Source organism: Triturus cristatus, chromosome 3_2 (genome assembly GCF_964204655.1).
Source record: "Triturus cristatus chromosome 3_2, aTriCri1.1, whole genome shotgun sequence".
Lineage (NCBI taxonomy): Eukaryota > Metazoa > Chordata > Amphibia > Caudata > Salamandridae > Triturus > Triturus cristatus.
The window spans coordinates 81,516,502-81,660,680 of record NC_140584.1 but is presented as its reverse complement, the minus strand read 5'-3'; the positions used below and the strand labels follow the sequence as shown (position 1 = coordinate 81,660,680).

General features: G+C 44.4%; 1 protein-coding gene across 2 annotated transcripts; it reads left to right on the top strand.

The window, feature by feature from the left end:
• The first annotated feature begins 46,967 nt into the window (after positions 1-46,967).
• TFCP2L1 (transcription factor CP2 like 1) lies at positions 46,968-138,146 on the top strand. Of its 2 annotated transcripts, XM_085647272.1 has the most exons (15): positions 46,968-47,189; positions 62,663-62,811; positions 87,481-87,557; positions 88,376-88,481; positions 96,304-96,410; positions 96,525-96,677; positions 97,294-97,404; positions 99,263-99,354; positions 102,810-102,858; positions 102,955-103,048; positions 114,225-114,315; positions 114,399-114,499; positions 127,977-128,119; positions 130,072-130,123; positions 137,574-138,146. In XM_085647272.1, the coding sequence occupies exons 1-15, from the start codon at positions 47,128-47,130 to the stop codon at positions 137,609-137,611; spliced, it is 1,425 nt and encodes a 474-aa protein (XP_085503398.1). In that variant the 5' UTR covers positions 46,968-47,127; the 3' UTR covers positions 137,612-138,146. The 2 variants fall into 2 exon arrangements, with proteins under 2 accessions (XP_085503398.1, XP_085503399.1); XM_085647273.1 differs by lacking the exon at positions 88,376-88,481 and having other exon boundaries at positions 96,288-96,410.
• Positions 138,147-144,179: the final 6,033 nt, after the last annotated feature.

Here is a 144,179-nt window from a genome sequence, read left to right as displayed (position 1 = left end):
GCTATGGAAAGGGTACTGATTAGTCAAGGCCTCAAAGATGTGTGGAGGGAACTACATCCACTAGAAGGAGGTTATACACACTACTCATTATTGTCTGCACACCCGAATAGACTACTGGCTGGCATCACTACCACTCATCCCACAAATACGTGCATGTCAGGTTTTACCACGACACTGCCGGACCACTCCCCGCTCCTAGTGGTCTTGGCCACTCCCAAGAAGACAATCCCTCCATTTACATGGCGATTCCCCCTTTTTTCCTTGCTGGACCCTCTTTTCAGAGAAACGATGGCTGAAGCCATCGAAACATTTTTCGCCAACAATATTGGGACAGTCAACAGTTTTCAGACAGTATGGGAAGCCTTCAAAGTGTATATTAGAGGGGTGGCCATGGCCAAACACTCAGGGTACTCTGCGACATCCACCAAAAATTGGCGGCTTTGGAGCAACAACTGGGTGAGTTGGAAACAAAGCAGTCGTTAAGGGCAGAGGGGGAGCATGCAGAAGTAATGAAACAGTTATTGGAGGAATACCAGGAGGTGGCGGACAGTGAAGTGAAACACCTGGGGAAATACGCCACAGCAAGGGTATACGGTGAGGGGTACAGACCGGGATCAGTTCTGGCTAACCTATTGAAGGCCAAACGCGATAAAACCTTAATTATGACAATAAAAAATGAACAGGGCGACCTCCTCACCGAGGACATAGATAGCTAATAGATTTAAACAATACTACTCAGAACTATATGCCTCACGCATAGCGGACATGGACGGGGAAATATTAGACTATCTGGAACATATCAAGCTGCCCTTTTTGTCCAACTCGCGTAGAGAGTTCCTTGCCCTCCCCATCGAAAAAGATGAGATTTTGGAGGTGTTGTCGGGAATGAGGGTGAACAGTGCCCCAGGGTCAGATCGCCTCACTGTGAACTTTTATAAGATCTTCATAGATTTATTGCTCCCCCACCTCTCGGAATTATTCGACGACATGTGTGTTATGGGGCAGATGCCACAAATGATGAGGGAAGCTATGATAGTTGCAATTCCCAAACCAGGTAAACCACGGGAGGAGTGTGGGTCATATAGGCCGCTTTCCTTGCTGAATGTTGACGCCAAACTTTGGCGACTCGACTGGCACTGCTGACTCCGGATCTGGTCGCTCCGGAACAGGCAGGGTTTGTGCCTGAGAGAAACCTCACATACAATCTTCGTACGGTCTTTGGAACAATACAACATGTCCGCCATTATACGAAGGCAAGTGCAGTCTTCTTGGATATGGAGAAAGCTTTCGATTCAGTGGAGTGGCCCTTCATGAGGCAAGTCTTGACCAGAATGGGACTCGGCCCAGTATCTTTACAATTGATAGGGGTGTTATATAATTCACCCACGGCACGTATCAGGCTGGGATCCTTGGTCACTGACCCTATTCGCATTACTAGAGGTACTAGGCAGGGCTGTCCTCTGTCACCGTTGCTATATGCACTGGTGGCAGTGCCCTTGGCATGTGTACTTAGGGAATACCACGGCCACAGAGGGGTTAGTTTCCCTAACTATAAAATAGTGCTGTCAACTTATGCGGATGATACACTTCTCTATGTGAGGGATCCCGAAAACAATCTAGGCTCGGTCTTGCGCGAGGTGGTGCACTATGGTGTATTGTCTGGACTGAAGGTCAACTGGATCAAATCCATTGCCTTTTTGCTCACTCCGTCTACAGTATGGTTCGAGATGGAATATCCGTTACGATGGTCGGACGACTCGGTTAGGTATCTTGGCATTAGACTACACACGGACTCGGACATAGTCTTTTGCGAAAATTATGGAACAGTGGTGGCCAAGTTAGAAGATGATGTAGAAACATGGATTGGATTGCAGCTATCGCTGCTCGGCAGGGTCTCTATTATGAAGATGGTAGTGCTACCTAGATTCCTCTTCCTCTTCACAAACATGCCGATAGCTCTACCGCGTTCTTTTTTTGCCCGGGTAAATAAATCATTAGTGCGGTTAGCTTGGGCAGGCAAACAAGCGCGTGTACAATGGCGAGTATTCACATTACCATATCACCTGGGGGGACAGGGTGCGCCCGACCTGGAGCTGTACTACAGAGCAGCACAGGGCACGCATGCACATAGCTGGATCCACGGCGCGGATGACATCCCGTAGCTCCGGCTTGAGAAGTTGTTCGCTGACCCACTCCCTCTCCCTGCTGTCATATTTGAGCCGGTGGACTGCAGAACAGGCTTTCTGGATTCATTAAACTCGACCCGGCACGCCTGGTACAGCTTGCTACAACTAAGAGCGGGAGCGTTGCTATATTCCCCAGAGATATCAGTGGACTGGGCGGTCTGGCTGCCCCCCTGCAGGGACAGAGGGGTCATCAGAGCGCTGCAAGCGCTGGGTATTCACAAGATGGGAGATATGTTTACAGAAGGGGTCGTTAGGACTAGTGATGAAGTCATGAATTCCGCTGAGGCACCCACTTCGCTTCAACGCTTCCAGTTTCACAGAATGCACAGAGCGCTTAGACAACAACTGGGTGATGACTTGAATGAACCTCCGGAAGTGCAAGAACTAACATACCTAAACAAAACTAAATCCCTCCGCAAGCTGGTCTCCAATATCTATAGACTAGCAATGTCGCAGAGAGCTAACCAGTATACCAAAGCTAGAATGGCCTGGCAGGGTGACCTGGAAATAACTATTGATGACGCCATGTGGACCTCCTGCTGCACAAACACAGAACGCATATTTCTACATCTGAAACATAGATTGATACATTTTAAATATCTTAACAGAGTGTATTATACACCTGGAAGATTATACAGGTACGGGTTGTAGGAGGACGAGACATGCGATAGATGCCGGGCCACTTCAGCAGATTTCATACATGTAGCGTGGAGTTGCCCAGGTGTATACCGATTCTGGGAAAATATATTCCGTGAGATTAGTGCAATAGCTGAGTTGGAGATCCCCCTGACCCAGCACTGGCGTTGCTAGGCTACTCTAAAAAACTACTGAGGGCGACTCGTCGACTGGAGGACTTGGGCCTGCTGATGGCTAAGCGCAGAGCAGCAATGTGCTGGTTGAGGGGCCCCTTACCCACAGTAACACAGTGGTCGCACAATGTACTTTATTGCTGCACACAATCTGAGAGCTTTAGCCAATTTGCTCCATTCAAGGAGCAGACCAAAGAATTTCTGGGGGCTATACACCACATATTTCAAAGACAAGGGAGAGAGAACAGCGGCTGCGGGACAGGAAATGGGACACGACTCCATAGCTCCTTAGAGGATAGGACTGACTTTCGGTCTCAGTAATCTGCATCCGTAAGGGAAAGCGTCAAGCGCTGAGAGAGTGACTAGGTCAGAGCAATAGGTGGGCACTAGAGGGCAGTCATGGTAGCGGGGGGTGGAAATTAGAATAGAGGAGCGTCAGGCATAGAATGTTACCACAGAGCAGTGGAGCAACTAATGTGAACACGGGAGATGGTTGGCTGGCTTAATACCTCTTTGTTCGGTTGTTAATTTAAAGGAAAAGTTGTATTTTAATATTTAGCACAGACGCTGACACATAGCTATTTCACCTAGTATCGTGCTCAATTACGCAACTCACAAGAAATACGCTGCCCGGTCTCCGGGATGTGGGCAAAAGAGCTGTGTAATACGCCTTAAATATGAATGCCGCCGGCCCCCGGGTTGTAGGCGTACGGCTGTGTTTGTCAGTGGCAACTCTTGTAATAAAAAAACAAAAAGAGTATATTTTTTTCTTTTATTATCGATTTCCCCTGCTGACCCCTCTAGGCCTAATTGCTGGATTTGCATTATGATGACAGCAATTAGGTAGGTAAGTAAAGTGCCCTTACATGTGAAGTGCACCCTGCCCCTGTATGCAGAAAAGCAGGATATGCTGAAGGGCGCACAACAAAAGATAGGGCAATCAGACATTGCCCGATGGGCTAGTCTGTGAGGTCAGTATGAGGGCTATTTTTTGGCCTGCTTTATGGCCAGATGAGCAGGTTCTAGCTGTTGATTTTCATGATAGTAAAACAAACATTGCCTGCAGAAAACTCAAATCGATGCAGTCTTCCAGACCTTGCAAATAAAGTATACAGCATCTCTGTACAACTTAAAAACTACCCTAATAAGCAAACATGGGGCACTTTTTTAGCAACCCAATTTACCAATGGAGGCTACTTTTATTGTGGTGCTGGGCCTATTTTCTGCCCCAATCCGACGCTGCATGTTAGAGTAATCCATGGCTCCTGTTTATATTTCACATGTTTTAATTAATCTTGCATTCATTAAGAATTTTAGCTATATCCAGAATGTGTGTTTCTGTACTCCATTTCACAGTATATTACTCTTGCATGGTTCATGCTTTGTACTGAGTCACCTCCAGGTGTTTATAACAGACTGCAGGCTTTAGAGTTGAGGCTGAAGAATGTATCACTGTGCCTGTCTGTGGGTGAAAAGGTGCTCTGAATACATGACCATTTAATACATGGACTCTCTGCAGAGCACACAGAGTGTCGTGTAGTTCCTATATTACCTATACAGGATCTGCGCATTTTGGATAACATAAACTGTGGGTTTGGTGGCCGACTGATTCTGTGCACCCCCACCGGATACGTTAGCCTGTTTTGAGTCAGCTAGCTCATAGTGCCACTAGAATCTCCTCTTATTGGGGAGGGAATAGTTCTTGGCAACCTCAGAACATGACATAACTGAACCCCCAGGATCGTGGAAACAATGTACTACTTTTCGCTCAGTCTCTCGTGTTCACTTAATTTGTATCAGAGATACACAGAATAAATAGTCTGGGCGTTTCAATAAGGATTTATTGAACAGTTGTTATTCTAGTGTAGAATATATGAGCTGCAACAACCATTAGGCAGTAGCAGAGATATATGATTAGAAGCACTAAGAAAATAAATGGATGGTATAGCTCTACCGTCTTGAAACAATCATGAACACAGACAAGTGTAGAAAACACATGATAAAAGTGCAACCTAAAAGTGAGTACTCCTACGATGTCTCACTAACTAGTTGTACCTAAATGTACCTAGCATTTATGTAGGTGTTATGCCAAGAGTCCCTCGAGGAGCTAGTCCACCCCATTACCTGAGAATGAGAGAATATGGGACCCCTGTCCTGGTCTCGAGTTGGACACCAAGGGATGTTAGACCACTGCTAGCAGAAGCGTCTGCATGCAGGAACCTCAGCCTCTCTGGTCAATGTGTCAGCCGGGAAGTCTCCTCTATCTTTCTAAGCAAGATGTGATGTATTTATACCCATAGGTCTCCCCAGGGGTTCCACCTTGCTGTGTTACTGTGTCAGCCTAAAGGATGACATCAGTCCTGAACTTTATGCATAGATATTATACAGGAGATGGTAATCCTGCTGTTAGTCCTGCTGTGCTTCCAAGAAGCCTCATGCATAATGTATGAGAATCGAACTAGGGAAAACCCACGTTCTGAATGCAGTGTCATATCTGGGTAAAAGGTCAGTCCTCAAGAACCGTTATCTATGTAATGTAGGGAAGGATATAGGTGAAAGTTTAAAATGTTACCTGAGCCTATATAGCATGGGTACTCACAAACTTTCTCTCGGGGGCCAAATTTACTGTGTGGTTTGTGGCTGAGGGCCGCACCGGTGGGGGCGGGGGCAGTGGGGAAGGAGGCGGGGCTAGAGCAAAAAAAAAACTATGACCATGAGGTTGAACACAGGCCCCTGCAGCGGACGCCTTCGTCCACTGAGCCACCAGACCCGGCATTCACACATCTTTATTTATCTATCTATCTATCTATCTATCTATCTATCTATCTATCTATCTATCTATCTATCTATCTATCTATCTATCTATCTATCTATCTATCTATCTATCTATCTATCTATCTATCTATCTATCTATCTATCTATCTATCTATCTATCTATCTATCTATCTATCTATCTATCTATCTCTCGCTCCGTCTCCCTCCCTCTCTCTCTCTCCCTCTGTCTCCCTCACTGTGTCTCCCTCTCTCTGTCTCCCTCTCTCTCTCTCCGTCTCCCTCCCTGTCACCCTCCCTCTCTCTGTCTCCCTCCCTCTCCCTCCCTCTGTCTGTCTCCCTCCCTCTGTCTCCCTCTTGTCTGTCTCAGTCTGTCTCCCTACCTCTCCCTCCCTCCCTCCCTCCCTCCCTCTATCTCTCTCTCTCTCTCCCTCTTTCTCCCTCTCTGTGTTTGTCTCCCTTTATCTGTCTCCCTCCCTCCCTCTCTCTCTCTGTCTGTCTCCCTCCCTCCCTCTCTCTCTCTGTCTGTCTCCCTCCCTCCCTCTCTCTCTCTCTCCCTCCCTCTCTCTCTCTCCCTCTCTCTCTCTCTCCCTCCCTATCCCTCCCTGTCTCCCTCTGTCTCCGTCTCCCTATGTCTCCCTCCCTATGTGTCCCTGTCTCCTTCTCTATCTCGCTCACTGTCTGTCTCCCTCCCTCTCTCCATCTCCCTCCCTCTGTCTCCCTCTGTCTCACTCCCTCCCTCTGTCTCCCTCTCTCCGTCTCCCTCCATCTGTCTCACTCTGTCTCACTCACTCTGTCTCCCTTTCTCTCTGTCTCCCTCTCTCTCTCCGTCTCCCTCCCTCTCTATCTCTGTCTCCCTCCCACTCTCTCTCCGTCTCCCTCCCTCTCTCTATCACTCTCTCTCTCCCCCTCTGTCTCACTCACTCTGTTTGTCTCCCTTTCTCTGTCTCCCTCTCTGTCTCCCTGTCTCCTTCTCTCTCTCTCTCTCTCTCTCCGTCTGTCTCCCTCCCTCTCTCCATCTTTCTCCCTCCGTCTCCCTCCCTCTCTCTGTCTCCCTCCCTCTGTCTCCCTCTCCGTCTCCCTCCCTCTCTCTCTCTCTCTGAATCACTGTTTGTCTCCCTTTCGCTCTCCCTCCCTCCCCTCTGTCTCCCTCCCTCTCCCTCTGTCTCCCTGTCTGTCTCCCTATCTGTCTCCCTCTGTCTTCCCCCTCTCCCTCTCCCTCTCCCTCTGTCTTCCTCCCTCTGCGCACTCTGTCTTCCTCCCCATGTCACCTCACCTGCTGCTCTCACTCCCTGCTGCCCTCCGTCACCTCACCCTGCTGTCCTCCTCACCCTTTGACACCTCACCCGTGCTGAGACAGCTTCCGAGAACACACACAGCCGCCGCCGCACCCAAGTACTTAACAGGTGTTTTAAAAACCTTTCACTTGTTAATGAGGCTTTATTGTATTTCACCTCTTCTTAGCGCCCCTGCATCAGGGGCGCTAAGAAGAGGTCAAATTCAACAAAGCCTCATTTACAAGTTAATGGTCTTTAAAAGAAATCGCCCGGGCCCCAGAAGCTCCACGCTGCTGCAACCGGCGATGTAAAAAACACACAGGTACGATGTCTGTAAGGTCCGCGGGCCGCCACGGAAGGCTTGCCGGGCCGCCGCTGCCCCGCGGGCCGTACTATGAGTACCCGTGCTATATAGGGTACCTATATGGAATATAACACACACTCCTCTTCTGACTGGACGACATATTTAACTAAGTAACGTATAACTAATCTAACTAGATAGTGGTACGCATACTGAAAGAAAGTTAAAAAAAACATTGAATGTGCTAAAAAATGTTTAAAAACTTCTAAAAAAAATTCTAACAACTTAAAATGTTCAAAAATAATGCAAGCCCTAACCTTGAAATGTTCAGATTTATAGTCCGAAGCACTATAAGTGTTAGAAAGCCATTGTATGCCCAATAAATGAAAGGAATGTCAATTTTGTTTTTGAGTTTCAAATTTGAGCTTGTTTAAAAAAGGGTGAATTTCTTCCCAGCACACGACGAGCCAAATGAGTCAAATGTTTATGTGTCCTGGCTGGTACACAAAACATTTCCGTTGCTTGCTTCTAAAGTAGACGGCCCCTGAAGCACCTCGCAGAGAACGTCAATTGAGCGCAGATGATGTTCCACACTGTCCACAGCCGGTGCTGGAGCAGCCTGTGCGTCGTCCAAAGCCTTGGAGTCGGTGAAGGAGCCCGTGTCCATACCAACAGGTCCAGTTACTATCTGTGGTGGCTAAAGGAATGCCACCATCAACATTGGAATACCCTGAGGACATTGCAGAACATGGGCCATTATCAGGTACAGTAGAGCATTCACGTCCGGTTGCGCACATGAGTGTTAAACAAAGGTCTAACACGCATTCTTCTCCGCAAAACAGGCATCAATGCAGTCCAGCCAGACTGGTCAAAATGACAAGAACCAAGATGCACTTAGTTCTCTTAAGCGAGGCATGCCTAGATGTTGTACCATGCGATCACGGTATTTCCACTCCAGGAGTGCTTTTTCAATCTCCTTGGTCACCGGGACGTCCATTGCGTAGCAGATAGAAGACAATCAGGATACCTGCTATTAGAAACAGGATCAGCTGAAGTCCTCCAAAGGTGCTTCCGAATATAGAGTGTATGAAGTTTGGTATAACTCCAAGTACCGTCTAAAAGGTGCTTATAAGTCCAAAACCTATGGTCTTAAATCGCTGAACGATGCCACTTGTATCAGACATATTAAAGATACGATTTACCATTTCTGTGAAATGGAAAGGGCAGTTTGTATGAATAAGCGCCTGTATCTCTGTCGAAGACCTTGCGATCTGGAGATCAAAAGTCTCGCAAGCGGAGGTTAAGGGCAGAGACTTCTGTGAAAGCATGGCTTTCATTCTACTTAGACTATCAAACCATATTAAAGAACATTCAGTGAAGGCCATAATGGCGCCTCCCTGACTGTATGGGTCGGTGGAAACAATACTTGCATAAAAGTAACCCTGGAGCTCACGGTTACCAGATATGCGATGCCCGGAAGCATTCCGCTGCAACCTTAATCGTTCAGCATCAAGTAACTCCCATTTGAAAGTAGCCCAAATGCTGGAGTAATCATTGCAGCTGAAGAACCCTTCAGATGACAGGACTAGTTCGCTACAGAACCATTACAAGCCCCGTGCAGCATTATATCCTGACCAATGTTCCCTCTAATTATTTTCCTCTGTGTGCGGCAACACTGTGCTTGTGGGCTCACTGTACCTGACTGTGTGCGGAATCAATAGTAGTGATGGATCAGTATGGGAGTTGTAGTGCTGAGTGACGTTGACAGTGAGTGTTGAATGGAAGAGGTAAAAGGCTAAAAAAGGGCATGCCAAAAAGACTGTAAAACAACTGTCAGCAAGATAAGACCGCTCTATGGTGGTTGTAAGTGATCTTGTTGTAAAATATATATCCTTATTTCTGGCAACTCTACTTGTCTGCACTGTGTCCAGGTCTATTATTTCCACACATGCCGATGTCCTGAACATAAACTGGATTACAGTTTTCAGTATTAGGTTCAGTTCATCCCACTACTGGTTAGCTAATTAAGCAGTAATTGAGGTCCTCGTTTATGAGTTTTTGCCGTAGGGCAGCGCCACAGGCCTTGCTGATATGCTGCCCTAGGACAAAGATAAGGGCAAGAATTTTCCATACCTATGAGATATGGCGCATTCCTGTCCTTTTCTCTTGCACTGGTGTACAATGGGCTGCCCTGTGCCAATGCAGGCACCTTTGCACCATGGTGCAATGGTGCCTGCATTGCAGGGATTTTTATTTATATCCAGGAAGGAAAACCTTCCTGAAAAAAACAATCACAAGAGACTTTTTCCTCTTTCTATGTGTGCTGCATTCTGCAGCACACATAGAAAGAGGAAAAACGAGGAGAAATAAAGATATTTCTCCTCGTTGTGCCTCCCGTATGTTTTTGGCGCTGCCTCAGACTTGTGATTTCTTGTAAATCTGGGGCAGTGTCAAAAAGCCATGGAGGTTGCAGGGAACACCCCAGCAACACCAATGGAACACATCTTTCACGCAGTTTTCTGCATGAAAGGGGCAAATATTTATAAGGTCATGAAAAGCCACGTAACATGGCTTTACGTGGCTTTATAAATATGGCAGTGGCACACTGTGCCACTGGAACGTTCCAGCGGCGCAATAGTGATGGTAAGGTCTTATAAATTAGGCCCTCTATGTTTAACAAACTTATTAACAGCCATAAATGTGTACATTTAATTCTTTGGGGGAGTGCTTTGGTTGCATTAATTCCTAAAACATTAGAGTGCTCAAACAAACAGTGAGAGCTTGCATATTCACCATTGGGAAGATACCCAGAGAGTTTGCAACTGCATCTTTTTTCATCGACTGTCTTGAATCCTAAAGTATCTACCAGAGAGAAACATAGCTAATAATATGTTGTTCTACCATCACTTTCTTAATGAAAATAAGCATTTTCAAAGGTGTTAGACTGTGATCTTGAAACTGAAGGCAAGTTTTAGAATATAAACAGTACATCATACACATTTCTTATTACAGTAAGTGTGAACAAGCTGGTTCATTTTCTGCAGACTGTACTAGTGTATTGCGTTTTTTACAACCCATTTCACTCTGGGAGCAAAAAAGGACATTGTGTTATGATCATGGCTGCGGACTTTGGAATTGAGGAACCAGGTTGGAGTTTCTGCATCAGTTCAACATCCTATGATTCTGAGTAAATCATTTTATTTCCCCATGCACAGCAAATGAATGTGATCTTGTGCAATGTAATTGGTGCTCATGGTGCTTTGAGGTCAGTTTGTACTATATAAAACTGCAACAAAAAAAGAACAAGCATTTGCAATGCAATAGGTCTCGCATTTATAAGAGTTTGAGCTATTGGCATTGTAAAATTACAATGCCTTTTATTTATGTTTTGGTTTTAAAACAAATAAAAGGCATTGTCATTTACAATGTCAGTAGCATAAACTCGCATAAAAGCAGTGTGTGGAGTGCAGCAGTGTGCGGCGTGCAGCAGTGTGCAGCGTGCAGCAGTGTGTGGCGTGCAGCAGTGTGCGGCGTGCAGCAGTGTGTGGCGTGCAGCAGTGTGTGGCGTGCAGCAGTGTGCTGCGTGCAGCAGTGTCGTGCAGCACGCAGCAGTGAGTAATGCAGCAGTGTGCAGCAGTGTGTGGCGTGCAGCAGTGTGTGGCGTGCAGCAGTGTTTTGTGTAGCATTGTGAGGCATGCAGCAGTGTGTGGCGTGCAGCGGCGTGCAGCAGTGTGCAGCATGCAGCAGTGTGCGGCGTGCAGCAGTGTGCGGCTTGCAGCAGAGTGCTGCGTGCAGCAGTGTCGTGCAGCATGCAGCAGTGAGTAATGCAGCAGTGTGCAGCAGTGTGTGGTGTGGAGCAGTGTGCGGCGTGCAGCAGTGTGTGGCGTGCAGCAGTGTGTGGCATGCAGCAGTGTTTCCTGCAGCATTGTGCGGCGTGCAGCAGTGTGCGGCGTGCAGCAGTGTGGCATGCAGCAGTGTGAGGTGTGCAGCAGTGTGCGGCATGCAGCAGTGTGCGGCATGCAGCAGTGTGCGGCGTGCAGCAGTGTGTGGCGTGCAGCAGTGTGTGCTAGCCAGGCAAGACCTGAAAAAGGTTGGAGACCCCTGTTCTAGACAGAGAAGAGCTGGCATTTCAAAACAACCCAATTACGTTTTTAAATATACTTTCCTAAGCCTTTGTCAAGGGTAACGCTTGCAAGATGCAGCTCAAAAGACTCAATTGTGTTTAAATGACACGCACAAATATCGAGGGTGGAAGTGTCTGGAGGGATTGGGCGGACGGCAGGTTTGCTTTCATTGAGTCAAACGTTTTATTTGAAATGTGGTTTCAGCTTGCCCATTATGCATGCTATATCTTTGACTCTGCAGGGTGAATTGCATTTTAGTTGTAAGTAAGCTCTCAACCTTTTCTTGCATGTGAACCGTTTTGTGAACATTAATGAGCACGTGGTGCCGAGTTATTTTGGACGAACCCAGTAATTATCACACAACTGTGATAATGACAATATCTGTGCTGGGCGGAAACCTCCGACCACATCGTTGTGTTAACAGACAGCAACAATAAAGCACGCATGTGTGTCACATCAAACGGACCTTTCTGCGCGTGAGGCGAGCCCCGCTTATGCAGCTAATCTTTCTTACAGTGGGGCTGCGATCTCCAGACAGAGCATGAAAGACACCTCGTGAATCACTGCGGTGGTGTGCCCGTCTTTGTTGTCGACTACCCCTTTGATCTCAAACCCTTTTATATGCCCCAGAAATCCCCCAATGACTTCCAATCAGCATTTCACCTTCGACTGAGAACAGAGACTGCTCTGATTAATGTCATAGAAAAACTGCTCTGCTCACTGGGTCACGATCACCTCCGCACTTCATCTTACTTTATCTCTTGATAGATCACAATATAGTTGACCATACGATGCTCCTCCAATGTCACTCAAGGGCCTGTTGTGTAAGAGGACCTGCCCTGCAATGGTTTGCCTCATTCCTGGCTAACAGGTCTCATCAAGCAAGACTATATTTCTACTGATGCTCCTGGCCACCATCTCTTGCAGAGGTCCACAGAGTGATGCACGGTCATTAACTCTCTTCAATTCCTCCAGCTGGGATTACTCAGGAGCCAGAACCCAGGATCTCGCAATCCCATGTCAATTTGCATCATTCTTTCAAATGGGGGGGGAAAGTCTTAAACTGCCTCATGGATGTTTAAAGGTGGTCCAGCCGAACATGATTTGTCTGAATGATGCCCTCACTGGTCCTGAAAACACCGCTCCTACCGGTTTTCACGAAGCTCTAACTAGAAATGCTTAGTATGCAAAATTCAAACAGCTCCCCTTGCCTGGGAATAGGTGGTTGCAGTTCCAGAACGATGGAACACTGACTTGCATAAAACAGAATCACTGCACCATGCTTTTTTCTTGCGTGCAATGCAGTGCGGTGCACTAGAACAGGCACACTATTGGCAACTGGGGATAAGCTCTAGCCCTCTCCTTTCTAGAATTTAATAAATCTTGCCCTTGTGAGGCTTTTAGCCAAAATCTACAAAGAACAACTGAAATATCATTGATGCTAATATGAGTGAGGGAGAACATGGCAACACGAGATAGAGAAAATCACAACAAAACAGAAAATGAAAATAGAACACAGGGAGAAAACAAGAACAGGAGACTGGGAGAGAATGAGAATAGAAGTCAGAGACAAAAGGGCGAAGAATCGGAAACAGAAAAGAAGGTTAAAGGGTAGATAGAATGTCAGATAATTAAAGGGAAATGGGATACAACAGAAATAAAGAAGGAAATGGGAAGTATGTGAGAAAATCTATTTATTTATCGAGTTAGCGGAGGAGGAACCCAGGACGGGAAGAAAGAAGAGGATGGAAGAAGGAAACCAAATGGGAAAGCGGTAGGTGGAACGAAAATGAAAGCAAACATGTGGGGTTGAAAGTGTAGGGAAAGGTAGAAATGAGGAGCAGAAAGTGGAAAAGACGGGAGGAAAGAAGGCAGATAAAAACATGAGAAAAGGACTCCTGGATGGAGGAAAAGTGCTTGGCACAAGTGTAGGTGGTGAGCAGGTAAGGAGATGCGAGGGGGCAATGTGCTAAGCTACGAACACGCGAGAGAGAACGCCATGGCGGTGCCAGGGTGCAGAGAGAACATTGATCGTTGCCATGCGCGCTCTATATTTAGTCTGAGATGTAGGATGAAACTGTTGGGTCAGCGAAGTGTTGACGGTGAGGAAGGAAATAACTGACCGTTTTAAGTATAGAAATATACTGGAAACAATGCGTGATTCATGCGTCCATGGCCGTGTGAGGCCCTTGCTCGGGAGGCTGCACGCAGGCTGTGCGCCGAGTGGGAGAAGGGGGCTGTGGGTGGGAGAAGGGGGCACGAGGGAAAGAGAGAGCAGGCAGCGGAAGTCTGGGAGGAAAGAAAAGGAAAGAAAGTGGCAGACCGCGTCAATGGGACAGATGGAACATGGAAGGCACAGACACGAGGAGACGGTGAAAAACAGAAACACAGAGATAGTGAGAGAACATAAACAAGCGCAACCCAGGCGGCCCGCACTCACAATGCGCGATGTTTATAATAGATTCATAGATGCTTTACTGGCGGTGAAGAACAACAAGCCTGGTGGAGCGTGGCGCGCACGCTTGGCGGGGGCGGGGGAGCGCATTCCAGGCGGGGGAGCGGACCCTTTGAAGTGCGCTGCCAAACGGATTGCATGGCGGCACGATGCGCGTGATTGTGCGCGTGCTAGCCATGCAATCCGCTTTTTGGGAGCACTTTTAAAACCCCCTTACAATAGTCTCGCCTTAAGCGATCGCAAGGCGAGACCTACAAAAGCATGGTGGAAAAGTAGCATTCTAGTGCAATCATGAAGGACACAATCCCAACAAGTTGGTTGATAACATTTAAAACAGTATCTATTGAATGTCAATATTATTTTCTTTAATAACCAGTGTATTTGCATCGGCACTGATATTCACTTTGAATCAATAGGTTTTAAAATGTCAAAATACCTAGAAAATACATCCACATAATGTGCAGCCTAAATTTAGAAAACATTTTCCCTTTCTTTGACACCAAATTTGGATTCTTCTTGAGGCAAAATTTTGGCAACTTTGTCACTTCATTTGGTCCTCCACTTTTAATGTGGTAAAGACACTACGTAGACATTTTTATTGCAATGGTTTTAATTAACTGTGCTAATGTAATAAATCTGAATCTGAAATCTGAATCTGGTCCTCCACTGCTGCATGATCTGATTGGCTGTACTTGTAAAGCAGCAGGATCGGGATCCGTCCCTTCCCAAGAGCACACCAGGCCGGTGATCCACTAATCACAAGACATGCAACTCTGCCTGTGCACCTCAGTCACTCACTGCAGCAGCACAATAATGTATCCTGTGCTTCTGGTGTGTGCACAGCTCTACCAGTACACCTCATCTTTTCACTATACCAACAGGGACTGTTCAGCTCCATCTCGGAACACAACACGCTCATCAAGAGGACCTAAATCCACTTCAATCCTTCTATGCAGCAGCAACAACCATTTTATTCTACCTCTGGTAAACTCACAACTCTGTTAGTGCACCTCATTTCCCCACAGCTACCACAGCACCTCTGCTGTTTCCCCATTGGGCAATACAAAGCTCTGCCAATGCACCTCAGTCCTTCCATGCCAAGGGCTTTGCACATGTCTGGGCATCCCGTGCATGGAAAGGGGTGGGTCACAGGTCTGGGCTCCTGGTTTTTGGGGAAGAGGGTACTCAGCCAACTTTCATCTTCACTTAGAGTCTCTCTGGGTGTCGGGGACATCCGCGTACTTGCAGGGTGCATGTCCCCAGGTTGTTTTTCTGCCATTTAATCATGTGGAGCTTTGCAGGTGCATGCCAACCGATCGCATGAGGTGTATTTTGGTGTGCTCTTCTGTATATCTTCAAAAGCATGCATTATTTCTTCCTGCAATAGTCTTCACTTTTTTTTTTTTTAGAGTCTATTAAAAAGCACTTAAGTATTATTTCGACAAGGTTTGGTGTATTTTTTTTATTGGCAATTGAAATATTTTGCAAGTTGACATTCATAAAAAATGCACTGATGTATAAGTTACAATAATGGCAGGTTACATGGGAATGTCGGTCGAAAGTATTGAGACCTACAGATTAGATTAATCAAGCAAATACGAAAAATCAAAGAACATTATTAGCGCTTGTATCCACCTGTCCTTATCACAGATCCTGTTAAGGTTTGGTGTATTTAATTTAAAATGGGACTGAAGTCTTCTGACAGATTTGTGGTACTGGGCAGAATCAGTAATGTGTGCGGCAAGCCCCAGCTCTACAGGCCCTCCAAGACCCTGGTTTCTTTTGAGATCGACAGATAATTTCACAAACGGTCAGTGCACCTTGGAGGTTGAAATTGTTTAAAAATATTTAGATTTTATTTTCCTCCAACTACTTCCTGTAGTAGGATGCAATGAGGGTTTAAATAGGTTGTTCACCTTCCTCCTGGTAATTTCAGGAACGATGTTTACAAGTTTGCAGCAGCTTGTAAATGTTACCTTTCTTTCCCACTGGGTCAGTGCTTAAGGGAGAAAGAGAAGTTTAAAGAACATAATCTACTACCTCTTGACTCGGACATCATTGAGCTTCGTGTGCTCACTCATATCACTTCATCTGTAAAACTGTTTTCAAGTAATTTGTTTGTTCTAGTGTTTGCATTTCAGACATTTTCGACACAAACACATACCATCCTTCCAAATGATTATCCTGTCTTTCAAAAACACTATCAGGAAATTCTTCCAGCTCCGACTGCCCTAAACCAGCAGGGGACACGCTTTAGAGTCTTTGCATCAATGGCGCTGCCATGAGGACCTTGATAAAGTTAATGGGCAGTTCACACTTGGTATGCATGATAATTGTTTGTCTTTGTTTCCCTTTAGTGCGCACTCTCAGTCTCTTCATGCGCGGCATGAAGACAGAGGCTGCGCGGGGGCCCTAGCGCGCACCTTAGAGGGAACATAGATCCTGACATATGAGTGATCCACTTAAAGCGTTCTCACAGTTTGTACCGCTTAGAAACACTTCTCAATCCCCACTCCGGCATCGAAATATGTATGGTAATTCCCATGTTTCCTTAATGTATTACTTACCTATTTTTCATAGCTGCCTGCCAGCTTTTGTCCAAGGCAATACTGAAACTGAAAAGTAGTGACTGTTAAAGTTATGTGGCCATGGATTAGCCATTCCGTGGACTGTGATTCTGCCGCTGTAAATGGTAACCTATCCAGTTTTACAATACGCAGCATTGTATATTTTACTCCCCTTTGCGCCATTTCTATCTGTTTATCTGTTACATTGTATTCAGAAAACAGAGACGTGCTGTTGATAAAACACCAAGGGCCTCATGTAGGTAGCCAAATACCGGTCGGTAACGGCCGATTTTCGGTAAATATGCCGTTACCGACCGGTATTCAGACAAGTGAGATGTAGGAGTCCAAAAACGACTATTCGGTAAATATGAGGCGGTAAATACCGAATCATATTTACCGAATTCTAAAATACCGAATCATATTTACCGAATTCTAAAATACCGAATCAGATTTACCGAATACATACTTAACGAATCGGTAAATATGAAGTGGTAAATATGAAGTGGTAAAAATTAAAATGACATGTAGGAGCACTCGGTAATTAAGAAATCAAAGAAAATCGTTAAATAAGAGTCGGTAATTAACACGGATTGAAAGCAGGTGGTAACCATCAACAGTGCATATAAGCAATCCCAAAATGCAACAGCGTGGACAACATGGCCGCTATGTATGTCATTGCAAGGCGCCTACGTCTACAGGCAGCAGGACTGAGGGTTTGGCGACGGGAGGAACGCATCTACAGACAGAAAGTTGTCTGCTGCAATAATGTTCTGTTTCCACCCCCGCATGGGCGGCTGGATGTTTCCATCTGGCCGTCGATTCCAACCTTGAAAGCAGAGTTCAACAAGTTGTGCAGAATAAGAGCTCCATTGTCCCAAAAAGAGGTGCCTTTGACTTCCTCTCGTGAAACATTTGTCCTTCACGTTGCTAATTCGCGCACTGAGGTACAGGCGCTTCTGAATACTGACCTCCCCCTGCATTTCGGCTCTTTGATCCATACTATGTTCAATGCCTCGTCCACGACCGGCCTGGCTCATTTTTTTAAACTTGTGGGCTCGGGTCTCGTGACCTCTTTCCAAACTATTTTTTGTGTGATTCCGGCATTTCTTCATTCACTTTTCTCGAGCATCTTTGGAGGTGTCCCGCTGCTTCTGGCGCTAGTGGCAGGTGTGCTGCTTTTCCTTTTTGTACTCCGGAATGGCTGCTCCTTCTGTGCCACACGAGCACCTGTCCCGTCTGCATCTTCTTCGTGATAGGATGCTTGACTTTTATGGTACTTTGCCATTGGCGACTTTGAGCCTGGCTTATGGATTATCCTTCAGGTATTCCTACTTCACCTGCATACAACCTGTATTTCACTGCCTGGATTGTCCCTTTGAATGGCCTCTGGATTTGTGCTTGACCAACATGGTGTCTCCGGTGCCGGATTTCGATCGACTGATGAGGCCCTTAGTGTCTCACGAGTTGGCCTGTTCTGGTGTCCGGATTATGGCCTGTGGTGCGGCGCATGGTATCCTGGGTAATTGGGACATCTCAGCGGCCGCCAACGACTTCTTGGCTATGAGCTATTTGGAGGAACATTCCGGGTGCCCTCTGATTGTGCTAGAGGCACCGATGGTTGGAGAACACGTATGTTCCTTTTCTTTACTTAATTGGATGGCTGAGACTTTCAGTGGCCCTGCAAACGATTTTTTGTTGGAAGCAGTGGCCACATATGCAGCCTATACATTCATGGATTAACTGGACTGTCGTCCATTGCGCCTGTGCTACTGGACAGCACCCTGGCGCAACATTTATTTCTTTTATTTCTCATTTTTCTCTTCCTGATGGTCGGTTTGAGGTTTATTATATACTTGCATTTGTTAAGAATTCTATGCTGCTATTTTTTGTAGTTTCGGACTTTGGCGCAGCATTGGTTACGCCTTGTTCTGCTCTGACGAAACTGAACTCTGCGTTCTCTCTTTTCTTGCCTATTGAATGGTGCTTCGATCAAGGGGGCGTGTAGTGAGTTCTCCCTGAATACGTACATACATTGTTAAGTTAGCATAACCACGTTAAATGTTAGAAAGCCATCTTTTGGTCGTTGCACACGACACTGCGTTTACATGTTATTTCTTAAATAAACTGCTGACTCGAGACTTGCTTCACACGAGAGCAATCTGTTGTTACCATCCCAAGCTCTGCGCAGCGACCTTGGTCTGTACATGGTGTGACGAACAGTCTGGAATATTACACAATGCATGTTTTCCACTCTAGGTTGATCGACCCACTATTTAGTCATAACACACGAGCAGCTGCACATACCTGACAGTTGGTGCTTTTAATATCACGGACATCATGTTTATTGTTCAGACCGAAGACGAGCCTTCCTGCGAGAAGACTCCTGATGCTCCTGTGATGTGATTTCACTAAGCTGATCTTTGAGGTATGGGGTCCCCTATTCAAGCCTAGGAGACCTTCTATTAGCATGATAATAATATTAGCTTCTTAGTAAAGGGAAGGTGGTAGTATCCTCGGTATTTTCCGATTCGGTAAATACCACCTCGGTATTTTCCGATTCGGTAAATACCACTTCGGTATTTACCGATTCGGTGAATTCCGATTCGTGATTACCGAATGTTACCGAATCGGTAACTGTTACCGAATTTTTACCTACATATAACTTACCGATTCTAATTTACCGATTCGGTACGGCTCGGTATTTAACCCCTTCGGTGCTCATGACGGAATGGTTCCGTCATGACCCACGGTTGAGCTGTGCTCATGACGGAACCATTCCGTCATGACCACGCCCGCGCAAGATTCCGCCAGCACAGCGGCGGAATCTGCGCAGCATCGAAGGGGTTAAGAAACGGTAAAATTTATTTACCTACATGAGGCCCCAAGGAACATAGCCTGCATACAAAGATTGCAGCGTCCAGTTTAATAACATAATAGAACGTAATTGAGATTGCCCGTGTTGTAATATGGCCAAGTCTTGTTCCAGTATGTCTATCGCAGAGGATACAATGTTGCCAAGGGAAAATATCCTGGAAGTCAATGTTGTTAACCCATTGTCTACCACTGCTAGAGATTTTTCTAGGTTTATACGGTCTATTTCCCGTAATCTCTACGTGGCCTCTTGTTGGGATATTTTCCATATTTCATTGTAGGCAGCATAAATGCCAGCATATATGAAGTGTTTCTGACGTGGTTTCCTGGGACCTAGTAAAAAATCCCTAAGGTCTACATCTTGTGAGAGTAAGGATAAGTGTTGTTTCACCTGTGTGTAAGTTGAGGATTTTAGCCAATCAAAGCACCACTTCCCAACACTGTAGGATGTCACTACCCCTGGATGTTGTCTTTGTACATAACATGCATCCGGCCTATGGATACTAAACCCTTCGGTTTTACCCATGAACCTTAACTGACACTCATTGGTGTCTGTGGGCCAAATCAACCATTTCTTCCAATCGGGGTCTGATCTGTTGTTTTGTATGATGTAATCTATTGTAATCCCTTTTTGTGATGTTTCATTACCCTCGGTCAGTGATGGTGTTGGCAGTCGAGGTGTGTTCAAGTCTTTGTTCTTGGCTAGTCCAAGGCAAGACATCTGTTGCACTGTCTCGTTCAAAAACATGATCTGTTGAGGGAAGAGGCATGCTCTAAATAAAGCTTCCATTCCCTGTACTTGCCATTCTCTAGTACCCCAGACTTATTTTAAGTCTATGGTGTCTTTCCATAAGTTGAAACCTTGTTCGGACAACTGGGCAATAAAGGATGCAGATTAAATTTGCTTGGTGTTTGTCAGCATATTTTTCTTTGCTGATGTTGGTGCAACCTTATAATAATATGAGGCTGGGTCAGACATTTTAAACCCTGAAAATATGGAAACTTTTGAGTAAACGTTTTTGAACTGCCCTTTGGCGGTGTTGGACAATGTTCTCACTGGTGGTATATGAACACATTTCTAGGATTAGCAGATTTATGTGAAAAATGATTACCATAATGTTGAAAACAATACATTAATTCAAAATCTGATGTGCTTTACAATGTATCACTATTAGAAAATGTAGCAGATTTTACTAAATCAAACAACATGTTATTTACAGTTTAAAAAATCCAAATTATCGGAAAATGTACTTGAGGTAATGATATCACTTAATATTTTAAATAAATGTGGAATCTTTAAATTTTTCGTCTAGCCAAATACATCGAAATCAACATTGTCCCACACTATACCATCAGGTATAGAAACTGCTGTAATGTTCACTGATGACAAGTCTCTTTTTCTCAATGAGATGATTGATGTGGAGTTTAAAATTAAATTCAACTTTTGGGCTGCAGAGCTTTGCCGAACGTATTGTCCAATATAAGCATGTTAAAAACTATTACTAAGCCTAACCAGAAACGAAGGAAAAGTATCCCAGTGATTACCCATAGTTCTACCCAAGGTGATACCAGGTAAGTCTTTTTGAGAAAGTTCAGAAAGTCTTTAACTTGCTGCTTGCGTGATTTTCGGGCTGGCATTGTTTCAGGTTCACTTGGATCCAAAGAAAACGTATCAAAGTTTATGAAGTAGCCACAAGCAGCTCGATCAATTGTTGGAATTGCATCGGGATTTGTTAAAATCGGGCTTTGCTGTTGTCAAGGCATGTTGACATAGACATCTGTATTTGGTCTTATAGCAATTTGCTTGTTATTATGAGTTTGATTTTGAAGTTGAACTTCAGGTTCAGGAGTAATGAGTTCCATAGCATTGTTGCATAGTTCTTCATTCCGTACAGCAGGCTCTTCGAACGTCATGAGTCTTTCTGTTTGAACTCCTTGTATTGTAGCAAGAGGAGGGCATCTGCTACATTGGAGTCCATGTGGCCTTCTGCTTAGTATCGGCCACATAGTGTGGTTTGATTAGGTCAATTGAGACAAATCTGTTCTCCTTTTTTCCGGCAAGAGGCGGCAGAAGTACAGTTCTTGTCCCTTCAATGGCTAAGACCAGTACAGGTTTTCTGTAGGATGGCCCAAATTCTTTCTTGTCTGCTATTTTCTCTCTGACCAGATCCCCAACTTTTGGGATCCAGACAGGTCTTGCCGTGACTGATTTGACTTCCCCAGTGGCGGTATGTTTCAGGTGGACATTACTTTGTTGTGTCCTGGATTAATTTAGATCCTGTAAAACAGCCAAACGATCATGGATGTCAAAAGGTTTTTCATCTGCCACTGTGCCTTCACAACCAAGATTAGGTACCCACATTCTTGTCCCAAATAGGACCTAATATGGTGTGACACCCCCTAGAGAACGTCTTGGCATGTTGTTAAGGGCTCTCTGTACTCCATACAGGTATTTTACCCAATGTTGACCAATGTCTAATACTCTAGCTGTCAAAGATTGCTTTAAGTCTCGGTTTTATTTATCCACCCCCGAATTTCCCTCGGGATGGTACTGAGATGAGTACCGCAATGCTACACCCAATCCTCGCATGGCCTCCTTGTAAGCTCGAGAGCTAAACGCAGGGCCCTGGTCAGAATGTAATGTGCCAATTGCATATGTGTCTATAAAGACTCGCAAATCTTTGATGACAGTTCGAGCGTCAGCCGCGCGCTGGGACCACACCCATAGGAATCTCGAGCAGGAATCCACTGCAACCATGATATACCTGTAAGCCCCATCTCTTTTTAAGGGACCACAATGGCCCAAATAAACACACGCTTGTGGTTTGTCAGATATTAACAGTGGTGTCTGCACTGGACGTGTTATGGTGGAACCCTTCATCTGCTGGCAGATGTCGCATTTCAAGACACTGGAGCTGATTCACAGAACTAATCTGAGACAAAATCCTAAACTTACTACTTTTGGTATTCACAGAAAGCATTTAGTAGTAGTAAAGTTAGGATTTTGTATTAAGTTTGCCTTAAGACAGACTTAAGACAGACTTAAGACAGACTTAAGACGGATTTAAGACAAAATCCTAACTTTACTATTGCTAAATGCCTTCTGTGAATACCAAAAGTAGTAAGTTTAGGATTTTATCTCAGATTACTTCTGTAAATTGGGCCCATAGTCTTTAGTCTGCTTTGTTAAACCAGGCCACCAATAGAGTTGTTTCAATAAAGAAACAGTTGCCGTAACTCCTGCATGTGCAAAATCTATCCCTTCGTGTGCCGCTAGGATTAAACCTAACCTACGATCCATATTGGAAATTACTCTATCCCCCACTCCAGGAATCTGAGCAAACTGAATGTTATTGGCATTTAACTTGTAGGAGTACTTGAGTGGAATCTTTTTCAGTAGTGCTTTGCTGTTTTTGCGTGAAGAAATGACAGCTACCATATTCTCACCATCTAGTCTTGTTTTAGAATGAGTGATTACAGCTACGGAAGCCTTGCGTACAGTCCCCTTTGCGGCTTCATCAGCCAATGAATTCCCTTCAACGTGAATGCCATCATGCTGATGACTCAGTGTGTGAATCACGTGATCCCTCAGTAGTTCCGATTTAAACTTCACTACCTGTTCCCATAGCATTTTATGCTTAATTGTGCCACCTTTTGCGTCTTTGAACCCGTTTTGAACCCAGTGCTGCAAATATTCATTGTAAGACTGCACACAATAAAAGGAATCGCACACAATTAGTGTGGGGAATTCTCGACACGTATTTACTAGTGCCAGTATTAGCTCTTTTAACTCTGCCAACTATGCCGTGCAGTCTCCTAGAGTTTGCGTTTCTGTGCAACTTGGATGGAATTTTCCATCCCTCGTGTGACCTTTAACGATAGCACATGCTGTGCTATATTGTTGCTTACTCCCTATGGCCTGTTGAGCAGATTCGTCGCTGTAAATTATATATTCAAGCTGATCTACAGGAATTATTTCATTTGGTAGAGAATATTCTTGTTCGTATTGCAGGAATGCTTGTGTCTTTGGATTTGGGTCGTACCTGTATTCTATATCTGTTGCAGTGAGATAATTAGCCCATTGTATCCATCTCGGATGCAAGGCTTTAGCGTTAGGAACGCTCGCTTTTGTCACAGCCTCTAAGGCCGGAACTGGAGTCACTACTATTATTTGTTTCCCCATAGCCAGTGCTGTTTCTCTCACTACAGCAGTCTGTACTGCTGTTAAAATCTTTTCTGTAGATGCAAAACGCATCTCAGCATTTGTGTACAAATGTGATTTGTATGCAATTGGTACTGTTTCACCTTCATTGTATGTCAGATAGGTGTACCCAGATTGACCCGCAATTGTAAGGATCACCAGGTTGGGTACATTTACGCGTGTCTGTAAGTGTTTGGAAGCTATCATGTCAGCTTGTATGGAACGAAGTGTATCTGTGTGTTCCTGTGTCCAAATTCTAACTGAAAAATCAGGTTTTATTAAGTCGTAGCAAGGTTATACTCTTTCTGCGTAATCTAAAATGTATGTTCTTCCAAAAATTAGGAATCCCAGAATTTAATGTAAGTTTTTTAATGATTTTGGAGGTTGGAGCAGCGGGCATGTTTCTAAAAAATTGTCTGCCAGGCTTTTTCCTTCACTTGAAAGCTAATATCCTAAAAACAGGCCACTGAGGTGGGCAATTTTTGATTTCTTAAAGTAAAATTTGTAGCCCTCAGACGCAAATCCCAAGATTATGGTATCACTCTGTTCAAGTGGTCCTCTTGGTCATCGTCCATCAGATAAATATCATACACATAGGACTATGTCTCTTGATCTAATTTCTGAAATAACTGTTACCCTGGCTGAAAACAACCCCGGGCTGTTCTTATACCCTTGGGGGAGCAGACAAATTTTATGTTGCGTCCCTAGCGCTGAGAAGGCTATCAAATACCTGCTTTCAGGCGCTATATTTTGGCAGAAAAATCCATTTGAGGTATCAAGTTTTGTCTTGTATTTTTTCTGCACAATGTTATTCATTAATGAGGCACTGTGTGCATTTTGGACTGCAAATGTCTTAGTGCAAGTGTTTAAATGTCTGTGAGAAGTTGGCCTGGTATATGATGTTCACTAGTTAAAGTGACCACCTTGTACCATGCCAAGCAACCCTTATGGTGTGGTTGTAAGTCAACCTTTTCGGACTAGCTGCCCTAGTGGTAGCGTAGGCTAAGCAGTCTTTGAGGCTAAACTCGTTAAAGCGTGTTAAGCAGGCTGTTTTACCAAATGCAACCCCCTTTTATACCAATGAAAGGACACCACACAGATATATATTCAAAATATATATGTATTTATTTCTCAAAGTATCCCCTAGACTCTTTATGAGCACAGGAGCACAAATCGTTAAACAAGACAATGTTATAATATACAGAAGTTGCACTTTATATGGATGGGCCCTGGTGGCCACTCAAACCATATACTAAAATAGTGGTATAAGTACCACGAACAGGAAAGGGAAAAGGCCTAGGGCCTCTAGAATCGCTGGGCCTACAAGGAGCTAACTTCAGTTAGTGACCAGGAGGTCCACGGGTCGCGTGTGCAGTGAGTAAAGTCACACGCGTGCTCCCATAGGTTTTCAATGGGTGCGAGAAAGTTAAAAAGTTACTGCAGAGAGGATCTTCTGGGTGGACTACGATCTTAAGATTTGAAACACAGACACTAGAGATGATTCTCTACACTTGGGCACCGGAGTGCCAGCTTTACCTCACCCACAGGAAGCGGGTGCATAGGTCTCGAAGTGCGTCGGGTTTCTTCTATCGATTCAATGGAGCCTGATGACAAAGATGCTGCAGGCGGTCGGTCCAGAAGAGATGCGTTGGATCCAAGGGTGGATCGGAGTTGTAGAAGACCTGAAAGCAGAGGGGACAGTGTTCACAGTCACTAGCCAGTGACCGGCGTGGCACCAGGTAGGTACCAGGCGATGTCGGGTGCAAACAGGTGATGAGGGGTAGCTTGTCTCCGCAGCCACGTGATCCCTGAAGGTCGACGACGTCCAGGAGTCGAGTCACGAGCTGTCCCACACAGGCTCTCGCTGTCGGCGGTGTCGGCGACTCGAAAGAAGCAAACAAGCCTTGGCAAAGGCAGGAGTCGTGGAAAAAGATGTAAGCTGCTTGTTCTGACCAGCAAGGTCAGAGGGGCTGCTCTTTTGAAGAGCAGCTAGGGCCAGTCTGGAGCAACCAGACCAGCATCGTTGATTTTCAAATAGGTCACCAAAATGGCCACTAGCCAACGGGCCAGGGACCGGGCAGGCGCGTCGAGATGCAAAGTGCAGAGGGGCCCCACGCAGATCGTGGAGATGCTGGAGGGCTCACCTTTGGTGCCGATGCTGCTCGGGTGTTGGGCTTATCAGGACCCAAAGCACAACTTGGAGGGAGCCTCTGTCGTTGCGCTTGCAGCTTGTCGTCGGTCTTCCAAGATGGCTGGCTCCACGTGTCTCGGTGCCTCCACGGGTTCCTTCTTTGCAGGGACTGTGGATCGGGCGGTGAGAGGTCTGGAGGTCCAGTTTTTGTCGGGCTCTGGGCTCGGGCTCCGGCAGGAGGCGGCGGCAAAGCAGACGTTGGATAGCTGGTTGGTGCTTGCGTTAGCAAGATGGTCACTCCCTGACCATAGGGGAGATTTCCTTCAGTCCTCTGTGCAGCAGAGCGTCGAAGTTCCCGTCTTCTTCTTGTGGTTACGTTGATTCCAGGATGTCTGAAGTCTTAGGACACAGCTCCTACCTTTAAGCGGATTCTAGGGGCCGGACTACCTGCTAGGTCCCTCCCTATGGGTGGGACCAGGAAGGGGGGTGGTTACACCCCCAATCCTTTGCCCAGCTCGCCCCAGGTCCGGGGCTGGTGTGCCCCAGGACCGGTTTGAACTGGCATATGCACCGAGGCTCCTTGTGAGCCTCAGGCATGTCTGATTCTATTGAAGCCCTACCTGACCAATACCCAAAATCCTGTCTGGGGTGGTGCATGCACCTACCCTGGCAGGAAACCCTTTGTCCACGTCTCCCAAGCTGGAAGGACTCCCAGCAGCAGGAGGGCAGACTTATGTCTGTGGTGGCAGCATCCATTTTGTGGAGCTGAGGCTATGTCTGATTTTACCCGGGTTTCAGGTACTGTACATGTCGTGTCCCTCTAGAAGGGTGGAATGCTAACCCCGTCGCCAGAATTGGCGAGGGGTTAGTATTCCAATTCGTATGACACCTTACTCGACATGTTTTGATAAAGCCAAACCAAAGATAGCATTTAACCGCGAGGTTCATAATGCACTTAAGAGTATATGGTATGGCGATATCTGGAAACAGCAAAAGGAAGTGGTTCCGATCACTGCAGACAGGCTCAGCTCATGCCAGAGCACCATCTCACATGAAACCAAGCACTCTGCCTTCAGGATTGTTAAGGCCTGCCATAGGAGTGACTTATAGGTTAATATGTGTCCCATTTAAGGTTAGGTATAGGTATACTACACCTAAGTAAGAGGTGTTTACACCAACTTACCCCAGCTGAGTGATCAGCCAGTTGTGTCAAATTTGTTAGGCCAGGCCAGGGGTGGCATAATACATGCTTCAGCCCCTGGTAGGCCTTAGATACACCAATGCCCTGGGTACCTAGTGTACACTGGTACAAGGGGCTCACAGGGTGATCTAGTTCCAATTGGTTATGCACCTAAAGTGCATAGTGTGAATTTAGTAGAGAGAACAGCAGGCTGGGGGTCTGATTAGCAGGCCCACAGCCTCAATATGTCAAAAACCAGTGAAGCAAAAAGCAAAAATTTGGGGTGACCATAGGATAGCAGACCCTACTCTCCTACACAACCCCCCCCCCAAACGCAGGGACATTAAACTAGCCTTGACCAGTCTTGTCTTCATGTCCTAAGTGGAAGTACCTGGAGAGACCATCTGCATTCCCATGGTCTGTACCTGGCCGGTGCTCCACTGTAAAGTCCATCCCCTGTAGGGAAATGGACCACCTAAGCAGTTTGGGGTTTTCACCCTTCATCTGATTTAGCCACAAGAGGGGCTTATGGTCGGTCTGAATCTTGAAGTGAGTGCCAAACAAGTATGGCCTCAGCTTCTTCAGGGCCCACACCACAGCAAAGGCCTCCCTCTCAATAGCTGACCAATTCTTCTCTCTGGGGGTCAACCTTCTGCTAATAAAAGCAATGGGTTGGTCTTGACCATCTACATTAAGTTGTGACAGCACAGCTCCCACACCCAACTCAGAAGCATCTGTTTGGACAATAAACTCTTTGGAGTAGTCAGGACTTTTCAGGATAGGTGCAGAGCACATGGCCTTCTTCAGGTCATCAAATGCCTTTTGACAGCTTACTGTCCACTGAACCTTTTTGGGCATCTTCTTGGATGTCAGATCATTAAGAGGAGTCACAATGGACCCATAGTTCTTAACAAACTTCCTGTAGTACCCAGTCAAGCCCAAGAAAGCTCGAACTTGAGTCTGGGTGGTTGGAGGAGACCAGTCCTTGATGGATTGTATCTTACTCTCCAGTGGTTGAACTTGGCCTCCACCTACAAGGTGGCCCAAATACACAACCTTACTCTGCCCTATCTGGCACTTAGTAGCCTTGATAGTGAGGCCTGCCTTTTGCAGAGCCTCAAGTACCTTCTTCAGGTGGATCAGGTGATCCTCCCAGGTGGAGCTAAAGACAGCAATGTCATCAAGATATGCTGCACAAAAGTCATCCAACCCAGTAAGGACTTGATTCACCAGCCTTTGGAAGGTGGCAGGTGCATTCTTCAGACCAAAGGGCATCACCAAAAATTGATAATGCCCACCTGGGGTTGAGAATGCTGTTTTGGCCTTGGACTCCTCAGCTAATCTGATTTGCCAATAGCCAGCTGTCAAGTCAAATGTGCTCAAAAACTTAGCAGAAGCTAGTTTGTCTATGAGCTCATCTGCCCTTGGAATAGGATGTGCATCTGTCCTAGTGACAGCATTGAGTCCTCTGTAATCCACACAGAACCTCATCTCTCTCTTGCCATCTTTGGTGTGAGGTTTGGGGACCAGAACCACTGGGCTAGCCCAGGGGCTCTCTGAGGGTTCAATGACACCCAGTTCCAGCATTTTGTGTACCTCAGCCTTTATACAGTCCCTGACGTGGTCAGGTTGTCTGTAAAGTTTGTTCTTTACAGGCAGACTGTCACCAGTGTCCACCACATGGGTACACCAGTCAGTTTGACTAGGTATCAAGGAGAACATATGTTGAAATGATTGTAGAACCTGTCTACATTCAAGCTGTTGATGCTCAGTGAGGTTGCCTCCAAGGGTCACTCCTTCAACTGAACCATCTTCAGGGTTCTGAGACAACAGGTCTGGGAGAGGGTCACTCTCTTCCTCCTGTCCCTCATCTGTAGCCATGAGCAAGCCCATGTCTGCCCTGTCAACATATGCTTTTAACCTGTTAACATGGAGTACCCTGTGGGGACTCCTGGGAGTTCCTAGGTCCACCAAGTAGGTAACCTCTCCCTTCTTTTCCAGGATTGTATGGGGTCCAGACCATTTGTCTTGGAGTGCTGCTGGGGCCACTGGCTCCAACACCCATACCTTCTGTCCTGGCCGAAACTCAACCAAGACAGCCTTTTGGTCATGCCAAGCTTTCAGTAAGGCCTGGCTTGCCTCAAGGTTTTTGGATGCCTTCTCCATATACTCAGCCATCCTGGAGCGGAGACCAAGTACATAGTCCACTATGTCTTGTTTAGGCTTTTTGAGAGGTAACTCCCATCCTTCCTTCACCAAACACAGTGGGCCTCTTACAGGGTGCCCAAACAACAATTCAAAGGGGCTGTAGCCAACTCCTTTTTGTGGGACCTCTCTGTAAGCAAACAGAAGGCAGGGTAGAAGGATGTCCCATCTTCGCCTGAGCTTTTCAGGTAATCCTTTGATCATACCCTTTAGGGTCTTGTTGAATCTCTCAACAAGCCCATTGCATTGTGGGTGATAAGGAGTGGTGAACTTGTAGTTGACACCACATTCCTTCCACATAGCTGTCAAGTATCCTGACATGAAGTTGGTACCTCTGGCAGAAACCACCTCCTTAGGAAACCCCACTCTGGAGAATACTCCCAACAGGGCCCTGGCCACAACAGGAGCTGTAGTGGTCCTAAGGGGAATTGCCTCTGGATACCTGGTGGCATGATCCACTACCACCAGTATAAATCTGTGCCCAGATGCAGTGGGAGGATCCATGGGACCCACTATATCTAGTCCCACTCTTTCAAAGGGGACCCCCACCACAGGTAGTGGTATCAGGGGGGCCTTTGTTGTGCCACCTGATTTGCCACTGGCTTGGCAGGTTACACAGGAGCGACAAAACTCCTTGGTATCTTCATTCATGTGAGGCCAGTGAAAGTGAGGGACAAGCCTGTCCCAAGTCTTGTTCTGGCCTAAGTGTCCTGCTAGAGGAATATCATGGGCCAAGGTAAGAAGGAAGCCCCTAAATTGCAGAGGTATAACCAACCTCCTGGTTGCACCAGGCTTGGGGTCTCTAGCCTCTGAATAAAGGAGCCCATCATCCCAATACACTTTATGGGTACCTTGAGCATTCCCAGCAGCCTCAGCAGCAGCCAGCTGTCTGAGGGGTTCAAGAGAGGGACAGGATAACTGAGCCTGCCCCAAGTCTGCCCTAGAAGGTCCCCCTGTCCCCAGAAACTCAACCTGGTCAGGTTCAAGCTCTTCAGGGACAGTTCCTTCAAGGGTCTCGAGATCATCTTCCTGGGAAGTCTGATCCACACTTGTAGGCAGGGGGGAAGGCACAGCCTTGACCCTCCTGTTCTTCTTCTTGGAAGGTGCTTGGTCCATTGTTCCAGGATCCAAGACCTGAGGTTCAGTGAGGCACTTTTTGGCCTGTGACCTGGTCACAGCAAGGACATGTGATGATATACCTAACATCTCTGCATGAGTCCTGTACTCCACTTCTGACCATAGAGAACTCTCTAGGTCATTGCCCAACAAACATTCTACTGGGAGGTCTGCACTAACCACAACCCTTTTGAGGCCAGTTACCCCTCCCCATGAGAAGTTAACAACTGCCACACTATGTGAAGTAGTGGATTGCTGGCATTGGTCACCAGGTAATTCTCACCTGGTATGTACTGTCCAGGGTCCACAAAGCCTGGTGTCACCATAGTGACACTGGCACATGTGTCCCGGTAGGCTTGAGCCACTTTTTCATTAATTAAAGGAGTCTGTCTGTACTTGCCCAGGTTACTGGGGCTCACAGTCAGGGACAAATCTATGTCCCCATCACAGATCAAGACTGCCTGTGTAAGGGTTCTGTCTAAGTCAGAATCTCCTTCAGTTCCCATAGTGATTCCCACTACACCCTTTGTCTGGGGACCAACACTGCTAACAGTAGTACTGGGAGCAGGTGCCTTAGGGGCAACAGTATTGGGGGCTCCACCCTTCTTACAATCACTAGTCCAGTGAGTTGTAGTCTTGCAATGATTGCACCAGGGTTTCTTTTGACCTTCTTTCTTCTTTCCCTTGGGTTGTTGTTGGGACCCACCCTCCTTAGCAGTAGTTTGGGGCCCTGTTGAAGACTTCTGGTCTTTAGATTTCTGATCTCCACCCTTCTGGTCTGTTTTCTTCTGATCACCCCCTTGGCCCTGGTTCTGGTTCTTTTGCTTAACCCTGGTTCTGACCCATTTGTCTGCCTTCTTTCCCAATTCTTGGGGAGAGGTCAGATCCGAGTCAACCAAGTGTTGATGCAGTTGCTGGTTTTGACAGTTATTTAAAATCTGTTCTCTCATCATCAAATTATACAATCCTGTAAAATCAGATACCTTACTTCCCAGCAACCAACCCTCCAAAGCCTTAGTGGCACATTCAATGTATTCAGACCAGTCCTGAGTCTGTGTCTTCTGGGTGTCTCTGAACATTAACCTGTACTGTTCAGTGGTTAAGCCTAACCCATCAACTAGGACACTCTTCAGGACTCTGTAGTTTCTGACATCCTCCTCCCTAACAGTGAGGAGTCTATATCTGCCTCTTCCTTCAAAGGAGAGCCATAAGATTGCTGCCCACTGGTCTTCAGGAACCTGCTGCACTTTGCAGGCTCTCTCAAGAGCAGTCATCCATTTGTGGATGTCATCCCCACTTTTGTAGGGGGGCACAACCTTGGACAGGTTCCTATTGTCAAAGACCCTATCTTTGTCCTTAGGGACAATGCTGCCACCAGTGGGTATAGACCCACTCTCTTTAGGTGGCCTAGCCTTGTTCAGTTTCTCTTCCATCAGGGCTACCTCTAGCTCCTGCTTCCTGATCCTCAGCTGGGCTTCCTGCATTCTGGCCTCATGCTCCCTCCTCTGAGGGGTGGTCATCCTTCTCCTGGAGTGACCTTGAGAGCCTCTAGAGGCATGAGAAGCATTAGAGTCACCTGAGTGATTCCTTTGCCTCCCAAGCCCCTGGTTAAGTCCACTGGGGAGATCCAATGGGGTGATCCCATTGTCAGTCCCCAATAGCCTTAGTTTAGCTGGGCCAAGTATAACACTTGGCACTGGGCTATTTCTCCCTTCATCCTCACTACCATCTGTATCCCTATCACTTTCATCCTCTGTAGTATGAATCTCATCTAAGGGGTGACTCTTGGAAAGGGGTACCTCAGTAGCATCTTCAGAAGGGGGGCCACCTGTTCCAGTCCCTAAGGGGCCTAACTGGGAGGCTTTCTTGAGAGCTTTCTGATCTTCATCAGCTTGCAAAAGCTCTCTGAGTTCAGCAGAAGTAGGGTTCTTGGGCTGTTTAAGGCCCCTGATATTTGCCAACTGCCTGAGCTCATTTTGATTTAGGGTAGCAAAGAGAGTTGGTGCCCTCTGGGGGTCACTCTCGACAGAGATGGGTACCTTGGACCCCTCTGCCCCCTCCATTGCTCTTAAGTGTGGGTGGATGTGTTGCAATCTACCTACACTTGGGTTTATCTACTAAACCTATCTAGTAGTTGTAGTCAGGGTGTGCTACTCCCTTTGCTCTACAACAACTAAGTTCAGTAGAACTTAAGTATATCTATCTTGTTTTATATGTACCTACAGGTACCTATGTGATCTTTCAATTGGTAACCGAGAGATTACAATGGTAAAACACAGCAAGCTCAAATCCAGCCGCTGCTCACCAATGTGAGAAGTTGGCCTGGTATATGATGTTCACTAGTTAAAGTGACCACCTTGTACCATGCCAAGCAACCCTTATGGTGTGGTTGTAAGTCAACCTTTTCGGACTAGCTGCCCTAGTGGTAGCGTAGGCTAAGCAGTCTTTGAGGCTAAACTCGTTAAAGCGTGTTAAGCAGGCTGTTTTACCAAATGCAACCCCCTTTTATACCAATGAAAGGACACCACACAGATATATATTCAAAATATATATGTATTTATTTCTCAAAGTATCCCCTAGACTCTTTATGAGCACAGGAGCACAAATCGTTAAACAAGACAATGTTATAATATACAGAAGTTGCACTTTATATGGATGGGCCCTGGTGGCCACTCAAACCATATACTAAAATAGTGGTATAAGTACCACGAACAGAAAAGGGAAAAGGCCTAGGGCCTCTAGAATCACTGGGCCTACAAGGAGCTAACTTCAGTTAGTGACCAGGAGGTCCACGGGTCGCGTGTGCAGTGAGTAAAGTCACACGCGTGCTCCCATAGGTTTTCAATGGGTGCGTAAAAGTTAAACAGTTACTGCAGAGAGGATCTTCTGGGTGGACTACGATCTTAAGATTTGAAACACAGACACTAGAGATGATTCTCTACACTTGGGCACCGGAGTGCCAGCTTTACCTCACCCACAGGAAGCGGGTGCATAGGTCTCGAAGTGCGTCGGATTTCTTCTATCGATTCAATGGAGCCTGATGACAAAGATGCTGCAGGCGGTCGGTCCAGAAGAGATGCGTTGGATCCAAGGGTGGATCGGAGTTGTAGAAGACCTGAAAGCAGAGGGGACAGTGTTCACAGTCACTAGCCAGTGACCGGCGTGGCACCAGGTAGGTACCAGGCGATGTCGGGTGCAAACAGGTGATGAGGGGCAGCTTGTCTCCGCAGCCACGTGGTCCCTGAAGGTCAACGACGGTCAGGAGTCAAGTCATGAGCTGTCCCACGCAGGCTCTCGCTGTCGGCTGTGTCGGCGACTCGAAAGAAGCAAACAAGCCTTGGCAAAGGCAGGAGTCGTGGAAAGAGATGTAAGCTGATTGTTCTGACCAGCAAGGTCAGAGGGGCTGCTCTTTTGGAGAGCAGCTAGGGCCAGTATGGAGCAACCAGACCAGTGTTGTTGATTTTCAAATAGGTTGCCAAAATGGCCACTAGCCAACAGGCCAGGGACCGGGCAGGCGCGTCGAGATGCAAAGTGCAGAGGGGCCCCCGCAGATCGTGGAGATGCTGGAGGGCTCACCTTTGGTGCCGATGCTGCTCGGGTGTTGGGCTTCTCAGGACCCAAAGCACAACTTGGAGGGAGCCTCTGTCGTTGCGCTTGCAGCTTGTCGTCGGTCTTCCAAGATGGCTGGCTCCACGTGTCTCGGTGCCTCCACGGGTTCCTTCTTTGCAGGGACTGTGGATCGGGCGGTGAGAGGTCTGGAGGTCCAGTTCTTGTCGGGCTCTGGGCTCGGGCTCCGGCAGGAGGCGGCGGCAAAGCAGACGTTGGATAGCTGGTTGGTGCTTGCGTTAGCAAGATGGTCACTCCCTGACCATAGGGGAGATTTCCTTCAGTCCTCTGTGCAGCAGAGCGTCGAAGTCCCCGTCTTCTTCTTGTGGTTAAGTTGATTCCAGGATGTCTGAAGTCTTAGGACACAGCTCCTACCTTTAAGCGGATTCTAGGGGCCGGACTACCTGCTAGGTCCCTCCCTATGGGTGGGACCAGGAAGGGGGGTGGTTACACCCCCAATCCTTTGTCCAGCTCGCCCCAGGTCCGGGGCTGGTGTGCCCCAGGACCGGTTTGAACTGGCATATGCACCGAGGCTCCTTGTGAGCCTCAGGCATGTCTGATTCTATTGAAGCCCTACCTGACCAATACACAAAATCCTGTCTGGGGTGGTGCATGCACCTCCCCTGGCAGGAAACCCTTTGTCCACGTCTCCCAAGCTGGAAGGACTCCCAGCAGCAGGAGGGCAGACTTGTGTCTGTGGTGGCAGCATCCATTTTGTGGAGCTGAGGCTATGTCTGATTTTACCCGGGTTTCAGGTACTGTACATGTCGTGTCCCTCTAGAAGGGTGGAATGCTAACCCCGTCGCCAGAATTGGCGAGGGGTTAGTATTCCAATTCGTGTGACACCTTACTCGACATGTTTTGATAAAGCCAAACCAAAGATAGCATTTAACCGCGAGGTTCATAATGCACTTAAGAGTATATGGTATGGCGATATCTGGAAACAGCAAAAGGAAGTGGTTCCGATCACTGCAGACAGGCTCAGCTCATGCCAGAGCACCATCTCACATGAAACCAAGCACTCTGCCTTCAGGATTGTTAAGGCCTGCCATAGGAGTGACTTATAGGTTAATATGTGTCCCATTTAAGGTTAGGTATAGGTATACTACACCTAAGTAAGAGGTGTTTACACCAACTTACCCCAGCTGAGTGATCAGCCAGTTGTGTCAAATTTGTTAGGCCAGGCCAGGGGTGGCATAATACATGCTTCAGCCCCTGGTAGGCCTTAGATACACCAATGCCCTGGGTACCTAGTGTACACTGGTACAAGGGGCTCACAGGGTGATCTAGTTCCAATTGGTTATGCACCTAAAGTGCATAGTGTGAATTTAGTAGAGAGAACAGCAGGCTGGGGGTCTGATTAGCAGGCCCACAGCCTCAATATGTCAAAAACCAGTGAAGCAAAAAGCAAAAATTTGGGGTGACCATAGGATAGCAGACCCTACTCTCCTACAATGTCTATAATCTAAAACTAGACGATATGTATTGTCAGATTTCATGACAGGAGACAAAGGATTTTTCATTTGAGAGGTGAAAGTTTCAATCACCCCTTGGTATTCAAGTTGATCTCAGATCTCCCTGACCTGTTTTTTAGCTTCTTGCTTTATTGGATACTGCCTCTGTGCAGTTGGAGTATTTTTTAAAGGAATAATGTGGTGGGTTGAATCCTCATCCCATCCAACATGGTTCTTGTATAATGCTGGAGCCTGAGCTACCACCCACTCCTGTGCATAAGTATGCTGCAAGTACCTGGGAATATGATCTGAGAAGGCTGGTAGAATTACCGTTTCTCCCTTAGGGCAATCCATGACGAATGCTGGCTGCCAATCGTGTTCAGCTAACAAAATGTCATAGCCAAACGTTTGGTTCTCCCAAAAGAGACCTCTCACTTTCCTACTTTTGTCCCCCCTCCATTTGGAGCGTTATTTCATATACTTTATGTGGGACACTTACACTAGTATCAGGTGTTTCCACCGTGATATAATCATTCAAGTGTGTGTCACCAGAAATTCCATCAGGTTCCTGCGAGCTATTGTTATCTCTGCCACACTGTCTAACATCGTCAGAGCCCCTTCCCCGTTCAGTAGTCGAGTCCTCAGAATTCTGGGCATGTCTGATCTTTAGATGTGCAACTTTCTTCTTTTTGACCTGTGGCTTTTGCTTTAGTTTTTCTTCTTTTTTAGAAGTGTAATCTTGAGCGTGCTGCTTGTCTCTGGACTTTGTACGCTCTTCTTGTCTTTCTGACCGTCCTCCCCTCTCTGAGTTTTTCGATGAACCCTGAAAGGAACGAGAGGAACGTGTATCAGTATCCTGATACCTGTCAGGTTTCCTAATATTATCCCTATTCCTAAGGTCATACCTCTTTTCGGAGGGCTCCTGTGGTGGAGATCTACCTCGGAATTAAGATCCCGTTTCATTTAAAGTTTTGTTGTTTTTTATTACCCCACTTCTTTTTAGAAGAAGCAGGTGTCTGCTTGGTAGTGTCCTTTTCAGGACTACTCATCAGTTGTGGTTTCAAAGCTTTCACACCCAAACTGTTGGTGCCTAATTCTGCATACGCAGTTTTAATTATTTTAGGTAGTTCGTGTTCCTGTTCTAAAGGACTGAACTCCCTTAGGTGTTGGCGGATTGCCACTGAAGCTGCTTTCCCTTTAAAATTAGCTAATATTATGGCTGATACCTGAGAATAGTTACCTAGTAACTTCATCCCTAAGTTCAGGGCAGGCTCTGCTCCGTACTCATTTTGTATTTGTCTTAATACGTCTGGTACCACCGCTGATGAAGGAATACCATGAGTCCTGGTATAAATGGCAGCAAAGACTGTACCCCAAGTGGTACAATTCTCTACTTGTGGTGTTATCCCCATGGGCAAGCAGATTGTTAGCATTCCGTGGTAGTATTCGGGAATACTGCCTCGAGCTGAGTTATTTTCGCAGCTACCCAGAAGGGCATTTGTTCACTTTTCGTGGGCATTTTGCCCATTACCATGTGTAATGTTTGTGGTGTGATTTTAGTTGCTGTACCCTGAGCTTGAGTTCCATTTGTTGCAAGTATTGCTTGTTGAACTGTAAATGTCCTCATGACAAATTGCATCAAGTTTCTATAGATTTTAATCAAATCTTTGTGCTGTATGAGTAAGTCTCCTGGTGGCATTGTTTCAATGTCAGGATGCGGTGTGTAGGCCGCTGATATTAGCCACGTTGCCACTTCTCCTCTAAGCGGGCCTAATCTTACTCTTCTTCTCATGTGGGGGTAGGGCACCTTTAAACCAGTATAAGTGTTCCTGGTATGTGAGTGGAATCTCTGTCTTTGAACGGATCATATTCCACTGCTGCATCTCCTTCTGTGTAAGAGTGAAATGTCTTTGTTTTTGCATTTGCTGCTGGGAATATAACCCACGAATAAAATACCTGAGTTGTTCGATTTGTGTGCCTCAATAACGAAAACTACTAAGCCACCCCTATCTGATAAACCATTTTCTAACAGTTTCAGGGTGAATGTATGTCTGAATTTGGGTGCAATTTGTATTGCAGTTGCATCTTCCTCATCGTCTGTGAGGGGGAGTGCTTGTTGTAGTGGGACTAAGACCGGGTTAGTCATTGTTTTCAGAACGCTGAAAGATAGTTTTTCAAGGTAACCAAGATACGGTGTTATGCACAATTTTTAGGAACACTGTGTCCTTCAAGCTTGATGAACCAACAGGTAATAAATAGGATTTTTTAGCCTACTCAGCTGTGGCGGAGTTTATGCCCACCCACTCCAGACGTCTCTGGTGTTTTGTGAGTAGGGGTTTCTGAGAATAGCATAACTGAACTACTCAGATTCTACTGTTAAATAAGTACCCAACCAACGTTGGCAGCGCCATGTCATGTAGTTCCTATATTACCTATACAGGATCTGCGCGTTTTGGATAAAATAAACTGTGGGTTTGGTGGCAGACTGATTCTGTGCACCCCCACCGGATACGTAAGCCTGTTTTGTATCAGCTAGCTCACAGTACCACTAGAATCTCCTCTTATCGGGGAGAGAATAGTTCTTGGCAACCTCAGAACATGACAACCCTGATCCCCCAGGATAGTGGAAACAATGTACTACTTTTCGCGTGCTCATGTAGTTTGTCTCTGGGATACACAGAATAAACAGTCTGGGCTTTTCAATAAGTATTTATTGAACAGTTGTTATTCTTGTGTAGCATATATGAGCTGCAACAACCATTAGACTGTAGCAGAGATATATGATTAGAAGCACTAAGAAAGTAAATGGATGGTGTAGCTCTACCATCTTGCAACAATCATGAATACATACAAGTATATAAAAACACATGATAAAAGTGCAACCTAAAAGTGCGCACTCCTACGATGTTTCCCTAACTAGTTGTACCTAAATGTACCTAGCATTTATGTAGGTGTTATGCCAAGAATCCCTTTAGGATCTAGTCCACCCCATTACCTGAGAATTAGAGAATATGGGACCCCATCCTGGTCTCGAGTTGGACACCCCGCGAGGGATGTTAGACCACTGCTAGCTGGAGCGTCTGAATGCAGGAACCTCAGCGTCTCTGGTCAGTGTGTCAGCTGGGAAGTCTTGGTCTCCTTTATCTTTCTAATCAAGATGTGATGTATTTATACTCATAGATCTCAGATTTGAGTCACCGCTCAAGAAGCAGCCACCACAGGACATATAGTGAAGACCCTTTCTTCGAGCATTACAGGGATCACGGATAGAGGAACTCCTCTCCGCCACTCCCTGGCGATTGTGCATATATTTGGAGAAGGTGCAGAGACAGAATATTGAGTAAAAAATATTGAGTTACACAGATATCGAGTCATTAATATCGTAGTTCTGAAATATTGACAGCAAGATTATCGTGGTCAAGAATATTGATTTAAGGTAAGTAATATCGATTGTGTGATTGATATCGTTTGCTAAAATATAGTTGCTAAAATATCTTTTATTTATTAATGCTATGTATTTTAGTCTATATTTTATATGCATGTAATGTATGTCTTTTTGTATAAGAATTGTTTGTATTTTTGAAATATGTGTTAGATTTTTTGTAGTTATTAATTTTTTGTTATTCGAAGTTTGTGTTGTTATTTCCATTGTGGGTTGCAGGTTTATAGGGGGATTGGGTGGGAAGTAATTTAATTATATTGAATGTATTTATTATTTTTTAATTATTAATATTTGTTTAGTTGAGATATTATAGTGTTAAATGTGTAAAGTAATTTATTATTAATTAATTATTTGGTTGTTAATTACTTTTAATTATTTGGTAATTAATTATGATAGTTGTGTAATTAATTTTAAGTGTGTGTTGTGGTCCTAATAGGTGTAAAGGGTGGGAATTCATTTATTTTTAATTGATAAATTAATAATTGGATATGAACTTTAATAAATTAATTGCTCATTAATTATGGTAATTGTCATTAATCTTAGGTGTGTGTTGTGGTGTTTACAGGAGTAAAGGGTGGGAAGTAATTTGTATTTAATTATTTAATATATAGTTGTTAATTAATGTTAATTATTTTATATTCATTTGGGGTAATTGTTTATATTTGTGTCCGTTGTTTTTACTTTTAAAGGGGTAAAGCGTGGGTATTAAATACATTTTAATTACTTTATTATTAGTTGTTAATAGTTTTTAATTTAAAAAGAAGTTTTAATTTTGTTTTATTATTTTAGAGTTTATTTTGGGTGTGTGTTGTGGATTTTATAGTGTTAAAGTGTGTGAAGTCAATTAATTTTTATTAGTTTCTTTTATTAATTATATTTTAGTTGTATATTAATTATGTTAGTTATGGAAGTAAATGTAATTAAAAATGTTGAAGTGTTTTGTTATTGGTGTGGTGTTATACGGTAGAAAATAAAATAAAGACATTTATTTATTAATTATTTTTTGTTTGTAGATATTTTCTAGTTTAAAAGAATTTTTTTATGAATGAATATATTATTTTATTTAATATATTATTTGTAGGTTTTTATCATACATAATTAATATTATATTATGTTCTCTTTATATATATATAATATATTTGATTTTTCATTTTTTAAATATTGTTTATTTATTTTTATGAATTTTTTATGCTTTTTATTTCTGTTTTAACTGTTTGAGTGTGAATAGTAATTTTGGTCTCTCCACTATCCAACACTTTCCTTACTGTTGCACTCACTGGAGTGGGAATAGTAATTTTTACCCCATCCGCTATCCAGCACTTTCCCTACTGTTGCACTCACTGGAGTGGGTCTAGTAATTTTTACACCTCCGCTATCCAACACTTATCCTACTGTTGCACTCACTGGAGTTGTTATAGTAATTTTTACCCTTCCCCTATCGAACACTTTCCCTACTGTTGCACTCTTTGAAGTGGGAATAGTAATTTTGTTATATTTTATTAAAATGTATATTAAGTTTATTTTATTTTGTTAAAATTATATTTAATATTTAAAATATTGAATATATATTATTTTATTTTATATTTATATAAAAGTTGATATTTTATACATATATATATTTACATCGATATTTTTTAGTGGATATTTTTGTACCTACCTGTTTAAGTATAGGAGTCGATATTTTTGCTATCTATATTTTTAACTCAATATTGTTTACATTGATATTTTTTACATCGATGTTGTGTCAGTGAACCTTTGGAGATTTTGTGTATATAAACTACTGATTTCCTCAGTAATTAAACTTTGGATTGACCTGGTTAGCCTGGTCAGGCAACCACCACGGTTGTCTCTGAATCTTTTCTTGCCCTGATGAAGACCCGCATACGGAGGTTTTAATCCACTCACATCGCCCTAGCCGGGTCAAAATGTCGATGCCTCCATCACATGGCCTGAATTATTCTATACTTTAGATCAGATTGGATGATGCATTTATAAATAGCAGCATCATTCTGATAAACGGACATTGAATAATAGAACATAATTGCTCTGTAGTTAGGCCGAAGAACACTGGTTTGCTTTTTTCATAACCATGGTAACCAGTACTGTCTGTACAAAATCATGATACTGTGACTTACTACTGTTTTTGTCTGAATTTCTCTCCCTCTACTCACTTTACACACTAGCACTTCTCCTTGCACTTCTTACTAGAGCAACCGCTCATGGATATCTTTCCATATGTTTTATTGAATATGTTATTTGCATAAATAAAATTAATTAAAAAGGGATTTCTTTCCCCTGATTTTCATTTGTTATGTCTCTTTTTCTGGTGTATGCATGGAGAGTATCTACTCTGGCATTTAAATGATTATTCATAAATGACTAAAGTACTTAGTGAATTAATTTCATAAGTTAGGTCCTCTGTGGTTGTTCCATAGAGGAGCTTCAGGACCAATTGTTGTTTTTACTACATCGAACCCAGGCCCTCTTGACGTTTTCTGGGTTACCCCATTAGTTTGTGATGGCAGCCCTATCAGAACACAGGATGGGGAGAGGGGCTGACACTTCTACAGCCTCTCTCTATCATGGCTTCTGATAAGGCTTGGGGCAACACTGCTAAAAAATGCATCACCGCCCAAGCATGCTCCTATGTTTCACTTCAGGAGGTATGCACATCTTCTCTATGGCTTGTGAATGTGTGAAGGATGCGGGCAGGAGCATCGCACTCATGAAACTAAACACCCAAATGTACTACTAGTTTGGGTGTTTATACTTTTTGCCTTCCAAACATGTTAAAAGCAGCTTCTTTTGTGGTGGATATAAATGAAGTGGAACAAGGAAAGAAGTTATGAGGCTGGTGGAGAGATGAGAGTTGAAGGGGAGCATATGGATAAGATGTGGGATATAAGAGAGACAGAACCAACAAGAGAACATATGCAGCGTGGAGAGAGAAGAAATGGTGAAAGATCGATGGAAGAAAGCAGAACCCCTGAAAGATAAGAGGTTGGGCAGAAGGGGACGGGAGGGGAGAGGTGAAGGTGATATGGGCAGAATCAGCAAGAGAAATTTGAAAGTTTGGTGAGCGGTGAAAAGTAGATGAGAGATATAAAGGTTGATGCAACAGGGTTGGAATCAGCAAGAGAAGATAAAAGAAAAGGGGGGAAAGGGTTAGGTGGAATCGAGACTGCAGGACCAGCAGAGAAGATAAAAGGCTGGGTGGAGATTTGAGAGCTGAAGAGTAGGGCATGGAACTGAGATGTGGATGTAAAAGGGACTGAACTAACAAGACATGGTAAGAGGCAGGGCAAGAGATCAGGTGAAAAATGGAGCATGGCGGTGAGACAGTGGCGTAACGAAAGTTGAGGGCCCCCCCTGCAAGGTACACAGAGGGCCCCCCGCTCCAGAGCTCTCAAACCGGAGTACTGTGCTGAGGGGCCTCCCTGCAGCTTGGGGTCCCCCGCACCACAGGGGCTGTGGGGGCCTGTGTTACACCCCTGCGGTGAGAGCTGGATGTAAGTGGTCAGAATCAGCAAAAAGTAAGGTGGAGGAGAGGTAAAAATCTTCAGCAGGATCAAAACTTTTCAGCATCTTCAGACTTCTTTTTGTTGCCACTTACTCAAAAATCCTAGAAAAAGAAGTCAACTTTCAAATCTCTTTCATAAAAGGTAATTTACTGATTGACAATGTGCCGCTTGGCTTCTGACAACTCTAGGAGTTAGAAGTAGCATTTCTTCACACTGTCCGATTATTTGTGGCTGACTTTTGATCAAGGAGTTAGAGTAGCCTTAATATTACTAAATCTTAGTGCGCCATTTGACACTGTTTCCCAGCCGGTGCTTATAAATCAACTTGTAAAACCTGGAATTTAAGGTACCCACCTGGTGTCGATGACCTCTAGCCTATTTAGGAAAACTGAAACAATCCGCTCAACACCTATTTCTGTTTCCTACTAAACCTCTAACTTGTGGAATTTAGGTCTCTACTGTTTAATCTTTATCATTCCCAGTTAGCCTTACTCATACAGTCCTTTGGTTTCTTGCTGATATCTTGCCTGTATAGATACCCAAATCATAATTTTCTTCAGTGACAATCTGGTTCCTACCCAAGAATATGTTTGGACTTGCATGCTTGCACTTGATGTCTGGATGAAAAAAAATTCATTAAAACCTTACAGTAACAAATCAAGGGGCGTCATTTTTAAAGGATCTCATACCATGTGGTTTTCTCTTTGGTGGATGGTGGAGCTAGGGGGCATATGTATCAAACGATTTTTTAATCGCAAACGCTGCAATTCGCAAAATAACAGCATTTGCGATTAAAAAATCGGTAATCGGGATGCATGAGCCAAATCCCATCGCAAAATTAAGGAATTGCTAATTTAGCGATTTCTTAATTTTGCGTAAGCATTTAAGAAATCGCAAATTGCGATTTCTTAAATGATATGTAAAAAGCACCCAAGTTGTGCGAATTATCCTTAAGAAATCACAAATTACCACCAACTTCCAGTTGGTGGTAATTTGCGATTTCCTTTCAAAAAGCACTTTTTTGAATTTTACAAAGTGCCACGTGGCGCTCATACATGCCCTTAGGGCATGTATGTGCTCCATATGCACACACATGCTAATTTCAGGGGTGCATCAGGGTGTCATCATGACACCCTTGCACCTTTGAAATTATTCTCAAATTGCGATTAGCAAATTGCGATTCGCTATTTGAGAATTACTTCCCATTCATTCCTATGGGTCTCCTGGCCCATTGAAATGAATGGGCAGGTATTCCTTAATTGCGATTTCGCAATTTGCTAATCGCAATTAAGGAATTTTAAGAAATCGCAAAAAGTTTGCAATTTTTTAAATACATCCTGTTTTGCAATTCTCAAATAGCGATTCTTTAAAAATCGCTATTTGAGAATCGCAAATGGTGATGTTGATACATATGCCCCCAGGTCATTCACCCACACTGGAGGAGTCAGCAAAAAAACTTGGATTTATTTTCCAGCATCTTCTCTTTTTTCAGAACAGATTAACCATGGTTCATTCAATTGCTTTTACTACATCCACAAGCAACACAATATAATCCCTTTTCTTCTCTCTCAATACCTGAGACTGTTGTACTGTAAATTATCTTCTCATTAGATTATGCAAATTTCCTCTATCTAGCGCTTCCTGCCTTTTTGCCTTTAGTACCCTTCAAATCGCAAATCATTCAGAACAGTGCTAGGCTCCTCATCTGAGACTGCTGCATCGCTATTCCATTTCCTCTCATCTTTCTGCTGTGGAGTGGGTTTTTGGTTCAAAACCCTCTATCTGCAAGGCACTGTGAATGTGTCATTGTTGCACTGCATAAGAAGGCTCTCTCTTGCCAGAGCACTTGCTACATTCACTCTAGAATTCTATACTTTATGCCAACCAAACTCCTGTGCCAATCTAAAATTACGATGGTCCTGACTGGAGGCAGATCTTTTGTTTTTTCTAGTTGTGCAGGACTGGAACTCTGTCCCTTTTGAGCTACAGTTCAACTGCAATCTTTTTGAAAACACTTAAAACTGTCCGTTCTCCACATTAGTAAAGCCTGCATATCTCCTTTGAAAATACCTTAGTGCCAGGATGCTATTAGTGTATCATTTTAATTCTTTCCATTCAAAACAACTATTTAGGAAATGTTCTCAGACTGCACCATTTTTTGCAATTTTACAAAACGTCATGAGGAAAGGGGGAGGTGAGGAAGTCTAAATAAATTGCAAACGTGTTTTGACTGCCCAGTAGGTTGAGGCCAACACATCTGCCCCGGTGTGTTTAAAAGTGCATCATTTGTCACTAACTGTCTAAGAAACTTGGGGCCTCATGTAGGTAGCATACCAGTTACCACTTCTAAAATACCGAACGATACCGAATCGGTATTTTAGAAGTGGTAACTCGTATGTAGGTAATGAGTCGGTATTTTTTACCGATTCGTTACAATTCGGTAATTACCGAATCGGTATTTACCGATTCGGTAATGAGGCATACCTTCCCATTGATGGGAAGGTATGCCTCATTACCGAATCGGTAAATACCGATTCGGTAATGGGGGGAACACATGAAAGGGTGGCAGGGTGTCACATTGACACCCTGTTGCACCCCTGATTCGGCCATGTGTGCACATGTGGCACACATACATGCCCTAAGGGCATGTATGTATGCCACATTGCACACTGCTACGCGCGTAAAAATGCTTAAACACATACATTAATTATTTACCACCAACTATAAGTTGGTGGTAAATACCGACTCTTAAACACACCCACACACTCCCCCTACATCTCGATTTTGGTTTCGGAATTTACCGAATCGGTAAAATTACCGATTCGGAGAAGTTACCGATTCGGTAACATTACCGATTCGGTATTATTACCGAATCGGTAATTTTACCGATTCGGTAAATTCCGAAACCAAAACTTGTCCCCCTACATACCAATAGCCAAAATACCGGTCGGTAACGGTATAATTACCGAAAATCGGCCGTTACCGACCGGTATTTGGCTACCTACATGAGGCCCTAGAACTTTACATGTCACACTACAAGTTACACTGTCCCAATTTATGCACTAATATGGAAAAATTGAGTAAACATCGGAGTAATTGTATCAACTTTGGAGAGATGTAAGCCTAGCTTCTCCCCCTAGTTTAATGTAATGTATTCCCTCTTAACAGACATTTAGAATATATGCAAGGCCACAGGAATTATGCAATTGAGCGGCCATGGTGATTTTCACTCAATTATAGATGTTCCACCTTTGCCACACAATTCATCATCTGCCACACAATATGAAGATTTGAACAAAAAGAATGTTGTTTCTCGCACAGGCGGTTCAAATGTTGTCCCGCAGTGGAAGGTCCTTTGCAAAGCTGAACTGGCCACCTTTCTGTTGCTTATTGTTATATTTGGGTGATAAACTGGTACTAATGAGGTGCAACCAATGGCCAGAGAGTATACCAAGTTTAAAAAGGACAGAATAATGAAGTGAAACTATTACAAAATGCGCCACTTATGCCCCCTTATTTGCCTTTTTGCTGCTTAATTTACTCAACTCTGGCGCATAATTTGGCCCTCGTCTGCCACATAATTTCAATGTCCCTGAATATATGTACATATTAGGATTATTGATTATATTTTTAACCATTCTACTGATATCTAAACTAGGTAAGTTGCTTCTTGCAAAGGGGCTTCATTCAACAATGCCAGATAATTAATGGTCAATTGATGGATGGCTTCCTGTGAGGTTAAACCTTATGCAAATCCTAGGAACGGCCCTGCTGAGCAATATATGAATACGGTGCACCTTCCGTGTTTCATGTCCAGAGGTTGCAGCGCAGGTGTCCTGCATTGTTGCCAAGTCTTGGGCCCTCCCTCTTTCTTGACCAAAAATGTATATGTTATCTCCTACCAAAAGTACGAGCTGAAGGTGTGCTGTTGGTTATTGTCCACTTTTAAGAGCTTTGGATTTTGATCCCTGTAAATTTCTCTGATGCGGGATCGTCTAAACAGTAAATGATGGGTGTAGCCTTGGCTTTCTCTGGGAGTGTACTAAACAAAAGTACAAAGGGTGCGGTTCCGTGCTAAAAATTGACGTTCTGGTGTATTGTAAATTATACAATATAGTCTGACGTAGTCACCAAGCAGAAACTATTTGTTTAAGTCGGGAATACCGAAATATGAGAGAGGGACCCCTGGAAAACAGTTCTCTGAAACTCGTCTGACATATCTACAACTGGCAGCTAAATCCCGAGTGGTCATGGGTACGGTTATTCCTTGGTACTTTGCTGCGCGAAAGTCAACGGGGACTTCTGACCAGAACAGTTTCCCCTTTTTCCGTTAAAGTATCGTGATGTCACCACGACACTGCCGGAGCACAACCGGAAACAAGGGCTCTGTGAAGCAGTGTAAAACCGTTCTTTGGCAGCGCTGGAGACCGTAGAGTAAGACTTATTTACAGCGACGTCACAGAGATACTTCGGCGGCAAAAGGACTCCGACGTCACTCCGAAGCATGAGCACGTTTTGCCAAACTTATGAAATAGTGTGCGGTATTAGTGTGACGTCACACAGTAACTCCAGGGTAAAAGGGAACGAGGGGGCGGAGCGTGACGTAACGAAAAAGTACAGTTTCAGAAACCAATGGAAGGAGTCGGAACGACTCGTGCGGGGCGGAGGCGTTGTGACATCACGGGGAAGGGCTGCGAAGCCGGCAGGGCTGGGCTGGTAAATAAAAGACGCGTGCGGCCGGCCGCAGCCGGGAAGAAGAGGTGCTGGCTGTAGGGCTCCGACCACCTGCCCAGGTGCACCGCGCCGCGGCCGCTGCAGCCAGGTGGGGGACCGCCGCTGCCAGCATCGTCTGTAGGACGCCGGCCCCTGGGCGTCTCCCCCACCACCTCGCCGGCTGCAGCCTGCGAAAATGCTGTTTTGGCACACGCAGCCTGAACACTACAATCAGCACCCGAGTGGCAGCTACCTGCGGTAAGTGCTGCCTGGGTGTGACCCCTCCTGAACCCTAGCTCCGCTGTCCCTTCACTCTGAGTTCTGACCATAGAAGTCGCCCTCAAAGTGAAGTGGCGCCCACACGTTCACCCGCAGTTTCAGTGACCCATGTCTCGACCCACATTATGTACAGTTCCCATCGCTGGCCAGTCTCCCCACCGCCCTCGGGTGTGTCTATTAGCCCCCCCCCCCCCACACCGTTTAGTTTCCACCCACTTCCTCCATCTGTATGTTCCCTTGATCCTCACAGTTGTCTGTGCATGTACACCCACACAAGCCTGCTGTCTACACCGGTCTGGAAATCTAGCCTTTCAATACACCCCCACATTGAACCTCTATCGCAGTGTGGTGTTGTGTAACTCTGACCCATCAGCATTCTCCGTTTTAGATTGCCTTAATCACCCGGCTCTTCAGCAATCTCCCTATGCAGACTGAAGGACACCTTAAGCCCCTTGACATGGATTTAATGACGCGGGCTTCCAGAGGCGTAACGCACAGTTATCCCCCCCCCCCAGTGCTATGCGCGTCCCTCGAGTCTTCCACATGTCACATTTATTCATTGGTCTTGGGCGGAGTTGCCTCCCTGGAGTAGTCGTTTGGCCCAAGACGGGTTGGGGACCCTCTTGCGCCACAAGCTCGTCTCAGGTTACACGGGTCTGCGTTGCGCCCCTGTCTGAGTCCTCACAATGACCTCTTACCTCCTTGGGTAAATATTGACACTATGGATGTGCGCCGCACCTCTCCCCACGACCCCAGCCACGGTACCCTCTCTAGTATTTATGGTAAATAAGCCCCCTCGAGTCAAGCACTGGCCGACAGTGCACAAGCAACCCTCTGAGAAGCCAGTCTTCTGCAGTATATCCCTGGTACAGAAAAGCCCCTTTGCCCTCTTTTGCCCAGGGTCTTAATCCGACCAATTGCTCCTTATTGTAATGCCGGCAGTTCTTTAAGTGGGCTTGTTCTGTCAAGTGGTGGGTAAGTACCCGCACGTCTTCAGTTTGAAAGGGGCACTGCCACCACTCTTCGACACTTGTGCACCCTCTTATTGTAGTTGTATTTGTGTAGCGCTTACTATCCCTGACTAGGCGTTATCGAGGAGTACGTGCAGGGGTGTAACACAGGCTCATGCAGTGCTGGGGCTCCTCAACTTTTCAGGGGACCCTCGTTCCGCCCAAGGCCACTGAAAATCTGAGAGATACGGGAGACTAAGGAGGCCCTCTTCACATTGTCAGGTGGGTCCCATCATTTAGCATTACGCCACTGATTTCGTGCACTTCTACGATTCCATGTCAAGCACTGAATACCGATTATCAGTGACATGTTCCCTTTTGGATTTAGGGATGTTTCTGCTGAAGGAGAACGTTGTGGTGATGATTTTTCTGAAAGTTTTCTTGATATGAAAATGTGTGGAAATCTGTCTGTGCAAGGTTTGCTTTTCCCCCCAGTTCTTATTGTGTGCCTTTCCCCCATTAATCGAGCTTCCTATACTTGCTGTGTAACCAAAATACCCTTTCCCCCACCACGCACACCACTTTCACATTGCTTGGATGCAATGGTACATTTTGTGATGTGCACGTAACAAGACGTGATTATTGCAAATAACTTTCCCCCACTGCTGAGACATAACCAGCACTTTCTGTGACGAGAGTCCCACACTTGGCACGTTACAGTACACCTTCCACTTACAAGTGTAAAATGGGATTTTCGGGCCAACGATACGTACATGCGAGGCTCGGTGATGATGGCAGTAACGCTCCCTGGTACAACCATCGCAGTGTGATTCCATGCTGAATAGGACAGAACAGAATGCATTCTTCAAGGGTTTAAGAAGCCCAATAAATCAAAAACAAAAAGGGTTCGAATTGTGACAACATACCGAAAATACTGAGTAAATTTAGGCCGAAGGATCCCCATTGAATATTTCGCTTGGTGCAGATTTCTGAGTTGGTCGGCAGCGAATCCGGTTACCCCCTTTGAAGTGATAAGAAGAATGGGGGTGGCAGGTGGTGTCCTGCACGGTGCAGTGTTCTGGACATGCCCAGCATTATGGGGGTGGGGGATGGGGGGGTTGTTAGGTGGGGTAGTGATTAAACCGACCATGCACGGTACAGGGTTTGGAGTTGGGGGAGGGCAGTGGCAGTTCCACCTTCTTTAAAAGTTGGTGGGAGCAAAGGGCAGGTGGCACTTCAAGGAGGATAACGCTGGGGCAGTGGGCGTTTCCCTGGAATACAGGGATTCACATTTCGGGGCTGCTGTGTTGACGCGTCACAAGTGTAATGTTTCTGAGATCGGGGCAGTGAGAATTTCAGGCACAGGAACTACAGTTTAGATCCGAGGAGGAGGGCAGTTCTATCATGATTCATCGGTCTGCAAAGGGCAAATTACACGCGCTGGACTACTGAATAACACAATATTAAGTTCTTGGACGGGAAACCAACCGTCGGCGCGCCTGAAATATTTGATGATTAAATTACAGCAATTAGACACTCGTGAGCTGTTCTTTGTAGACCCGTGTGCTGTTAAAGTGACATAGCTGAGACACAGGGCCTATGGAATATCACATCTTCCTTTTAACGTATGTTTAGAAGGAAGGTGCTCATATACATAAGGTTCGTTACAAAGCGTCGTTGGGAAAAGGCTGTCCTTCCAGGAAATATAATTTGCGGATGGTTGTGATGACGGAGGCTGTCGAGTAGGCGGGGGTGGGGCATTACATGTTACTGATGTGCTGTTCCTGTTTATGGACTATTACGGAACAGCCAGCTGTTCTCATCTGACCGCATCGCGAGATGGCGACACAACCTGTTGATACCTAGGTCTTTTTTCGGGCCCTAGCGACTTGCCCGACCTCCGGTTCCTTTCAGTGTCCTATTGCACCTGGTTTGGAGCGCCTCTTTGCGCGTCATAAAGTGCGGCAACGAGGGGCAGTTTGCTTGCTTAGGAGATTCCATTCACGCTTGTGCATTTCAAGTGTGATCATTCTTGGGGAAGTGTCATTTATTGTTAAGATTTGGCGGGAAGTGCCTGGGGACTGCCATCTTTTTTTGAGACCTTGGAGTGGCTTAAAAGGAAGGGGCTGCCTTGCAGATAGTACGGAGATAGCGGAGCGGGTTGAGCCCTCGCTGTAAAGCTTGGCAAATCTGATGGTGACGGCACCATTAAAAAAAATAAAAAATACCTTTGTCCTGGAAGTATCGAGAGGGATGACTCTTACTCTAGTCTCACGATCACAGCAATTGGTTTAGTTTTCTGTAATAATCTTTTAATATTAAAATTTGCTGGCTTGGGGCCGAGGTGCCCCTGGACTCTCGAAGATCGGGCTGCTGGTTACATAGACAGCTTAATCTTCATTTTACTTTTGTTTTTATCCATCAACACCCTGCCTGCCCCTTTCTCACTCACCCTTCCAGATTTTAGGTTCCCCCACTTGGAGATTCTTTTTCATCATTTTCCACTTCCTTCTTTCGCCTTATTGTGTTTTTCGCTCTTGCTGTGGGTCAGAGGTCGATGATGAAAAATAAGTGCCGATCCCCAAAATGAATTCTGGTGGGCCCTGCCTGCAACCGCGGCCCTAAAGACCAAGGTACTGCATCACGGGCCACCAACGATCCGTGCAACAAGAGTTTTCATTTACACACAACCGTTGATTTCCTTCTTACCGCCCTCCAACTAATCCGACAGCTGTCATTCGATTGATGCAAGTTTATACTCATTGATCTTATGCAAATGTTGTGTTCTCCAAATGGAGACTCCCAATGTTACTAAGAACGGAGTTGGTTTTATTGTGACGTGCTTCTATGGAACTTTAACGTCTCCGCAGAGCACCATATTGCGCCAAAAGAGCCAAAACATGAGCACATCATGTCCGCAAAATGTGATCAGTGGACTCTTGGGCTTCTCCTAACCTTCTGGTAATCGTCAGTAACCTCCACTTCACCTCTGGATTAACCACCAATCGAGACTCTATTCACTCAAATGTTTTTTAGACTTTGCCATAAATCAGTTCACTTCTTACTACCATTGATGGTAATGACGAGCCTTCCGATCAGTGGTGGCCACTACACTACTTAAGAAGCCAACAAAAAGCCTCTCCTCCCTATCTATTCTCTTGACTCGAAGCGTGCAATTTTCACCAATTGTCAATCCTACTCTCAACTGGCTTTGTTTTACTCATGTGCTATCATCTGCAATCTGACTTTGAAGCTACTCTTAAGCAAATAATGCACACCAACATCGGGCCTTCCCTCACTCTGCATTTGCTTCACATCATGGTTGGCTTTCCACAGTGGATTGTGCTCCTACATGAGAAGCCCTTCCTGCCTTAGCCCCCCCCCCCCCAGAGAGCAACAGTTGTACAGATCTTCCCCTCAGACGCCTACTTTCTCTTCTGCTGCTGCTGTTTTACGCTCCTCCCAGTAGGTGACCCCTTAGGCCCTGGGTCCTCATATCTTTATCTCTACAAATGATCTCCTTTGCTGATGCAATTTCCTCTTTCAGTTGTTTGTACCCTCATGTGGAAACCCATCTCGATGCTCCTATCACCCTCCCCACCCTTATAATCTTGAATCTCAGACTGCCTGCCAACACTTTTCACTCACCAGGCAGCATATATCTACTTTCATGGCACCATCTACCCTATCTCCCTTTTCTTACATGTGCCTATTTCTCTTCTCCAGCCCTCGACCCTCTCAAACCATCCTGATGGTGTGACTCCTGGCTTCCCCAGCGCAAGAAATCTGTGTGCTAGTCTAGCCAGAATGCATCTGCAGTCACCACTCGTATGTTTCAGATACTATCATTACATTCTACCCTCTCTGCTTTACAGACCACATTCCAATTTTTATAAACTTTCCACTAGCCTTAGTTTAAACTCTCCCCCCCTATATATTTCACAAACGCCTACAACTTATTTTCTCAGCCTTTTAACGTCTCCCCTCTCTTTGAAGCCTTCCATGCGTTCGGGTTCCTCCATGGGAATGCACACTGTAATGAACGGGGTGCAGCTCACTCTAGTCTTGCATTAAGGTGGTCCAAAAAACTACCTGCTGTGCTGACTGGTGGATCACAACGGGTTACGTGTTCCTCAGTCTCTTCCTGGTGGTTGCTCACCATCCTGTCACTTTGATAGATATGTTATATTTTCCCTGATAATGTCACCATTTACACTAAATTATCACCCATCATGTCTCATCACCTGTGTATCTCCTAAACTGATAATTATCCTGTGTATTATACACATTCCTGTGTACATGGATGGTTGGTGAAATGTTCTTGTTCTCTGATAAATACGAAATTCACATACAAGTTCTACTAGATTGTCCAGGGCTGTCTTGCGTAGGCTTTAAACAACATTTATTCGTAATCTGGACTCTATAACTGACAGTTAATTGTTTCTTTCTCCATTTTAAATTCACCATAGTCTCCAATTGGGCACCTTCTTACCCAATCCACTCTACTCAGGAACGAACGTAATCTAGGACCTATTGCTATATTCCATCTCTCCTCCCCCACCCCCTTCCCAAAATCTGAACTGTCGGGTGAGACCAGTATTTTTGTAAATTTAAGTGTACTTGCTCCCAACAGCTGTATGGGTGACACGGGTCATAGCAACATTGCTAAGGGTGTTCAAAATGTGAGTAATTCACATTTACACAATTACATGACATTTCAGAAATTACACAAAACACAAATATGGCATTCTGCACAATGCGTGTCCTCCCATCCCAAACAGATGCAATGATTCAGTTGTGCTGCCCAAAATTGCACCGAAAAACACAAGTGCCGAAAACAGGGGCCGCTCATATTCTGTCTGTCGTGTTATTCTGGTGCTTCCACAATAGGTGTTTTTTTATTCTTTAACCTGAGCAACCTTCAATTACTCCACATGGTGTAATGGACTAATTTTTCACAAAAAAGCGTAATGTGAGCTGCCAGAAATTACACCAATCATGTTAACGTAATTACCAATTTCCAATCCTGAGCAAAATTTCAGTCTGGTTTTCCAGAAAGTACTGAAAACATTTTAGTTCAGCCTCCTATGAGCAGGCTTAAGATGAGTCCGCCATCTTGTTGGAGGCTTCTACTCTGGGCTTAGCTTTACACCCGCAGTAGCTTGAATGTGTTTTTTGGTTGGCTTGGGTGCGGCATTTTGCTGTATGGGAGCACTGCATTGATGATAAAGTAAAGGGGATGTTGAGATTTTCCCGCATTTTACAATGCTTTATGGTGAGTGGTGCAGGTTGTTACAATGCAAGTTTAGAAATATGATAAGTGGCAATATGGGCATTGCGTGGATTCACACAATCCATAGAAGTTACAGCAGAATAAATGGGGGCTCATGCCCCTTTTCTACCATAATTAACAGTATGGATAGACTGACTGTGCTTTGCGCTTACTGCTGAGGTTTGATACTGCAGATCAGGATTTAAGCCCCCCTTCGAGCACCACTACATTCATTACCGCCCACTAGGGCCCGGGGAATTATGCTGCAGGGGAGTACCAAATTACGTGGCAGGGTTAACTAAATAATCCACCAATAAAAGGCAAATTGTGCAATGTGGGGCATTTTTCCGATAGTATTACTTCCTTGTTTTTTATACAGGTTAATACAGTCAAAGGTTTTACCCTATTAGTTCCAATTAAACACCCGAATACAGAAATAAGCAACAAAGGGGATCCATCAACCTTTGCAAAGGACATTTCACTGCACGGCAGCGTATGTCGTTACACGTTTAGTAATTTTTGATACCTTTGAGCTAGAAACAACGTTTTTATTTTTGTTTAATATGCAGCGAGTGATGGAGCAAGTGGCAAATCCTTAGTTATGCGGAAAACACCACAACTGCAAAATGGCATAATTCCAGTGGCCTTGTTCTCCACCAAATAAACCGGGGATATTTGTTTCAGTGATAATAAATAGATAAATAAATAAATCGCATTATTAACATAATGGACCCTGATATGAATTGTAATGCTTAGATGGAATGTTAAATGCAACTTCTAAATCGTTTTGTTGGTGTTGTGCGCTTTGTTTTTTACAAAATGTGTTGGATACACGAAGACTGTATTTTCCGTACTTATGTGTTTTCCATCAGTGACGCGCAGGTGTTGCTATTCTCAGCTTCTTAGAAGGTGCCTCCACCTGCATGGCTGAAGCAAGACCTTATTGAGGCTGGGATATCCAACGTAGGGATCAGTCTGGATCCAAGCTACATTTTAAAATAATCACAAACGTTCTAAAGATTAGAAACGGTGTCTATAATGACCTGAAGGCAGGGGGTTACCCTAACCTGTATGCAAATATTAAATTGTGATCCGGTGCACAGAATTGCTACTCTTTAATCATGATGGATTTTCACTTCCATTTGGCCATAAGGACCCACGCAGCTTAACTAACTGTATTTGATGCTTTGCTCATTGGAGATTTGTTTTTTAAACTTTAAGCGCTAGTTTTTGTTTACACATTGGTGACTCTGGCTGTAGTTTTTGTTTCTCAGTGTGTGTAACATACTAATGTGTAGAATCAAGGAAAGTGGACTAACTTTCTGTTGCCCTATAGTTTCCAGGAGGATATTTGGTGTCTTGCTGGTTGGCTTAAGGAGGTACTTTTTCCCTTCTTAAAAAGTCACATATTTTTGAAATATTTGTCATACCAGTTTTAATAATTATAGCCCAATAGAATGTAACTTGAAAAGTGTACCAGTAGAAGTACACTTAGTTTTATTGATACAGTGGAGAGTTTAATTTCCATGTTATCCCCCTGACACAGTTTAACTTGAAAAAGAACATTGCCTAATACGTCAAAGATGCCATGTCCGAGAAACTAGCTGGTTGCTTACATGACCAATGTTATTGGCATTTTATCTTGCTGATTAGCTTTAAGTAATTGTGCTCTCATTCCTTTTAAAACCCTAAATACTTGTTTGTTACTACTAGAGATAAAAAACAGCATGGTGGGAAGTAAACTGTGTGTTGACCCGCAGAAATGAATGTGCTCTATATTATGGATCCAAACAAAATTCTTGTTGGTTGGTATCATAATAATTCTGTAAACAAGTTTAGGGAACTCTGGCTGACCTACTGTGTTTGGGTGGAGAGCTGCTTCCTCTTGTGGAGTTCATCCTCAAGGTGGCCGACACACCAAATCTGCTCACCCCAAAGAAATGTTTTTCTAGCCTAGCTTTGAAGGGTTGAATCTAGTCCTTTGTCGTCATTGGTGAGCTGGAGAAGCGACAAAGCCTGAACCCAATACATCTAGGAGCAGCTATGTATTGTCCCTGCAAGCTTGAAAACGATCATTTTATACATGGTGATGCGCAGAGTGTAACCTGCCATTTAACTCCCTGCGGTGTGGAGGGCTGTTGCCATTAGGATTATGCAGTTTTGCTGATGCTTTCTCCATATTTATGTATTTGCTGAATTGTTCACATAATCAATCACCTGTGGCATCATAAGCATATATATAAAAAAAAAACACCGCTGCATGTGTTGATGCACGGTGCCTTTCACAAGGGTTCACTTGGCAATTTTCAGTTGCTTATTGTTGTATTTGGGCGTAAAATTGGTAGTAACGAGGTGAAACCTATCCCGGACGGTGTTACACTGTGCAAAAATTACACAATAATAAAGTCATACCTCTACAAAATGTGCAGCATAATTTAGTCACCCTTGCTACATAATCGGAGTGGCCCTGGGTATGACTTTGAGGTGAAACCTCGAATGGGTCAAGGCACCCCTCCAGTCTTAGCGCTTACATAATAGTGACTCTGCAGACGTGCCAACCCATTCACATGAAGGCTTAAAGGGAAACTCGCAAGCGTCCTAAATGTTTGTGACCTTGGTTCTGGCAGTGAGCATTTTTTTACACTACCATTTGGTAAGTGAAGGGAAGTGAAGCACAGGCGAGTGATGATTTCTTCAGGGTCCCACATGGTCTACCAGTGTTTAAGACTACATTAAAACTCCGGTCTTCCATTCCAATCACCGACTTTAGCCACCAGACTACCAGTGCTTAATTTGAGCTGGTGGTTTCTGGTGCTCGGCACCGGCACTTAATTGCCAGCACCTGCACTCATGACAGCTTCCACATGGATGTGCTGTTTGTACAATTTAAAGATGATCAGAAAACAGTTTGTTAATTCAATATACATTAAAAACAACTAGTACCTGCCACTAAAGCCATTCTTAAAGCTTTGGCCGTCTCAAGCAGTCTGAATTGTCAACTTGTGGCAGTGTGGTGGTTAGTAGTTATAAGTACAGTGGCAAACTACGGTGGCCTCTGAAGGAGGGCCCAGGCACTTACTTTTTTTTTTGTGACAAATTAAGGATTGCAGACCACAATAGCCTCAGGAAATCTGTCTGCCTGACATTACTTTTCTGAGAACAAGCTGGGGCGGAGGGTAGTGAAAGCGTTGTATAATGTACAGTAAAGCTTGCTTTAAGCAGTTTGAGGAAGATGATGGATTGGGGACACCAGTTCCAGGGCTTGTTGGAAGCGGATTCAGCCTGCTCTCCTCATTTCACGGTCTAGTTTTCCGAGGCAGCTAACCTCTGTATGAGGTTGCTGGGTGGGTAGAGAGCGAAGGAGTGATCACTGCACGCGACACTCGAATGACATCAATACAATGTGAAGACTTTTTTTCTATTTTTAATAATTTTTTTTCTTTTTTTGATGAGGGTAGTGTACATTTTGGCAGGGCTCCCAGGATGGCCTTGTGAACAGTGATGTCTTTAATGATGAGACTAAATGATACTTTGTAGTTATCTTATTGCTTAAAATAAACTCCTCTTATTGTGCTTGCTTCTTAAATGTCAAAGCAGAAAGAAAGGGTCTGCCTGAAATGCCATGTCACTTAAGCCGTCTTTTAGAAGGTCCTGGGCCCCCCTCCTTTGAATCCCACCTTCCTTGCACCCGGATCCAGCCTGCAAACAGAGGATGTGGCTTTAGGGCCAGAGCTGCTGCCTATAGAATCGGGAAACCAGGTTTGGGTTTTGTCATCAGCTCAATATCCTGTGATTCTGGGCAAATTACGTAATCTCCCCGTGCCTAAAAAACAAGAATGTGATCTTGTGTAATGGAATTGGGGCTCATGTGGAGCACTCCAATACCTTCGGGTCGAGTTCGCGCTAAATTCAACTGCAAATAAAAACTCTCTCATTACCTTGCATGGGTTCACCTACCCTGAAAAACTTTCTCACCAAGCAAGAATAATACAATTCTGTTCACTTCAAAAGTATGGCATCTAAAACCACCCCCTCTCATCCTCTTTGGAAACTGAAAAATTTGAAGTGCTAAACCCTCTATTTGTATTCACTTCGGGAGGTTTGGGAACAATTTTTAGATCTTACAATTGATGTTTGGGTCTAACTGAGTCCTGGGTCTCCTTTGGAGGATTGGTTTAATACATTCATTGGGTGCATTGGGGCCTGAGGTTGTAGTGCAGTCAGTCTTGTGGTGTAATATAGGAGCTGCTCAATCCATACCCTGGACCCCAAAGGCCAAGTTTGCACATACCTTGGATGAGTTTGGGTGGATTTGCTGGAGGCATGGCAGTGGACTACCGTCACAGGCGAAGATTGCAGAAAGCTGAAGGGTCAATTGTGGCCTTAGAGCCCCTGCTAAATCTCCCAAAAAGAGACCCCGTTCTCCAGAGTGCCTCGAGATTCTCGGTCAATATAGCTTGTATAATGCAACCAATGAAGGCTGCTCACGAACAACATATTAAGCCAGATGGCAAGTCATCTGTTGTCTTTCCTGTTGCCCCTTTAGCCTTCTATAGGTGTGAAGTCTGTGGTTACACTATTACATTGCGGCGGAGGTTGTTTAATGCATTCTCTCTGCTCACTTTCTCTATCCTCATGATCAACGTAGCAGAGCATGGCAGGGTTCAGATCTACAAGGACTACTACCTGGTGCCCCCTAGCAGTTTAGGCTGTTTCATACACCATGTTGGGTATTGCCCGCGGTATCTTGAATACAGCGTGTGGAGTAATTTTTGCTGAACTACTTTTTCAGGATCAGCCTGCTCTGACCTCAAGCAGGTGCTGGGACTTTCATCTGTAGTGGGGAGTGTTGCAAAATAGTATAGTGGGATGCTTTAGGGAATGATTAGATCCTTCGAGAGGCGGTTCAAGGGAGCCGTTCCACCACCCACAGCTCCAGATCCTGGGACACAGAACGAGATTGCCGGGACACCCATCTCTTTGGTGACTGGCTTCCAATATCGAGCATGAACTAACAAAGCAATCTTTTTGCACTCCTGTCCTTTGACCAGTTTCACAATCTTTTCTAGAACGGGCTGAGCATTGCACGTTTCTCACTCAGTCCGCCATCATCACAGTATGTTTCAGTATGGATAGTTTCTGATGTCATTTAGTGACGCAGATTTGTGTACGAGTGAGTTGGTGGTTGAAGTGCAGTGAGCAGGAGCATGAATAATGATTTGACAGTGATGACCAAATGGAGATGGTCCAGCAGTGTTTATGCGAAGTGGGATGGCATTTTTGACCTTGAACTACCTATTTCTTGTAGAGGTTTTTAATTGATCCTTTAACCCTGGTATACTTTTGTGGCTTCCATCAAAATGTTTACTTTTTTGAGTACACAGTAATATTTTAATGCCTTGATTTGCTGATGCAGTGCAGCAGATACATTGTCTAAAGGCGATCGCCAGTGGGTTTTTAGCTTGTGGAATACAAGCAGCACCATAAACCCAGAGTTTGCCTTACACTGTCTGCGTTGAGTATGGACACGAAAATTGAGTGGTGACTAGCATCTAGTTCCTTAATGGCACAACAAATTTAAATGTTCTCAGTAGGCTGGAAGTTCCTGCCCAAGGTGCAAACACGGAACGCCTTTAACACACAAATTCTAGGTATTTTTTTGGAGAGTTAGTAGTGCCTGAACCTGCTGACTAACGGATTAAATGTGCACTGTTCACCCGTGGCCTGAAGCTTGCTGTTCTGACGGGATACCTATCACATTTTGTAGTGTATTGTTGCCACTGCTAGAAAATGTACTTAATGTCATCCATAAAGCCAAGCAATGGGTTACACCCATGACATAGGTAGTTGACAATGTTCTGTTCTGTTTATCAATTCAGTTGATGAGTGGTTTATCTGTGGTATCACTAAGACGCAAAAGCTGTTCGTTCAAGGTGAAAAGAGAAAATGATAGACAAACTGCAGCCTATGCACAGCCTGAAAACAAATAGTTTTTAATTTGCACCTAAATAAAGCATAGAACGTTGTGTACACTGTTGTAAGAACTATACACTCTAAACTCAAAATTTCACTTGCTGCTATATGGGCAGTCTTGGCCTTGAATAGTGCACGACACAGTGTAAGCAGAGGCTGTAAATTATGCTGACATCATTAATCAGCAGTAGACGTTAGGAATAGAGATATATTTAAAAAGCCCTGATGAAGTCAGAGATGCGGACGCATCGGATCTGACGAAACGCTTGTTGGCTATATTGTGCGACTTGGAGAAGATTGTAACGTGTAAAGGAATGATGAATAGTGAACTGTGATGAAACTATCTCAGGAATAAACATTGGAGTTGAAAGAAGACGGACTGGACTTTGATTTTATGCACACTGAGTAGTGCTCAGGATAACTTGTCTTTTACAACTATAATGCATCTCTGTATTCTGCACCGCAGGGTCTCAACAGTGTCTTGCAGGACAACTTACACATCTCCCACACCTCTGTTTGAGGTATGTGAGATTATCCGAAGTTATAAAGAGTGTGTCAGTGACCACGGCTGGCTTTCCTTCCATCTCAAAATAAGTGAGCAGGGTTTTTATGACTTTGGTGGGCTGACCAGCATGCGTTTTATATGCTGGACTTTAGCACACAAATGTGGCAATATTCACATAATGGGATCACACAAGGCTTGAAGCAAACATTTACACCCATTTGATCTCAAAGGATGGTAATTTGGAGCATCGTGTGTCTTCATATTCTTTTTCATCTATTTATTAGGAATTTCCCGCTTGTTGATTGTATAGTCATCATTGATCAGCCCAGAACACCTGTAGAGGTTATGTGCACCCTTCAGGCAACCTGCTTTTGTAGTAGAACTTCCCTTATAACGACTGTGTGGGCTCTCTTAAATAAATACATGTGGCTCATCAATAGGAGCTCGATTACCGTGGTCCACATAAGTCTAGCTGCTGTAGTCCTGAAGTCTTTAGTGAGTCTTTTCATAAATGAGCACCTGCTAATTCGTCGTCCATCAGGACCTCGGCTGCTCTTGCCTGTAGGCAAGGAATATAGAAATATATTTTACCATCAGCACCCTACTTTGCTGCTTCCATGGTACATGATCCTGCATTTTCATATCCTTTGGCAACTAAATATTTGTCACCTTCCCTGTTTCTGTGTGATGTCTAGCATTTCTCTCCGGCTGAGTTTGGACATTAAAACACTAGTAGAGGAATTCGGTGACCAAAGTGCTACCATCATAAGCTATGGTGGATGTAAAAGTGTGATAGATTCATTAATGGCGATGCCCATTTAATATCTTGAAGGGTTGTCAATTTTAAAGCTTCAGCATGATAAGTTGGATACTGCATCACTAGATTAGGCGTATAGCAACAAGCTTTAAAATATCAGTTTCAGTTGCTAACATGAAGCAGGCTGGTATAACTGGCTTTTGACACCTACTAGGCATATCCTGGAAAAACTGGTGATTGGAGGTGGTCTTTCAAAAATCCAACAGATGCACCTTAAACCAGATTCTAATTTCTCTCAGCTTGAAAAATCCGTTTACTGGGTAAGGTTGGTACATTATTCACTGCTGATGAACACTTCGAGCAAATAAAGTGCACTTAATTGGACTGAGCTGCATTGCCAGATTTACAATTTATTTATCCCGTCTCCCGATTCAAGAAGCATTTGGTAGACCAACATGACTGTGTGTAGATATTTATTTTACTTTTGGATTTCTGTTGTCGCTTCCTTTTTCTCGGTGCATATTCCAGAATAGTAGATGACATTTTAGCAATCAAAGTGCAAAAGGCAAACATTTTCCTTATTTCATGAAACGTTTTGTAAAGCACTGTCTTGTGAAGGAAGCCACTGCATTGGAAGAAGTAAGGATTTGCTCATGAATGGGATGCATCCCAAAATACTCTGTTACCCCCTCTAATAACAATTGAATCCTACAAACAAGCTGCCATGCTAGTTTAAATGCAGAGAAAGATTGATCGTGTTGAGTGGTATATCTCTGGGTCTTGAAGAGAAGGGGCTTGAGAGAACTGCGCCTTATTAACCCCCTTAAAAATATCTCTGAAGGTCAAAATGCCAATCAGTCAGGAATGTTCATCTTTGGTGGATTTATACAGTCGAGCCTCTTTTCTCTTGGTTTTACCATTTAGTAAGCTGGAAATTAAACAGTTGGGAATATGCGGAATGGGATTTCAAACAGGCCCCTTTATGCAGAAAAAGTGGAAACCTCACATTTCTAGGCAGGTGTCATATGCTATTTATACTTTGCAGTGTTTCCTGCTCATTATTAGCGCTTTGGGATGTGTCTGCGGTAACCAACACACCGTAGAAGGCTTTGCTGTTTAGTTCATGTGCTGCAGTCTACTAGCCTTGTCCATCTTTAATAATTAGAATATCATTATTGCTTTACTTCTTTTAAAGAAAGCAGACATCAATTTTTAAGCTCTTAATTTTACAATGAATCTTTGGATTCGACTTTAGTATCAAAATGGGCAACCGGTTTAGAGAGTAACATTTTAGCCAAACTCTGTCAATGACGGAAATAAGTTGATGCCGACCTGGTACATGTGTTGCACATTCCTTTTTATAGCAATATATTCCTAAACTTGCTATGCCATATTGTAGCAGTCCAACTAGGGTATAGAAATGTGCAGACGTAAGCAAAATAGCCATCAGATTACGGAAAATAAGGGCAATTCAACTCTAGATGAAAGTTCCTTATGAAATGAGCATGGAATGGCAATGTTCGGAATCATATGCTACTGCTTTTGCCTACTTTGTTTATTGACCCTGAATAAATCGAAAAGTCGGAGTAGGGAAAATTATTCCGTCAGAACAGACTCCTTCAAATCTAGGTTTTTGCAGTCAATTCTACTGTTTATATGGGAGAGCAAAATGAGATTTGAGAATGTGCTGCCAGTCTCCTTGTATGTATTACAATGACTTCTTAAATGCTTCTTTAAATGTGAGTAGTCGAGTCTAAATTATTAGAGATTTATAGGGGGCACTGTTCTGCATATGTTTTTGGAGACCTAAGAATATCTTCTAGCAAAAGCATCTTTCTGCTCATTGTCTGGGAAATGAACGTTTTGTGGTTAGATAAAACCTATCCCTGCAAAATAGAGGAAAGTGTACAAATGTTTGGCATTTTAGTAATACATTTAGTGTTTGAGTTCAATATATAGCTCTATGGTAAACTAACTGTAAGCATTCTATTTCAGTGATGTCCTTGCACTGCCAATCTTCAAACAAGAGGAGCCGCCGCTGTCACCTGATCACAGCAAACTGAGCCCTTTCCAATACGTGCTGTGTTCATCAACTTCGCCTGCTGTCAAACTACATGAAGAGACCCTGACCTATCTGAATCAAGGTGAGATGTGTGTGGGGTTGGAACAATCCATCAGATATGTGAAGGGGTAACCAGTTGTATCCGGTTGGATTTGCTGGTCTCAAAATACACAAAAAAGTCAACTGCTGCCTAACATCTAACAGCTTAATTCAAGAAAAATCTGAGATTCGTGTTTGGACAGGAAAGTTTTATCTTACTGGGGAGATAGCCAGGCAAAACGCTTTCACACCTACGTGTGAATGTGTGGTTATTGAACATTTCACTAATAGGTTCCAGCACTGGAGCGCCCTAAAGTTAGGGATTCCGAGGTGGAATAAGGGTTAGAAGCTCCACCTTTATTTCATGGATGTGTATGAAAATTATTTTTTGTCCCTTCTTATTCCCTGTATAACACCCCCACCACCCCCTTCCCAAACCACCGCCCCAGCAATTGCATCTTTTCCTATGATCTGGTTAATGTGTGCTTGGTGGATAATCCATACAATTTAGTGCAAGAGCATGCATGGAAATCCTTTTATTCTTGCTGGCTAAGATTTTTGTGAATCCCTTTAAGAATTAAAATATAACATATCTGTTTTCCATAGATTTCAGGTTTACTAAGTCTCTTGAAAGTATGCCACTCATGGGATCAGAAGCCCCCTGAGTTGTACTGCTTTGAACAACTAAATACATCCCTTTTCCTGATAGTATGCTGCCTGACTTCCCAGGGAGTAAATGGAAAAAAGGCAAGGGATTTATCAGCATCTTAATGATTTCACATCACTCAAATTTCATGTCTCAGCTGGAATAAACTGGTGAAAACTTCACCCAGTAGAAGTGTGTTGTATTACTGTTTAGTGAACACAGCTCTCTCCATCTCTCACCTCTACATTATTGTTAATTTACTCAAAGGCTTCTCGCCCTATAGTACATTTTGTCACCAGGCACAGTGATTTGCTGTTTTTCTTGGTATTACACTAGGGATTGTCATCCTTCCAGCCTCGCCGCTTTGCACTGAATTTACTCAAATCTGCTTGCAACATACCAAGACCAGGGTAACTGCATTACTCTATAAAAATGCTACCATCTTTGACTAGGTGATGTTTATTACCACAGCTCTGGCTAGTGTGTGAATCAGTCTTAAACGTGCATGAGCAATTACTTAATAGCATTGTGCCTATATGACAGAATAAGAAATTGAAACAAAACAAACTCCATAAACCAGCAATTACATGGCTTCATGTCAGAAAAGTAAACTATTGAAAGAGTGCGCACTGATGCAAGCATAGTAAAAGGACCACTTCATGCCCAGTCACAAAATCTAATGGGCATGCAGTTGGAGACAATGTAAACATCTATGAACTAAGCAAACACAAGTAGATGATGGACGGAGCGCTGCAACTTTTCAGAAACTCACCCCCAGTCACAGATCTGGGTTGAATCCAAAATCCTTCTTTAGCTCAATTTGCCACCCCAGTTCAGACCCAGCTAAATGCAACTCCGTCTTGACCCTGTGCCTCATGGGAACAGTCCAGCCCGAACTGCCAAGCCAGGCCTTCCCTGGATCGGAAACGAGCATCTTGGGACACGTTTTGGGGTAACACCCCTCATTTGCCAGGCTAGCTTGAATCCAGTGGCAAAGTGGGCAAGGGACCCACGTCTGGGCATAGCCTGCTTACTTGGAGCAAACAAAGCAAACACAAGGAGATGATGGATGTAGCACTCCAAGTCAGATTTGGGCTGAATCCATCATTGTTCTTTAGCTCACTTCGCCACCCCAGTTCAGACCCAGCTAAGGAAGAGGGTCAAGACTGATTTGCATACGGCTGGGTTTGAACTGGGGTGGCGAAGTGAGCTAAAGAATGATGTTGGATTCAACCCAGCTCTGTGACTGGGGTTGAGTGTCTAAAGTTTCAGCATTCCGTCCATCTCCTTGTGTTTGCAACATCCATGAACTGCCACACCCTTGATGGACTGCCCAACCAAGCAATGCCAAACCATGAACAACATAAAAGCCAATGAATAAATGGGTCTGATTCAAAGCCCAATCTCTGCGCACTTGTACTTTTATGACGACATGATCTTTATTGAAGGCTAACGCTGTCTGTAGCCAGACTCAAAACAAAAAATGTAAAATCCTACCTTTTAGTGAAGGATGAACTTCCATAGTAAAATTAGGTCTGGAAGCTAATCTACGCTGGCTAAGTCTTTTTAGGGAGAGCAGTAATAAAATATGAAACATCCAGTGTTTATTCAGTGTAACTTGAGTTTTTCTTTAGTTATTCCTTACCAAGCCCTACCGTTCTTATTTGCCAAATTAGGCAATTAGCATAACCTATTTTAAGTGTCTTTTATCTAGGACAAGGTGGATCTAGTAAGAATGGCACGACGTTCAGTGCATTGTGATTGTACTCTTTTACTGATCACCATTGCCATCCAATTTATTTCTGTATGATGGAAAAAATTGTTCTTTTAGTGTCTTAATAATATCTTTTACATGATTTCACGAGTGCCCCCCCCCCCCCAAATAGCTATATATATTTATGTCCTGAGTCCCCAAGATGGCTGCCATCACTTCCTGGTTGAAGAGTTGACAGCCAATTAGATCTTTGCTTGAGATCTGTTGGTTCTGCAGATCCTCTGCGACCATAGATATACATAAATCAAATTTAAAAAAACAGTTCTTTCAGAATGAAGATATACTATTCTGCCAAATTTGGTGTAATTCTGTTGGCGGTTTGGGCTGTAGTCGTGTTTAAAATCCTATGGGGAAAACGTGTTTTTAGTCAGCCTGAACTGTTGTCAAACTACTAGGCTAATTTCCAAAGATACGTTTATGCATAAAAGCCCCAGTAGAAAATTAAGATGTCGTAATTTCTTAGCATGTAAACTGCAGCATTACACGAAAAATCGTTTCTAGATTATTACATTTGCCTTTTTTTAATTTCTATTTTTTGGGGATAAAGCCAAACGTCATGGAAGTGCAGAGAGCTTATTAAACCGTGTATATATGTTTGCTCCCATTAACTTTATGCCCTCCACAGGTATCTTGTTTCAGTTAGAGTATTCTCACTGTGCAGTGTTATACCCATCGGAACACGCCCTTCTGCTTGATATTTCAAAATACACACGTTGAGCAGTTCAGGCACGGCTTGTATTTGTAGATATAAGTATTCAACCTCTCAAGCATTGTTGTGCGAGTACCACTGCATGGCTCAAAGGAAGCACATAAGCGGCCTTTAAAAAAGGGCAAGTGAGACAGTGCCACAAGCACTACTGACTGCTGTGTCCATGAGTACATTTAATTCCTGAAGCGTCGAGATGTGTTGAAGCAGTTGCTGTCATTGCACCTGTCCCACCATTGTCCAAGATGGGAGTTTATATTTTTGTTTAGGTTATTGTAAATCGATTTGACCTGGTGCCACACACTGGTATGGAGGATGTATGCTAAAATATGTTGGCACCACTATCCAGGCCTTTCTAACGAGTTAGGCATATACCTGGTACATACACAATAGATGAATAGGGTTTTACTAGTGGTGCATTTGCACATCCTTACAGTTACTGACCGAATATTGGGGCTGATGCTCGTCGCCATGTTCTCCCTGCTGCAAATTAAGATTTAGAGCAGTTTACCTACACGACTTGACCCAGGGTTTACAAGACCTAAATAGTGCAAACTGAGGAGCGTTTTCATGAAAATTGTGGCACAGCAAGTCACCTTGCTTTGGTGCCCTGTGGCACAAGGAAAGGGCAGGACTGCACCATATTCATCCAATATGGCGCATTCCTGTCTTTCCTTGAAATGAAATGAAAAAGAAATTTATAGAGCGCAAAACATTCACCCGAAGGTGTCAAGGCGCTAGCTCATCAATCATGACTAACTGGACAGTCCAGAAACGCATCAAAGATTAAACAGCCAGGTCTTAAACGCCTTCCTGAAGCCAACAGGTGAGTTTCTTGTTTTAGCCTAAGTGGTAGAGTTCCACAATTTTGTCGTACCGACCAGAAAACTCCTTCCACCCCAGGAACACTTTTTGAACCTGGGAACAATCTGATTATGGGCATGAGATGAGCGAAGATGGCGAGCAGGAATGTAAGGCTGTAGATTCTGTTTAAAAAAGCTAGGCCCTATGTCATGCGTAGCCTTAAAAGCAATGCAAAGAGCCTTAAACTCGATCCGTCTCTTCGCTGGCAGCCAGTGTAATTCTTTGAGCGCCGGTGAAACATTTATGTCTTGGAATGTTCAGCAAGAGACGTGCAGCTGCGTTTTGCACAATCTGCACTTTGGATAAGCATTACTTTTGCAGGTTGATGAAAAGCCCATTACAGTAATCGGCTCTAGATAGAACAAGAGCTGAGACCACTAGTTTCTGCATGCTCAGCCGGAATAAATGGAAGAATCCTTCTCAGTAGTTTTAATGTGTAGAAGGGAAGGGATGTAACCTGGTTAACGTGGCTTTCGAAAGAGAGCATAGTCAAACGTGGCTCCCAAGTTTTTCACCGAACTTGTAGGAGTCTGTAATGGGCCGAGCTCCAAAGGCCACAGAGCAGGGGACCAAAAATTACTATGGCCACCAAAGAGTAAGACCTCGGTCTTACTAGAGTTCAGTTTCAAGCAATTGGTGGCCATCCATTCACCGACCTGATGAAGAAAGGTGTGAAACTGTGCAGCAGTGTCAGCAGGCGAGCCTGTCACCGAGACTACAATCTGGGTGTCGTCGGCCTAGGAAATAGCCGAGAAACCCAGGAATTTGATTAACCTAGCCTGCGGTGCACCATAGATATTAAAAAGGGTTGGGCTCAATGAAGAGCCCTGTGGCACTCCGCATAGCAAAGTAAAGTTCGGCGACTTGAACTCATCTAGAGCCACAAATTGCTCCAGGCCAGACAGGAATGATTCAAATATAGCAAATGCTTTCCCTTTAATACCAATCCCCCTCAGGACTGCAAACAATTTTTGATGGTTCACCGTATCAAATGCAGCAGAGAGGTCAAGCAGCACAAGTGCTGCAGTGCCTCCTGCATCAACTGTCTGCCTAATTAATTTGAATGCTGTGATCAGGGCACACTGGTGTAGTTTTGGCAGCCTAGCGCCAAAGCAGGGACACCTGCATCATGGTGCATTGGTGCTTGTGTTGTAGGCAGGATTGTCTTTGAGCAGGAAGTGGCAACTTCCTGCACAAAAACAATCCTGAGAAGCCGAATGCAGCACACAGAGGAAAATACGAAGAGAAATAAAGCGTTCTCCTAGTTGCGCCTTCCCAAGGAAGCCATAAGATTTTGGCGTATTTCAAGGTTTACAAGTCCTTGTAAATCTGGGAATGTGTCAAAATCCATGGGAGTTGCGTAGAAACACCCACCGCAATGCCCATGGAAAGCCTACCCAGGACAGAGTAAGGCAACGTAGAGATTTGCATTGGGTTGCCTTACTCCAGATGTATGAAGCCACTGAAAGTGGCTTTGTGTGGCTTCCTAAATCTGTCGAGTTGCACAACTCATTTACACCATTGAGCGGTGCAAGCATGACGCAAACCTCATAAATATGCCCCATGATGTGTAATTTGTCAGTTGGAACCTCAGTTTAGGCCTAAGCAGGAGTATGAATCCAAATTGACAATCGTAGATCACTTGAACTGAGAGCTTTTAAGTTCTAAATGGTGAGAGTTACACTTGTCTGCCAGTGTCTCATGGGGTCACGAGGTTTGACTAGTCTGTATATTTTTTTTAACTTTTTATTTTGTTATTGAATTTTACTCTTAAATCAGTCTGCAATCCAGCACGTACAGGTTTTCATAATTTCTTACTACTTGAGTTCAGACTATACATAGGCTATGATAACATTCATACATCACTTCCCAATGCTTTGACGCATAAGGTGTTACATCAAAACTTTTTGTTATGCATTATGCAGTTTCAGCCCTCGTTTACTTGGTCTAGGTGATGCATCCTATATCAAGTTGGAGTACTCAAGAAACAACACACTGTTAATTAAGAACCATAAGAAGTTCTCAGGGATTCTGTTGACAATTACTGTACAAATGTTGCAAACGCATACGATATGTGACGCAAAAATGATATGTTAATACGGTGCCTTCTCCCACATGTGCAATCAATGTATAAAATCAATAAAATGTTTTTTTTTAAAAAGTTGGAGTGGAGGAAGGGTCTTTCTCACCTCCTGCTAGCCTGTTTGCCCCAGCCTCTGTGCCTTTTATTTGGTCTTATTCTAGTGACAGTTTTAAAATTTCCTAAATAGGTTTGTTAGATTACTAAGGGGACGATTAAGATTACGGACCGCTGAGCTCATGGTGGAGGTGCAGTGGCGGTCAGTGACCACCGCACCGACCGCCGTATTACAAGTTCGGCGGTTGTACTGTTTTGGGACCATAGCCACCGACAGGAATCTGCGATCGTTGGCAGTGGTGCGGCAGTTTTGAGGCCTCAATATGCTTGGTGGGACCGCTGCAGCCCAGCGAAGCATATTACTAGTTTCTTCATGGAGGTGTTTGCGCCATGAAACTGGTGCCGGTGAGGACACTAAGGGGGCCCTACAGACCCCCTGTTGCATCTGGCCATGGGGATTCATGCAGAGGGACGCATGTGGTGCCCCCCGTCTGCATGCACACCCATTTCCTGCATGGCGTGAATGTAACAGTCTATGCTGTGCAAGAACTTGCGTTGGCATTCCCATTGCGGTGCCTTGGAAACACCAAAGGACTGCCTGCCCGACTTCTAGAATACTTGTAATCTGTCTGTCTATTTTGGCAGGGTGGTGGCATGCTGCCTTGCTCCGGCACGGCCAAACTCATAATCAGGCCCTAAGTGTTTGCATTTACATTTGGTCTAACAAATGTAATGGTTGACATGGTAGAAACTGTCATGTGAATTCAGATCCAAGGGCATCTATATTTTTTAGGTCTGTCTTACTATTGCAGCAGAGTGGGACCTATTACCAATTCTTCATGGTATACATGGTAAACTTTGGGTCTACGCCACACACTTCATTTATAGAGTTGGTGGTTGAAGAGCATTATTCCTTTACTTGGAGTACCTATGAAGATGTAATGCTACAAGTTACTATTAGGGAATGAGTAAAGGTGTCTTAGCCACCTATGCTACATTCTTCTGACTGTCTTTGAATGACTAGTAACTGAGGCTGCTCCGGGTGCGCTCCATAGATATTTAGTATTAGCTAGATTTCTCCAGTAGGCTTGTTCGCTTTACGTACAAGCAGTGGCGGTCGGAGCGGGGTTAAGGGGGATGGAGGGAAGTGGGTGTTAATTTTAGATTTTTTAAATTACCTTCTTGCCTCATCTCTCCTCCATAGTACCTCACCCCGGCCGGAACAAGAACCACACCCAGGCTCCCCATAACCAGTCCCCATGTTGTGGTTAGTCTGAGTGCCGCGGTTTGGTGACTTAGACAGGCAGTGGGAGCCTGGGTATGTTCTCCACCTTGGAGAACTTGCAAAGTGTGCTTAAATGATTGGCCGGCAGAGGCGGCCGGCAAAACATTCATGTGTACTTGCAGAGTGTGTCCACTGCTCCCCCCCCCCCTGCTCGTAGAGTAGAGCAGCCCCGCACAGCTTCAACAGGAACAAATAAAATTATAATAACGGCGAGTTGATATCCTTTTATTTTTCCTTTATTTCACTGCTAAAAAGCAGTAGGTGGCACTGCCTTAGCAGAGGAGCCGCCACTGCATTCGAGTTCTGCTTCTGTGTGATTTTTTTTTTTTTTTTTTTTTTTTTTTCTCGTACTCTTTTAATATTTGTTCCTAGTGTAAGCAGCAGCATGCAAATGACAGAGTGGCTTATAGCATTTCTGGGACCGAAATTTGAAGTTAGAACCTCAGACTAATTACACAGTTGTAGGCAATACTGTGACCATGCATTACACGACAGAGTAAAACTAGTCCGACAGTCTGGGCACTGAAAGTGAAAGGAAGGTTTTAGGGCTAAAGGTATTCAGTCCCATTTTACCATTTAATTTTCATGTTGGAGATTGCAGATAATCAATACTCGCGTAACTCATTGAACCTTTTGTGTTTTGCCCAAATGTGTAATATTTTATTTGGAAATAGGTAGTACTCATAGGTGTCTGTACTTGTCTTGTAGAAGGTATGTATTCCAGGTGGGCATATACAGTGGTTAGTTAACCACTCTGATAATTTTGTTTGCTGTGTTTTCTTTTTTTTAATAATCTTGTTTGATCATTTTCTATTGTACTTCCGAAATGAACTAGTTTTAACACTGTTTGTATGTAAAAGGAGTATATTGCGCATGTTGGAAACCAAGTTACTCAATGGGGACCAAGTGTGCTTGTCAAAGGCATGTATTTTACTCCTGTTGCACCATGTTTCGAAGATGAATGATGGCCCTTGCTTCGTGTTCTTCCAGTTCCATGAATTGATGGAGTGGTGCATCAAAATTTCAAGGTCTTACAATACTGAATAATTTGCAAGAGCAGATACGATGTTTGTGTGTGTTTTGTATATATTTTTTCTTTTTTAAATTTTAAGGGGCCTATTATGATGTCGGGCGAACGGAAACGGGACCGACTGACCTCCGGTCGGGGTCCCTGACCGCCTAATCATGATGTGATCGCACATGGTGCAGTCACATCCCCATATTTCCCAATGGGAGCATGTGTTGCGGCTGTAAACCGGCCGTAGTACATGCTCCAATAGGGAAATGTGAGGTTGTGTTAATCCCTGCACCTTGTGGCAGGCACCCTAAGGTGCAGGGATTAACAGGGTGGCACCATAGGTGCCCCCTAGGCCCCAGCTGGAGGCAGCAAGGGAAAGGGGGCCCTGCTGGGTGCCCACAACTCCATTTCAATCCTGCTGGAAACCGTGCATCATAATTGGGACTGCGTAAACCGCGTGCATTTGGATTACGGGCTGGCTCCGACTGCCCGACAGGCTCAGCCCGTCGGAAACGAGCCAGAATGACCAGCCGGTTTCAATTCCGACCGGCTGTTTCATAATCAGCCAGTCAGAATTGGAACTGACTATGTGTGTCAGAAAGCCTCCGACCTGAGTTCGGAGGTTTTCCGTCACTTGTCGTAATCTGCCCCTTAAAATTTGAGGGGCTCTCAAAATGGAAATACTAGTGAAGTTCATGTTCAAGTAGCCTACAGATTATAAATAATTTGCATGTGCGTTTTTTTGTTTTTCTAAAGGTGGATGAACTGGTTTTTCCTCTGACAGTATACATTTGAGTAGGTGTGTAGGTATTCCTCCAAGTCCTGCAATCGCAAACTAGTTTGTTCTGGTCTTTCACGGTTTCCACTCATTCTTTGCCCTACACGTTGGTTTCACCTCTATGCACCTACCTACGACTTTGGCAATCGTATTAACTTGTGTAAAGCTGTAATGCAGCAACTCAGCCGAAGCCCGAATTGAAGCACAGGATGTGTTTAACATTGAAAAGAATGCTTTCATGGTTAAAGTAAAGAGGGGCAGTCTCATGTGGAATGGATGCTGACACTATGCTGCGACTTATCACTGCTGCCAGCACCCAACAGCACTTTGCTCACCTCTCGCTTTGCGTTTGGCTAAGAAAGCAACACGTTCAGCGTATTCTTGGCCATTGGATGTTCGTCTTGAGTTTTGACGAGCATTTCAATAGGAGTTCTGTATTGCCTCTCTGTGGTTTGAAAAAGTTCACTCAGTTAAGTTCATCAGTCAGTTAGTTTGCCATAGACCAACTTCAACAACAAAGGTATACACTTGTTCCAAGAAATCCTTCTTTAAAAGGATTGATCATCCCTGCACTACATTGGTTTATTGAGGTAGATCCAGTGTGCAGTGCAGTTTCTGACTTCACTGCAGGTTACTATCATTTGTGGCAGCAATGTCAAAGGGATTGCTTTTGGTTAACTACTATGAGCACGAATATTTTGGCGAATATACATAGGTAGTATGGTGCTTCGCTGTGGTAGCTACTGCTTTGAACTGTTCCGCAGTTGATTGAGTCCAGTTGGGTCTGAAGTGTTGCCTCGCGATAATTGATGGCTAGTAAACAGACGGTTTGAGCAAAAGGTAACTTTAAAAAGATAATTATTTTCTTCTTTTGAACGTTGATAGGATTGTTTTTGAGGCCTTTAGGCTAATTTCGAGGTGCAGAATGTTCAGGCTGTCTTAAGTGATCCATTTAGAGGTATACATAGAGCTACCAAATGGACCTTTCATGGTAGGAGCCGATGCAGAAAGGATCAGACTTCAGCCCACAGCCCAGTCCTCCAGGCAAAGTGATGCCCCTCGGTACTGTGTAATGGGCTATAGAAAATACGCAAAGGAAATAAACTATCATATTCAATTGACAACTTCAATGGGTTTTTCAGATACTGATTACAGAATTGCCTTTGTACTTGTGACATTGTGAAATGTACATGTAGTATCCATTCTCTAAGGTAATAGAATGATTACACCAACACTGTATCCTTAACTCTACCAGTCCCTATTACTGCTACTCCCTCCGCCCTGTTTTTTAATGGGATGCTCACATGATGCTTTGCTGCCATTGCACCTAAGAGCTAGGGTAATCTAGGCACTCTGACTACAGTGTGTGCTAAAGGATAAAGGACAAATCAACAATGGCAGGTGTTTGCCCCAATCTACTGCATCGGTGCTCTTTTCAGTGTTACATACTTCCCATCTAAAATTAGGGATAAGTTTTCATTTGTTTAAGGAAAATGTCTATTATACTTGCCTGTCTAATCACTTCTTTAGGCATCTTTTAAAAACAGACTTTTGAGTCCAAGACCACTTATTTGGAATTGGCGATTGGCAGTTTATCATTACACTTGTTTGTTCACTGTTGAGGTTATTGGCATGAAACACAGTTAACCATGTTACATTATGGTTTATATTTATGTAATATATTTGAGATCTTTTCTGGAGGTCCTTCCATTTTGTTTCTCTTGATTTATCCTACAGTAAAATAATATATTGAAGAGAAATATCAATTTCATCTAATTATTTTTTATTAATTAGCTATGTTCTATCGTGTTCCTCCATCATACACAGCCTGTTTTGGTTATGAAGTTGATTAAATCCCCATTTAAAACTGTCCAGGTTACACTGTCACATTTGCAGATGATGGGTACTGATGCATCCCCATTGATCTATACCTTAAGAATCACCAAGCAGTTTTGTCATGCCTGTAATCACTTAACACTCGAAACATAAATCCTGCAGCAAGGTACAACTTTGTGACTGTGGTTTGTTTAAAGTATTCAGTGTAACATATCACACATCAGGACCTGCATTGGAGATTTTACGACTGACTTTTCTGCTCGACCTCTTGATCCCTTACTTGCTTTTCATGTTCCCGTGTTTCAGCTTCTCTTTTAGGGTTTGTCATAGGGAAGCGATTCTGAAAAGCAAATAAGGCAATGAGACAAAAATGAACTATACAGTTTCCCAGCAGTTTGTGGTGGATGGGTATGCTGAAGAAGGCCATTCAACAGAAGTTGTTCTGACTGTTAATCCTGGTACTGTTCTGAGGCATCACAATGAGCTCTTGACAGCAACATTTGACTGAGTAACTCTTATAAGAGACTACAGGTGTACTGCAAAGTGTCTCCTTGGAGGGTATGAAGAAAGTTGCACTGATGCTGTACTTGATATTTGGATGGAAGTTGAATGTTCCTGTAATCTTGCCCTTTCAATGGGTGAATTCGCTGTTCTGCATATCAAGATTCATCCTGTGTTGTAAAAAAAAAAAACTGTCTTTACATCAGCCTGATTGTAGTTTTATTTGCATTTGTATACCATGACCATCCTTTCTGTGGTATCATAGCTCACTGACTAACATGACGCTCTTGTGAAGACCATAATTAGATTATGTCCTATGCTTGTTGGTTTTTGATGGAGATTAGTAGAGGGTAGGATCCATGTATATTGCTGAGGTTTGTGTAGATTAGTGTAAAATAGGTTGTGTTAGACTCTGGGAGATATTTGGGTTGTGTATTTGCGAGACTGTCTAAAAAACGAATGCTTTTTTTTCTTGCTTTGGGCGATGAGATGGCTATTGCTCGGCTGGAATAAGGTTAACGGACTGCTGCTAAGACACAGAACAAGGATATTAGTTCGGTGTTACAATGTCAAAAGCATTTTACAAATTTGATGTATGTTGCACTGCACCATTTTTAAACAACCTGCTAATACTTCTATGTAAATAAAGATATACCGGTTAGAGAACAAAGCAGGATCTTAATACCCTCCTGAGCTAAGTACATTTTGATTAGTGTCCCTACAACTCCTGGATGCCCAACAGCTATCTGTTACATGCAATGTTTGCCGTGTAGGAAACTCATACTTCATACATAAGCTACTGGCAAATTTATTTCAATTCTAGAGCTACACCTGCTACACGGAATCAATATTTGTAGCTATGTTGGATAAATTGAGTTAAACTGGAGCAACCCGCTTAGGCTGTGATGGCTAATTTCTCTTTCTCTTTGAAACCTGGAGGAACAGCCAACAGTCCTTGGCCTGTTAACCACTGGCTCTTCCTTTTCCAAGGATTTGGGCTAGGTGGATTTTTCCGCTACCATTTCACCATCAGCACTGGGCGTCAAAGACACTTGCAACTTAAGTAACACAGTGCATCAGTTGCTAAAACAGGACACTTGGAATATAGTTGGTCTTAGTTAACACTATCCTCGGATCTGCAACACGGGGGGGGGGTGGGGGGGTAGGGGTAGAGAGAAGAGACCCCGAGTCATTGTAAGTTCATTTAAGCCTTGCATCTACTTAAGACAGTATAGACTGAACTTGTTGTATACACACAATAGCTATTTTTGGATTGGGCTTGGGCTGTAATGAATTTTGACACTCCAAGTTAGTGAATGTGTGCAACTGCAACCAATCCATTGTTTGGAATTGCAAACTTCTTTAGGATTCAGTACATGGAGTAATAGATGTAGGTGTGTTAATTAGGCTCAGTTACTTATTCAAATATTTATAATTGTTTGTCCCCTTCCATAATTCGCAATTATTATATTGTGTAGTTAGCATAATTTTACGCTTGCTCCAATTTAAGATTCATGCACAATCTTCACTCACAGGAGGTTAGTTTGAGCACAAAATCTCCCGTAGGAGCTGGTGAAAATGGATGTGAACCTTGTTACTAGGCTACTTGCAGTGTGTGCGGAGCATTCACCTATAACTCTAAAATCTATATAGAAAATGACGAAGAGCAGATATTTTGCATGAAAGGGGACATCGCACGTACAGTATTCATGCTGTTAAATGCTTAGAAGAATATGCGTAATCTTTGCCACAATTAGTTTCCCTTACTCCTAATGTTCAGACCTTTTTAAAGAGTTGTTTGAACAGTCACTCTTTTATTTTGCTAGATTGTGTAATCATTAAGTTTTTTCTTTTTAACGTGTTCTCCTGGAGATGGTATTGGTAAAGTGCTATTTAGATGTTGCTGCATTACGTTAATGGTTAGACCAATTTTGGCTAACTATTATGCATTTCCCATCCATCGTGGGAAGAAGAGACCAGCATAGCAACGATGCCTGATGTTTAACTATACTGAGTGACATCGCGGTCGCTTTTGTAACAAGTCAGCTTAGTCTATGACAGTAGATTTTGTGTTTGTGAAATACTAAAATGCTTGTAAATTTTGAATAATGCAATGCTTGTAAATTTTGAATAATGCAATTCTTGTAAATTTGGAATAATGCAATGCTTGTAAATTTGGGATGTTCTATTGCATTTGCAGTGGTTACTGTGATGACCCACAGATCGGTTTCTTAATGATACTCCGTTTCCAGACCCACAGTTGCAGTTCTAAGTACTGCATGCCTGTGCGGCAGTGTTAAATTGCCATTTGACTCCTGCAGTGCAGCGGAGCCCATGCACAAAGACCTTGCCGCGTGCCACCTTTTCTCCGTGCAGCTGGCAGAGCTGCGAGATGCCAGAAGCGTCCAGCAGGGGTGGCTGCACAGCCTGGTGTACTCCAGGCCTAAAAAAACCCTCCACCCAAACTGACTAGAGTCTACCTTCAGGTTACTGTTGAGTCCATCAGGAGCTGGGTGTGGTAAATGGTCACCGTTGGCGCAAGCATTCATCTTTGTTCTCAGGAGACACGGCGGGATAGGTGGTCGCGATTCTCCATCAGTGCTGTGTACTAGATTCAGAGGTGCAGCTGCAGTGGTGGGGCAGAGGGTCCATTCTAGCACTCTCGCCAGCACAAGTCCACGACACACTGAGGGTTTATCCAATTTGATGTGTACTAAAACAGCTTGGTGGGTTAAACCTGGTTTGATAAAGAGTTCCTTCAGTTAAAAAATAATGAGCAGTCTTACTTAAATTTAGTTGCAAATGGATACTGCTGATTAGTACTCCCAGGTTTTTTTCTCTTTGATCACACGGGTTTGGACCTTTATGTCAGGTGAGTCTCTCTACCCGAGTCCCCGTTATTTCATGGTAAAACAAACTGCGCATGTTTACTTCCAGCGCCTACCTTTTAAGATAAAGGCTGCTGTAATGCAGCTACGGTAAAGGGCACTGGGCTGATTCCACATGTACGTGTACACGGGTGTGGCTGTGCACACAGTTTTAAACTGCACATTTCGCCTGTCAAAATGCCCCTTTTGTCAGACCTAAACCTTATTTAAAAAAATTAAGCAATCCATATATAGGCCTTGTGGCCCATTAAGGCAAATGGCAGATATTTAAGAGTAGGATATAGAGGAATAGGTGTTAAACATGTTCCTACAGTGAAATAGCCCCCCAAAATATTTTGCCTGTAGCGAGGCTAGTTACTGCCCTAAGAAATCATCATGCTTGTTACACTTATTAAAGGCTAAATTCATATTGATAGCAGCTAGAAAAATACTGCTTTCACTTTTTCTAACTTATTAATTTTTTTTATTGTAATTTAAAGTCCTCCTCAATGGTGAGGTTGGAAGTTAAATTATTATTTTAGAAATGCCACTGTTCGAAATTTGGCCTTTTCTGCTAAACATTTCTGTGGGTTTCCATGTACCTGGACGGGTGAGAGCTCTCACACTGGGAAATGCATATTGGAGCCCGACAGTGCACAAAGGGGCTGGAGTGTAGAGGGAGTGGGTCTTCTAACAGAATGGCTGGGGAGGAGTTGGGACCTGCCCTGATTACGCTTCAAAGGGACTTTTATCAGCACACTCAAAGACATCTGGCAAGCCTTTTGTGTCACTGGCCAGACCAGGCAAGAACTGCAATGCAGAATGTGGGCAGATTAGACAAAGGGGAACTCCCACCCACAAGCTGAACTGGGCATGAAAGTGGCACCCCTGAACATGAAGCAGAGCTAAGCCCTGTACCTGGACTGACAGCGGCAGCACCAGGGACCTCAGGAAGGACAAGCCCCTGATGTCCTAATGGACTTAGGGATCATTCTACAGCTGTTACCAGGACTGGAGGCTCTCTAGTACCAGTAATGCTGGCTCTTACCCTCCCTGAGGACCAGTTGGGTGAGAACGTGAACACCGCTGCCCCCCCAGGATGCTCTGGAAGATGGCCAGGAAGGTCATTGGGTCTGTGGAGGGCACAGCAGAGGAGCCAGTGAAACCAGCTCCCTGCAGTGTCAACCCCTTATAGACCAGGAGGTCTGCTGCAAAATGCTCTTGATGGCCAGAGCTCACTACCAGGAAAACAAGTCCGAGACCATTTGAATCAGCCCACCTGGACCGGAGGTAATCATAGCTAAAACTTTGTGACTTTTCACAGTGATAAGAGAATGGAGTTTGTAGGGTCCTGCTGCATTTTTGAGAAAATACCCCTGGTTTGGGCCATGGCCCGGCCCAAGGCTATCTTTGGGTAATTCTATGGGTGCATGCATGGGGCCCCGTGTCCCATACTTCTTTTGGGCTGTGAGACCCCATCCATGGACCAGCATGACTTCCATGGGTCCCAGGACGTGGCGCAGGCCCAGCCACACAGTGCTTGTGCTGCTGGGAGCAGGAAACAAGCCATGTTGGCTGTTCCACAGGGGTTGTAGGGCTCCCCCTGCGATCCCAAATGTGGAAACTGTCTAGGTGTCCTGAGTGGGACCGGACACTCCATGACAGAAGACGCGTTTCACAAGGCTGAGTGTATAGAAAGAATGCCCCTGAAGCCGCTAATAAAATATTCACGGCTTCAGGGCTAGGAGCAACCCATAATGCTTCGGGGGTAGGCCTATCTGCATACTTGCCTTAAGGGGTGCCCAGGGAAAGCCGGGCCACTACCACCATGCTTAAAGTGCTTGGTTTATTCAGAAATGCAGTAGCCCCCTTTGATGAACTTTTTCAAAATGACCCTTTGTTTCTGGGATCATAAAATCTATGCCACCGGCTTTTCCTTCATTACACTTGAAGCATGCTTAAGGATGGGACGTTTGTTATAGAGCCTGGAAGTACAGGGCCCATTAGGGGTTAGGTTTGACTGCATTTTATGTGGCCTAAAAGTTTATAAGTAATACTCACACCCATGTTACATTAATTTTAAATGCATTATTGACAGTATATTTTTGACAGTATTTTGGTTTTTTTTTCAGAAGCTTTTCAGTACTTTATTGACTGTAATGATTACATTTAAATATATGTATTCATTCCAATGACCGGGTGGTTCTTTTTAACATGTGCATCATTGGCCTTTGACATGGTAAAACTTCAACAAAGCCAAAAGGCTTGCATTAATGTGGTGACCTTTAAATAAAGTAGGCCTGTTGGCTTTGTCAAAGATCACATTGATATATAAAGCAAGCCCATTGGCGTTGTCAAAGTGATACCCCCTCTGTATTGTGGTGATCTATCTGATATAAGTGTAGGAGTACTGTGATTTTTGGGGGTCATGAGCTCGCAATCCATTAACAGTGAAATGTGATTTCAAAATGTCACCAAAGATATTTGTTATCTACTTGATGCATGTATTTGAAAATTAATCCGTACTGCTCAGTAATGTGTTTAATAATAAATGCACATTTCCTTTTTCAAAGAAAAAGCACTGGCCGGACAATCCTTTCTTGTGTGTCGGTGAATGGTGATTGCTAGCCCACATCGCCTCCCTGAGTAGGCCTCGGACTGCTTCACTACCATGAAAGTCAAGTGCCACAATGGGATGCTTTGTCCCCAGTAAGGGGAAATTTTGGACCTATTTCTTTTGCCAGGCCAAACTTCGTGGCCAACTAAAAACCCAATTTCTTACAAATATAATTAAATAGAACTTTATTAAGATCATTCCTTTTTTTCTTTTTCCCTCTTATCTGTAGAGACTATGTTGCATGCACCTTCACGTCACTATCCCTTCCTACCCATCCACAGACAGATTGGCAGTAGAGCAATGGTTTGCATTTTGTAAAATATTTTAAGTGATAGGAGTATTTTTTTTTTCGTAGTTGCTCTAAAGATATTCTGCTTTTGGGAAACTAACTCCCAGTGGGTGTTTTGGTATGCACCTGTAGAGCAGCCATGAGAGGAGTAGGACTAGCGTGATTTATAAGCATTTACTTGCAGTACCTTTCTAACTATTTTTCAAAAAATGTTTAGTGTGTGCTTTGCAGCAGTAACTTGCCTCATTATAAATCACCTGCACACCTGTTTGACATGGCTTCAAATCCTGCTCCGCTCAATTGTTTTCCACATCGTTTTTTCTTTTTTACATTTTGTTTGTTTTCCAGAACCTTTGAGCTTGTTCTTTAGTGTTCACCCCCACCGCCTCCCTGGGATGTTGCTAGCCCTAGTCAATGTTCTTATATAACTCCTGGTAGGCTTTACCAATTTCATTATGTGTAGTACTCTGATGCTTCAAAATACAGACGGTTCACCTGGTTTTACCTGTGACTTGTTGATAGGCTGGGAGGCGTCATTCGGATCTTCTCATCGAGTGCTGGAATGGGGACCCATATGTTTGAAACTTGTTTCTTTCCCCTTAAGGCAGAGCACTCAATTTAACATCCCGTTTGTCTGGGTTCCTCTAACTGCCTTCTTTTGTTTCCCCTTCTCCGTCAGCTTCTCCCCCAAGGGCGAGCACTGATTGCCTTCTGTTTAGGAAATACTCCAAGTTCTGGTATTTCCAGTTTGCCATCTCCGTCACTTTACCACAGCTGAACATCTTGTCCGCTTGGAATGTCCCTTATCACTGGCAGTCCCCGAGAAGTTTATTAGATGATAAACAGTCTTCATAAACCAAGAACCTGTGCTTCTTGTACCATGCGACCAGATTAGTTTTTAACATACTCGCTTTGTGTGTTTGTCAAAGAAATGCCAGCTAGGCATATGACTGCTGTAATGGGGTTATGAGGTGTTTTGGGTCCAGTGGAGTGTTGCAACTGGCTGCTTATCTTCTCCGTTTTACCCTTTACCAAAATATATATGTATTTTTTTTACTATGAACAACTTTTGTTGGTTATGTAGTGCGCTAAAGTTGGAGGTGTAGCACTCGGTTACAGACTATTCACAATTTGTAGCGCCTTTAGTATAGTCACTCGTGTTCAGACGAGGCTGGAAGCTCTCCTGGGTCATAGCTAGTACAATTGTTCTTGATTGGCTGTGTGTGGGTTTGATGTAGCAACAAACAGTGAGAGACTTCTAGAATTGAGGGCGTTGTGCTCTTCCTTGTTAGCTTTTTGTTGAAGTACATTGGTGAACTGGGTGTTTTGGGCGCTTTATATATATCACTAGTTTAGAGTGCAAGGTAGGCTTGAAGCTCCATGTGTTAAGTAATTACTTAGCTCGAACTTGCACTCTTCCGAGGGGATATTGTGTTAATGTTTGTATGTTAATGCAATTTGATAAATCAGTAATTGCTATAATTTAGATCTGACCAGAGGTCCACATTGCCTTCATTTAGACGGACCTTTTTGTAGTAACATTTTGGCAGATGCCTTATCCTATCTAAGCAATTTGTTGGAGTACCAATAGTGACAATATTTAGCTTCGGTACAATTTGGAGCAAACTATTACACAATTAGAGCGTCCTTATTTGGCAAATGATGGAGATACCCTTTTTCTGTAGACCCTGTCATTCAAAACATACCTCCTAGAATAACTGTGCCTGCAGTACAGGGAAAGACCGTGAATTTCAATTAGTTTTAATGAACAGGAATTGCTCTTACGTGCTAGATAGAGAAACTAAGGGGGCAAAAATAGTTTCCACATCTGGGGGACCTAAAATGTGATGTTGGTGCTGATATTTTGAAGTCATTTGAAAGTTTTCCGAGCAGTACAGTAACCCGCAGTACAGTAATCTACACAAAAGCAAGACATTTTTGTGGTTTTGCACAGGCAGTCTAGCGAAGTTATGTACTTGCTGATAACCTCTGGTTTCGTGCAGTGCCGGCCTTGATCTTCTAGAGCTCAAATGGACTTAGTCATAGACTTCTTTAACAACATATTTGGAAAATAAGATTTCGGTATCACCAATCGCCATGATTAACCATTGGAAAAGTGTTCCAAGTCCATGGGAGGAGGCCTTGCATTTTAAGGGGCTGTACATAACTTTGCAATTTATCTACTTCGAGTGCACAAAATGTTCTCATAAAGGGGCAGGACAGTCATGCCAGTTTGCATTGGTTTTCTGAATTTGAAATTTAGAAGCTGCTGTATAATTCAGTGACCCAGCTTGTTATAGGGTGGTTCTCCCCAAAGATTTTGCCTTCACCCCTATAAATTTGTTCTCCCTTATGTTTGATGTTCTTAGGACTATGAAGACTTTACCGCTGATAACCAGTTCTGAAGTGTTTGTGCTCTCTCCTTAAAACACTGTGGAATTGGCTTATCCCCAATTGGCTTTTTTAATTTACATGTAAACCCCTAGTAGAATGGTACCACACGTACCCAGTGCCTGTACATTAAATGCAACTAGTGGGCCTGCAGCACTGATTGTGCCAACCGCTTCAGTAGCCCTCCTAAACATGTCTAGGGCCTACAATTGCAGCCTGTGTGTACAGTTTTAAATTGCTATTTCAACCTGGCAAAATGAATGTCCAAACTTCCCTTTGTAATTCAGATAAGTCACTCCTAGGGTGGTGCTTGACCACTGCTAGGTGCAGTGTATTTAATAAGTCTGGCATGTACGTTTAAGTTTTACATGTCCTGGTAGTGAAACTCCTAAACTAGCTTTTCAGTTCTGCAAGGCCTACCTCTTCCATAGGATAGATAACAACTGGTTTACTGTATTAAATTTAATGAGCTGTAACCTGAAATTGGGAGCAGGTAAACAGGTCGGTTTTGGTGTCTAAAGAAATGTAATTAAAAAACCTCTTTAATGGTGAGGTCGGATTGTTAATAACAATTCAGAAAATGCCTCTTTTTTTTTTTTTTTGTTCCAACCATTTGGTGTCTGCTACCAATATTCTTGGCCACATGACTAGGTGTAGGTAGTCTTTGTATATGTCTCCCAGACAAAGGGAAGCTAAGTGTTGGCAGGATGGGTCACTGTGATGTGAAAGTGTGATAAGTGAGAATTATTTCCCATCGTTAATTTAAAATCCCTGTCTGAGCACTCTCACAAAGAGGTTTGACACTAATCTATTGTAACCCCAGACAATCTGGGGCCAGGGCGGAGAGGCAGGATATTCCAAGCACCTCTGAAGAGTGGAATCATCTGGAAGCATCTCTCACCTCAAAGTGGCCACCAGGTAAAATTATTGGACATCAGACACCATCTCTTCAGTGCACTTCTGGACCTGTGGACTCGTCCAGGAAGGAGGTCTGCTGTACTGCTGACAGGACTGCTGCTTTGAAGTACTGCTACCCTGCTGTACTGCCCTCTTGTCTGGGTGAGAATGACTGGACCTGCTTCTCTGAACACTGGACCCCAGAGTGATTGTAAGGGCTAGTTGGCTGGCCTTTTGATCAGTAGCCTCAGGGACGTAACATTCTTCCAACAACCTTAGAACTAGCGCCTGTGTTAAGAATCTGTTACTCTTAACCTGCTAAGTGGTGCCAACCCCCAATCCTGGACCCTTGGAAGTGGGGTCTGCAGGTGCTCTGCCAGCTCCTCTGTGAACCCAGCAGAACCAATGCATCCCCTCTGCTTCATGGACTTCCCCAGTGCAAGGACTTCTCATTGCCACCGCACCCTCATTGTAACCGCCATTAAATGATGCAGGTCATCACATCGCAAGACTCTTGACAGCAGCGTCATCGAAACAGGGTTCCGCATTGCAAGCCCACAGGTTTCTCAGAACATACCCGTGCGCAATGCATTCTCCACGCAGGCACTCATCGCAATGCTTCTCATTTACTGCCTCCTCGATGATGCAGGACCTCACTTCTCAGCTCCTCAGAACCGATGCTGCACTGCTGACACTCAGAAGATGGCTTCAATTATGTAGTATATCCGAGCCTCAGTTAATCAGACACTTCGTTGTCATCTACATTAAAGCTGGTTTGACCTACCCCCCCTCCCACTCCCTTAATGGAAACTTTTTTCCAGACCCATCCCCCTCCCTTAATGGAAACTTTTTTTCCAGACCCCTACCCATAAATGGAGCTTGCATCCCATCCATGAGTTACAGCAACCACTCTCCCATTAAGCAAACTTCCCTTGAGGCCTGCCTGCACTCATTCATATGTACCTGACTAAACAAAGATGAAGCCATTCAGTCAGCTGTCCACTAACTACTGACGTCCATTTACACTTTCTTAATCCATCTGTCTCTCACCTTTGTCTAATGTAGTGCTGCTCAGTCAAAAACTACAACCAGAAATTCCACACCAGCCACTCAGCACTCTGCATAGTGGCTGTTGGCGTGCAAATATCCACTTAATCAGTCACCTATATAATCTAAACTATATACTTACCAACACTGTGCACTGCTCCCAAACCTCATTTGACATAGTTACTTCAAACTTCTGATAATGCAGTACAACTATACACATGAAATGGGAGACCAGCGTTTTGTCAACTACAGAATGTGCAGAGGTCTTGCAGTCCGATTCACTGTAATTCACTCACCTTCAATTATCCTCTCATTGCCGGAAAGTTTCACTGTATTCAAGTTCGAGTTGTCTTTCAAGGTAGGCAACCGTATGGTTTTTGGCCAAGCACAATCTGTCTGGACATGTAAGACAGCAATGACATTATGCTAAGTCTCTCTTATAGAAATGTACACGATGGGAGTAGATATCGCACAACAAAGCTGCTATGTTCTTCTGCATTCTCCAAGAGGCATGTGAGAGGTATTGGGACTCTAGCGCAGCGCTTAAGCATGTCCCTACCGTCACCCAATAGGGTTGTGAAGGTGGAGTTGGGAGAGGGAGATTTTTTCTTCCTTTTTTTCTTCATTATAGCAACTCTCCACCTTTGTAAAGGAGTCTAATCATCCTCCAGTCAGCGAGAGCGATTAATTAATACACCATCAGTATGGCCAATAAAACTCCTGCAGTCCCCTGTAATTGATTGTATCTCACTGCAACCAAGTCAACCCTGCACATCATATGTTCATCCATAACCCCACTACTTTTAGTATTTCCATTGTTCGTAAAACTACGTCTGCTTAATATCCTGCTCTCCAGCAAAACAGCTAGTTTCTTAAATTCTAGCCACCAGTGTAAATTGGATGGATTCATATACAAATTTAATTACGGTCACAGGTGAGCTTGTAATGGGTGAACTGCAAACTACTTAATGTTCAGTGTGTACAAATTTCCTGAACACATCTGGATTTGAGATGCTTCAGTCAACCTAAACCTTACAGATCCTAATATTTTTATCTTCACATATTTGCCCATTCATGATCTTTTGCTCCTCAAACCTCAGTTACAGATGCCTGTAAAAAGTCACCCGGTGAATTCCCTCAAATTAATGTGGTTCTACGAATCCTGACATCTGTTCTGTGAAACTGGGCTTTCCTAGTGAAGGATAAGACATGTGCATCTAATCCTATGTAAAATCTTGTCACCGCCACCCCCCTTTTATAATGCTGCATTTAATGGAAAGCTGGTTTCAGATCCTTGCAGTGCACTGAAACGACTGAATGTATCCCTTGGAAAGTGTTACGGATTTAACTAATCCTACATGACTACACTAATCTGTGAAGCACAATAAAGCATTCAACACCAGCAGTAAAAGCAGGCACCCCTATTCCAGGGACAAGTTGATTAGGCTGAGACCTGTTCAACATTGTCCATTAAACTCCTCACCAATACCTAATTTGTCCCAGTTTCTCAAAAAATAAGCAACATTTAAATTGCAAGCACCCGATTTCCTGCAGCGATCAACATTGCTCCCCTTAAACCATTGCGACATATTAAATTAAGGTGCAAAGAGATGTAATAGACAATATTTCAAATCTAAAGTTATATTACTTCTAATTCCTACTCGGGCCCACTATAGGTTCTAGCGTACTACCACACTATTTAAATTTAAGAGATTAATGGGAATGCCATGACCTACAAACTATTTCATTGACATCTTCCCGTTGCCTGCAAGCTATACCCCAGTGTTTTATCCTTAGCACTTGCAATTCAAACTGATTTTCTTTTACTACCAATCCGAGTTCTTATTACATCGTTTTCCACAGTGGTTGTTAAGTGGTTTGTAATTTTAATTAAGTATCCACCAAGCCTCTTATAACAATCCTTTTTAGTTATTCTCCCTCTTGGTGATGCTAAAACAATGTAACAAATTTGAAACCTTAGTTTTGCTAGTGTCCTGCTTCTATAAAATGATGCTCTATCTTTAATCGACCAATATCGCACAAATTAGAAGTAAATTGGGAAAGAATAGGGGCACAGTATTTCGTAGCTGGGTCCCAAGTGGAGAAGTTATTCATTTACTTACAACACATGCTTGTGTGCTTCACTTAATAAACTCAGACTAAGTGCAAAGGATGTGGCCTAACGGCTAGAGCGGTCAACCTCAAAGTTTGGAAACTGGGTTTGTGTCTTGCAGAGACACTCAACATCCTGTGATTCTGGGAAAGTCACTTATTCTCCCCGTGCCTTACAAAAAGGAAAGTCTTTAAAACAACTGGTGTTCATGTAAAGCGCTATGATACCTTTGAGTCAAGTTTGCACTATATAAAACTGCCCCCCCTACCCCCCAAAAAGCCACAAGTCCTATACAAGTAAATTATAATTGACTTAAAGGTGTAGATTAGATTCACCGTAAACACCGAAGCCATATTTAAAGGTTCACATTGTTAACTATGGTTAAATATGGGAAAATAACAGCACGTTATAAGGAAGTTTAAGTGAAGAGATTTCTTCATGTGGAAATATGTTTTTAATGTGAAGTCACCTGGGCATAGAATTCCTTAGCCACTAAATTATATTGCAACCCTTTCTTCCTACAAAAAAAACCTGCAACCCTCCGCCAGTACATTATATTGAATTGGAAACTTTTTTTTTTATTTTCGAACACCAGTGCCCATCTTAAGCTTCCCCTGGCCCTCAACCCATTTGATTAATTCAGTACTTATTATACTTACTCCAAAAATATATGGAACTTTACTCAAATAAGCACTGTTTGATTGCTAAGGAACTTTAAATATACATAAAACTTATTTTGCCTCTAACAAAGTGTTGCATCATAATGGATAAAATGGCTTATAATCCTCAGTGACTCATAAATGTTTAGCCTGTTGCCAGAGTAACTTGCTTTGTAATGCGTCAATGATTGAAAATGCATTTGTAGGTGCTGTTTGTATGAACTCTTAATTAAAACTTTAATGAATCTGCTTTAAGGCTTGGCATTTTTCCCTTTAAAACCTTGCAGGCCAGTCTTATGAAATCCGGCTCCTTGACAACAGGAAATTGGGAGAGTATCAGGATTTAAATGGAAAATACATAAAGGTAAGTTTTCTTAATTTGTCGAGTACCTCTTATAAAACAAACTTTTAATTTGCTTTCACAGTCTGTTAATATTTTTGTCAGTGATGTTCTTGCCAGGTCTCCGTAAAAGTACTGAAGTGCCCAGTTGCTACTTCCCGCCACAAAATAGTCCTGTCCAAATCACAAAATATTTACTGACTGTGTTCACTGGGGTCTTCGTATAAGATGTACCACATTGGGCGATTGCTTTGCAGTTGAATTTGGACACTATATACTTTGGCAAAGGCAGTTGTTGACGAGCGCAGTTGAGTGGGTGGTTAAAGGGTTGGAATGGGTAAGAAAACTTTGCACGAAAGGCAACACAGAAAGATTTTTTTTTTCTTCCTAGCAATGAAGTGAAACCATTTCTGTATGTAATGCATGGGTAGGTACGGCTCCGGAGGCCTGGTATCTGATTTCATTCTTTTTTCAAACTTGTTCTTATGAACCTTTTACAGAACAGTACTAAACATGGGCCTAACCCTCTAAGTAGATTTCGATACTTGTGGTGGCCCTCCCTTGGCAGTCCACCTCCGAAAACTTATTCAGTAGAACACAGGAAATGTATAATTTTTCAATTAAGGGAACCTCCTTCGAATGGGAAGGTCAGTGGATATACATCTGAGAATTAAACTTTGCTCTTTGCTAGCCACCTCTAAATCTTTGGGTGACTATTTGAGTTGAATACGATTTGTCTTCTAAACTATGAATCCTTTTTGTTTTTTCCATATCCCAACTTCTGTTCTCATTTCATTGTCATTTTCTGTAGCTCATTTGTTTTTGATTGTTCTTTTCATAAGAGCATCATTCGTGTAGTTTTCCATGATCGACGTTTACAATATACAGAACACCAACAACTAGAAGGCTGGAGATGGAGCCGCCCAGGGGACAGAATCCTTGATTTGGGTATGTCTTTTTAAAAAAAATGTTTTTTTATTAGTTTGCAACTTGTTTGCTTCATTTTTATTCCCTTTTTTTAGTTCTCATTCGATGCAGCACTGTTTAAGCTAGACACTTGTAGGGGGCCCAAAATTAACACACTTTAGCAAATAATTTATTATGGGATAAACACTTATTTATAAAGTACTCTTTCTTATTGGGTTCAGAGTTAAGTATCTACTTAGGACAAACCCCTGCAGGAAAAAGTTCCAAGTGATGCTTTTGTGTTAAATACTTCAACTTAACATGCTACTTCCCTGCTGTTTATCTATTGCTGGATGTTCTTTGCTAGATATGGTTGGCATTCTGCTCATGTCTGCAATCTCTTTACTTTGCTACTTTCAACACCATCAACCTGCTGCCTTAAAGTTTGCTTGTTTCAAAGTGTAACTGCTGTCCCACTTAATATTTTTGATCTCTAGTGCTTCGGGTGTGCTAAAGTCTTTAACCTGCTGCCATGGTGGCTTCCCTGTGATTGGATGATTGTCTTGAATATGAGGAACTTCAGATCCAAGGAACATTCCTAATTGAGTTATCACTTTAGGTTTTGTAAAGTAAAGCCACTCATGTACATTTTATTTTTGAACTAACTCCGGTGTTTATTATCCTCATCGCCTGGTGAAGTGCAACTGATCTTCTCAGTGCTTGATCTCTTTGCTCGTACTTCTGATTCTGCTCTGAACTGATTAATTTTCTTTTGGCTTGAATCCATACCAATATCTCACTACCTTGATATGATATAAAAACCAGATTGAATGTCTGTTTTGGTTAGGGAAAGTGGGTGTGGGTTTTGTTTTTCCTTCTCCCCAACTTTTTTCGGGGATGAAGTGTACATTCTCTTGCATTGTTTTTGAGCTCACTCCAATTTAGAGCCATTCTGAGCCACTTCACTTTTTTTTACCCTATTACTTAAAGCATATCTGCACCTTTTGGGTGGTGTAATTTCTGTTTTAATTCATTTCCTTTCAGAGTAGGTGTAGCATCTATTTGGAGACCTTACTAATGGCCGTTTAACTTGGGAATTTGCCTTAGAAAATCCATAAGATGAAAAGGCTATGATTCTGAATGGTCTTAACTAGAGAACATTGCTGGCCTCTGGAGTGCCTGAGGACTGACACCGCGTTTCTGGCCCTTTTGTGCCTGATCGGAACTTAAGCTATATTGTGGTGTCTTATTCTAAAATAATTAAATAGCATTTTCTAAAAGGCTTTTATCTGATAGCTCAAGTCTTTGCAATATGGATTTTTTCCTACTGCCTTTCCTATTTGGGCATGCTTCATGAGCGCTTTTGACAAAGCTTGAACCCGTTAGTATTAAATGTCTTCAAGTGTATTTTGCATGCCCATTATTCTGTTTTGAGAATTCCTGCACAAAGCTCTGTGGCATATAGATTACAAAGTAGAATGAATGTATCTATTCTCTTGTGCACAAATATCAGTCATTACACTCCAGTATTGTAATGCCATCCCATCCAACCCTCACCTTCCTCCATGCCCCGACCAATTGTCTTATCCAATTTGATTCCATGTTGTGACTTCAACCTTACAGCCTTTATTTGTTATTGATTAACTTTACATGGAACTATTTCTCAAAGAATGCTTTTAGAGAAACTGTACCTAAATTTCAAATCACATCATCACCTTGCTGTGCCCATTTTTTCCCACTGCAAATCTCTTGTCCTCTCCACTCTCTGTTCCAGCTTTTACCTCCTTCCGGCCCACCCATGACATTACATTTCTGCACCTTTCAATATTATTGCTCCTTTAGCATGACTTGATCTTACCTTCATTCTTATTGTTTCTACCAGAAATTGAAATTACCTTCTTTCTTAACCTTTTATTCCTCTTTGCTTATTCATCCAATTCTCATTTGGTAGTTCAAATCTGCATTATCTCCTCATCCCTCTCGCTTATCTCCAGTACATAATAAGACCGCTGTGCTTTGTAGAGACACCCCATAGCAATAAAAGAAGGCCCCGCCCCTCCATAACTTCTGTTCTTTTGTGTCTGTAGACACAGATGGGAGAGGGCCGTGCTCTCGCTCCAGGGAGGTTTTGCTTTAGTGGGTTGATATTCAATCTTGCTGGCTCATCTTGTTCGGCGGCATTTTAAAACCTTCTGGAGTTCATGATTTATGGTTTTCTGCTTGGTTCATTCCTTCCTTTGGGAATGATTTTCATGTGGTCAGAGGCGGCAGAAACAGCACAGCGACCTTGTGGTCCAGAGGTCTCTGAACAGGGATTGTCTCGTGGCATTCGGAGGAGGCCACAAGGGGGTGTCAGCACACGTTGGGGCGGTGCTCTCCTTAAGTGTGAGCCTGGACAACTTGAGGAAGTGAGTCCTGGTACGAACTATTAATGTGGTGAGTTTCCTGGGAGCAGTGTCCCCACATAGTGTGGCAGTTTTTTTTTCTTTTCTTTGGTGTTTCCCCCAGCTGGAGGTCTGCGTTGCCCTTCTCCGTTCGGGGTGGGCGCAGCCTGTCGACCAAGGACTGAGTTCACCCAGCTGAAGTTCTGCTGTGCCTTCCTCTGACCGGGGTGGGGCTGGCTGTGTTGCCAGGGCAAACCGTTGACCGGCCTGCTTCTCGCGAAGGCTCTCTAGCTGCGTTTTTGGAGGGGCGATGCAATGGAGGGATAAGTTGGCAGGCCTGACTCCGGCGGCATCCTTGGACTGTGGAAATCCCTGTACTTGTCAGGTGCTTCAGAGCGGTGCTCTGACTGTCGCTCTGTCAAATTGGGGCAGAGGCAGCATTGTGCTGCACGCTTTTGGCCTTTCCATGCTGCATGTTTATGGGAAAGATGTTCCTCTCAGTGAATGCGGTGCATGATAGCCCGTTGGGAAGCGGTGCTCCTTTCTTCTCGCATAACAGTCACTGAAGGTAGGATTTGTGTTTTTTTAGTAAAATGTGTAGCTGTGCTGTAAGTTTGTTTGGTTGTTCCAGGCCAATGGCCTGTCCATTTTCTCATTGGGTGTCGGTTTTCCTCTGTACTTTTCTGTTTTTATATTGTCCTATTCAGTGCAGAGCTAATATTTATTGTTTAAAAGTAGGGTGGTTTTCTGACCAGGGGCTGTGTTTGCCCCCGCCGAAGGTCTGCGGGCCTATTCTCTGGCATGGGTGTTTTACCTGGTTTGCCATGAAACCGGCTGCTCTTTGTTCTGCTGCAGGGTGCTTTCTCTCTGCAGGGTGACGATTTTGTTTGTTTTGGGATGTTCTCTCTGCTGGGCTGATTGTACAGGGTTTCTGAGAAGACTTGGTTGCCTGCGGTTGGGCTGGGAGAGTAGCTGTGGCCTAGTGGTTTAGATCTTAGCCTCTTGCTTTGACTGTTATGGGTTTGACTCCTAGTGTTTCAATGCTTGTGTGGGCTCAATTATGTTTCTGCATAGTTTCTCTACTGTTCTGTTTGCAGGGCCGGAGGTCTGGAGGCCTTTTTTTGGCCCAGGTGCAAATGTTTCAGTTGCCATGGCTCCCCGCTGTCACCTGAGGCTGCTGCTCCGGGTTGTGGTCTTTAGACTCTGGGTCACCACTGTTGGAGGTGTTGGTTTCTGACTGCCCTGCATGGGGCGTTTGGGGCACCTGTTCACTCCTAGACCAGTGATGTGGCCTGTTGGTCAGGACTGCCGACTTTGGACCTGGGGTAAGGGGTCCGAGTTCCGGCATCTGCTCTGCATCGGTGTTTGTGGGCAAACCAATATTTGCCTGTACTTCTGGACCGTGGGTCTGACCTTGTGTTGCTAGTGTGGTGAGGTGCTCATGGTAGCATTCCAATGCCCTTGGGCCATGTTTCACTCAGTATGAAACATTTCTTGGCTTAAACAGTCTGCTGGTTTATTCCTTCTCGTCTGCTTCTTGCCGGATTCATTCAGAACCACCTTCTTGGGAGGGAAAGGTGACATTGTGGTATTGTGGTTAAGGTCTTAGGCTTTCAAGGTGGAGATGCATGTTCATGCCTTTTCTGTCTTTGCAGCCCTATGCCTGGTGCATTACTCAGAGCATCATAGTATGTTTCAGTTTTGGAGTCCAGGCTTTGTTTGGTGCTGTGGTCGCTAGTGTCTTGGCTTCCTAGCCTACACTTTGCATGCTTCGGTCCAGTTGGTAGTTTAGCCGGATTCTACATCGTCAGATGAGTCCGTCCCTGTGTGATTCCTAGTGGATAGTTCTTTGTGGGATTGTTTTGGAGGGCCTCATGTTTCCATCATTCTGGGCTTGGTGCTGGCTCCTGTGGTTGGGCTGCTGTGGTCCTTTTTCCGCATTTTGTTAGACCTGTGGCACTGGCTTTGCCATTGCACCCAATGTTTTGGCTGGTGAGCATTGAGTCCTGGGTGGAGCCTAAGCATTGCCTACTTACCCATTTTCTTCATCAGTCTTATACGCGGGTCAGTGGGGATATGTTGCCCCATTCTGTTGCTATTGTTTGCCTTGACCCCTCTTTTTGGCAGGTTTTCTTTATTCCGGGTGGCTTTTTGTCTTCTGTGCACAAGGTGGTTTGGGGCCTGTAGACGTCTTTCACAGCCTCTGGTTGGTGCTCGGGCTGCATAATGTGGGGCAGTGTCAGCTTGATCCTTGATGATTGTTTTTTATTTGTGGTTCAGGCTGAAGTCTTGCCGGGAAGGGGTGTTGGATTTTCTGGTCCTGGTGGGGCTACTGCCTAAATTCCTGGTTGATATGTTGTAGGCTTTACTTGGCCAGCGTCTGTTCTTCATGGACAGACAATACCTCTGGTTGTGGACCTGGAAGGAGTTCCTCCAGGATGGGATGTTCTCCTGGTCTTAAGAGTTCTTTCCCAGTATATCTTCTATGTCTTAGAATCACTTCAATGCTGGGGGGACTAGGGTTTCCCTTGTGAAGGCTCCCGTTCCTTTTCTTTCCATGTGTAGCGGTTTTTGGCCCAGGTTGGGCTGGCTGCTGGATGTCACCGCCTGAGTGGTGTCCTTGGGTTGGTGCTCCAGGCGATGAATGTCCTGTGGCCATGAGCCCTGTGGATGTGGATTTCTGCTGCAGTATGTGTGTGGGGGTGGTTGGCCTGTGTTGTTGTGGCGCTCCTCTGACTGGGTGGCGTTCATTCCTTCTGGAGGCTGTCCTTGCAACACCACTTTTCTGTGTGGTCTCCTGGGGTCTGCCTGGCTGCACTCATTTAGTAAGATGCCTGCCTTCATGTTAAGCTCCTGTGTGGCAGTTCTTCGTGTGCGGGGGATTTCCTTCTTCTCATATCTGGGCGACTCTTGGTGATTGGGGGCATCTCTCCTCTAGTATTGTTTACAGGTGCTGGTTCTTCTGTCTTCTCTTGATTTCTGTGTGTGTGTGCTGTGGTTGCAGCGGTTTCACTTTCGGGATCGTGTGTTTGTTGGGAGCCCGGTTCTAGAAGGTTCTGGGCATTGTGTGACCTTGCCAGGCCTCATGGATGCTATAGGTTCATTCACATTCGCTGGTGCTTGATTTGGCTCCTGTTTAGACAGTCTTCTATGGATGTGGTTGCCTTTTCCCAGGTGTTTGCCAGAGTTTGGTTTTGAAGCTGGATGCCCTGCCTTGTCCTTGACCGTTGGTCAATTGTTCGCTTCTCTCCACTTCCTTTGATCTGGTGGTCTGGTTCAGTTGGGCGGAGGTTGTAGGGGCTCATGTTGTACTGGTTGCTCCAGCATGGCCCCTCTGTCTGGCTTCAGCTGGTGTAGGTAACGCTGGCAGGTCTGGAGTGACCGCTTCCATCGGTTCCGTCTCCCTTGAGGTTTCCGAATCTCCTGATGCCTTCTCTGGCACATCTCACGTTGATGATTGGGCTGGTGTACGGGGTGGGTTCATGTGCAGGGTCTCGCATCCTGTCTCCTTTTCTGTGCTGGCGTACGGAAGGTTACTGCTAGGTTGTCTTGTGCTCTGCAATTGGGGCCGTTTCAGGGTTAGGGTGATCGGCCGCATGTGGTTACATTTTCGGTTTCCCTGCCCTGGGTTCTGGTGTCCATCCAGGATGGGCTTTTAAGTCTTTCTGGTCCCCTTGTGTGGTTTTTTTTTTACTGGTATGAGGTGTGTCTGTGAGGCACAAGAGCCTCATTTAATGAAGGTAAGTGAGCTTAGGACACTGTTTAATGCAATTATGGTTAAGTAATAGACGTATTACTACTTACTTCTCTTTGTTATTGGGTGAAGTGACCTAAACTGAAATATCTGCCATTTTCTCATCTAGTTGGATGTTATTTGTGCTCCTTTAGCTACTGGCAGACGTGTCCACTCATTGAAGTTTGAGTAACCAAAATATGAGCTATTGAGAATGCGTTCAATCTGTCATAAATGCTCCATCCAAAGGAAATTAGACTTACCAGCCTACAACTATTTTTGATAGTTTTGTACTGTGTAAGTACCGTGGTACACTCCAGTTAGTGTGACACCAAACAAGCTAATTTTTGATGGTGTGGGAATATAGACTGGGGTACATGGCATGCAAATAGTGCTAGAATATAGACTGGGAAAATTGGCATGCAAATCAGGTGCCCTTGATATGCATAGAAATAAACAAAGCCTAACCACCGGTTTCTTGTTCTAATGGAAAATACACACTATGCAGGACACAACCTTTTAATCTTCATCTAGAGGTCAGTGTACCTTTTTTCTCTATAGGTTTTTTTGTTCTTCAAACTTGACTTTAATTGAGAATTGGTCACACATCCTGGATGCTCTTGTTTCTTGGGAGAACTGGAGCAGGAGGCCCATGGATTGGCATTTTCATCATAGGTTAACATTTTGTCAAACTGGTGCTACAGATCTAAATCCTTACTGCATTAAAAGAGTATGCTTTACCTATATAGTCTGCAGTGTACTTTGGATCCAGTTATGTTGGAATTTATGGTCTTCTGAACACCGAGGGCAACGAGGCCTAGGCTCTGCTGTCACGGTGAGCATAACTAATAAAGACTGTGAATAACTAGGACATCAACCAAGACCAATCCAACTTCGGTTTCTCTGCCGAAGGAATGGTAGTAACCACAATAACAAGAAATTCTTCCCTGGCATCATGGTTTAACAACACTATTGAGGGGGTTGTTACACCCTAGTTATATGCAGTACAACTAGATTGGATCTGAAAATGGTTTTAGGGTAATACTCCTGTCTTAAGGAGCGAGTGAAGTTACTTTGAGGAGAGACTTTCTGTCTAAAACATGTTAGATGGTAGGCCAGAATTGTCTAAAGAGTGTAAGGATGCTATTTCAGTACAACTTTGATCTGCACCTGTTATTATACTCCAGTACTTTGAATATTTACTGCTTGCTTTTAATACAAAACATTAGTATTAGTTTCAGTTTCCAATCACAAACTTGTTTCTATAAGGTTTAGTGGTGTTCTGGAGTCATCAATGCTGGCTGATTTAAAAATCAGTTGATCTGCAGGTTCTCAGCTTAGTACGTTACTTGCTTCCTAGGACACTTAAACTTGTTATTTGCTAAAATTATGTATTCTCCAGTTTTCCTATTTTGGGAAAAACAATTTTAAAAGCTTGAATCACAAGCTGGTAGACGTCAGTACAAGAGGTGAATAATAATTGGAAAGAAATATCATATTAAAGGGACAGTAGCATATTGGAGCATTCCGTTAGAATGATTTGCTGTGTTTTTGCTTGCTGGTTGGAAATTTAAAATTGTGCTTTGTGATTCCTTTGAAGTGTTATGGCGTCAGTAGGTGAATGGCCTATATTACATGCAGAATTTAACACCCTTTATTTTGCGTCAACCCAATGGATTGTAATTGTGGACGTGGCAATTGTGTTTCAATGTAGTCTTTTTAAAATTTTAGGGGTTTTCTCCTACAGATATCCCATTATCGGCTGGTATCTTAGACCCTCGGGCAAGCCCAACACAGTTAAATACAGTGGAGTTTCTTTGGGACCCTTTAAAGAGGGCTTCAGCATTTATTCAGGTAATGTAAATATTGCAAAAGAAAATACTTGTGCATTGGGCATATGTTTTAATTTTCAGAAACTGCCCATGCACATGCTTAATCATAATTTTACTTAATTTTTTTCAAACCTAGGTGCACTGTATCAGTACCGAATTTACTCCAAGAAAACATGGAGGTGAGAAGGGAGTGCCCTTCCGTGTTCAAATTGACACGTTTAAACAAAATGAGAATGGTGAATACACAGAACACCTGCATTCTGCAAGCTGCCAGATCAAAGTATTTAAGGTATGACCCTTTTCTGAAACCATTCATGCCACGGTGGGTTGTATTCGGATTGGTGCATTAGTGCACTAATGCTGGCTGAATTGTACAGATACATGTGTGCTGCAAAGCGGGTATATGGAAAATCGGGATTTAAAAACAATAGTATCTTACCCACACCACATAGAATACATTTAGCGTGTGTGTTAATCATGGATGTTTTATGTTGATGGCGCTTCTTGTTCATCCGTCATGCGTTTGCTGATGAGTGTTGATGGCACAAACTGACAACAGACGTTAAAGGGATGATCTCTTGGAGTGAACAATTGAGCGGGTTGGACCAAGGGCAAACGTTCTCGCTCCAATTGAGTAAAAGGATAAAACTTATGGGGGATTTTTCTGCTGGGGACTACCGGTAGGCCAGAGACACTAAGGGGATGGTTCTCTTTCTTTAACGGTATATTTGCAATACACTCGAGATCTAAAACCAAACTAAAGAAAATGCAGCATCTTAGGATGGGTATCTGAATGAAGTGGTGGGTGTGGTGGGTGTGGAGGGGGTGTATGTTGAGTATATGGTTTTTTTTCTTTTACATGTTTGGGGTGCTTTTTGGTTTAAAGAAGTTTTCTTTGCTTACAGCCCAAAGGAGCCGACCGTAAACAAAAAACTGATAGAGAGAAAATGGAGAAACGGACAGCACAGGAGAAGGAGAAATACCAGCCTTCTTATGATACCACCATCTTGACAGAGGTGAGCTTGCTTGTTTAGAAATAAAGCATTGGTTTGCTTTGCAGCTGTATTGATATTCTCTAAACTACTGGCCAACGTTGACGTTTTGTCCCTTCAGTATCATTCAGGAAGGTTAGTCCCCGCTTCTGAATCTTGCCTGACTATGATTACCTAAGCCTGTTCTCTCCTAGTAACTCTGTGCTCTTAACGCTGTAATTAAGACATCTGAAATTAATACTGATTTCTGTGAGAGATCCCCAGCTGGTCTGTGTGATCACAATCTTACTATGTGTGATCTAGGATTCAGTGAAGGTAGCTGTCCACAGCTCAACAAAGCATCAAAACATTTCTGCTTGCCATAGTGGTGGATCAAAATAGACGTGTGGGTGGTCTTCAAGAAACTTGAACACCGCTGCGCTGGATGGCAGAGGCTACCTAACCTCTGTGGATTTTCATTACATTTCGAGTATTCATTGTTTTGGAATTATTGTAAAGTGTGCTGTAATATTTTGTTGAAAAATATTTTCACCTCAATCCTCAGCTGCATGAGGTGTGAATTACTGAGTGGATTGGTATTTAATGGATGATCATGGGGCTGGGTATAAGGTGATTTTACAGCGGAAGTTTTTTGTAGTATCTTGGGCACAGTGACTTTAGGATGACTACTGGAAACTGTATGCTTTGGTACTAGAACCACAATATGTGTAACTCATAGAGAAATACATCATTGGCTTCCAAACCTTTCTCGCTTCGATGTTGAGCAGAAAATTCTAGCAGATTTGCGGGAGGAAATTGATTTTTATTTTTTATCAATCGTGCTGTCCCAGTATTGAGTGCTTGGCACCTTTAAGCAAAGGAGCAGCTCCACTCCTGCTTCAGGGCCATGTGCAGAGGTCTGAAGATGCCCAGAGTTGACGTAGCTGTGGTGTCTGAATTATGCAGCGAAGAGCAGAAAAACACGAGTTGTAATGAACTGGAATTATACAATCTGGCAGCGCATCGGTTGAACTTGCTCGAATTAAACCCCATTTGTAAAGATGGTCTTTTACTACGTTGCTAATAAAATAAATTACAATCATCTTCTAGTTATTCTGTAGGAGTTTAAGACCGATTATTCACCTTATAACATGTTTGTCTGGTCTAGTTTCTTAAACCCTCGTGTACATGTACTTTGCTTACCTCTCCGCACACAATTCTCCCTCCTCCTCACTGTATTGTGTTTTCACAGCACAAATATTGAATAGACCTCCTTGCCTACATGTAGCAATACACACATGAAATGTTGTTCGGTCTTGTCTTGCTCAATGTACTTCCACCATCACACCCCACATACTAAAATTCAGCAGTATGCTTTCCCCAGAATCTCCAATATACATTCTTCACAACCAAGGTATGCTGTGATGATACGGTTGCATACAACAGCTCTTGCTGCCTAGAGATTTACCATACCTACCACTCCACTGGGCAATGAACTTGATTATAGACCTAGAAGATGTTAAAGCCCGCTGTCTTGAAAATTGCAACTCCAAATCCTATGTTCACAGATCACAAAGAAAAAGAGAACCTCCTTAACCAAGAAAAATAATACAATAAATGTGGTACATCTTCATAATAAGGCTTTGATCTTCAGTGGTAAGCTCTGAGCCATGTGTAAAGTTTTTGGTTTGCTGGAAACTATGCATGCCATACCCATGAGAGAAATTGCACTAGATCAATGTTGATTGCGTACCTTAATTGTGCAATGCAGATGGTTGAACCCGGCATTCTGATTTAGACTTTTGCAGTTTCCTTGACATGAGCCATCTGCCAGGAGCTCGGCTCTTGCTCTGCTTCATAGTTACAGCAAATGTGTACTTATATTTTTTTATTTTATTTTTAGTGTTCCCCTTGGCCCGACATGCCTTGTCCAGCCAACAACTCTCCTTCTCCAAGTTACAACAGCTCCCCAAACAGCTTCACCATGCCAGATGGGTACGTAACTAGATTTTCTTTTCTATTCTGTTACACTACAGCTACAAATGTCCTAATTTCAATCTAACAAATGTTCTAAATTTGGGCCACTACCCAAGGGGTAAAACTGACAGTGCATGCAATAGAAATAGCATTCCAACATGGATGTATATTCTGCACCCCAACCCCGCACACCACACTTTTTGTTGCTTTCATAGTGGAAATTTGAGTAAAGTGAGAGAACTGCTAACTGTGTTAATGGCAATCGTAATCATTATAGTCTTATACATTTTGAACAAATCAAGAAAGATGCCAATTCGTGATGCCATGTAAGTTTACTTTAATAGCCATTCCGCTGTTTCCAGATTGTAACGGATGATCTCTATTTTCTCAGCACGTCTGCATACTTCTTAAACGTTGTTGGCCCCATTTTTAACTTGCATGATATCTCCTTCTAGCTGTAGTCGTTGGATTTATTTTGTCTTTTATTACAAATCTATAAGTGCTGTTGGGTCTGTCTGGGAAACGCTGGAACAGCCAAACAATGATGGCCTTTTATAATGCTCATACTCAAAGAAATGCAGACTGTGCTGTGACTCTTCCGTTCCAGTGTTACTTGCTGTTGGATCACACAGAGTATTTTGTGCATAGTGGGAAGATTAGAGACTGTTGGGCTGATGACTTGTCAGCTGTTTCACCGCTACCCAGAATAGTAGCTTTTATTGTTCACCGCACAACTCTGAAATTCATTTGATCTTGAAGCTTTCAGACCATATATAATTATAGATGTGTAACTGTGGCTAATGGCAGTGAAGGGTTCTGGATGATATCAAATTGATGAAATTGAAGCACAAGTTGTTTTTGTCACTCAGATCCTCAAGGTGAAAAATCTCCTCTGAGTTACATATGCAAAAGTTTATATTATGTATGACCCACATCCCCTATTTCCTTTCTGAGTTGCTCACCAGTGATTGGGAGGTCTAGTGGGGGAGCCACCCTCTGCATTATCCTCTGTCTGCCTTCAAAAGCACCCGGGAGTTCAACAACCAAATACAAAACAAATCCCTCTGCCCAAAAACTTGCCTCCCTATCCCCACCACCCTTGGTAATGCCAGTCTGCTTCCTATGCAGGACTTCAGTACCTGGCATACTGCCATGCATCTACACCACTTTCTTCAAAGTCAACCCCACCCTCTGTCCTCTAAAGTTTTGCTCTCTGATCTCCATGTGAGAGCAGTGAGCCAGTGCTGTACAGGCAGCAGCTCTGTGAAAGTCTCCCCAGCATCCCCCCCCCTGTCTGTAGAGGGCTGGTGCAGGCGGCATGTCACTGCCAGACAGAAGACGAATTTAAAGGTTTAAAAACTAGTGTTTTCCCTAATGGTGTGGCTACCAAGGTGGCTCCTCAAGCCAGCACACAAACTGAGCTTCATTTGACATTAGTTTACAGTGCATCCATCCTGTTACTTTTACTTAAATTAATCTGTGTAGGTTATTTCTTGTTGATGATATAAAACTCCAAGAAATGTCACTGGCTACAAAGGATGTTCTAGTGGAATGTGCCATTGGATGTCCAGATGCTATTGTGGTGAAGCATTCAGAAAAGGTGTCACATCGAATTGGGCTGATCTGAATTGAAAGTACTAAATTCTGCATGAAGAATCGTTCACTTGCGTAGTGCTTCTAAACTGACCACTTTCAACATAACTTCATGAACAGTGATTTTAAGGCATTTCACTTTGTTTCCCAACACCAACTTCCTTGTTTCCCCAAAGTTAACTCTCCACAATCACTAATACTGCTTGGTTCGGGAGACCACATTCTATCTTCCTGAATGTTTCACAGGTGCAAAGTTGAGAACATGGGATAGTTCACAATAAACAAAGTTTTTTTTAACAAAAGGAGAATAAAGTCAAATGGCTTTAAAGCCTTCAATCAAATGCCAAAAGACTTTTGAACTTAAGACGTGCAGTGAGTGAAATTTTGGGCCAACCTCTGGAGCACCCTAGGAACTATTTATAATAGTCAACTGCATGAGCTCTTGATGCATAGATAATGAGAGACTGTACACATTTAATTTTATATTTAAGTGCGTAGTATCCAGTGTTTGTTCATGAGGGCCTAATCCATGACAAAGATTTGAGGTATCAAATTCCAGGATATACATGAAATGCCGGAAATTTGAGGAGATCTGAGGAATTCACATGGGCAAGAGTAGGGTGTATACCACTGCATATAAATAAGTACCAGTGCATTTTTACCAGCATATGCGCTTGTTTCAAGCTATTTATTTTCAAAGTTAATCCTACCATCTTGTGCACAAGCTTTAAATACAATAATTAACCTGTTATAGTGGAGTCAAGGTGTGTTACGCATAGGTGCCACTGGGAAGTAGCAAATGTGGCCCTCGGTAGACTGACAGACTATCACTTCGCTCAGGAACCAGTGTGTCTGTCCCTCGTTGAAGTTTGTTTCATATATATATTTTCTTTTATTCGACTTTGCCATTTCATGGCAGTGGGGAGGGGGTTTAAGCATTTCTATCATCCTTGCGTCAAATATTTGATCATGCAGAAACTGGTGCATAGCCAGCACATATGGATGTTTAATAGGGATTACAATACCGCATCGTATTTAAACATTCCACACATCAATTTCATGAATTAAAAGTTTGAGTACAGAAACCGCAAAAAGAATTCTCATACTGCATAGTCAATGCAAGTTTGATGGTCCTTCTATATTGGACCTTGTAGTTCCAGTCCTGGGATTTCATGCAACAAGCTAATGCATTCTGTGTGATGTGGTCTTGGTTTGTTTATGTTGAATTAGTGGAACTACTGCATCTGTTTAAGACTGGCAGGATCACTGTTGCATCCATTTTGTGGTTTCTCACTTATGCCACTCTTCTGCCCAAAACAATTCCCCATTACAGGACCTCTGCAGCCCATCTCCTGCTATGGATAGCCCCTCCTGTGTCTCCCTTGATTTTCCCACAGCATCACTTCCACCCCAAAAACTGGTCCGCAAGGACATGTAGTGAGTTGGTCACCCTAGCAGAACTACTTTTTTTATTTTTTATTTAATTGAAGCTGCCCTTCGGTTTCGTGATTACTAGTTATGGGTCACAAGCTGACATTTGACAAGCTTTACTTTAATCTTGTTTGTAAAGTATTTTGAAGTTTGTTTCTTGCCTTTATAGTAAATGCATACCTTTTGAACTGAATGCGCTGTACTGTCATCTGGGTCAGTGTACATTGAGAGTTTGCTAGATTATGTAGACAGCTGTCTCAGCCAAAACAACTTAACTGATACAATTTGGGTGGTTACTAAATGGTTCCCAAGCAAGGGATCCGCCTCACCACCTTCTAGTGGCCATGCCCAAAAAAAGAATAAACAGTTCAAATTATTAAAAAGAACTAACTTTTTTTTTAACGTTTGTTGCTTTTTTTTTCCCCCATGTTATTCCCTTGCACTTTTAGAAACAGTTCACCAACCCACCAAGTGGATCCTCCGCTTCCCAGCAGCGATGTAAGTATGTGGGGGATGATGTTAATATCATGCTTTTCTCTTTTAGGAGACTGGTGAAAAGTTTTTCAAGACTTCTTAATTCTTTTTGCCATGTAGCACCTACTCCCCTCTGCCAGCATCCTGGATGCCCAGCAGTGGCTTCAACGCAATCGCTTCCCACAGTACTGCCGGCTCTTCTCCAGTTTCTCAGGTAAGTGTCTTTTTTCCTAATGTTGTTCCACCTTCAGGCAGATAAGTTAACTTTATCTTCACAAGTACTGATATGAGTTTAGATTTGAGCTGTTGCATAATTTAGTAAACTAGAAGAAATGTCCACTGTAGAGTTGCCATCTGGGCACTGAACTGTACCCTAGTAATGGAGCCTCTGAGATGGGTGCAGGAGAGGGGAACTAGTTTTGATTTTTATCTACTCAGTTCCTCCTCTTTTTTTTTTTTTTTTGTTAACCAACGTTTATTAATTTTTTTTAACAGGTCATGCAAGAGGCAGTACACAGCGTATGTGCCAACAACCTTATAGGCCGGCAGCGAACAGCTTACACACAGAGAGCAATTTCAGAGTCAGGGAAGCCCGAGGACCCTAGCGGTACCCCGGAAGCAGGCCTATGAGCAGGTAGTCCCTAGCCAAGGTTCCACTTTAAAGGCACTATGCCCTGCGCGAGCCCTCTGACAGATAAGTTTGGAACATTACAACATTTGACAAGCTAGCTCAACCTAATTGAACTTCACCAAGCTCGCCCTTAAGGGCCAATGACCCTACGTGCTAAAGATTCCAATTGCCGCAGTTGTTATACATTCCCCTGAGAGCGTAGCTGTATCCGCATGCAGTTTGTCTAGCATATCGTACAATTCGGCCATGACAAGCAGTGCATCGCAACATACCGTGTCAAATCGAACGAACAGCGCATAGGTATACCTTCCATCATACCCTCTATAACACCCCATTCATAGTCTGCAGTAAGTATAACAGGAGAGGACCGGCAACCGCTAGATGCTGTGCGGTATAGGCTCGCCAGCGTCCAATAGTAACTAATTGGGTATTGCGTAGGTCAGTAACCAGCATGCAGGTCATGGCATAGTAACAGGTTAGGAACCACTCCATCCTCATCGCGCTGTGTTCGTGCTAAATCCATTCGCCACCGCACCTGCATCAGAAATTTAGGTGGGAGGCGGCCAACCAACAAACGGGGTGGGGGCAGAACAAGGGAATGGGAAGGAGGGGGAGCAGGGTCTAGGGAGGGAGGCTCAGCATGGGGGGAGGGAGTGCGGACCCCACTATTATAGGCTGGAAGTCCAGGCCATCCAGGGGCGGGTTCCCCCCTATCTTGGGGGTGTCTGCGAGAGTCGGGGACCGCAAACTGTCTGCCGGTCTCCATAAATTCCCTGGCTCTATAGGGCCCACTACATCATCGAAGAGCTTCAGGGCTCGGAGCCGTGGTGGCTGTAGTCTAACATGCTCTAGTCGCCCCAAATGGTCTATCAAGGGCTTCCAAAGCTGGCTAAATTTGGTATCGCGGAGTTGAAGATGTGCCGTGAGGAGCTCCATCGCCACCACATGCCACAGGCGGGTAAACCACACATTGATAGAGGGCGTGTCGGGTTTCTTCCAGTAGAGAGCCACCGTTTGTTTCGCAGCACCCAGCATGTGGAGGCTAAGGTGTCGGTCACGGCCCGTCATAGCCCGTAGAGTAGTCGGTCGAAGGCCCAAGAGCACCACCAGTGGGTCCTCCGGCAGGGGATAGCCCAACACCTTTTTAATGTGGCTAAGGACTTCTTTCCAAAAGGTAATCAGGAGAGGGCACGTCCACCAAATGTGGATGAAATCTCCCATCGCTTGAGTGCAGCGCCAGCATAGGGGGGATGCCGTAGAGAACATTCTCTGGAGTCTAGCGGGGGTGTAATACCATTGGGTCATCACTTTATAGGCTGATTCCTGTTGGGGGATGCTGCGTAGGATTTTGGGAATGTCGCTCCAGAGCCGAGACCATTGGGAAGGGGTAACACCTGAGCCAGTGACGTTGTGCCATCTCACCTGGTAGGGATGGGGATCCGGCCGCTGCGCGTGTTGGAGCACCTTGTATATGCGGGAAATCAGCCCCTTTTTAGGTGCCGAAGGTGCGCGCCAACTGTTCGAACGGAGTGTAAGGCCGCGTGGCCGCCTGCGTCAAAGAAAAGCCCTGTATCCAGTGGCGTAATTGTATATACTGGAACTTGTCTCTGTCTGTGAGCCCAAACTCTTGCTTGCATTGATCGAAGGTTTTGAGACAGTCCCCAACGAATAGGTCACGGATCGTCCTGCAGCCGGTTTCCGTCCAGTTCGCGAAATGGGGAGGGCGACATGCCGGCAGGAACTGCGGATTGCGAGCGATCGGGGTGTGAGGAGACGGGAAAGTGGTCAGGCCCCGACAAACTGCCACCTTGTCCCAGATTTCAGGGACCGTTTTGGTAGGGACCGCCATGTAGGCGCTACGGTGGCGAGCCTCCCGGGGTAGCCAAGCATGGTCCCAGAGTGGACGGCAAGTGACTGCCCGATCCATGTGAAACCACACTTTTTTCACTCTCCCACGCCCCCCATTCCAGTATAAAGCGGAGGTGGGACGCCCAGTAGTAATCGAGGAGGTTAGGGCAGGCCAGCCCTCCCCGATCCCGAGGGAGTTTCAGGATCTTGTTGGAAAAGCGTGGTTTCTTCCCCCCCCCCCCATATAAATGCGGTAAGTCCGCGCTGTAGCCCCTGGATGTGATGTTCAGGAATAGGCATCGGCAAGGTTTGGAAGAGGTATAGGATCTTCGGCAGGATAGACATTTTAACCGTGTTCAGTCTGCCAAGCCAGGAGAGGGGCAGGGCCTTCCACGCGCGGAGGTCGGCCAAGACTGAAAGTTTGTATTCCTGCCAATTGGCCTGCGTCCAAGTATCCAGGTCTGGAGTTAGGTTAAGACCCAGGTACCGCACCGATTTGCTCGCCCACTGGTACGGAACAGAGGCTTGGATCGTCGTAAGTTCCCCGTCTGGGATCGTTAAGTTAAGGGCCCAGGACTTCATGTGGTTAATTTTCAGCCCAGAGGCGCTTTCATAGGTTTGAAGTAACGAGTGCACCGCTGGCAGCGAGCGTAGAGGATCAGAGAGTGAGGAGGAGGTCGTCCGCGAATAGAGCGATCTTGTGCTCAACCCCGCGAAGAGATATACCACCGATATCTGGGGACTGGCGTATCATAATGGCCAGAGGTTCCACCACGAGGGCAAACAGCAGGGGCGACAAGGGGCAGCCCTGCCGAGTACCTCTACAAATGGGGAAAGGCTGCGTGAGTTGGCCGTTAACCCGTACTCTAGCCACTGGTGAGATATATGGGGCCATAATACGCGCCACCATCTTAGGGCCCAACCCCACTTTCCGCAGGACCGCCCGAAGGAAGTTCCAGTCCACCCGATCGAAGGCTTTTTCCGCATCAAGTGATAATAAGCAGGCTGGAATCTTCCAATGTTTGGCCTTCCCCACAATATGCGCTATGCGGCGCACGTTGTCCGCCCCCTGGCGTTGGTGGATAAACCCCACCTGGTCGGGCTCGATGAGGTTCGGGAGGTGGGCACTAAGACGTTTAGCCAGAATTTTGGTGTACAATTTCAAGTCCGTGTTTAACAGGGCAATAGGCCGGTAAGAGGAGCAAAGGGTATGATCCTTCCCAGGCTTCGGAATGAGGGCTATTTCAGCCATTGCCATGTCCGACGAGGGCCCCACCGATTCCGCGAACGAGTTGAAGAGACGCAAGAGATACGGCTGTAGTTGCGGCAAAAAGGCACGATAGAATGACACCGGAAGCCTGTCCGGGCCCGGCGTTTTGCCGAGCGGAAGATCCAGCAGGGCATCCGCTATTTCCGTCCGGGTGATAGAGCCCTCCAGGGTCGCAGATTGACGCTCGCTCATCGGCTCCCATTGACAGGCGTCAACGGCTTCCGAGATCAGGTCCGCCGCCGGCGGGTCACTAGCATAGAGAGCCGCGTAGTAGTCGCGGAACGTTTGGAGCTTTGCCGTTTCCGCAATGGCCCATGACCCGTCCGCCTTTTGTAACTTGGCGATATGGGCTTTAGCCGCTCGCGTTCGCAGGCGCCGCGCCAAGACAGCACCCACCTTATCCCCGCCCTCGTAGTAACGCTGCTTGAGCGAGAGCAGGGCGCGTTCGGCCTTGTTGGTCCGGTGCGCGCGGAGCTGTTCACGTAGGACGGCTAGGCGTCTCTTACGCGCCGCCATCGGGCGCTCCTGATCCAACTTCTCTAACGTCTTGACTTCGCGCTCGATTTTGGTCTCGTAGAGCCGGGCTTCGCGTGCCCTGGCGGCAGCTATTGCCGTGAGAGTGCCCCGTATCGTAGCCTTGAAGGCATCCCAGAGGAGAGGGAGGGGAGTCCCCGGTATGTCGTTATCTGCGAAGTACGCCAGGATGGCCGCCTGGACCTCCTCCCTATCCACCGGATCGCGAAAAAAGTGGTCCGGGAATCTCCAGCGGCTCAATCGCGTCGGGCGAGTGGAACACTCCCATAGAAGCAATTCTACATGGGCGTGATCTGAAATTGAAATGTTGGAGTGTGACACCGATATAATATCTTTGAGCAAGGACTGCGACGCAAAGAGAAGGTCGATGCGAGAGTATGAGCGGTGCACATGGGAGTAGAAGGTGTAGTCCCGCAGCCCCGGAGAATGGTACCGCCAGGTGTCCACCAATTTTAAGGAGGTGAGGGAGCTCTTCACTGCCGCAGACATGGCCCCCATCCCGTGGAAAGCCCCCCCACAACGATCCATCTCCGCGTCCCACACCAAATTGAAGTCCCCTCCGACTATGAGGTCGGAGTCCACTGGCTCAAGGTGTTCCCTAATGATCCCGCGTAAAAAGGCATCCTGACCCTGGTTGGGGGAATAGATATTACACAAAGTGAGTGGGCGATTCCCTCTCCGGACCTCCACCCGCAAGAATCGACCCTCGGCATCCCTACTGATCTTAGTGTCTCCCTGGGGGAACCCTGCCCTGCAGAGAATGGCTACTCCCGCTGTCTTAGTGGTGGCCGAGGACCAGAACTGATGGGGGAAGCGGGGGTGCGCCATCCGCGCCACATCCGATTTGAGAAGGTGGGTTTCTTGGAGGAAAATGACATCCGGGCTCTCCAGAAGCAGGTAGCGCCATATTTGGCGTCTCTTGTTGGGTGAATTAAGCCCTTTCACATTGAGGGAGACAATCTTCCAAGAAGGCGAGTCGGTCATTGACATAGAACCACTAGCAAGACAACTCTCATGTGGCCGTTCCCCCCCCCCCCAATCTTGAGTCCCCCCCCCCCACCAAAAGGATACTGAAGGAGAGGGAGAGGAGGGAGAGGGATAGAGGCAAGAAAAACAACCAGAACACTTAATCGGCCAGCAAGGCCTATTCCAGTCTAGGGAGTAGCCAGGCACAACGGCACAGGCTGTCCCGGAGATGTCACACTCCCAGAAATAGGAGTGGGGGTTTGTCATCACCGCTCTGCTAGTCACGATTTCCAGGGCCCGCTCCGGGCCACCGCCTCTGCGGTACAGGTGTTGCGCCGAGGAGAAGGCAGTGGCGCGCCCCCGGGAGTGGCATCAAGAGCTCCAAGAGGAAAAGACAGCGACATGGCCGCCGGACGACCATGCAAGCCACCATCTTGTCTCCAAAGCTGTCCTCGAAGAGGGCGGTCCGCCGTGAGAGAGTCTATCCGTGGGCGGATGTCTGGGAACTAGACGGCGACGGGCCACCCTCCAGGGATTTGATGTGCTCAATGATGTCTTGCTTGTCTCGTGAAGATCTGCTGCCGTCGGGCGAGGCGGGACGCCCAGGGCGGCGCACCTTGGACCACTGCAGCGTCAGCGGGGCTCTGAGGGTGGCAGGGCGCCCCGGGGGGCCGGCCGGCGAGGCATCCGGAATCTGCAGCAGCTGAGCCGCCTCTCTGTAGGATCTCAACACACGGCGCTTGGATTCCCACTGGAACATGAGGGCGAAGGGGTGTGCCCACTGATACCGAATGTGGAGTTCCCTCAGCTTGTCTGTAATGGGTCGGAAGTCCCTCCGGCGCTGGAGTGTCGTGGGGGCCAGGTCCTGAAACAGCTGGATAGGCTTACTCCCACAGAGGATTTCGGGTTTATATCTGGCCGCTTTTAGGATGGCTTCCTTCTCGACGAAGAAATGGACCCGAGTCAGAATGTCCGGGACAAGACCCGGCCTCCCAGTCGGTCCCGAGACCCTATGTGCGCGGTCCAGGGTTAGGCGGGGATGTATCATCGCCTCGAATATCATGCAGAAGGTCCGCCACGAATGACATTATATCTGTACCTTCAGCCCCAGTGGGAACCCCCCGGATGCGGATGTTGTTCCGGCGCCCCCTATTTTCCAAGTCCTCCTGCTTGATTTGGAGCTCCACATGCTGCTCCTCCAAAGTAGCAAGCCGCTGCCATAGATGTTCGTGATCCTCTGTGCGGGCGTCCAGGGTCCTCCAAGTCGTCAACGCGGCCTCCCAGCTCCCCCACATCTCTCCGCAGCTCCTTGACGCACGCCTGGACCTCCGAGCGGAGGGACCCAATTTCTGACTTCAGCTCCTGCATGAACGACGCCATAAAGGACTGCGTGATCGGTGCCGCGGAAGCCCCAGCTTCTGACGACCCAGCGCCTGCCGGTGTCGCACTTGGTTTGCTCCACAGGTCCTTGACTGAGGCGTCTTTGGGAGCTGCCGCCAGCTCCTTTCCCGACTTCGTGCGGGTCATGGCGCAGGGGTGCCGGAAATCGCTGTCTCAATGGGGCGTCCCTGGCCGTACCAGTCGCCCACACCTCGCAGCACCCGGGATGCCCAGCCGCACCGCCCCGGAGCAGCAACGTGGGCCCAATCGACTGAGTATAGACCAAGGGCGCCGCGTTCCAGAGCACCCCCCTGAGTCAATGCTGCAAGGGCGCGGTAGAGTCCAGCACCAGGCGAGGGGGGGGGGGGGCGGCCAGATCCCAATTCACAGCGTCGTGCAGGGCCTGCAGGTCGGGTAGTGTGCAGCAGGGTACCCAACGACTCCCAAGGCAGGTCTGCCACTAGTTGCACACCATGGGTCTGGCAAAAGGCTCTCCAATTGTGCGCCCGACCCCGGTTAGTGGTTCTCTTGTGCCCTGCTGAGCTAAGTCTCACTCCTCGCCCGGGGAGGCCTGCACGCCCCCCCTCTGCTCCACGCCAATCAAGGGGGCCACCAGCGTCCCCCACTGCCCCAGGACTCACTCACCGCCGCTCAGCTCCGGAGTGCAAGCAGGGAGACACTCAATCAGTGGGCAGCAGGTCGCTGGAGCTCGCGCAGTCCAGGGACGGTGCTCTCTCCCCGCCGCCGCCCCTTTCAAGCCGCCTCGTGGTCCGCTCCTCCGCTAGGCCGCACTCGGCGCGGTTCAGCAAATGGTGGCGGGTGCTCTTCACTGTCTCCGCGGCCTCTCGCACCAGCCAGGTGACCCCCTCAACAAGCCACCTCTCACGCCCATCCACCGCCGGTCACCTCTGCCACTTCACACCGCCTCCGGCCACCTCCGGGTCGCGCCACCTCGCCCGCTCCCAGCAAGCTCTCGTCTCGCCCGGGAAGTCCCGGCCTACCAGGTCTCGGCGCCGGGGTCTGCGGTCGTCGCTCGATTCTCCGGCCTCCAAGCCCTCCGGTCAGTTCGTCCGGGGCCGCCACAGCCAGGACCCCCAGGCAGATCCTCTCCGGCGGCCAATCAAGCGATGCCTCCTCCGTCCGGGAACCGCCAAGCACAGGGCACGCAGATTTGAAGGGCCGGAAATGGCGGGCAGCGCGGCCGGGTCTCAACGCTCCCCCCGAGCGGCGCCGTCCAGCCCCAGCGGCGATCGCTGGTGTCTTCTTCCACCGCCCCCGGCAGTCCGCCCCGCAGGGGCTGCTGTCCAGAGCCAGGGTCCGCCGGTACACCGCTGTTTGAGGCGTTTGATCTCAGCGGCGGCCCGGAGCTGCAGCGACCCACATCTTACTCCATTGCTGGCGAGACCACGCCCCCAGTTCCTCCTTTTTTTTTAATCTGCTTTCTGAATACAGTATGAGAAAACAATGGGAAAACCAATAATCTTAGGGACCAGGTTAAATAATTTAGTAGCCAAGAAAAATACTAAACAAGTACAGAGCAATTTGAGATTAGCGTTACCGTAAGACAAATGTCCCACAAAAGAGCTCTGAAAATCACATAAGCACATGGGTACAATTCATAAAAACAAAGATAAAAGCCAGGCCCAACGATGTTTAGTACGAAAAAATAACCAATGTAATGCAGTCAAGAAAATTGTACTGTAATATTAGTTACATATTACAGAAAAGTGAAGTGTTTATGTGCCTCACCAGTGATAGATTTCTATATTCACGTGGGAAGGGCAATAAAAAGCTCACTTCTCCATCTAAATTTCACAGCAGTGTAATCTCATTTTGAATGTTCACAATGGTATGGAAATTACAGAGAAGATGGCAACGTTTTGTATGCAATGCAAAGAGCAATCAAGCAAACTTTTGTTTGATGTTTCTTTTGAAAGTAGAAGGAAAACTGTTTGCAGAAAACATACTGTCTCCTCTAACATACTGACAAAGTGTTTTGTAATTGACCAAACAGACTTCAGGCCTGGATGCAAAACAATGGATAATTTAGTGACATTCATTCTTATTGGCAAGGCAATACAACAAGGGATATCTCTAAACCATCTGCTTTGTAGATTATTCAATAACATACATAGACATTTACTATAGTCTAAACCTATGACATTCGGCGTAGACCGTGTACTGCTACGTTTGATCACGTTACTTCATTTGATCATCTGGTCAAATTGTTAGGGAATTTGGTTCTCTTCCAAGGTCAAAATTGACAACTGACTCCAAGGCTGTGTCCTAGCCTAACTTTTTTTTCTCTTTGGCTCAGACATAAGTTTCTACATCCATAAACCTAACTTTCTGCCTGCAAAACTGGGAAATTGATTGATCCGTCATCTGGCATATACCGATGACCTTGCCATGTGCTCCCCAACTTCAACAAGCCACCAGAATTATCTTACACACTGAATTTAATCAGTTAAGCGGCTCGTAAATATCATAGTCAAATATTCTTTCCTTCGGAAAGCAGATGAGGAAATTCAACTGGGAACTTGTGCAACAGCCTGTAAAAAACGTGGATAATTATGATTTGGGCTTTGTTTATGTTGGATACCAAACTGTTTGCGTTGCAACACCTGGAAAAACTAGCCTAAATCTTTCATGCTAACTAAAGTCCTGAAAAGATTTGCACAAATATAGGGCGGCTGGGCGCTTTCTGACAATTAATACCCTAAAAACCTGTTCCAGTTCTGACTTGTGCTTCATTAGCACTCAATTCGAAGTGCGTGAATAAACTGGAAACTGTTGTCATACACCAGTTACCATCACTATTTAATCTGCATGCCTCTAATTTCAAGCTATGATTTGTCAAAAGTATTATTTCTGTGACTGTACTTCATGCGATGATTCAGTGAGGGGCACGAATTATTAAGAGCTGAACCAGTTTCTTGATGAGTTACGTTGCTGCTTTATTAAATAAACATAATTTACCATCGAATGAAGAGCTGCTGAAAATGTCTTTTGGATAACGACATTGATTCAAACCTGGAAGTTGCATCTAAATGTGTAATGTTTCGTCTTGCTCCTGAAGCAGTTTGAGGGTTCTTGGAATATTACCCACCCTGGTCAAACCTGTGGGCTCTCTAAAAATTTCAACAAAATCTTGGACCATATTTTAGGATTTGATACCGGCATATCCAAATTAAATACTTGTTACCAACTTTATGGAAGTTTTTGCTTTGAACAATAAAAGCCACAAGGGGATATTTTTCTCTACAAACCAATAGCCCGATTTGGAAACTAAGGGCCTTATTACGAGTTTGGTGGTCTTGAAGGACCGCAGTGGTTCTAGTAAGATCGCCAAGCCAGTTGTCAACCCTCCTGCTGGATTCAGAGTTAACCCCCAGGACGGGAAGGCAGTGCGGTAGTGTCATGGTGGAGGGTATGTTAGGCTTATCGGAGAGCCTAAACAGGATACCGATGCTGTGACAGCACGCCTACAACACATTCGTGGACGGTGTGGAATGCACAATGTTGTGCATGCCATACAGTGCACGCACGACCATGCACTTTTAAGGGGTCACATGTGCCCCCCCGTGCACCCCCATGGGCAGATTTGCCATGGGGTCCTGTCGGGGCAGGGAGGGCCCTTTCCATGCCGTTCCCCCAAGCATTTCATGACTAGGCCCCTGCCATGAAATGCTCGGTGGAAAGGCAGGTCGGAATCTTCTTGGCGGTGTTGGCACCGTAGTGATTCCTGCCTGCTTTCCCCACCACCACCTCTGTGGGATCTTGGATCGTGGCGCTGGTCTTGTGGCAGTTCTACTGCCACCATTGTAATATCGCGGTCGGACCACCTGGGTGGTGGCGGTCTGATAACCACCGCAAGTACGGTGGTCCCAGGACTGCCGTACTCATAATCGGGCCCTATGTTTTTGAACATAGCCTACAACAGACTCCAACTTCTGGATGTCCGTAACATAAAAGTTATAACGGTGCCCGATTACATTTTAGGATACTCTTTTTACTTAACGTATTTATCCATGGTTCCTGTCTGATGCTTATTTAACTATATTTGTTCGGATGTTAAATAGCACTGTGTAGAATATTTTAATCTTCAATCATAGCCATCTATATGGTCTTAGTTTTTACTTTGTAATTTATTTAAAAAAAATTAACACAAAGTATCACACACACGAAACAAGCAATGTATACCAATTTTATTAAACGGAGAGAATAAGTGGCTGTTAAGGAAGTTTAATAGGATCGAAATGTGTAATCAGGTAACCAATTGTATGGAAATTCCAGATCAAGAGATCCCACTTCTTGTTTTATGGCTTTATAGTGGTAAATATGTCAATGTTTCGACCCCTTCATTGATAGGTTATTTATAACCATCAACATTTTGATGTCTCGCCCTTGAGGAGGTAGCTTTGAGCTTTGCCAAACTGAGGCTTTCAATTAAAATAGATGAGTCCCAGTGAGGTTGCATACGTGCAAGGCAGCCATGTATTTCAAAAGCCAACCAGACAGGTTCTACTTACTTACTATTGGACTACTATAACGTATAACTGTGTTTCTGAACTCAAATTAAAATATTATTGGTTACCAAAAACGCCCCAAGCACAAATTACTTTTTGGTACAAAAATTTGCACACGCCATGCAGTCCATCAGTATCTTTGGCAGATTATGTGTTGCTGAAAATGTGACGCTTCAAAAAAATGTTCACTACATTTCTGCCCCAGAAGCAAAAAATCATTTACTTTTTTTAGGTGCCGACTTACTAAAGATGTCAAAAGAGGACTTTATTCAAGTTTGTGGTCCTGCAGATGGAATAAGACTGTATAATGCCATCAAAGGAAGGTTAGTTCCGTATGCAAGTTTTTCCCTTCCATGTTATTTTTTTCTCAATCAATATTCTTAATAATTAATGCTTATGATTACAGAAGTGTGAGACCAAAATTAACCATATACGTGTGCCAAGAATCGGAGCAGAACAGGTTGCATCTTAACCAGAAACGAGATAATGGGGATAGCAATATGTGTAGTAAGTATGTTATGTAATCAAATAAATGTCGGTCACCTGCATTTGTTGGGCAAGAATTTATAAAGTGTGGGCAAGAATTTATAAAGTGTGGCATGCGCTGGTCTGGCAAAACTTATTGAGAGGGCTCCAAAAAGTGCTACCAGGCCAGCCTAGAGCTACTGTGCATGTGCGTGGGCGCGCACACGCCGCACTTTACCGAGATTACTTTCACTTTCGCGGCCGCACGGCCACTTGGCATAGCCAATAGGTCTAGCTTTTGGGACCTTATAAGTATTTAGTTATGCAACTGTTGCATGGCTAAACACTTATAAGGTACCAAAGGCGAGACCTATTGGCTATCCCAATGCTTGTTGACAATGTACACAGTATTACGTTGTGGTGCACATTACTGCATTAAACATTTTGTTTTAGTATGTTAATAGGACATGAAAAATAATTGTTTAAGGCAGCATCCACATTCTGTAATGCGGAAGTGACCACTATGCAATACATTCCCTTGCAAGGCTTTCTGACAAATTGATGATTTATGGTGTGTTTAGGGAGACAGAATGTGAGCCTTTAATCACAAAGGGAGCAGAATCAAGGGCAACGGACCTGCAACTATGAACAACAGCGCCTCCTAAGTTGTCTCAAGCATGCCAGGGGCGATGCTGTCAAACCACCCCTTGTCCCCACCAGTGCTTTCCCAAAAGGACTGGGGCAGACAGCAGATCTTCAGAAGGAGGGTCAGCACACTCATTCAGTACACAGATTGCGATTTCTGGAAGGTGTCCAGAAGCTGTGTGGTTGTGATTCACAGGCTGTGGGTGGACTAGATGTTTTGACTGTGTGCTTGAGACTGGTCTGTGCTGAATTTTGCAGGTGTATGAAATCGCTTGCCTCCAGGCTCACTTTTTGTCTGCTGCATTGTATGGTTTAATATTGATCCCATGAAAAATGTGTGCCATTTTTTTCTCCTGTATATTCTTGGTTTTGGGCTGTCTGTACTTAACATGGTTTCTTCTTTCAGTCATGTGCACTCCTGATTCTGATCTGAATATGAAAACGCAAATTGGCTTAATCCAGTCATTTCCTGTTTAGTGTGCTGTATCAAATTAAGCCTGTCATTTCTGATTCTCGTTCTGTGATCTTTAGCCTGGACATAGTTAACACTTCTTGTGAGCCTTAATGGCAGTGTCTTTGCTCATTTAAAACCTTCACCACGTGACGGGTCACTTGGATGTTTGTTAAATTTAGCTTTGCTTGCCTCGGTTTACCTTTCACTGCATTCGGTTTGATTTTATATGCCTTTTATTCAATGCTTCTGTTCTAGGAATGCAGTTCATCCAGTTTAAAAACATCTGATTGGTGATGGGGCAAAGCTAACACAAATAAAAAATGTTTGGTGTGGATACCAAAATGTTAAAGCCTGGTATTCCAATATTGTTTCCCGACGACTCGAACATATGCTAATCTCTGCCATTTTGTCTCACTCATACAGCACCCAAACCTTTCACTTTTTATTTTTAACTTTTGCGTTTCTTGGATGAGCTTTACATTGTGAATTTGTTTGGATACTGGAGATGCACTTTTATTTTTTCCCCGTGTCCCTAGTTGTGTTTTGTATTTCCCCTCCTTTATTTTTGTTTTACTGTAACTTGCTTTGTGATGTTGTGCAGTACAACAGAGGTTAAGGATTGTAATTTTAAACCAAGTGCATTTGAGGATTATGTGTTGGAGTGTAAATGTGCTATGGCTGCCATCTTAAGATTTTGAGTATATGAAGTGATTTCATATTTGGGCAGTGCTCTTCAAAAACTTTTCAGATAACAAGTGAACTGTACATAATGATCCTGTTAGAAGTCAAGTAGCCGTCATTCAAACGGATCCAGGCTGAAGTGTATCCAATGCCGACAATCTCTGAGAGGTTTCTTCAGTGAATTATGTCTAATGAAAGGTCGTCTGGTTAGCATCTTTGGTTCACACGTAAACCCAACCAATATGTTTGAAATGAAATAATGTGCGCGAGTTAAGATGAATCCAGACGTCTTTATTCAGGATACAGTGAAACCCCTCGGCCACCACACTCGCCTCTGCTCCAACCAGCTCCCTTCACAATTCTCTCCCCCTAATCATCACTCACGGCTCCATGGAATCGTTGACACTTAGGTACCATGTAGCCTAGGATGCATGCATTCCATTGTCAGTAGATACCATCAATCAGGTTAACACAGAGGCAAGTATGTTACTGATGGCTTTACATTCACATCCATAAGATACCACAATGTTATTGAATGTGGTCCTCCCAGATCTGTTAGCATAGTCCTGCCTTTGTGCTGGGAACTGCAAAAAGTCTTCCAAAGTAATGTTCTTCTCCGCCCAAACCTCAAATTAGGCTATGGACTGTTGTACATGTAGGTTTCGGTCCCGGTTTTGATCCTGTGCTGCAACTGTAGCTCGTATAATGCTACCTTGTTGCATCAAACTGTGTGAGATCACCAGTTGACCCCTCAATTCTTTTCTTCTACACCATTGGACTACCTGTCTTGCCTGAAAGACTGGCCCATGCTATATACATGTGGCAAAGTAAAATATCAAATTGGGAAGAAGCCAGTGCAATGAAGTGACCAAACAGCTCTAAAACTAGTGAACTGAGGCGTGGGAAGTCGTAATGCTTTAAAACTATGTTATAAAGTCTTCTGGTACATTTTCAAGTGCTTGAGCCACCATAATCAGAAACATGACTCCTTTATTTGCTATATGTTAGTATAGTAAAAAAAATCAAACTCCTCTCATGCACTCCTTTCCATGCCATTCGTGTACACAATTTACCCAACCCAATCAGCCAGTGCACCATTTAAAATGTAATCGCTGTTTTAAATAAATACATTTTAGATCACATCCTCATCTGTATGTGGGAATCAACATATTTGTGATGCTGTAAACACCTCCATGGCCGTAACTACTTGACATGCATTCACACTGATTCACAAACACCTAGTCTCAAATCCCTCACAGATTCAGAACCCTCGTACAGAAGTGCTGCCAGTCAACTGCCAGAAAGGTGAGGGCATACAAAACATCAAAAAACCGGCGCTGCCTTGGTTAGACAGCAGGGAGACCATAGAGTCAAATCAAGAGCCCGCAACCCACTGCAAACAAATGGAGCCCACAGAAACCAGAGCATAATAAACAACCACTCGAATAATGTGGTGCCCATCACCGAGAGTAAGCCATTTAAAAAATTGAAGGCAGAAGGGGTTGCGGACCCAAACAGTCTCCCCAGTGCACTTTTTAAGCAGAACATTGCTTTTTGAGCTCGTTACATTAACCCTTTTTAATCAAATCTTCCATTCTAATACCATACAAGACTTCGCGAAAGGAAACCTCTTGCACCCCTTCTGGAAGAAAGGAAGCCAGTCTTTGCTGAGCAATTACAGGTTAATATCACAGCACTGTATAATGAAACATGGACATAGGTGGGAGGCGTGGCTTTCCAGCCAAGATGGCGGTTGCGAGTTAATTCCGCTCTGTATCTTTCCCCATTAACCCCCTGCATCTAGCCACCATTTGACTATCAGCAGGCATGGGATCCCCCCCTGAAGGTACCCGCCTCGGTGAATCGCACCAGCAGTTCCTTCTAAAGCGACTTTGCGGGTGATGAAGCTCCAGCCCTCGCCAGATACCGGAGGCCTGCGGTTGCCACGGAGCCATCCCCCAGTACTGGCTGTGCCCTGCCTCACAACTCGCGCGGGGATGGTGTGCACGCCTGTGGGTCCACCACAGAGTTGGCCGAAGGTGACCTCATCACCCCAACGGAAGGCTTGTACGCTTGGTGTGTAGTGGGGACTGACAGGAGACAGCTGCGCTGGAGTCCGGAGCCAGGTACAGGGAAGCACCCGGGGATGACCCTGGGCCCAACGAGGTGGTTTGTGTGGGCTGCAGCGGCTCACCACCGTAAAATCGGAGGATAGATGGACACAGTCGGGGCGGGCTCAGTGGTGATGGTTGGGGCTTGGTCTGCAGCCCACTGTCTTGTTCTCAGGCGGAGGCAATACAGCGACCTGCCAGAATCCATAGCAGATAGGAGTGACCTCCTTCTGTGATAGCCTGGAGTCCCCTGTCCTGAGGCTCCAGGCTAGGATCGGGGGTAGGCGGAGGTCTGGCCGGGCATAGGAACCAGCCCTGGAGACAGCACATGCCAAAAAAACACCAGCAAGGCCCTCTCCCGCCTGCATTTGGGTCAGTGAGGACACCCTTTGAACTGATCGGCACCCTAGCTAATTGCTGGCCACACGACGGGACATTCTCCAGCAGGTTGAGGCACATTCAGACCCGTGTGGTTGGCTGCTGGCCTTGATCGGCCTGGGAGCGACCCGGGGGTCGTGTCGAGCCTTGGCTACCCCTCTATCGTGCTCATACCAGATCAGATGTTGAGTGCGCAACTGCCATTCTTTCTCCCTCCCCCACCCCACCCCACCCCACCCCACAGAAACCTACTGGTATGGCTCACATCCTTCAGATTCCATATGTGCCCAGTCAGTCGCTCACTGCATCTATGGTGGAATGGCGCTGGAGTGGTATGACCCACAGAAGGTTCCAGACACAATAAGCTAAGAAGCCATACTGGTTTGCATGCCCCCACGGAGACCAACACCCCAGTATCTGTCCAGCCCCACATGCAGCCCACTCTGCATCAAGACGCCACAGGCACCTTTCACAGATTTTCTCAGTACTCGCTAACCCCCCCCCCCCCTCCGCTAGGAGCTAGAGGGATAATAAATACACTCTAGGTCTGATTTCATACATTACCTGATCGTCGTCAGCATGGTTAATATTCCCTGGAAAAGCGCCCGCATCAGCTTGCACATGTCTTCAGCGCAAAACTTGCCATGGGTCGCCTACGGTCAGGCATGCAATGGTGCACCCTGAGCTAGGTGAAGTGCCACAGACAGACAGTACCAGAGCCCAGGAACCCCCTCACTCGAAGCTGGCTACTAAATTAGGCTCAGTTTTAGCAGCTGTTAAAAAAAATAGATACAATACTAGACCAAACACGCATGTCCCTGGAGTCCAAGATTGGTAAAGTCTTGTCCGACTTTACACTCCTGAGGGCTGACCACGATAAACTGAGAAAGTCCACGCCAATGAACTCTCCCTATCAGATCTACAGCCCACGGCAATGCACCCATGCGGTGGCACTGCAAGATCTGTTGGATCGAGTGTGCACCTTAGACTGGCTGGAGGACGCAGAAGGACATTCCCGCCACAACAACGTGAGAGTGGTGGGATTGCCAGAGAGAGCGGAGGGGCAGGATCTGTTGGCCTGTGTGGAGCACTGGCTCACAAAACTACTACCTGAGTGGGTACCTTCGCCTCAGTTTGTGGTGGAATGAGCGCACAGGGTGCCGGCCCACAAGCCCCTGCCAGGAGCTAATCCACAACCGATTTTATTCAGACTATTGAACTTTAGCAAAAGGGATATGGTCTTGAGTGAAGCCCACAAACTAGACAACCTCCAGGTCCAAAATGCCCAAGTTATGCTCTTCCAGGACTATACAGACCAGTTACAAAGGCGGCGGAGCTCCTGCAGTGCTGTAAAGCGTCAGCGCCGAGAGCTGAATATGCGTTACTCCCTTCTGTTTCTGGCCCGTTTGCGGGTGGTAGCAAATGGCACCATTCGCTTTTTCAACACACCATCGAATGCCTGGGAGTGGTTGGAGGGAGCGGGCTTGGCAACCGGACCCAGATTACCCAAATACTCCCCATTACCCTCCTGGCACCAAAACAGAAGAGGCTGATGCAGAGGGAGAGGATCAGACCATAATATCTTGTCATTGGCAGCTCCCGACCCGGAGCAAATCTTGCCGGAAACACAAAAAACCCCTCGTGTGGCTGCAGCACTTCATGTCACGATGCATTCCTCCGACCAAGAGGTGGAGTTTTTCAAGTTATTGAATGAAGGTGATTCTACCCCCACTTGGTCCGGGGACCTGGACCCACCTCGCTCACCGTCTGTCACTCCCCATACATCTGATGATATAAGTGTTTGGCGGGGTGGCTATCAACCGGGCTCTCTTCATGATACACAATTGGTAAACAATGGGACCCTCTAATGGGCAGGCCTGCTGTTTCTGGCCCGTTTGCAGGTGGTAGCAAATGGCCCCAATCGCGTTTTCAACACACCATCGGATGCCTGGGTGTGGTTGGAGGGAGAGGGCTTGGAAACCGGACCCAGATTACCCAAAGACCCCCTCCCCCCCCCCCCCCCCATTACCCTCCTGGCACTAAAACAGAAGAGGCTGACACAGAGGGAGAGGATCAGACTGTAGTATCTTGTCATTGGCAGCTCCCGACCCAAAGCAAATCTTAACGGAAACGCAAGAAGCCCTCCATGTGGCGGCAGCTCTTCATGTCATGATGCATTCCTCCGACCAAGAGGTGGAGTTCTCCATGTTATTGAACGAAGGTGATTCTACGCCCACTTGGTCCGGGAACCTGGACTCACCTTGCTCACCGGCTGTCACTCCCCAGACATCTAATAACATAAGTGTTTGGCGGCGGTGGCTATCAACTGGGCTCTCTTCATGATACATGATTGGTGAACAATGGGCCACTCTACTGGGCAGGCTCTTACTGTGGTGCTACCCTCCTGTCTGATGAACACGTTCATTTTACACTATGAGACACTCTTGGTACTTAAATAGGTTCATAAAGGGGCAGACTGTCAACTATATCATACAGCGCACTACCCCCACAGTTTGGGCAAACTTCCGTTGTGAGTTCGCACTCATGAAGTTACACAAAACCCACACATTTAACCCCTATGTTTCTTTTGCAACCCTATGGAGCACCACTGGACTACTCAATCGCCTACCGCATACACATACTGCCTAATGACCACAAACGCTGCTATCATCTAATATGGTGCACGCAAATGTGATCACATGGAATGTGAATGGTATACAGATGCTGGTGTGCAAATATTCCATATATTCCTATTTGCAGCTTAGATCCACTAGCATAGCTCTCCTGCAGAATACCCATGGACTTGTTTAGAGGAAGATCGCCTCTGTCTGCCCTGGCAAGGGTAAGTATCTACTACTAACTACTCCTCCCAAGCTAGAGGGTCCCTGGTTTGGGTGAAGGCGGGAGTTCCTTATGTAGTAGATGAGGTAGAAGCCGACTCGGAGGGTAGATATGTGTTCACGAAGGGTTGACTAAATGGCAAAGTCGTCTCATCCGCTCCATATATCCCCCTAACATTGAGCAAAGCTCCTACCTCTGCAAGTTGACTGTGGTCCTAACACGTTGGAGTGGTATCCCCTGCCTAATAGGCGGCGACTTCAGTGCTTGATGGGTCACTGGACCGATTATTCCCACCCCTGTCATTCACTCTGCTACATCCAACGCACAAACATTGGCAATATGGCTCACCCACTGATCCCTGGTCGACATATGCGCTCTCGCAACCCAAATGCACATATATACTCCTATTCCCCAGTGCATGTGCTCCATGTATGATTAGATCACATTGTGGGGTCTCCCTTCCTACTCCCCTTAATCAGAGAGATCGAATACCTAGAATGCACACACTCGAATGGGAAGTAGGTCCCCCACCTGGCACCTCCAGCCGGTGGCATTAGAAGATCAGACATTTTGGGTGTCCCTGAAGGCCACGACTGCAGAATACTTTGAGATAAACAACAATTCCACCGGCGCCACACTGCTAGAATGTGATGCTTTCACGGTGTCCATCAGAGGGCATTGGGCTCTGTCTTGGACTCACGTGGAATAGTCTTAAATGACTGAAAGACTCCCTCAGAACCATAGGGCACAAGCTCTTGCGACACAAAACTGATGCTACACAACTGGGGGACACAAGTTGCCTAGACGAATTATGCAGCGACATGTAGCATTACTGGACAGGCTTCGGTGCCACAACATGCACACACGCAACATCTGACTGAGCAGGTTCATTGTTGGCATGGCTGTTAAACCAGGAACAGACCCGCCAGCCCATACATGTGCTCTACAAATCATCAGGTTGTAGCGACAGAAGGCAGCTGGGTGCCTTCCTAGATTCCATGAGCCTACCTACAATAACCCCTGAACAAACCATGGTACTCTATATCCCAGTTACTCTTGATGAAATACACTATGTGATCGCAGCACTGGCGACTGGTAGGACCCCTCAGCCTGCTGGGCTTCCTGCTGAATATTATAAAACATATGTCACCACACTGACTCTATACCTACGTGCACTTTACACCGCTGCATTGGAGGAGCGCGGGACTTCTTCATCAATGTGTGAAGCAAGCCTAGTGTCCCTGTTGAATCCGGATAGAGATTTAACAGATCTGGGCTCCTATAGACCGCTTGCCATACTGAACGTGGACTGCAAGGTACTAGCGAGTATCCTCGTAGACCAGCTAGCACCTATAATTCCTACTCTAGTCCATGTGGACCAAAACTGGTTTGTGCCATCCTGCAGTACCCTTCTAAATCTCTGGCACTTCTTTAGAGTTGCCACATATTCAGCATGTCACTGGTCACACTCTGGGTGTTTAATATTGGACCAAGAGAGAGACTTTGGCTCCCTCGAGTGGAAGTTCCTGTTCGCCGCATTGGCCAGTTAGGGCTTTGATGCAACGTTCATTGGCATGGTTAAACTGCTTAACAAGCAGCCGACTGTCCGGGTAAAGACAGGCCTATATGTCTCTGAACCTATTGCAGTGGGAAGGGGACCCAGACAGGAGTGCCCGCTATCCATACTCCTTTTCTCCTTAGCCATAGAACCCTTGGCGGAGGTCATTCGCACTGGGGTGGTTGGTGATATCCCCTTGGAGATGGAGTACACACAATCTCAGTGTACATGGATGATATTCTCGTGTATAGAAAGAATATCCGATCAATTTCCCCCGCACCCCCCCTCCCCATCACTGGCACGTCCCCTAGGAGAATTTGTTGACTTGTCTGGGCTGAAGGTCAATGTGGCGAAATTATGCTTATACCCTTTTAATGGCACCAGTCAGGACCCTGTGTATGTCCTCAATGAGGAACGTGTGCAATGGAGAGCCGATACCTTCTGCTTTCTCTGCAGCCTTATTTACCAGCAAGAAGCGGACCTATTAGAGGGCACCCTATGCAGAGTTCTGACAGCAATCCACTCTCAAATCTCCTTTGGAGCACACTTCCATTATCTGTGACTGATCGTGTTGCCCTTACCAAAATGGTGATCCTGCCACGACTTTTACTCTACTTTGCAAACTTACCCCTATACATTCCACTGTCATTCTTTCACACTCTTGAAGACAGTCAGACCTTATCTGGGCAATTCTCATCGAGTATCCATCTAAAAACTTCAACTGCCTACAGACCGTGGGGGCCTTGCAGCTCCAAATATGAAACAATATTATCTTGTGACGCAGCACCAGTTGGGTGGCCAGGTGGCACAGCGACCACATGACCATCCTTGTGCCCAGCCTCACTGCTCCGCCTATTTCACCCTTGTACAAAACCCAAAGTACCTGAGCCTCTACTTCTCAGGGTGGCATAGAGATGTTATTGCTGGTGCCTCTGCATTACCCGGAGTACAACGCCATACACACCTGCCTTACTGTATCAGTGCACACCTAGGGGTCATGCAGTCACCACAGTGGCCAAGCAGCACAGTTGGGGGGGTAAGAATGCGAGAATCCAGTTTATGGGAAACCTGTATCGAGATTGTGTCTTGATGCCATATGCCACTCTGGTCGAGGAGGATGGGATGCACCCCGGCCAATTCCTGCTACATTGTTCACTCCTGGCAGCCCGAACTACCAAATGGGGAGATAGGACTAACGAACTCCCAACGCACTTAACAATCCAGTACCTACATGTGATGGGTAGTGGCGGACACCTCGTATGGTGGTTTGCTGCTTCCCTTAGGCAATACACTGCAATCACATTAACACCGCAGAGGCTCCATTGGGAGGGGGACCGGAATCGCCCATTCACTGATACGCACGGGAGGCAGTATTAGAGCCCCACGCATATCCCCAAAACATGCGTTTCCGCCAGATCCAGTATTATATTCCACAGAGAGCATACCTCACTCCAGCCAAGATCAACAGATATTTTCATTGTGCCGATGCCGCCTGCACTTGTTGCCACCTTGTTGATGCAGACCTCCTTCACATGTTAATGGAATGCCCCTTCCTTCAGGGATATTGGAGCATGATCACAGATGTCCTCTTCTGTTGCACAGAATGCAACATTCTTTTTGAGTGGGAGACTTGCATCCTACACCTCTATAGCAGAAGTAAGAAGCACAATGTAACCTCTTGCTTCCTAGACTTAGGCATGGCAGTAGCTAAACGGTTGATCACGGGGAGATGGAAGACCCCTGAGCCCACGCATGTCCTGGCTTGGAGGCTCCACCTATTGTCATGGGCTAAAGCAGAGAGTGTCACACTAAACCTGGAGGAAATACTGAGCATCCACAAGCTCCCAATTGCTACAAATTGAGATGCAATAATGGTTGAACTGCAAAATACACATAGTACAGAGTTGGGTGCGCCAGATCCCAATGACAGTGCCGCCTCAGAACATGCACGTAGGGACTAACGTGGTGCCCGGTGCGGCTGTAGCACAGGGCCACTGGCAGGTGTGCACGCTTTTGACATGCTTGCGGTGGATCTCAGAGTAAGCGCCAAACTACTCTTACACGCAGGGAGTGGGGAGGTCGGTGGACGAATGTGGTGGGGGGGTAAAAAGTGCTTCTGTTCTATACACAATCCCTACATTTTGTTTTACTTTGTCTCGGTTCATAATTGCCCTCCTCCCCTGTTAATAGACCACTACACAGAAGACACTTCCTGAAATTGCTTCCAAATTGTACCTGGACTCTCAAAACTGTAGTTAACATCTGAAGTCAACTATGATATGATTCCTTTTCCTTGTTACTCACTTGTGCATGATCATTATTATTGCCATTTGCTGAGACATCTAATTCATCTCTGTACCATTTCACACTGTCTACCAATACCGCTAACCCATCATGACTGGGGCGGAGCATGTGTTATGCTGTAAATGTTGGTGTTAATTAAATTATTAAAAGCAGATTCAAACAAAAATAATGAAACATGGACACAGGTTAAAATAGGAGATGGCAGTAGAGTCACGAAAAAAATCAAAACAATGAACAGCTTGAAACAGGGATGCATCCTACCCCAATTTTGTTTAATCTATACTTCGCCTACTTAGAATGTCATCTTCCACAAGAGGAAAGCTATCCCCCTAGTTTGGCAACAGAAAATACTATGCTTACAGTATATCAATGATACTGACATATTGAGCCAAACACCAATTGGCCTGCAATGTACTATGAACGCAATAAAACCATATATGTTCCAGCAAGGTTTAGATCTGAACTTAGGTAAAACGAAAGTGGTCCACCGGGGCGACATCAAGTAGAAGTAATTTACCTGTTCCATCAAGGGCAAAAAGGTCAAGGTTGCAGTCACATACAAGTATCTGGGCATCAATATGTAGCGCCAGATATCCTTCAAACACCACCTAGTTGCCATGCAGGCAAAAGCACATTTGCTAATATTTGCATTCAATCTGCTGAAAAAGAAACCCAGCTGCCCATCATTTTGGTTTCCTACTAACTGTAATGGCAGTTCAATTTATCCAAACAGTTGCACACTGTATGGAAATCATGCATGATGGGGAAATGGAAATGCGCAACAAGCTCCAAGCAAAAGCCTGCAAAGCAGTATTCTCCATACCAAAACCGTCATCTCCTGCTCTGGTCTGCCTCAAATTTGTCTTAAAAAAATTCAAAAACTACAAAGAATTAATTCTTTCGTCAAATCTCTAAACAAATTGTTTTTGCTTGTTCCTCGATTTACATCTAACAATCTTGGGGAGAATACTTAGTACAGGCAATAGATGAACTAGGTATCTGAGATGCATGGGTCAGTAACATGGAAAAAGCAGCCTTTTGTCGAGTAACCAACTATTTACCCAAATATCAGTCTTATGTAAATGATTAGAGCTGCTTTGTAAAGAGATGGCATGCTTGGACAGTAATCAATTCTTACAAAAGCTTGAGCCCCCGCAATCCGTACTAGCCCACATTTCATTTGCTTTAAAACACCAGTTCAAGTTGTACCATTTTGTGTACCTAGACATCAGATCTTATTCCAACCTGGAAGGACCCGTCGCCTAGCCCATGTCGCCTTTACAGATACAAACTAGAGTCCGCATTACATATCTTTTGTACATGCCCAGCGGCCATGGCCCAAAGGAAAAAGCTACTGAATCCCAATTTCTTGAAACTTCATTTCCACTCCTGCAGACATCCTGTAACCACTTGATCAAGTGGAGCTTCCATCCCCTTGGCTTGCAGGTAAACACTTTTAAAACTGGCATTGAAGAAACTGAGTGGCATCGGAACAGAACAGAACGGATACGGTTAGCATGAACGTTAACAGCTCCTCATTTAATGCACATGCACTTTACAATCAAACGAGGGTACAAAAACCTTGTTCCAGGTTAAAGGCACACAGGGGTGGGTCTCCGTCGTGCAAAAACAAAATTCATCTATTTCCCCAGAAAAATTGATTAAAAAAAATCTCTGTTCCACAATACAAGGATGGTCCATCATGAGCATAATGAGAAAAGAGCCATATTAGGTTATCAATAGACTCGCACGCAAGATGCTCAATAGCTTAATTATTTTAAACCGGTCATTCTATTTATTAATTAAATCAGTATGCTTTACTTGAGTGTCGCTTGACCTTATTTGCAAGAATCACTATTGTCGGCTGCATGCAATGGTTTTTATTAACTTTGCAAATAAACGTTTACTTACTCAAACAGAAGTTGAGCCAAAAGCACCCTAACATCCTAATAGAGTATTACTGAGTTGGAAAGTTTCACTGCAAAGTATCTTTCGGCTATACAGCCTCCAGGACTAGACCCCATCTCTGTGTTTCTAAGAGCCTTTGCTATTTAGACTTGATTACTCTAACTTCAACAGATTCAGTTGCATACTTTTGCAGTTCTTTTCTTTTCACCAAAATGTTTACCAATGGGAAACTGATTGCATCCAAGGACTTTGTGTATAGCCTCCAAGCAACACTGGGGTATTTTCCCCTTTCTCGCTAGAAAAGATTTTCCTTTGGTCTATTGCATTTTGCCTCTTACCGAATTCTACCTTAAACATTTGTCTGCTCAATTATTTTAATTACTTGGCTGATTGTTGCGGAGTGCTGTTTTGCTGGTAGATAGCAATACCCGAGACCTAAAGTAGGATTACTTTGAGTGTATGTTTGAGTGTATGTTATTTTAGCTTTAAATGCTAAACTCGAGGCCCTATGCGGAGATGTTTGCACACTCTTTGGGCCAGTCTTGTTGTATTTGTGAGTGAGGAGTTGGGTTGTGTAGAAATGCAGCAGTTTGATCCCATGAAATGAATCTGGTTTTATTTCTTCATAAACTATTTTAGTATACCATGCTATTTTCCTGGAAGAGTTGACTGCACTGGAACTAATAGAGAAGATTGCCAACTTGTACACCATTTCGCCGCAACAGATTAATCAGATCTATCGGCAAGGACCAACTGGGATCCATGTAGTTGTTAGTACTGAGGTAAGGAGTTTGATGTATTTAATATTGCTTTGGCCAAGTTGATCTGTGGCTCAGGAACAGAGTTGATTGGAGGCTTGTTCCCCCTCGATATTGCATGTATTTAGATTCATTGCTTGGTGGGGGAGGAGTTTCATTGGAATGGTAACCACTGAGGACTAACCGAAATGGACTTTTAGATTTGAGAACAATGCCGGATTTATGTTGCAATACCGTGCTAAACAAAGATAGCAATTTAAGTGTCATACTTGCAAATCCCAGCACACTGCTTATGGTGTTAAGGGTTGATGAGTCTTAAAGTGAAACAAGATAGGTTACTCATTAGCCTTTATGGTCCGAAGACCAGAGCTAATGTTAGTTCAAGCCTGGGGCTAGCTCATAGTTTTACTTAATGCATCATTTGTCTTGGGTATGCTTATTTTTAAATTGTATTTTTTTATTCACACTAACCACCAAACACCCAGCCCAAATTATACTCCCTCCTCATCTCAGTCTTTCTGCCCTACTCGTACCTTAACACACCCACCGGCTTCCAGGGAAGTGTATGTTTAATAAGTCTAGCATTCCTGGAGCTCCTTGTGACCTTTAGCACAGTTTTTTGCATTGAAGGTGGTTAAAGGCTTTTAAAATGTATAACTGTTTCTTTCCCCTCACTTCAAGGGAATCCAATGTAATCTTTGACCATTAAAGTCTCCTCTGTTGTGGCATCTATATGATAGCTTTGCGGAGGGCTTGCAAATCCATGCCAGGATAAATGAAACTTGTCCATGAAATTATACAAATCTATATTACTGGGGTTGCGGTGTTCAGTATCTAGTGGGGTTAATTATAATAGTAACCAAAAGTCAGTCAGTTTGTTGCTATACATTTAAAAAAAAAAGAAGTTGAAATGGCACTATGTATCCAACGTATTAAAGTGTAAAGCGTGTTTTATTAACTTCAGAACTAAGAGTGTTTTTGTGGATAAGACATTCAGCACACTTAGATGGAGGTGACTCAGTTTCCTCAAGGTTAAGGAATCTGTAATTTTCAATGTCCTGAATGAACCATATGGAGGCAAGAATATACCACCAATTCCATTACCTCAAGCCCCCTCACCTGTCTTATCCCCTCGTGCTGGTTCGTATGTAGAACAAAAGTATGTTGAAATGCTTTCCATAGATGTTGCTCAACAGAGCCCAGGAAGGAGAACAGCATCACTGCATAAGACTTCCTACACCAATAGTAGCCCTTTGTATTAGGCTCCTAATGAGTCTAGCCATAGCATTGTATTACCCATGCTGCTTCTGAATGGGATTCTGTGTATCACCAACCCTTAACATTCAAACACCTGGCTGCGGTCACACTTTGTGTTTCATATACCAACTGTTCATAAGGATGAGCTATGAAATGCTTCATCTTGTTCATGCTGCATTTGCCGTAATAGAGGCAGTCACTGTAACCACCACATAAATGTTTCTAGGCAGCCTGGTAGTACCTCTAAGTTTTGCAGTGAGCGCTATAGAAACCACTCAAATAATGCTCAGGCTCTTGACAAAATATTAATTTGAGCAGGCCTGCACATTGTATTTTACAAGGCCAGCTCCTAAGTAGAGTTGTCAAGGAGCTCTAGATCTCCATCTTGGTGTTGACCTGCTTCAAACCATTTAAACCACAACACCTGCTGAGTTCACTTGTTCAGGTTTGTAAGTAAATGACACTTAAATTGATGACTAAGTAGGAATTCGAACTGTGATTTAAGAAAAAAAAAGTTTTCATACGCACTGCCAAAAAAAAGTTGCAAAACTAACTTAATAGCTGTGCCGAGTTCCAAACCCCTCTTGCTCCTTTTCCTTGCTGTCTAATTATCTTTTTTACATTCTGGCCTGATATGCCACTACTGTGGGTATGGAGTAATGTTTTCTACCTGTTGCCACTTGATACTTAACAATCTATATTTTTTTGTTGTCTTTCAGATGGTGCAAACCTTGCAAGACGAAACCTGTTTTGCCATCAGCACATTAAAAGGTAGCTCCCAATATTAATTACTGGCATGTCTCTAGTGATAAATCCAACAACCTGCTTACCTGGTGGAAAAGAGTTTGATTATGTTGACTATCTCTATATTGTGCTAAGGGATCTCGGGCAATAGCGAAACAGCTCCACTTGCGCCCTGGATATTGCATGAACAGAGACAAGCGATATGGTCCCTGTAAAATATCTGACTTAGACTTTGCAGTCATCGCTTGGAATAAGGCACGTTTTGATGTAATTCCCAGAAACGTCCCTGAATTCGATTGAGTGACCTAGTCTCAGTCTGGGCAGTTGTCTTCAGCATTGAAATGCTCTGTTTGTTTAGAGGTGCTTTTATGTAGAACTTACTGGGCTCTTGCCCCAGCAGATTGCTTGGCTCCCAATATTTAAAGCGAATATTACACCTAGCGAGTTTACTTTTGCAATGGGTGGCTTACAAATCAGATCCCTATAGTAATCCTGTCATTTCAGTTTCCCATTGTAACTGCTAGCGCTTTTTCAACCCAACTGCCACCATCTTTCTCCATCCTTGCTCCCCTCTTCCAAATTTCATATGGGGGAGGGGGAAGGCACAATGCTTTGTTACTCTATGGAGAAGAGCGGTTGTGCAAATGCATCCACAAACAGCACTATAGGAAAACGCGCATCTCTTCATTGTGAATTCGGGGGCGGCTCCTCCGCTAAGACGGAGGAGCGTCTCCCCCACTGCTTGCAGAGCAGAAAAAAATCTCATCTCGGGCCGGCCAAACAGTCATGCTAACTTTGCATTTTCCCCACCAGGCTGTATTGCACAGCCTGGTGAGGAACATTCACAGGCTAAACCCCCCCCCCCCCCGGTCTCCATCTGAGCACCGAACCACGACACCCATCCCAATCACATCACTGCATTGCAGCGTTGTGATTGGTTATGGGAAGCCCGGATGCTTCATGGGGCTGACTTCGCAGTGAAGGGCGACAACAGGACTGAAAGACAGTGGCCGTTTTGAAGGTAAGTGATTTAAAAAAAAAAAAAAAATGTCCACCCCACGTTCCCAGCCAGCCACCACAGTTTTAATTTGCATGACATGGAAAGGACGGTGCCAGGTATTACTATCAGCTGTTAAATATGGAAGAAAGTGAATACAGTTACATTGAAAAAAATAAAGTGACTGGATTCTGACCTTTTCTGGTGTGCCTTTCAATGCCCAAACAAATTTATTGGGTGGAATGCGTAAAGCGGTAGCCAGTCTTGTCATGCCTACTTTCTATATTCAGTATGGTGAGAAGTTGGTAGTGCAAGCAGCTTCCATCAGTTTGCCCCTTAATGGGAGAGGAGAACACTGACTCTAGAGCCAGTACAGAAAGCACCTATATTCTTCAAACATGTTTGGTTTTGGATTTGTTACAGGGCAAACTCTCAATTTTCACCTAAGAAAATTTAATTAGTAGCATCATTCTGTTGTTCATAAGTAATACTGGTTGCAGTATGTTGTTTTTCCACTGTACACGTCCCCTTCGCATCCTACTGTGCGGTGCCAAGGCATGGCAATGTGAAGGCTCAAGGGTGGCATCTTAAGTGAAGCAATCCAGGATCGAGAAGGCAATGTTTTGGTAATGGCATGTTTCAGAGAACACATTAAATTTGTTGTAGTTGGCCCACATTCCTTGTAATAAGTTTAAAAAAAAATACATATGTGCAGAGGTTTGAGATTTTTCTCAGCTTGCTAACGGGAGCACAAATGCCTCTAGTTTGCTCAATACTAATCCTTGTCTTGTGTTGATTCCACCTTATGCCTCTTCTTTAGCCACACCAACTTCCAATATTTGTATCTCCCTCTTAGATGCTCTTTTTCATCCCTGTTTCTATTTGAACTTGAGCAAGTAAAAATTCAGAGAAAGGGGGAATAGAAAGATGGGAAATTAGAGAAAAAATTGGAAAAACAAGTGTAGGCAAGCTAGATTAAGTGATGGGGTTCTCCCCATCAAACCAGCAGCGCCAACATAGATCCCTCCATGGCCACAACCTTTTCAAAATCGAAAGCATGCGAGGATACACAGGAGCTGGGGCTGCACTAAAAGACACTGCATCAGTGGACAAGTGTGGCTCAATGATTAGAGCGGCAGACCCTGATGCAGATGTCTAGCCTGGGACCAGGGTTCAATTCCCCGCCTCGGCGGGTCTTGGGCTCAAAAATTCCATGGACCTGATAATTCTCGCCTCGGTGCCATTCCAATCATGGAGTCCCACTCTGCAACTCTGGGCAATAGCTTGCTTAATCTCCACAACAGCCCCCACAATGCTAAGGATGCCTGGCCTCCACCTTGGGGTGCCCAGGAGTGGACACCTCACAGGGAAAGCCAGGATGGGTTCCACAGCGGTATTCGTACAAGCGCCTTGAGACCCTTGCGGGTGAGTAGTGCGCTATACAAGTAACAATTTACAGTTTCAGTTCCTGGCTCACCAAGCGCATGCTAATGCTGCTCTTTTCCCTGTATTTTTATTCAGCTTTCCCAGAGGAGGGTGTGGAGCAGTGTGACTGTTCTTGAAACTGTGCTACACACAGTTGGCTCAACAGGATAGGTGCTTTGCACTTTTTCAACTGACTGGCACATGTCGCACCTGCTCCTGCCCAGTCACCATCATCCTGGACATTGAGGTTGAACATGTCTACCAAGACTTCCCTTTTCTGATAGCCTCCCAAACTCCGCTCTGCAGAGGGCAGGGAGAAATCTTCAAACAAGCCTGACACCGCCTTCTACTCGGACACTCAGGACTCCTTAAAGATTGGCATTGTATTGCTGAAATGGGGAGTGCAGGTCCAGTCTGCCGCTTGTCTGCAGGATGTGTAGGTCAGAAGCCATTGCCCTAGAAAATCTGTTTTCATGTTCTGATTGTAGTTTGGCAAACACAGAATTGTCCTTGAGTTTCTGTCTCTTCCTTAATGGTCCAGAACAAACGTTAAAGTTGCCCCATGGTTGACAGGTAGGAACTATCAAGCCAATTGTGGCTTTTCAAAATGAGTTAAAGAAAAAAACAACATTCGGGACCGAGTGAAAAACGTAACCCTCAGTGGTTTTGGCGTTGACATTCTGTCACATATGATGTAGCCTGCCAACAGTACTAGGATTTTGTGGTAGAGCTGCAAGCAAACCGTATTAGGGTCAAATTGTCGGCATGAGACAGGAAATGGCTGGGAAGTTAGGATGGGACCTACTGGCAGGATCTATTTGGCTGTGAATTCAAGTGTGGCCTGGGTCCCCAGAATTCTGCACCTGCCATACTCTTGCTTGTTTCCTGGAGTCACTGCTGCGGGTCCTTCTTTGGCCGCAAAATATTTCTGCTCAACATGCGACGCTGACAGGCCAATTTGTCCCGGCTGCCACATGTCTTTTCCCTTCCGCAAGAGGCTGCGAAGTCTGCTCCTGGTGAGCCTAGTGATGTCTTATGAATTTAACGCCCTATCCCCTTTAAAGCAGCACACCATCAAGGTTGCCAGGCAAGAAATTGCTAAATAATGCTGGGGTCTTTTGTTTTCCCATAATAAGAAAATTATATCGCTAGGGAAATAAATGAGCTGCTCCTGTGCAGGAAGAACCAGGTGAGGCAATCGTTGGACTTTTCAACCTGGACCCAAGTTTAGGGGGCATGATTGTAGAGCGGGCCTGGTACTGAAGTCAAGTGCTTTTCGAATCTCCTAATGATATGAATAAGTGTGATGATTGATAGAATACAAACAATTGTTAAATGCCCATTAGTTGGGACGGAAAGATTGATATTACATAACAGGTAAACAGGATAGTAGTATGAAGAAGCTAGTATGCTGGAAGACCGGAAAAAGAATAGGAGAAGTAGTGGATAAAAGCTCTGGAAAAGAGCTGACCAGGTTGGTAAAAGGGAGACTGAAAAGGAGAAGAGGAGATAATGGATGGGTAAGAAGAAAGAAGCAATGAAGAAAGCAGGAAAGATGGGAGTGAGGAAAGGGTTTAAAGAAAAACTGGGTTAAACAAGTAGGGAAGGCAGAAACCTGAAGACGTGATTAAGGACAGGCTTGAAAAAGAGGAACGTAGGGTGGCTGAAGAGGAGAAGCACAGTTATTAGAAAGAAAGTGACTAGGTGAAAGATACTTTGTCCCAGTTTACAAAGCACATACATTTAAATTTGCCAAAGTCGAGCAGACAGACTTTATGCCTAAAAAATGGATCAAAAGAAAGTAGTTCTTCCTCCTTAGTAACCAATGTTTTGTGAAAGGTTGTGATGTGTGAATGTGGGCTGCCTGTTTTGGGGGTACCTGGAACAATCTTTGACCCTAATCCATCCATACGTGTTAAAATATTGATATTTTACCATTCTCGTGTTTGTAATTTGCACCGTGTTGTGACTTGCTTTGGTTGCTATGCATCCTCCGCAGAGTTCCATGTCCCTGTTGCTCAGCAAGAGAGTGAGGTTGTTTGGCATGTAGAGTGTGTTATAGGATAGAGTGTCAGTTGGTGATGGGCTGAGCAGCAGGATGCTGCTCCTGGTGGAGCTTATCCATCTTATTTGTAACTATGATCCAATAAACCTACCTATAATGTAGTCCACAGCATTTGAACCTTGATTACAACACTGGCGCCGATCTAGGAAAATAAACCATGTGTGCAGGAAGGTTATGAAGATTTGAGACGAAACTAAGAACTAAAAAAGCCTAAAAGAAATTGTATCTACAGGAAAATTAGGACCAAAAAGAAATTGAAGCTTGTGAGATTTAATGTGCCCTGGACACAGCCCAAGCAGTGTCTATTAACACCAGACAGCCTACTATCCAGGACATTTGAACAGGTGTGCACCTGAATGAAATTATGGCTGCATCAAACTATGTGTACTGGCCGCGTGTTCCAGCAGCGTGTATTTTGTAGAAACCGTTGTCTCAAATTATCTGACAGCCTGACTGTGAAGGTGTCCACTGAACAGTTAACAGACAGAAGGAATTCCGCATTAGTGGAATGAACCTGAAGCGTTCCAGTGCAGTTGTAAAGGAACCGGCAGTGCTTACTTTTGCAGGTAATGACAACATGTAATGAACTTTAAGTTCAATGCTGCTTCACTGATTAGGTGTACCAGGATGGATGGCAGCGCTAACTACATTGGAAGCAGCTAGTGATGCAAGCCGACCGTCTGTGCGTGTATCAGCGGTTTCAGGCTGAAGTGGAACTTTATTTGGTGTTCAACTGCATAGTGAGCAGTGAGTACATACAGACTTCAAGATGATGAATGTAAGTAGCGCTGTTTAAGCTTAAACTCATTGTTACTTCAGCATGAACAGTGTAGGTGGAGTGGCCATGTGGAATCTTACGCGCAAGTCATCAACACTTTCCTTGGATTTCAATTGTGAGGGCAAACCTGCACGCAGAGGTCCACATCAGTAAGAGGAGAGAGAATGAAACGGACGCAAAACGGTGCACAGTCTTCAACTTTGACCTGTGTTGTACTTCGGAGGAGCAGCGAGCTGGGTGGGAGCTGTGCGTATTGGAGCTGTGAAGTTGCATGCTAGAACAAAATAGAACTAGAACAGCTTCAGGAATTCGCCGTGTTATACGTAGGCAGCATTGCATGATAGTGCATGTCTGGATTCAAGCTGTACAGTGATCCAACCGTGTCCGCCACAAAACTGCAGTGGGCGTGTATGGTACACAGTAAGTGAGGTAGGACTGGAGAATTTCTTGGCGTCGTTTGTGGAAATTAAAGAAGGCCACCTTGATAATGCTGTGTCCAGGCAGATTCCAGCGTATTTGTCGGAGGCTCATACTGTGAGGACACTGGGAGTACGTCGCAAGAACAGAGCTTTGCAGGAAATGTTTGGCTCAGACCACGGTGACCACTTTATTTGTTTTGATTTATTGTTTTTCAGAAGGACAATGATGACGATTTCTTATGAGATGTGTACTAAGAGGAGTTTGGGGTGAGAGTTCGCTCACTGGTGATCTTGAGTGTTACTGGAGGCTACTATCCAATGCCATTGCCACTTTATGTATGTGTGCTAGTAATATGCTGCATTGGTGTTTTTGTTCATTAAGGGTGTGTTAGGTATGCCATAAGTGTTGTTGCCTGTTTGGGCTATGTACGTATTTGGGCCACGGTGTGTGGGCTTTGGTGTGAATGTCCTAAGGTGAGACCATGTTCTGGTCCTGACGTGTGACTGTTCTTTTTTCTACCCTTTCTAAGGGGTTAAGGGCAGTGTTTAGCCAAGGTGTTCCCCCCCTTCCTAAGGGGTTAAGGGTGAAGGGCAGTGTTTAAGCCAAGGAGTTCCACCCCTCCTAAGGGGTTAAGAGTAAAGAGGCATTGTTTTAGCAAAAGGTACCACCTTTCCCATATCCTGTTTGTGATGCTGGAGGAGTGGGTGTGTAGTTGCATTGTTGTGAAGTGTGATTTTTAGCCCAACGTTGCCCATCTCAGTGTTGTGTTATGAAGGATACAGGCTGGTCCTGTGTGAGTGTGTCATGTGGGGAATGGGTAGTTGTTCCAGTTTTTGGGTTACCTGCACTCTTGCATTGTGGCATCTTTTGTCCTTTTGATTTGTGGAACGTGTTGTTCTATTGTTTCCTTAAGCGGGGAAGATGTGTTGTGACTTGCTTTGGTTGCTATGTATCCTCCCCGGAGTTCATGTCCCTGCTGCTCAGCCAGAGTGTGAGGTCCTCTGGAATGTAGACTGTGGGATAGAGTGCCAGTTGGTGATGCGCTGAGCAGCAGGATGCCGCTCCTGGTGGGGCTTAACTATCATCTTGCTATTATTTACTTGTAACTATGATCCATTAAACCTACCTATAATATACTCCACTGCCTCTGAACCTAGATTACAACACACTGCATGTTCAGATTTTCCTTACTAGAATGAAGGGTCTACATCACGTGTTTGGGAAAACCATTCCTCACCACATTGTCTGGAACAGATTTATGAATGTTCTGCCTGTGAAGTTCTCAGTGGCCTCTTTTTTTGTTTGGTGGTGCCTGAAAAAGTAAGACATGGAGGCAGGAATAGGTTGAAACTGGCCTTTCACTGAACGGTTTGTTACACCGATTTGTCAAAGATGCCTGAACCTAGACTTGCATGCGGTCATCTAGGCTCAGTAGTACTCATCGAACGGTGGGAATGTGGTGGCAGATTGTTGGAACCTTGGTCTAGAACTCCAGAGCTGGTCAACACACTGTAACTGAATTACACACGACTGAATGGCCAGCCCCAAGACAGTGCCTGACTATGTTTTGAAGGAAGTTTTGTTTTTTCCAGATGACTGAATAGCTGTTGAGAGCATAGACCATATAGTGTGTACATTGCGGTTTGTGGTTTGAGGATGTGTGCCGTTTACAAAATAAAATGCCTGTCCAAAGTCGTTTTGTTACTGTGCTTTTAATGCTGTGCAAGTTCCTTATGTTTGAGCAGTATGCACCTACACCACTTTACAGAATATTGTATGTGCTTTCTTGCAGCCGAAAGCAACAATGGCTACCATATCATTTTAAAATGAAGACTTTTCATTTGGAGATCCTGGCGAAAATTAAGAATTCTCAGATGGTGGATAACCTCAACCTTTCAAGACTGGAAACGAGAAACCAAGTATTAATAGATCGGTGTGAGGAAAACCCTAGTTTATCAAAATAAAAGCTCCAGCGTTTTCTGTGGCTCTGCTTTGTACTTACAAGTGCCTTAATGTAAAGGGACAACACCCGAAAAAGGGATACAAAGCAAGAACTTGGATTTGTAGTTTCTTGGAGGACAGGATGATATATATAATTTGGTATTTATAGCAAGTAAGGTCTTGGCAGAAATGATTTGTGGCCTTACTTTTTTAACAACTCCATTTCACCAGTTTAAACGTTTCACCCAAATAATGTTTTATTTTAATGAAAAATCTGCAAATGCTGCCCGTTCATGCAGAACAGTGGTTTTGGTTGGATAGAAATGTAGCCACTGAATCTCTGTAAATGTCTCCTGCTTATTTAGCTCCTTTTAATGATGCCATACATTTTTTTTTACTTTTATATTAAAACGGCTCCAATGTTCTACAAGTGTTTATTATTTTTTCCGCTGGCACCATTTTTTTCTGTAGAAGTCTTGTAACAAAGGAGGGTCTGTGGACGATTTAGTGAAATGATAGGAAAGTGACAACTGTGCCACTTGTGGCTAGTTTACTACAGTACGCCACCAGTTTGTCTTTTATGGTATTGTAACAGATGCGGTGATTGGTGGCATTTAATCAGTGTGTATACACAATGTTAAAATCTTGCTTTACTCTAACATTGAAAACCTGTATTGTTGTAAAGTAATTGAAGCCGATTAGGAAATTGATTGTATTGTGCATTGCTTTGTTTTAGAAAACAATGTATACATTTTTGCAGGTACGTCTAGCATCAACACTACGTTTCCTTATATTGCCATCTTTGCCTATTTTTACTTGTGTTCCTTGGTTCTCAATATTGTTTAAGAAAGATTTGCTGATGTTGCTTGTATGTAATGCTGACTGCCATTGCATCCTTGATGGACACCTGTTGGGGCATTAAGTAGACAGTCGTACTGCTAGTCCTAGGCAGTGCTTTTTCTGGCTTGGACTGTACAATGCGTCTACTCTGAATGAATCTGATCTCAAAACCCAATAAGAAATGATCAAACAGAACATTCTAGATTACCCATTGAGTTTTACTAAATGGTTATAACAAACGTTATTTTTTCCTGTGCTGGATGGCCCCTTTAAAGTAATGGACGGCGATAGGGTACTTATGCACTAATGGCAGAACAAGCTTTTGTCTAACTTGTCAAAAGTGCTTTCTACTATTAGGTGCTCTAGGCGTGCTTTTGTGGTAGCTGGTTTTCCATTCCTTCCTGTTTTCTTTTGTCTTCTGTTTCTATGTGGTGTTTCTTTCTTAGTACATCTGGCTCATATGGAATTATGCAATTGCTCGTTACTGTCATGGTGGCTTTTTGTGTATAATTTGACTAAATGTGAACTAGATTAGTGAGATGGTTTTAGTTAGTTGCCCAGGCAAAGTTATTTGGCTCAACTGTGATTTTGTTTCTATGCCTTCCAAATTTTTGTGAAGGTTTGGCTGGCAAAATCATCGTACTTATTTTTATTCAAAAAGAAAAAATGTGAATTTCATGAAATATTTCTTTATCAAATGTAAAACAACTCCAGATGTGTGCAGACTTCATTCAGCACACTGTGCATTGCTTTCCTGTCTCCCCAGTTATGCCTCCTGCCACCTGCATTGTGCCTCAGCTGCCAAACCTGACTGATAGATGGTCTATCTTTAGAACTGCAAGATCTAGTCCTAGTATGTCTGTACCCAGTAAGACATGCCAAAAGACTTATCTTTTTTATTACAGTAGATAGTAATTCTGTGGTATTGTCGCTGTAATAGGGTAGTCTCCTGAAATACAGAAAATAGATTTATGTTTGATTTGCAAAGTGGTTCAAATGCTCATATGCTGGAGGCCTGTGTGGGCAAAATGCACACAGGAAGCCAGTTCCCAACCCTACTTTGCTTGACGTTCCTTGCAGAGCACCTAATTTGTACAAATGGTGATGCTGGGGCACTACAAATGTAGACCAAAATCGATCAATGAAAAGTTTGTGGATCAAAAAATATCAATAGGATTTTTGAGGTTTTAGCAGCCGCTTTGGCTATTTTCTAAACTGAGGCTACTTCGGCATTGTAAAAGTGACTCTTGCAATTCTGCCATCTGACTAGAGTTTCTGGCTTCCCCTGTCGTTTTCAGGTTCAACAGTGCAATGCCCAACACCTACTAGAATAAGTATAGGCTTTACTTATGAAGCTTTACCCTCAGTTGGTGCCTTTCTCCTGGAATGCTATCAATAAGTCACAGCTAGGCCTCCACCAGCAGCAGGAAAAACACTGGACTGTGGTACAGTGTTAGTATGAAAACAATGAACTGGAAAGTCAGGGAAAACAATAGGTTTCTGCTAGTGAAAGTGGTAAGTTGACAGTCCCTACCAATATGAACTTCCTTGATCCCATTTCTCTTTTATGCTTTCAGTGGGATTGTGGGCCTTGTAGTAAGTTGAAATCTGTTTAGTCCCCAATACCTCTAACTATTATTTTCACAAGGATCATTTTAGTTCCAACAATAATAGGGTAGTTGCCAACTCGTTTGCTCTCTGGATAATTGTGCATACCCCTAATGCAGTGGCTCCTAACTGTGCCTGTGTGAAATCTGGTTCTGCCACATGGACCTGTAAAGCTCTCGCAATCTGTTCCCCTACTGCATTGAGAGCCAGCACTTCTACTGAGAAGAGACAATCCTATTGTCTTGTGTGTTAGAGAAATATTAATGTTTATTACAGTAGACCCCCTCAAATTTGGTTCATACCTATGTCAAGTGGTCAAACTCGGAGATTGGTTGTGAAAGATTTTTTTAAACTATTTGTCCGAGATTAGTAGAAAGCACCAGTGTTTGAACAGCACTTGATATACAGTAATCTCTGTGATGACAAATCTAATAGACAAGTTACAAATACTTTCCGCTGGTTCCATTTCAGCAGTATTGGTGGGTCTAGTGTTGGATCTAATGGGAGAAACAAGGACATATCTAGTTAAAATAAATGCAAACTAAGACCATGGATGCTTATGACCAGGAGGTAGCTGAAAGTCACTGAAAAATTCCTCCTAGCAGTTACTTTACATGTTACACCTAAGTATCACCAGCTGATACCACTAGGAACCATAATCTCTGAACAGACTTCCTATGAAGGTGTTTGCTTTGGAGTTAAGAATTTCCATTGCTACTTGACACTGCAGCGTATTTGCTGATGCTTGTGTAGACTCTTCCACTTTTGTCTTGTTGAAACAACAATCATTCTAACTTAAAATGAAATGCCACACTTTAGGGGCCAGATGTACGACGTGCAAAATAGTGCCTTGCAGTTGATGGGGTCACCTGGGAACCCCTTCCAAATTGCGACTGCATTACCACCCTCTTGAAGAGGGTGGTAATTTGCTAGTGTTTTGCAACTGCAATTGCGGTCACAAAACATTCATACTTTGCTTTGCGGACGCTATTAGGAAGGGGATGCCCCTTCCTAATAGCGAGTCGCAATTCCTATATAGCGAATCGCAAATAAGTTGTGACCCGCTATTTAGGAAATGTACATGGCCCTGGGCCATTTTGCATGCGCAAACGGGTTGCAAACCCGTTTGCGCATGCAATTTAGGGTTGTACATCTGGCCCTAGGATACTTGGTGTGTGGTATTTAAAAAAAAAATGCACTAATTTATACAGCACGGTATGTGCCAGAACTTTAATGGTACCTTTAACGTAAAGTTTATTTGAAGAAGTGGAAAACGGACCTCTGCTTTAATGTCAGCTCTAAGTACTGGATACAGTGGCAACCTGTTAATACTCTGCCTTCCGTGAGGTTCCACAATGCCCTTAGGTAGTGATGTCCTTCATGCCTGGGCTCTCTGATACAATCATGACAAGGTAAATAGCAGAACAGCTGTGCTTTATGGAATTCTTGCTGTTAAGGGTCTTGCAATCACATAACAGAATGGCTTACCATTGTCTCTTTTCACACCTGCCTAAATTTGGTAATGGCCCCTGAAATGTAAACAACGTTTATCTATGTTGCTCTTCTGCTGCCTTACTATGACTGTCTGTTGGAAGCAAAATTGCCCAAGATGCACCCATACAGAAAACAGTTGAGTGATGCAGAAGGCACTGATTAAATCTTCACCCTAAATCTACTATTCAAAATCTTATTTTGATTATTCAGAATATGAAATTTTGCTGCAAACTTTTTTTTCCATACTTTGACCACTTGTGTTTCAAGATGAGGGTGCTTCTTCTGATAATGGCAAATCATTTCTGAAAGTATATTGCATTTTTTAAATACGACAGGGTTCTATTTAATTAATACTTCTCATTTGGGTTTAAAGCAAATCAATTTTTAGATGTTATTGTATAGCTCATGGTGTATGCTATTACACATCACATTTATGGAAAACAAATGTCCACAGTAACTCATACATGATCCAAATATGTTTATGCGGCATGTTTTTTTCATTGTTTAAATATTGCAGTAATTTTATGGGTAGCAAAACTTTGCTGCTATACTATAATTTTTCAAACCTCCTTGTTCTTATTTCTTCAGTGTCAAGACTCTTCAATGAATGGTACATCAAATATCCTTAAGTTCCTTTAGAGATTATTTAAAACAAGGTAGTGAGGAGTTGCATATTCTTTAATGTTAAAAGTTGAATTTTTTTTACACATCATTAAGGATTAACGTAAAAGTGTAAGAAAATTGGTGTGTATGAGTGCTCAGAGAAACTTGTCATTTTAAGTCAGTACTATTGTTTCCTCATTCAAAAACAATGTCAATAGTGACTTAGTTTACTTGGCCGTACTAGTCCTCTGTTTTTTTGTAGTTTGTAGAGACTAGGGGCATGCATTAAAAAAAAAGCACAGCATGCTGGGTTTTTTTCTTTAGGAAACCCCTGTTACCTAATTTTTCGTTTGTAGCTCCTGTTTTTGTTTCAATGGCACATCGATCTTGTAGTGCTAGGCATTTTTACAAATACTTTCTTTACAGTCTTCTTACAAGTTCAAATATTACATTGACATTTTTAGAACATATACTTGGCCACCTATACATTTTCAAACTGTCAGTTCCATGCTCATTCCATTATTACTTTGTAATTGTAGGACAAAAATAAATAAGCATATTTTTATGGCCCTCTGTTGGGATTTGGAACCCAAGCGGCGACATGCCCATCATTATTGCAGAAATGTGCTTTTTAGTTTGGGTTCTGAGAGGTGAATTTACTCTAGCAAGACATTGTGCAATTGACAACATAAATGCTGTAATATGCATGAATGGATAACTCCTTTCAGAGTAACAAATGCATTGGTTCTAATAATCCTGTATATATGTAAATATGTTTAATGAAATGCTTGTAGTTATTTGTTTCTGTTAACTCCTGCACTCAAGCATTTGTACAGCTGAATCATACTGACCAACATCAAACAAATACAAGTTATAGCTCCCATCTGGCAAACAAGCACATACTACATAAATGGTGTACATACTAAATAACATTGATCTATGCTGGGAATCTCTATTATTCATGCTCTGCTAATTACTAGTGTACAAGTACCACAATTGTTACCCTCATATGGGTTACTCCATGACTTGCTAACTAAAGTAAGTGGCTTTCTTTTCAACCGACCGTGTCATCTCAAAAGGATGCAGAGCTTTTGATGTACATGTCATCATAAGAGTATGTCCTGACACTGAAGAAATAAGAACTAGAAATACAAAAGGTTATATGAAGAGTGCACCCACTTTGTTGCCTATCTGTAATCCTCACATTGTGCAATTTAGCAAAATGTAGCATAAATGCATTATAATCACTATCTTCATATATGGGTAAATGATTAAGTGTATATCTGTTTTTTCTATAAATGTGATGTGCAATAATTGATACTCTTAATATACACCACAAGCGCTACAAAGACATCTGATATCATTGTAAGCTAATATGATACTTGCCAAGTAATAATTTCTTTAATAAGAATATTCAATGGTATTGCCAGTTTGATTTTGCCTTTAAGACCTTACTTGCCCTTCTGCAGCTTCGGGTGTAAAAGCCATGCCAGTAAATACTGAAATAAATTAAATGAATGCTATCCATCACTTGGACGCATAACTAGAGCTGAGTTAAGATTTAGTTGGTGCCTCCTTAATTATTGTATATTTTTCTGTGACATATTGAGTGTGTTCATAATTATAATGCAAGGGAACGTGAGGTGGGACGCTTATACCTTCAAATCTCCAGCCATTTTGTGATGGATGTAGAAGTTTTTTGGGTAAACTTTTGTGCTTACCATGATGTCATTGAGGCTGGCTGATGTTCCTTTATCAATACTCAAGTTACAGCAGGTGTATACAGTGACAAAGGTCCCAATTCTAGCTCTATCTCTGAATTTAATAATTTCCCTTGTAAAGTAAGTGTTGGCAACTAAACACACTTTCAGTATCTTGGGGGTGCAAGTCAATGCAAGTAAAACCAGTTTCT

Excerpts from the sequence above, each read along its gene's own strand:
- TFCP2L1 (XM_085647272.1), top strand. The coding sequence starts at position 47,128 with ATGCTGTTTTGGCACACGCAGCCTGAACACTACAATCAGCACCCGAGT. Across the intron at positions 96,411-96,524 it reads GGGCTTCAGCATTTATTCAG|GTGCACTGTATCAGTACCGA; the intron begins GTAATGTAAATA and ends TTTCAAACCTAG. Across the intron at positions 99,355-102,809 it reads AGCTTCACCATGCCAGATGG|AAACAGTTCACCAACCCACC; the intron begins GTACGTAACTAG and ends TTGCACTTTTAG.